This window comes from Haliotis cracherodii, unplaced genomic scaffold (genome assembly GCF_022045235.1).
Source record: "Haliotis cracherodii isolate W230 unplaced genomic scaffold, xgHalCrac1.p SCAF_9, whole genome shotgun sequence".
Classification (NCBI taxonomy): Eukaryota; Metazoa; Mollusca; class Gastropoda; order Lepetellida; family Haliotidae; genus Haliotis; species Haliotis cracherodii.
The window spans coordinates 8394464-8538642 of record NW_027266343.1 but is presented as its reverse complement, the minus strand read 5'-3'; the positions used below and the strand labels follow the sequence as shown (position 1 = coordinate 8538642).

At 40.9% G+C, this 144179-nt stretch overlaps 3 protein-coding genes across 7 annotated transcripts; 2 read left to right on the top strand and 1 right to left on the bottom strand.

The window, feature by feature from the left end:
- Positions 1-22739: 22739 nt before the first annotated feature.
- LOC139452301 (TWiK family of potassium channels protein 18-like) lies at positions 22740-109541 on the top strand. 5 transcript variants are annotated; one of them, XM_071233723.1, is made up of 4 exons: positions 22740-22820; positions 26221-26831; positions 92221-92721; positions 105478-109541. In XM_071233723.1, exons 2-4 carry the CDS (start codon positions 26741-26743, stop codon positions 106332-106334), a joined length of 1449 nt encoding a protein of 482 aa, XP_071089824.1. In that variant the 5' UTR covers positions 22740-22820; positions 26221-26740; the 3' UTR covers positions 106335-109541. The 5 variants fall into 5 exon arrangements, with proteins under 5 accessions (XP_071089824.1, XP_071089826.1, XP_071089828.1 ...); XM_071233725.1 differs by lacking the exons at positions 22740-22820; positions 26221-26831 and adding an exon at positions 41906-41942; XM_071233727.1 differs by lacking the exons at positions 22740-22820; positions 26221-26831 and adding an exon at positions 69062-69194.
- A 5407-nt stretch (positions 109542-114948) lies between these two features.
- LOC139452752 (DDRGK domain-containing protein 1-like) lies at positions 114949-127797 on the top strand. Its single transcript, XM_071234345.1, has 8 exons — positions 114949-115062; positions 118098-118229; positions 119094-119221; positions 119909-120010; positions 120702-120824; positions 122300-122338; positions 125289-125345; positions 127498-127797. Exons 1-8 carry the CDS (start codon positions 114966-114968, stop codon positions 127732-127734), a joined length of 915 nt encoding a protein of 304 aa, XP_071090446.1. The 5' UTR covers positions 114949-114965; the 3' UTR covers positions 127735-127797.
- A 7784-nt stretch (positions 127798-135581) lies between these two features.
- Positions 135582-140295, bottom strand: LOC139452604 (uncharacterized). The gene is made up of 2 exons (XM_071234133.1): positions 140139-140295; positions 135582-137633 (listed from the first exon to the last, which is right to left on the bottom strand). The coding sequence occupies exon 2, from the start codon at positions 137392-137394 to the stop codon at positions 136576-136578; it is 819 nt and encodes a 272-aa protein (XP_071090234.1). The 5' UTR covers positions 137395-137633; positions 140139-140295; the 3' UTR covers positions 135582-136575.
- Between the last annotated feature and the right edge of the window lie 3884 nt (positions 140296-144179).

Sequence of the window (144179 nt, the reverse complement as noted above, 5' to 3'; positions counted from 1 at the left end):
GGGTATGGTGCTGACAAACCTAGAAACATAATCGAGGCGAACCGGAATTCGAACCCACAATTATAGGTTTCTGGCGTGCCCAAAGGGCAAATTCGCAGAGTTGCGTCCCTTAGGCCAGGCAGACACCTGGGATCTTGATTTCGAATCCCGTACCAGTGGTAAATGTCATTTAGATCTTTTCTCACACATTAAGCTGACACGTCGTCATATAACTGACAAAGCAGCATTAAACACAACTCATTCACTCAGTCTTGTCAGTTTTCCAGTTACTTCAGATTTATAACGAAGTTTCGGTTGGTTCAGTAGTATCTTGGGCCGCCATTTGCTCTGCAGAGTTAGGTTCCTATGTCCGCTTAGCGTGACTTCGTATTCCAGATTCGCTCTAATTATAATCCATACTTTGTCGGCACAATGTTTGTCCTCATGATGTCAACAAAGTGGTCATTGTTTATAACATGCATCCCTTCAGTGTTTCCTGACACTTTAAGCCGATACGCCGAGATTTACATGGCATTATAATAAGTATGGGATACTGTAAGGGACATTCTCGCGATCTCGCATTCTCGCGATCTTAACCTTTGGAAACGACCTAAATATTCCCAAAACACGAGAATGCGAGATCGCGAGTATGTCCCTTACAGTATTCCATACATAAAGCATGTTGCTGGGACGATATACCGTACTTATTCCCTTCTGATCAATTTCAACAGAAGTAGACACAACAAAATATAATAAAATAAAACATGGTCATTTTGCAGGAGACCGCCTCATGGTCTAGAGGTAGAGCGTCCGCCCGGAGAGCGAAAGGTCCGGGGTTCTATACCCGGCCACGTCATACCAAAAGACGTTAAAAGATGGTACTTGTTGTTACCCTGTCTGGCGCTGTGCATTAAGGAGATAAAACAAGGACTGGTCGGCTCGGAGTCAGTATACTGTGTCTGAGTGGGGTATTCATGTTAAACTGAGGCATGGTATCTCAGTGAGCTAGCACTACACATCGGCATCAGTCCGGACTAGTACAAGCAGCCACACACACACACGTGCATGCACGTCGCTATATAAGTGCAATAATCTTGGACGCGACGTTAAACCCCATTTCACCTCACCTCATCTTATTTCGATAATTATTTATTACATCGATTCATAAATGTGCTTTTGTTCTTGTAAAAAGACATAACCTTTAATATAATCTGTCACTGTCTGGTAGTCTGGTATATTTATGTCTTATATACAGACAGACAGGAGACATTTTAGAAGCTTTGTACAATAAATATTTTTTATTGGCACTTAAAATATTGACTCTATGAAGTAGTTAAATGTGAATCTGAAAGACATCATGACATTAGGTACTAGCTTCGTAATTAATGTTAATACAATTTAGATTAGCCACTTGCGATGTTCGGAATGTGTGTGTGTGTGTGTGTGTGTGTGTGTGTGTGTGTGTGTGTGTGTGTGTGTGTGTGAGTGGGAGAGAGTGTGCGTGCGTGCGTGCGTGCCTAGTCCGGACTAATGTCATTTTATAGTACTAGCCCACTGAGATACCATGAATACCCAGCTCAGAAATAATATAGACCCCGAGTCGACCAGTCCTTGTTTTATCCCCCAAATGCCAAGCACCAGGCAGGGTAACAACAAGTACATTCTTTAAACGTTTTTCGTATGACGCTTTCGGAGCTGGAACTACCGGCCTTCCACTGTCCATGGAGGCGGTCTTATTTAAGTTACATTAATAAGTTATAGCTTAATGAGACGGAATGGACCAAGGCGATGTGACGCTGGTCGGCAATGTTTACCATTCTGTGAATCCCAAACGGATGGGTAGGTATGTGGCTGATTTGGGATTCGATTACATGATCAGCAGATCCTGGTGCTGTTGAGGGATGCAACTCCGCATAGTGTAGTGCCACGATTTAGACGACTAAGCTACCCATGCGCCATTTTTAGCTTGATATTGTTCGTAAGAATTAATGTCGAATCTGAACAATATGATGTGACGAAGATTTAGCAAAAAGAGTATTTTAAGTCCTCTCAGACAAATTTCACAAAATAGAGCACAGGGCTGTTCTTTTATGCTTTCATATGTTGACAATTCGATGAGGTCATCATAAATGTTCCATATTTGAATATTTGAAATTGTCACCTGAAAATTCAAACTGTTCAAAATGAAAACATTTAATAGTATACTTATCAGATTCATTTCTTCGAAATTCAAAAGCATAATGGCAATTCTTAATGGTTCACATGAAAAGTAAGCTTTAATATTCAAAAACCTTATCTAAAAAGTGGATTTATAGCGTGTCACGTGGCTACCGACAGAAAACAATTATGTATCGACAATTCATAAAGCTGAGTTCGGTTTTCATATACTGAACAACAAAAGTTCCTGTGACATTGAATAGGATTTAATGCAAAGTTATGTTTTCTACCAAATCTGAAACAATTTCGGTTTGCAACAGATAAAAGACTCCTGTAAGTGTTCAAATGATTAAATTTGCCATACAGACTTCTCAGAAAATAGGTGATTTCATAAAAAAACATGAACATGCCAAAATGTCAATTTACAAATCAATAGCGTGTGTGTCCATTTCAGGTGGCGATGCAAACAACACATCTTCGTCTCATGGAATGGACCAGGCGTCGCACAAAGTCCAGTGGGATATCTGTCCATATCTGCTGGAGCATGTTTCGAAGTTCCTGGAGTGTATGTGGAAAACGTGGTTGACGTCGAAGGTGCCGATCCATCTCATCCCACATGTCCTCGATTGGTGAGAGATCAGGGGAGCGAGCCGGCCAGGGGATGACATTCACGTTGTTTTGTTGAAGAGAATCCTGAACAAGTCGAGCAATATGAGGCCGGGCGTTGTCATGTTGAAAGGTAACGCCTGGACCATGACGACGCAAAAATGGTAGAACAACAGGGCCGATGATCTCGTCGCGGTTGCGCTGTCCATTGAGATTTCCCTCTACCCTAATCAAACGGGTCCTCTGTCTTGCTGTAATCCCACCCCATACCATAACGCTGCCGCCCCCGAACCGATCTTATTCCGTGACACAATGATTGACGTAACGTTCACCTCGACGTCGGTACACTCGAATCCGTCCATCGCTGTGGCTGAGGTGAAAACGAGACTCGTCAGTGAATAGAACTTGTTCCCACTGCATGGCCGTCCAGCGTAGACGCTGTCTGCACCACTGTAGGCGTGCTTGACGGTGGTTTCCTGTTAAAATGGGACGTCTGACGGATCTTCTGGCGACAATCCCTGCACATCTGAGGCGGCGACGTACGGTTTGTGAAGATTTTCGTCGAAGACCAGGGATGCTTCTTGCAGTCACTGTTGCTGGCTGGAATCGATTTCGTAGGTGTGTTGTTCGAATTCAATTGTCTTGTCGATTATTGGTTACGCGTGGCCTGCCACTCCGAGGATGGTCTCTGACTGCATTCGTCTGTTGCCAACGTTGCCATAAACACCAAATGGTGTTTTTTGTGGACGTTAAAATATCTTGCAACATCAAGTTGACTCGATCCTGCTTCAAGCATACAAATGGCTCGCAGACACCCATTTTCGGACACGCGTGGCATTTCGTAATGTTGAATAATTGCGTAATTTTGTTGTTTTTCTGAGTGGCTGTTGTCAGCACGATGCTAATCAATGCATATGGAATCCCGTTAACGCACATGTTTTTATACCAATTCTGGGGTAGTGAAATGCATGGGTCTTTGCATGGAATGCATGCTTTTCTGTAGCAGTTTTTGTGACTTGATTCCATACATGAAAAACAATATTGAAAACCAAACTTTACTTTTTTGAAAAATACACTAAAATATTGGTGTCACAGGAACTTTTGTTGTTGACTATATTATGATGTTTAGAATACAAATTTGGAGAATGTCATCTTCCGGAGACAAGAGTGTCCACTGGCCTACACCATAATAGGCTAGTGGACACGCTTGCCTCGGGAAAATGGGAGAGGGCATTTTAATAAATATTTTATGTAGTGGTATGCACGTTTGACAGACAGTTTCAGATGGCTGACAACAAACCATTTTAATTTCTTACACTTTCATATTTTGAACTTCTAACATGTAAGAAAAAAACAAAAAATAAATGACATATTTATTTATGGCTAAAATAAGTGATACGGATGAGTATTTTGCCCGATGTGTGTGTTCTTGTATTTATTGACGTATCCTGTGAAAATCAGCTTAGGTTAAAAACTTGCACACGTTCAAAAATTACAAAAACAATTTTTCCAAAACCTCTAAAATCAGCCCTTTTGACACATCTTAACCTTACCTATGGATTTAGTGTTGTAATAAGACCCTACCCGTAAAGACCCGGGTTAAAATTGGTCTTTAGCAACCCATGCTTGTAGTAAGAGGCGACTAACTGGATCGGGTGGAAAGGCTCTCTGAGTTGGTTGATGACATCGTACCCCAATTGCTTAGATGCTCATGATGTCAATCACTGGATTGTCTGGTCCAGACTCGATTATCTACAGACCGCCGTCATATAGCTGGAATATTGCTGAGGGCGGCGTTAAATAACAAACAAACATGCAATTGTTGATTTTTTTAATAAGAAATGAACAAAATGTAGTTCACAATTCTCATCTGATCACATCTGATAACTTTCATAACAAATGTTTAAAAATTGCAGTTCCTGTTGACCAATGAACTTCCGATGTATGAACAAATACCTCATAATGATTCGCTTTAAAATTTATAAACGTCCATGAAATAAAATGATATTTTTGGTTTGTCTTCTTACTCCTTTATTCATCACTTTCACAGTACACACACAGAGGTACCCCTTGTCGCGATGTGTTCATGTATGTTGTCGTTGAAGTTAAGGTATTTTCACTTCGGTCTAGTTTCTGAGGTAATGTGTTATATATCTGTCACTGTCATCTGCAAAGTGTTCCGTAACCACGATACAGCTGACAAATTGTCCTAACCTCCAAACACGATACATGGCGCCTCCCAGTAGATCAGTAACATTTGTAGACATTTGTGTCAGTTGCGTCTGTCGTTGTCTCTGGCTGTTCACTTCGAACTGTGTTACGTCGAGATTTACCCCCAGTGTTACGTTTTGAATGTTCTTAAGCTCCTCGATCAGACATATTCTAGCTAATTCCAAATTATCGAGTTTGGACCAGACGATCTAGTGATTGATATTATGAGCAATGATCCCCGTTGTCAGGGTACGTCGACACGTTTCCAAGCCTGGCCACCCGATCCGTTTAGTCGCCTCATATGACAAGCGTAGGTTGTTAAATACCTATTTTAACTCCTAATCCGAAAGGCTGTTATTCTCTTAAGGCATCACTGGCAAACAGCAGCATACAATGAATATGATCCTGAAACTACGACTACTTGCGTGTGCAAGAAAGACAAGGTTGCTCGGGACCAACTGTAAACCGGAATCCCCCGGGGGCTAACGTTCAGTTGACACGTCGTTATGTACCTGATACAGTGTTAATCTCAATCACTCACTTACTTGTTTGGAAACAAGCAGATCTAATGTTCCAGAAATATACTGCACTGCAAAAGAAACGTCACCATGGATAGATATATGAGAAACCGTATTTGTCCAAACACTGTAAACATACTTTGAGACATATTATAAAGATGAAACTTGGCAAAACTGATCATCAAGGTTGAAATTAAAGTGTCAAATGTTCTTAAAGTGAAACACAACTCTAGACTCTGAGAAAATGGCATCACAAGTCAGTATCTCTTGTGTCCGCCATTTGTATTGATGAATGCCGTGCAACGTCGATACATGGAATGGATGAGGCGGTTGATGAAGGCCATAGGCACTTGAGCCCACACTCTGAGGAGCGCCAGACGCAGTTCAGCTTCAGTTGTCGGCCTTGGTCGGACGTCATTCAGACGTCTTTGAATCTCGTCCCACAGGTGTTCATTGGGATTTAAATGGGTTACAATGAACTAATGTAATATGGTATAACGTATTCTTATGATCGACCGGTCTTTGGTCCAAGGGTAGAGCGTCTGCCGGGAGAGAGGAAGGTCAAGGGTTCGATCCCCTTCCGCGTCATACCAAAAAGACGTTAAAAGATGGTACTTGTTGTTACGCTGTCTGGCGCTCGGCATTAAGGGGCTAAAACAAGCACTGGTCGGCTCGGAGTCAGTATACTGTGTCTGAGTGGAGTATTCATGTTAAACTGAGGCATGGTATCTCAGTGGGCTAGCACTACAAATCGGCATCAGTCCGGACTAGTACAAGCAGCCACACACACGTACATGCCCGTCGCTATATAAGTGCAATAATCTTGGACGCGATTTAAAACCCAATTTCAACTCACCTATTTTTAAAATCCTTTACTCCCCGATTGACAAATCTGAAAATGACAACACAATGAAGTCATTTCAGTGCACAAAAAGTCGAAACCTTCGTTAAGTCGTTCAGTCATAAAACTCGGAAAAAATTGACAACTTGAAGAAAAGAAGTCTCATGTTAAGTACGTGTTGATATATTGGCTTACGTGTCCCCATTAAATCATACGGAATCAATTCATCATCTTGTCTTTCATATTGACTGCATATTACTTCGGCTTATTTTTTGCAATGCCATTTTTAAATTCAACTTCAAAATAGTTCTAGTGAAAGATGCAGCCTTGTAGATTAAAGCCGCCTCCGTGGTCTAGTGGTAGAGCATCCGCCCAGAGAGCGACAGGTCCGGGGTTCGATACCCGGCCGCGTCATACCAAAAGACGTTAAAAGATGGTACTTGTTGTTACCCTGTCTGGCGCTGTGCATTAAGGGGCTAAAACAAGGACTGGTCGGCTCGGAGTCAGTATACTGTGTCTGAGTGGAGTATTCATGTTAAACTGCGGCATGGTATCACAGTGAGCTAGCACTATAAATCGGCATCAGTCCGGACTAGTACAAACAGCAACACACACACACACACACACACACACACACACACACGTGCATGCACGTCGCTATATAAGTGCTATAATCTTGGACGCGACGTTAAACCCCATTTCACCTGACCTCACCTTGTACGTTCAATGTATTGTTGGCAAACTTTTTTTCTTACCTTCCCCTTACCGTTGAACAAATACATGTTCAGATTGTTGACAAATGTGCGCAGCTGAGTAAACTTGGTCGGTTTAGTCCGTGTGTAACCCATAAACTAACCCATTGCGTATTCATATTGGGCGAAGAATAAGAGTGAGTGAGTGAGTGAGTTGGATTTAACGCCGCTTATAACAGTATTCCAGTTATATCACGGCGTGTCAGCTTAATGTGGAAGGAAAGTCCGAAGTGATGCAGGTCTCAGACGTTTACCACTTCAGTGAAACGCACGAGCACGGGTATTGTGCTGACAAACATAAAAACATAATCGGGGGAACCGGGATTCGAACTCACAATCATAGGTATCTGGCGTGCCCAAGGGACGAAACTTTGCACAGCGAATCACGGCTCCTTAGACGACTGGGCCACCCGTGCGAGTTTTGAATTCGAACCAACGATCATAGTTTTCTGAAAGTTTTTTTTCTGCAGGGGCCGACACTAAAAAAGCTTTAATTGATCCTGGTATCAAAGGAAATACAAATTGCAGCCTTCGCCACCAGCAGAGCAATTGCTGTAATGGTTTGTCACTCCAACCAAACATTCGACGTGTAGTGAAGTCTCCATGTGTAGTTACATTGGTAATTGAGGATGTTAATTTAGCATATATAATGGTACAGATTTATACCACGTTGTTGGGTAAATTGCTAAGTTTGCTGTGTGAACCAACAGTAGAACCTGTTCAGACTTCTAGTGGGGCTCGGGTGGCCCAGTCGTCTAAGTAATTTCGCTATGCAGAGTTGCGTCCCTTGGGCACGCCAGAAACCTATGATCGTTGGTTCGAATCCCGGTTCGCCACGATTATGTTTCTAGGTTTGGTAGCACCATACCCGTGCTCGTGGGTTTCACCGAAGTGGTCAACGTCTGAGACCTGCATCACATTAGGCTGACACTCCGTGATATAACTGTAATACTGTTAAAAGCGGCGTTAAACCAAACTCACTCACTCACATAGACTTCTAGAAGTGACATAAACCGAACAACTCATGTCATCAACTGCTTCTTGCTAAGGTGGGGCACTGATGGCCCGGTTGTTTAAGGCGCCGTGATTTGCACTGCAGAGTTGCCTCCCTTGGGCACGCCAGAAACCTATGTAGGTTAGAATTCCGGTTCGCACCGATTATGTTTCTAGGTATGCCCGTGCTCGTCGGTTTCACCAAAAGTGGTAAACGTCTGAGACCTGCATCACACCCCATATTAAGCACACACTCGTAGGTCCTAATAATAACACTGTTGTCGTCTGCATCAAGGGGATTCCAGTCTAACGTATTTAGGGCTTTCAACTGACAGAAATTACTATTCTACATGTATGCAGTATTTAAAGTGAACTCCACCCACTTAATCCCACTTCACTTATCCCAACAAAGATAAATTAAATGTTATAAAGTCAATGAAATACTTGATTCGAATAGCTACTCCAGTCCGAGTTCCAGATAAGTAGTGTATTTGAATAAAATACACAAATTAATTCACCATTGCCAAGTCATGTTTAAAACCTAAACATATATTTCTTCACAAGTCTTTGTTTACTAAACTAATACAGCAATGACACATGCGTGAACTTTGCTTCATGCATAAAATGCATAGGACAATGAACAATGCAGAGAAATGGCGTTGTGTCTCGCATATTGTTGAAAGGTATGTTTATGACATTAGTTACACAATTATATTAGGACAACTGTAGCGTCTGACAACTGGGGTTCTGACAATTTGGGTATCTGTCAACTAGAGTGTCTGACAACTGGAGCGTCTGACAACTGGAGCGTCTGACAACTAGGATGTCTGACAACAGGAGTGTGTGACAACTGAAGTGTCTGACAACTGGATCGTCTGACAACTGGGGCGTCTGACAACTGGATTGTCTGACAACTGGAGCGTCTGACAACTGGAGCGTCTGACAACTGGATTGTCTGACAACTGGAGCGTCTGACAACTGGAGCGTCTGACAACTGGATTGTCTGACAACTGGGGTGTCTGACAACTGGAGCGTCTGACAACTGGAGCGTATGACGACTGGATTGTCTGACAACTGGAGCGTCTGACAACTGGAGGGTCTGACAACTGGAGTGTCTGACAATTGGAGCGTCTGACAACTGGAGTGTCTGACAACTGGAGTGTCTGACAACTGGAGTGTCTGAAAACTGGAGAGTCTGACAACTGGAGTGTCTGACAAATGGGGTAGAACCCCGTCTGTGTAACAGATGCAAATTAGAAGTCACCGGAAACAGCATTTCAAGCATAATTTGTTTTTTAATGTCTACGCACTGATGTAAATTACTCAAAAGACTCGAGAACACCGAAAGAAAACTATCAATACCAAGTGTGTAAGATAACTTATGAGTATGCTCATTAACCAAATTACCCGCAACACTGTTCGATGAAGTCACAAGATCAATTTAAATTATTTGGACGACTCGCTGACAGCAGCACGTATGTATTATAAGGACGCTTCAATTATTATCGTTATGGGAAAAGATTAATATCAGGACAGCCAGTGCTCTGTGTTGGCTTCATTATGAACAAGTGAAAGTGGGCTGCGGTATTCCCAGTGGTCTAGGGAGTTGCGTCCCCTAGGAGTGCCAGAAACCTTTGATCGTGAGTTCGAATCCCGGTTCATGCTAGGTATGTCCACGCCATTACCGTGCTCGTGGGTTTCAATAACAGAAGCTGCTATTTCGGGCTTTCCCAAAATCAAGCTGACATGCCGTGTCAGTATCAGTTCTCTGAGCTTTGGGGTTTTAAATAATATATTTTAAAAAACTCAAACACTGTATTTGTCAAAAAATATTGTTAACTAAATGTCAATTATGAATACGATGGAATATGGAAAAGCCTAAATCATATACATAAATATATTCAAAACCGTTCTGGTAATTCATTGAAAGTTTGCTAAGATATGCTTGATATGTTTGTTTTGAGTGAGTGAGTTTGATTTTCCGTCGCTTTTAGCAATATTCCAGCAATATCACGGCGGGGGACACCAGAAATGGGCTTCACACATTGTACCCATGTCTGGAATCGAACCCGGGTCTTCGGCGTAACGAGCTAAAGCTTTAACCACTAGACTACCCGTCCACCCCTTTTAAGCTATGCATTATCCTATGAGTGAGTGAGTTAGATTTAAATCCGTTTTAAACAGTATGTTCCAGTGTATATCACGGCGTGTCAGCTTCATGTGGGAGGACATGTCTAAGTGATGCAAGTCTCCACTTGAACTGAAGTTGAAAGTTATTCACGCATCTTTGAACAAATAGTGTGTGCTAAAGAGTAACTCAGGAACTGGCTATTGTGGAGTTTTCAACGTTATATCGTATTAATAATAGTCCATTTGCAATGCGCAAATGTCATGTTAATGGGCCCCATAAACATGTCAGCAGCACCTCATGAATTTCGTAAGACCAAACTTAAATTGTGGCATGGTCGGGTGATCACAGTCTGCGATCGGTATGTCAGTGTACGGTGTTGGTCGTTCCTCATGCTATTAACCACTGGTTTGCCAAGATTTGATTATTTACCCACCGCTGGATACAGCTGGAATATTTCTGATTAAAAAAACTATCTTTCGTCATGTAAATGTGGGTATTACGGGTGATTTTCAACGATCGTCTTTGTCTTGATTCCGCGGCATTGACGTCAGACGAACGCGTAAAGAAAACGGACAACATTCCTTTACACCCCGGCGGACCGCCTCCGTGGTCTAGTGGCAGAGCGTCTGCCCAGAGAGCGGAAGATCCGCGGTTCCATCCCCGGCCGCGTCATACCAAAAAACGTTAAAAGATGGTACATGTTGTTACCCTGCCTTGTGCTCGGCATTATTGGGCTGAAACAAGGACCGCATAAATAAGGCAATACACAACAAACCCCATTCATAGACGCACGCCTCTAATAGTGAAGGTGTGTGCGCAGATTCTTCCAAAGCCCTGGAAAAAAGTCTATTTTGTACAGGCTGTTTCTGCAAACTGACGTCATCACGTCAAGTCACGTTATTTTAATAAAAGCGACAAAACCCTAGGCCTTTCCATATTATAAGGAAATCTCTGCCAAAAGCAGAGTCGATTGTACGATTCATAGTTTATTATAAGCATGTGTTTCTAAATCACTATCAAAAAGTGATGATATTAGGTGTTCGCAAAAAGATCCTGCCCTACCTGTGGCATCCGTCACAAACACCACATGTAAATGCAGGTCAAATAAAAACGAACACGGAAACATATGGTAGAAGTCTGAGCAAGAGTCGTATGACGCTCTTTGAAATCTACGTGGAAACAGCATGTTTAATTGTACCTCAAAAGTTGGGGAATGTATAGTGTAGGTGTAGTTTAGCCAAAATAAAAGCCTATTGAATGGACGGGCGGTTCTCAAATGGGTACAATGGGTGAAGCCCGTTTTTGTGTTCCCAGCGTGAAATTGCTGAGAGGGACGTAACACCATACTCACGATTCGCTGTGTAGAGTTGCGTCCCTTGGCACGCCAGAAACCTATGATTGTGGGTTCGAATCCCAGTTCGCCCCGATTATGTTTCTAGGTTTGTCAGCACCATACCCATGCTCGTAGGTTTCACCGAAGTGGTAAACGTCTGAGACCTGCATCACTTCGGGCTTTCCCTCCCACATTAAGCTGACACGCAGCGATATAACTGCAATACTATTAAAAGCGGCGTTAAACCCAATTCACTCACTCACTCATACTCATGCACACTATGGAATACAGATGGAATCTGTACATTGCGATATGTCTGAATCGCCAGTAAAATGTACACTTCAACTGCCTGAACATGGACGGCCCTGATTCTAATTTTGTCGATGCATGTATTCTGATATTACCGTTTCCTAGTACCAGGTGGCCAGCTGTCGACGGTCGCACTACAATGGCAGTCAATACCCTGCTGTGACTGTGACCTCAGCACGACGCCCCAGATCTCAGGCATTTAGCGCGACACAGCTGCACATACATATAGAACGTTGCCATTCTGTGTTCATACAAGCAAGGCTTGATCATTGAAGGATTTTTTATTCGTGTCAGTGATTTCACTTCTCGATTAAAATGCTCGATGGGTTCAAAGTATTATTAAGTCTTTCAGGGGAACGTGGGGAAATTTTAAAAAATGTATAATCTTTTTTAGCGTCTCGATGAAACCAACGAACGCGGTCATATTATACATTTCTATATTACTCGTATGTTGTACAGATTAACCCAGGGATCATGACAGGCCGAATCTACGATTGGAACGCAGCGGATCCTGGTACCTAAGGGGCGCAACTTTGCTCACAGTGTTTGTACATCTCAGACTAATTGATAATCGATGTGATTTTGGTTTGTTATTTGTTGTCTAACGCCGATCTGTGGAGGTATATTCCATGTATATAGCTGCCATGTAAATAATCAAGTCTGGGGCAGTGATTGGTATTGTGAACAACGATCAAATGAGTCACCGAGCAAATGGACACTGGATCAATAACGTCGCCCCATACGACCATGGTAGCGTAGATTGCTGAGGGAGTGACTTAGCGAGCGAGTATGGTTTTACGCCGCCTTCAGCAATATTCCAGCAACATCACGGCGGGGGTCACAAGAAATGAGCTTCATATCTTGTACCCATTTGGAGAATCGAACCCGGGTCTTCGGTGTGACAAGCGAACGCTATCACCACAAGACTACCCCACCGCAATGGTTCCTAAGGAACTAACCCGAAGTCACCGTGACAGTTGGTGAGGCGAGGTGAAATGTCGCGTCCAAGATTATTGAACTGTGTGCGTGATTGCTTGTACCAGTCCGTTTTTCTAGTGCTCACCCACTGAGATATCATGCCACATTTTAACATGAATGCCCCACTCAGACACAGTATACCGACTCCGAGCCGAACAGTCCTTTTTTTAGCCCCGAGCGCCAGGCAGGGTAACAACAAATACAATCATTCATGCTGACAAACCTAGAAACATAATCGGGGCGAACCGGGATCCGAAGCCACAATCATAGGTTTCTGGCGTGCCCAAGGGACGCAACTCTGCATAGCGAATCGCGGCGTTTTAGACGACTGGGCCATCCTTGCCCCAAGAAACCTTTAAGAGCCTCCTTGGACCTACACATATACTGCGCACAGAGACGCGTATACATTTAGAATTTTAAATGAGGAAACAAAACACCGGATGCTGAAGACAAGCACTGAATTATAAAGTTATACAAATGTCTTATACGTCACGGTGGTATGCATGAAAACACTTGATGTATATAAAAATAATCGAAAAATACTTCATTTCCTCAAAACGTGTTAGAATTTCAGCTGAAAACAAATCTCAACCTTGACGATCTCGTGTTACAGTGCAAGTGACGCATGAATCTCACACTCGAGGAAAGCAATCTGCGTCACATCTGAACTGACATCCAGGACCGTGAGAACGCTTTAGGTCTTTCGCTTTTATTAGTTCATTGACTAACTTTTTCTCTCAAAACGTCAATCATACAAAAATTTATATTTCAATTTCTGTGTTTCTTTTTTTCTTTAGATTTTTTTGTGAAATGTTACAAGAATGTTATTTAATTTTGACGTCATAAATGTACGAATTTCGGATCATTGAGCAATACTACTTGTTTCAGTCAGGTAGGGAAACATTCTGTTATTGTTTTACTCTTATATCCATTTACCAGACTCGGCGTTTATAAATGAACAGTTTTACACTTAAATATTAATTTAAGTACAATGATTATTTGATTAACACGAAGTATAATTTAAATTTGTTCCACATTTCTATTTTTTTATCGGAGGATCCGTGACGTCTTAAAGAAAGCCATCAAGCAATACCCTTAGGCTGGAAGACTTAAAGTACCACGTGACCTGAAACGCCATTTTAGCTGAACATGACGTTAAACATTGCAGGATAATATAAGCCTTGTCCTAGCAGTATTTGAAATGACGGTAAGTAGTGGTACAGCATTACCTGGGTAATAGACAGCAATGTTCGAAGGTCAAGGTGAGTGTGGACCATTTTACCCACTGGAGTGAGTGAGTGAGTGAGTGAGTGAGTGAGTGAGTGAGTTGGGTTTAACGCCGCTTTTAACAGTATTCAAGTTATATCGCGGCCTGTCAGCTTAATGTGGGAGGAAAGCCCGAAGTGATGCAGGTCTCAGACGTTTACAACTTAGGTGAAACCCACGAGCACGGGTATGGCGCTGACAACCTGGAAACATAATCGGGGTGAACCGGGATTCGAACCCACAATCATAGGTTTCTGGCGTGCCCAAGGGACTCAACTCTGCACAGCGAATCGCGGCGCCTTAGCCGACTGGACCACCAGTACCCCCTTACCCACTGGATAACCTAACACACTGTCACATGAGGTAGAGACGTGTCATCACGGGTCTAAATCCATTATACAACATTCGCCTACAGATAGTATGGCTGTAGAGAAATGCTACAATAGCAATTATATCTTACGTGTTACTGAGAGAACACCTGGTGTCATCACTGATTTACCATTACGATAATCATCATCACTAATTTGCCCTTAACGCCCAATGGAATATGTATGGGAAGATAATCGCGACTGATTATTCTATGGCGTTGATGAATATATTTTTATGCATTATGCATGAACTCACAGCCCTATACTTTTATCAGCTGGGTAGAAATTGCAGCAATAATCAATAATAATGTATCAAATAAAAACCGAACAAAAGCACTCGAGCTCTTCAAAGTCCATATTCATACAATCATCCGTGTGACATGACCTAGAGTACGTTGTTCTCTTCAAATGTCGATGTGACATCTTTATGTCATATAATGAGCTTACTCCTCCCCGTTGCATTCACGACCGTAGCTGTCACTACGCATTGTCATACTAAGCTGATCGGTAAATGTTGTCACCGTTTGTTGATCGATAGGTTAAGCCTCAGCATCTAATGTCGTTGTTGTTTTCCGTCTAAAGTGTTTATTTAATGTTCATGTGGTTCAGAGCAGGTGTTTCTAGCTGTATGGGATTATTCAGTTGGTGTTTCAAATGTTTTTGATGAATAGAGCATGGAAATACAGAAATATTAATATTGAAGTCCTTTAAGTGGTTAATGTTATCACACAAACCAGAACAGCGATAATATTGACTCATCTTTTGATGAGATGGTGCCAGGCGGATTATCAAATCGTCATTTGTTGATCTCAGGTGAAAGATGTATAATTGAATCATCTCTTGACGAATGATTTGACGTAGTATATGCAAAAATAATTTGAGAAGAAGTTTATTCACGAATGAAGGCCACGTGGCCCAGAGTTCATTTACAGGAATAATATATGCTATGCACATGCACATGCACATATTTTCTTACAACAAACGTTCATATTTTTTTCAATTGTATTTACATAGGTAAATGTCTTTTTAATTATATGGACAGGTTTTTAATAACAGAGTCATTTCTGATAGATAGGAGACTGATACATTTTGGAGCAGATGGTGGCACATAGTAACATTTTGGAAATAAATTTTCTCTACTATTTTTATAATAAGGACAAATTAACATAAAATTTTCTGTTTCATAGCGGTTACATTTTATACATAACTAAACGGTGACTCTGTGGTTGTATTAAATCGAGCTTTCTGTACATTTCGATTATGGCTTAAACAACGGAATTTACATAAAGCTCTAAGATGGTCTCTTCCGTATGCTAAAGTAGACAGATATTTTTCAGGTTCGAGTAGAGATTTATAAGATGAATAAACATCAAGGGAAGAAGAATTTGTGATTTTGTAATGCCAGTTTTGGAATTCTATATCTTTACATCGTTGTTTGATTATAACCATGAAGCATTTCATATCGCCAGCATTTCATGAGACAACCACACATATGAAAACGCAGTTTGAAACAATAAATGTTTCATATAAGTAACACAATTAGTTTGACCATTTTCGTCAAATGCTTTTTACATATGGTAACAGGCATACGGATATCTTGTTTCATGTAATCTAAGTAGTCGACACCAGTACTTAATACAACGACTGTAATAGTGTACACACAGTGATGTTGTTCCCAGTTCTCCTAGAATTGTATTTGTTGGTGTTCTTTTACCAAGAGAAAGGACACTTTCAACGAAATTACTCTAAACCTTTTCAATGTTTTTTTCAATAGGCACATCCCCTTATTTCTGAGCCATATAAAAGAACAGCAGCAATCTTTGAATCAATATTTAAGCAGCAGTAGAAAATGGGAGAGATGGGAATTTCTTTATCGTATTTAACACCAAAAAAAGTCGCTTTCCTTGCTTGAATAGTTAGTGTATCACATCCTTTGGTCCAAACAAGCCTTGAAGAGAATAGTAGAAATATGATACAACTTCAATTTGTGAACCTTTGTAAAACCATTTCTCAGTTTTCTTCAGATAACCACCCTTTCTAAAAACTATGACTTTTGTCTTATCTAAGTTAACTTTTTACTGCAGTCCAATAACACAATCATCAACAAGAGTGACATCATCAGCAAATAATAAGAACGTGATTTCATCAAAATTATCTTTCACAAATATGCCTCTTAGCCCAAGATTCTCCATTTCACGTACAAACAGGTTTATAAAAAGCATAAAATGAACATGCATCCTTGTCTAACACCACTTGTTGTGTTAAAAAGATTTGTTTTCACATCTTCAACCCTTACACATGCTTTTATATTTTCGTACATATTTCGAAGGATTATACACATTGTACCACGAACACCTCGTTTTAATAACAACTTTTTTTCTATCTACATAGTCGCAGGCTTTTCTAAAGTCTATGAAAGAGGCATAAACTCTGTGGTTTGATTTTCTAAGATATTTCTGACATAGGGATTGTAGAACAAAAATGTGATCAGTGGTGGAATAATCATTTCTAAATCCCGCTTGTGCTTCGTGTAGCATAGCATAAACTTCGACCCAGTTTTGTATTCTCAGTTTTCAGCACTGAAGCGACAATTTTACCAACAATATTTAAAAGCGAAATTCCCCTGTAATTTTCCGGATTTCGAGCGTCACCTTTTTTATACAGTGGGACAATCATTCCTATACTCCACTCATCTGGAAATTCGCCGTGATCAAATACAGAAGTATATTCAAATATGACACAAAGGAAAGAGCATATCAAAATGAGAAGGAACACTGTCAATACCAGGTGCTTTACCAGACTTTAAACATCAAATAGCTGCCCTTATTTCATCGTCAGTGATGGCTTTGGACAGTATATCTGTAGTATTACAATAGTCACAATTATCATAATCATGTTTGATAATCAACTCTTTCACATTTATATCAAAATCACTATGTGATTCTGTATCTTTGATAATTAGCAATTTAGGTAGTTGTAAATATACCAATCAGAACTTGATACACTGTTGTGAACACTTGGAGTGCAGCAAGGAGTTGATCTTTCTCCAGAACATTTTACAGTCGTTTGACTGTACAGCAGATTCAATCTCGTGTACAACATTTTAAAAGGTTTTTTTTATTTTCCTAACACAATTTATTGTATATGTTCTTTGCTGTCGTGTAATTTTCTAAATTTTCTCCAGATCTGTAGTTCCTTAGAAAATCTAAACATATATATTTCTTTCTCTTGGCACATAAACATTCAGCGTCAAACCATGGAGGTTGTCTCACTCTATCATATGATTTATTACTATTTATAACTTTAACGTGATCGCCAGCATATTGGAATAATTCGACAATTTTAGCAGACGCTGCATTTACAATCGAATGTACAACATCCAAAACATCTTTAACTACATGGCTGCCCATTTCAGAGTTTAATCGACTTTTAAACTCTTCTTTACCGTAATCATGCCATTTGAACTTGAGTATTGTTTCAGAATAAAGATCAGTCTGCCTGTGATATGGCTCACTATGGGAACTACATGGAAGTTTTAGCTGACATGAAACTGGTAGATGGTCAGAATCCGGTCTAGAGTGAACAGCAAGATCTATGATATATTGGAACATGTTTGATGATGCGATAAAGTAGTCTACCAAGCTAGTACTGTGGCAAAAACACAGTATCTTAAGCGACATGATGGAATGGCTCGATCATTATATTACCGTCTTCGCCATGCTTGTTGTTTGGACACAGAGGTCCATCCATGGTACGACCCGGAATATGTGGAGAGCATCATGGAAAATGATACATACAAAATGCTTTATAATAGGCCCGTATACAGCCTCAGACGCATCCAGACCAACAAACTTGATCTTGACCTTTTGGAAAAATCTAATGAAATCATTTATATTGTTGAATTGTTCTGTCCCTTTTGACACTAACGTGATTGACAAGATTCAGGAGAAACATGGGAGATGTGCAGACCTTGCTTTCGAAATGTCACGCTTGCATCCCAAGTACCAAGTTGTCCGACTCCCCATTTTTCTCGATGCCTTAGGTTTGGTACCTCCCAGTCTGTTGACTGACATTGGAAGAGTACCAGGGTTTGCTACCAGGATTACAGCCCTTCTGACAAAACTGGGTAATGCAGAAGGCTGCAGTGTTGGGGAGTCTTCACATTCTCCGAAAAGTTCTGGGTGGGTTTGTCTGGACCAGACAGCGGTTAATGGGAGAAGTCCTATTCGCTGTCTGGGCTGCGTGTAGAGGGGGCAAGGGCCCTGAGCTGATGAGCCTAACCAGACTGTGCCAGGATCACACAAAACTTTAGTGTGGACTTAAATGTTGTAACCACTGTCGAACAACTTTTGAGCAAGAGTTGTACTACAGTATATAAAATCTTCGAAGAAATATCAAGCTCGGTTTTACCCCAAACATTGTGAAATGTGGACATCACACGCTGGAATATTTCTAGACATAAAGGAAAAGTTGACTGTTGGAAAGTTGAAGTCATCTCTCTCGTCATAAAGCATTATTAAGAGTAAAGTAAGAAATAACAGTGAAAGTTGGAATTTGAGATCAAAGTGTTGAAATCTACCATGACCATTGATAGTATTGTTTTCTTATAGGGGTTTCAAACAGGGGGTTTCAAATTACAAAATAATTGTTCAAACGACTTATTTAACAATAAAGGTAAGCAAGTACTTTCAGGTTATTTCTGGTTGCATTTGGCACCAAGGTCCAACAGCGTCGGTTCGCTTTCATTTGACAAATATTGCTGTTGCATTTGAATTTAAAGGAAATGAGTAATATTCCAATAATCTTGTAGCGCTCTGAACTGGTTTCGCTTGAGAGCTGGCTCTTCGGTCCTCATCACTCATTCCACACACAAATGTCAGCGAATTATTCCGTGGGAAGAAAGATTGAATGGGGGAGGGAGGGAGGGAGGGGGAGGTGCTGACAAACTCACGAATTCACGATCACGGGAACAAGACACGTCTAAGTACGGGATGAAAACCTGAATTGCTGCTCCGCACGTGCCCTCGCCATCTCTCCCCAACTTTACATCAGACAACGATGCGCTGTTTAAGTTCTTTCGCCACCAAACAACGTTGTTAATCAAAATACAAGTTGGGTATAATTCAACATTTAGTCACACTGGTTAATATGCAAATGGTCGGCATTATGCTGTAGGGCATATTTATTGAGCACTTGAGAAATGCGCAATGGCCAAACTGTGATTAATAGCATTGATAAGGTTAAATGTCCACGTACAACAGTTTGACGGTAATCAAACACATACAAGACCGACGTAATACGCACATATAACAGTAATTATGTCGGGAACGCTTCTTGTTAACTTAATGGGGGCAGTGCACAGTGTGTTTAACTCCAAGTGCATTGTGTGATTTTTTCTAAGAGACACCAGACAATACCCTGTTCTGCAACACGTGTTTAATGGGATTAAAGGTTTCAAGCTTGAAAATATGCATGGGTTATTTCCCCCTCTTGACATAAAAGGGCGGTCGGGTAGCCTAGTGGTTACCGCGTTCCCTCGTCACGCCGAAGACCCGGGTTCGATTCCCGACATGGGTACAATGTGTGAAGCCCATTTCTGGTGTCCCCCGCCGTGATATTGCTGGAATATTGCTAAAAGCGGCGTAAAACCATACTCACTCACTGTTCTGATACAATCGGCCCCGGCCGTGTCATACCAATTGACGTGTAAAAATGGTACTTGTTGTTACCCTGTCTGGCGCTCGGCATAAAGGGTTTAAAACCATACTCACTCACTCTTGACATAATGTAATGGAAATGTTTTGTCAATGTTAGCAGTTCAAAGTCATTCAGATACCATTTACTTTAAATACAGTGAGCAAAAGTAACACTATGTTTACAATTGGATCACATTTCGTTTGATCTCCTACACAAGAGATACCGCGTAGCCAGTTCGGAATACTAACGGTCGTTGCATCCTGTTTGTGTCTGATAACATGACCTTATACTAGTGTAATAGCTGACACATTAGGTATCGTGCGGGGTCAAGGTAGCTTTGTGGTTAAAGTGTTTGCTCGTCACACCGAAGAACCGGGTTCCATTCCCACATTGGTACAATATGTGAAGCCGATTCTCTGTCTAACCCGCAGGGAATTCGGTAAAATGCTACATAAGACCCAACTCTAGGAGTCACTATTAGAGGCATTTTGCTCTTGCAATAGTTTTACAATACTTAAAGAGTAGGAATACACATTTTGCTATTTTATTTAGATACTATAATGAAAACCTTGGGATTCTCATAGTGTAGGTCCTGATGTCCTTTTATATGTTGGCGGGGGCACGGGTGGCCCAGTCGTCCAAGGCGCCGCGATTCGCTGTGCAGAGTTGCGTCCCTTTGGCACGCCAGAAACCTACGAGTGTGGGTTCGAATCCCGGTTCGCCTCCATTATCGTTCTAGGTTTGTCAGCACCATACCCGTGCTCGTAGGATTCACCGAAGTGGTAAACCTCTGAGACCTGCATCACTTCGGGCTTTCCTCCTATATTAAGCTGACACGGCGCGAAAAACTGTAATACTGTTAAAAGCGGCGAAAAAACCCAACTCACTCACTCATATTTTGTCAATATATCCACTGTGTTCAAGGATCAGCGGGTCACTGGTGGCCAAGTCGTTTGAGGCAGCTCAATTCGCTGTTACGAGTTGCTTTTTTTGGACTCGCCAGAAACCTATGGTTCTGGGTTCGAATCCTGGTTCGCCCCTCTATGTTTCTAGGTTTGTCAGCACCATACCCGCACTCGTGGGTTTCAAGAAAGGTGTCAACATCTGAGACATGCATCAACGTCTTGCTTTCTTCTCACATCAATCTGTCACGTCATGATATAACTGGAATAATGCTAAAAGCTGCGTTAAACCCAACTCACTCACTCACTCATTCATTCACAGTTGTAGTGGGGAGTGTGGTGGCTCTGGTTATACTTCTGACATACATTAATAAACATAGGCTGAATGAATAAACACCTGTCTCCTCAAACAAGGACCCGTGAAGATTCCGGGGTAGAATAGTTCTTCAGCAACCCATGCTTGCCGTAACAGGCGACTATGCTTGTCGTAAAAGGCGTCTAACGGGATCGAGTGGTCAGGCTCGCTGACTTGGTTGATGCATTTCATCGATCCCAATTGCGTGGATCGATGCTCATGATATCAATCACTGGATTGTCTGGCCCAGACTCGATTATTTACAGATCGCCGTCATATAGCTGGAATATTGCTGAGTGCGGCGTTAAACAACAAACCAACCAACCAACCTTAAACAAGATGCTGTGTAAATAATCAATAAAATGGAAATGACCATTTGCACCTTATTCTTGTTGCTCCTTCTATCAATATTATCGATAATGGAGAGTAATATCGATGTGAACTAATGACATTTTATCAGGTGATCGATTAATTTTCATCGCCCCTTGAAGACTTACGATACATCGACGACCCGTTATTGCCCCATCAATCTCTTTCCATTGTTGGACATTGTAACCAGCTTATGGTTGAGTATCTGTAGCTCGGGGGATATTCAGACAACGTTCATCTTAATCATCCCTCAATATAAACTTCACCGCTATTTTGCCCTTGACGCCCAATGGAATCTATTACGGCAGATAATCGGGAGTGATTATTCTCTGGCGTTGACTTTTTATTTAGGACTACAGACAATATTGATGCCAATTCTATTTAATAAACGTGAATCAATATTTTGAACCTGCGCAGTATAAATTATCAAAAGCGGGCGTTCTCTGTTATATACAATCTGGGGTTGTATGTACTGCATGTAAGTAATTAAGGTAAAAATACATTCCTAATTACATGCTCATTATAACTGCAGCGAAAACGTTTTGTTTTTTTTATTATGGGCCTATTGCCTGCATTTCATTAACAATCTAACAAGTACCATCCTCCAATATCTAAGAGGAAGTTTGAAAATATTTTTCGCCTCGTTGAGACTATCTTGAACTAAATAAAGGAACAATATTGCATACACTGGAATCTAGAGCATAACGTCTTCAACATACAGGCGCATATCGGGATTACCACAGCAACAATCCACAACACCGGTGTGTCGATACCAACTAACTTTGTCGTCACAACATTTGGCATGGAAATATGTTGCCCTTGCCACAACTGGGACCGTAACATTTTAAACACCAAAGTACGTTTAGCTGAGGTTTGCAAGCTGTGTTACAGCCCAGTGTTGCTGTGCGTCCACGTGTTGGTGTTCGTGTACAGTACATACACATCGCTGTCTGTGGAGGCACAACGCGAAGGATTACTCGAATAACAACCTGCGTCTAGTGCTTACTTGAGAAAGCAGTGTGCATCTACGTGCTAGATCTCTAGATGCTGTTAAGGTAAGGTTGTTCAAACATATTGCGTATGAAGAAATCCATGACTACTTGCAGCCATCAATCAGTGACCTCTTCATTTTATTTAAGATGTTGAAATTCAATTTGCTATAAACTATAGTGTTTTACTATAGAGTTTATTGGATGGACAACTGACAACGCCTTTAATCTGAACTGTATATCTGATAAAGATCACCCTTGTCATCTCATTGAAACGACAGTTAACATTACATTACATCGAGTATTACTGATCAGAGTATACATGTATAAGCAAGATGTTTTATATCTAGTGTCATGTAAATACACTGGCGGATTCGCCCTTGTCAGAGGTGAGGTGAAATTGGGTTTAACGTTGCGTCCAAGATTATTAAACTTATATAGCGACGTGCATGTACATGTGTGTGTTTGTTTGGCTGCTTGTACTAGTCCGGACTGATGCCGATTTATAGTGCTAGCTCACTGAGATACCATGCCGCAGTTTAACATGAATACCCCACTCAGACACAGTATACTGACTCTGAGCCGATCAGTCCTTGCTTAAGCCCTTAATGCCGAGCGTCAGACAGGGTAACAAAAAGTACCATCTCGTAAGGTCTTTTGGTATGACGCGGCCGGGGATCGAACTCCGGAACTTCCGCTCTCCGGGCGGACGCTCTACCTCTAGACCAAGGAGGCGATGCCTTTGTCAGACATTTAACATATCAATATATATCTGTTTACTTCGTGACACATGTATAGCGAGCATCTAACACAAACATCACCGTCTACCACCCACAACCTACCACATTTGTTATTTCAAATCCCAAATCCACCTTACACCCCGCTCACATGCACATTTACTAACGTAAGTAATTTTACACATGTGTGACTATACATTATTGCGTATATGTAAATTTACTATGTGTTCGCATCTTAGGTGTGTAAATAAAGTATGTAAATTGTGTAAGGCACACATATTCGTCAGTCTGCTCACGACTTTCAACACAAAACAGGTTGTTTTCCAATCAAAGTTGAATAAGGAGAGAGTTACTTCGCGAAGAATTTCGCGTGAAGCAACATGTGTTTGATGTAATTTGTACACAAAGTTTTGACTCCTTGAAACCAAAAGAAAACACCGTCCGCTTAACTCTGTATATACGCATCAAAGTTGGCAACAGTTGACAATTTGTACGGTGTTGGCAACAGAACAGATATTATTTAGATCCTCCTCCTACGTTGTTACACATTGCAACATTGCAACATATACACACAGTGTAAATTTACATTTACATTTGCACCTGCTCCAGACACGATGCAAATTCGCTCCTGGTTTAAATATACACACATGAGTAAACGCGTAAACGTATATATTCCTACCCACGTTTGCATATATACGCACATATATATAGAGGCGCATGTGAACGGGTATTACACAACTAAAATCTACTCGCAAGCAAGACGGGTCTACATCGTGGTCCGTTCATGTGAAAGGGTCAAACCATTCCAACCAACTTTATCCGGTAAATAATGTGCAAGAGAAAGGGACAAGAAGTTGACTGGAACATTAGACTTAAACCATGTCGTATCTTGTATTGATATATTTTAACTCGTCCGTGTAAAACAACGAAAACAGTGGAACAATTCAAAGAGTTACCCTACCTACTTAGAAATAACATTCCCGATTTGTGTGGACAATTAAACTGTCTCAAAATTGTTTATTCTGTTCAACAATTGAGGTTCGGCGGATCCTTTACTCTATAAACAAAAAATCAAAAGCCTTCAGGAATTCTCGTCCTACCTGCCAGATCTTCCACGTCATTTGCATTGTTAATTTAAGCAAAACACGTGGCAGCTCTTGGTGTACTCTATTATAAATAAGGATGGCGAATTTAGCACCAGGTTTCACAAAATGCATGCTATGTAATATAAACAGGAAGTCGGAGCTCTCCTTCATTAACTCTACGTGCCCCGCCGATCCCACGAGAAGAAACCCGTGAAAATCCGCGTTGGATGGAATTGGTCTTCAGCAACCCATGCTTGCCGTAAAAGGCGACTAACGGTCAGGTCCGCTGACTTGATTGATGCATGTCATCGTATCCCAATTGAGTGGATCGATGCTCATAATATCACTCACTGGAATGTCTGGTCCAGACTCGATTATTTACAGCCAGCCGTCATATAGCTGGAATATTGCTGAGTGCGGCGTTAAACAACAAACAAACAAACACTAGAACAACTCATTTATTCCTTGTCCCACGAACGGTCATTAATACTGCATCTCTCAGATCAACGTTTCAGCTTCTTGGGAGAAGTTTGTCACTTCGACTACCGAGAACTGAAATTACAGCTTCAGAACACTTTTATTATCCGCAGATCAATTCTAGAAAAGAAACAAGTAGTTTTAGCAGTATGCTTAACTTCATATAGGGAGATCAAACTGATTCTGCTTACAAACATTACTTCGTGTATTTGTGCAATATTGGCTATCGCCTATGACTAAATCGCAACCATGATCAATAACGTTGTGTAAAAGATGGATTTGAAATACTAAATGCTCTGTAACATAGCGCATGTAAAGTAGGCATACATCACACATCATCTGTGTATGTTGTTTCATGATGCCAATTAGACGTGCGTCAGAAAAATCTGCTCAAAGTCCATGGTACGAATCCAAATATATCATAAGCATGTGGCCCTTGAATATCCGGGGTAGAATAGGTCTTCAGCAACCCATGATTGCCTTAAGAGGCTGCCGTGCTTGTTTTTAGAGGCGATTAACGGGATCGGGTAGTCATGCTCGCTGACTTGGTTGATGCATGTCAACGTATCCCAATATTGTAGATCGATGCTGGATCACTGACCAGTGGAATGTCTGATCCAGACTGGATTATTTACAGACCGCCTCATATCGCGGCGTTAAACAATATCATTAGCATATGTTTATGAATCATTATCAAATATTGATGATACCATATGATCCCAAAAAGACGAGCGTATTCCGCCCCATCGGTAGCATCTGTCACAAACACATACAAAGGCAAGTCAAATAAAAAAAGCACGAGAACGTATGAAACAAGACAAAATAGGGAATTACACTGGACATCATTGTGGTCACCAATTCGTCAAATTTGGTAATGCCCTTCAGGTGTCCACCATAAAACGTTGGAAGCCCTTGAATATTTTACCCTGATGAAAGATTTTTTTATCAAAATTCGTTTGAAGAGCTGGCTCGATTGTACACACGTTTGGAGCGGGTGAATAGTGCTCGATATAAAGAAAATTTGACTATTGGAAAGTTGAAGTCATCCTGCTTGTCAAACAGGATGTTACAGTCTGCAAGACCACGTTATTTGCATAACGATTTCAGTGTTTGTCTCATGTGATGTGCCATGTGAATACATTAATATACTATTCTATCCTTTTGCAGCCGGTGACAGTTGGTATTGCAACATAACATTGGACTAACAGCTGTAAAGACCATCCCCTACAGAACCCGCAGTCGTCGATACAGTGTTAACAGTCTAACTACAATATGTTTCAGACAGTATTCTCAACAATTAATTCCGGGCAATAAATACGAGGCCAGAAATTCAGGAATCCAGAAAAGTCAATGTTGAAAGTGCTATTGTAGTTCTCATATATGCGACGATAATGCCGTGTGAGAACGCTGTGCGCGGTATATAGATTACTGTGTGAAAGTAGAATTTAGCCGACCCTTCTGCAGCGGCTATTTGTATGTACATAGAACTCGTGATTGATTATTTAGACTGTGATACAGAGGAGGTGACTCGCACAGTGCAGAGGCGCGGCGTTTCTTGGGCAAGTTATCTGGACGAACTGAACACGGACTGTTCCTGTATATTTGGAGGATTTACTTCATAATCGATCGACATTTTGCAGGACTAAGGAGGATCAGTTGTACAGCTTTCACACAGCTTCACATCGCCATGGCGTTCTTCCTACGTGCTATGTTCCTCAGGAAGAAGCGGGGTTCTTCCAAGAACCCTGTGCCTTCTGTTGAAGTCGAATTACCTCAAGGTAAGTTTAACATGTAGGTCTTACAAGATTAGTGAATCATTAAAGGTTAACGTAACATAGGCATTATCTCAGTCATAGTGACGGTTGTCATCAAGTGCCATACTTTGTATGACTTGTCGAGATGAATGTGGTTATGAGGTAGCAGTTACCATCTGTTCACACAAATGTATTGATTTCATGAAGATATGTCACATATGAGGTTGACAAATACTGGTGGGTTAACACAAAACCACATTACTGGTGGGGCCATATTGATACCATGCTAACGTGCAACCATATACATTTACAGCTACAGAGCATAACCCACCTGTTGTAACCATATGGAAATATAATACGTCAATGCAGGGAACGCTGTTATGATTTCCTGCCGAAACAGATTCCATAGAGTGTTAAGGGCAAAATAGTAATAGATTGTAATTATATGAATGGGTCACTGAAAATCAGTGATGACACCAGTTGTTCTCGAAAATGGTAATCACAATTTGCATAAAAAAGGAAGTGTTTGTTTATTGCATGACATTAACATTGCGACAATACTGAATGGCATTACATGTGTAATCATATGGTAACATAATTACAGGTGCAATTGGGAAGACACCACAGCACATGTGCAACCTTTCCAAACATATGGAGAAGGTTTTACAGGTGCAACCTTTCCAAACATATGGAGAAGGTTTTACAGGTGGAACCATATTGAAACAGTATCACAAGTGCAACCAAATTTAAACATCATTGCCAGCGCACCAATATGGAAACAGTGTTAGACGTGCAATCATATTGAAACAGCATTACATGTGCAATCCTAATGAAATAGCATTACAAGTGCAACAATATTTAAACAGTATTGCCAGTGCACGAATATGGAAACAGTGTTAGACGTGCAATCATATTAAAACAGCATTACAAGTGCAACCACATTTAAACAGTATTGCCAGCGCACCAATATGGAAACAGTGTTAGACGTGCAATCATATTGAAACAGCATTACAAGTGCAACCCTAATGAAACAGTATCACAAGTGCAACCATATTTAAACAGTATAGCCAGTGCACCAATATGGAAACAGTGTTAGAAGTGCAATCATATTAAAACAGCATTACAAGTGCAACCACATTTAAACAGTATTGCCAGTGCACCAATATGGAAACAGTGTTAGACGTGCAATCATATTGAAACAGCATTACAAGTGCAACCCTAATGAAACAACATTACAAGTGCAACCACACTTAAACAGTATTGCCAGTGCACCAATATGGAAACAGTGTTAGACGTGTAATCTTTTTGAAACAGCATTACATGTGCAACCATAATGAAACAGTATCACAAGTGCAACCATATTTAAACAGTATAGCCAGTGCACCAATATGGAAACAGTGTAAGAAGTACAACCATATGGAAACCACTATCACAGCACCATCACTTTTTATTGTGAGCATGGGTTACATAGGGAAGGCTTTCGAGCTCTGAAATTCAGATTGATTTAAATGGAGTTCTTAAACTGTTTTCCTTCGTGGGCAGATCTGAATGTAATTCCTTTACATACATTCGATGAGCAATGATTATTTCAGAATCGTCCATGGAATGCATTATTGGTGAAGGCGAATTAAGTGAGACCGTATTTACATACATATTTTTATATTTATGCAGCCAACATTGACCTACATGTAAATATTGACATAATTACACGGTATAAGTGTCAGCATATACATGCATATACTCGTAATTTGATATGGTCTTACTCTATCACAGCACGTTTCGTTCAACGAGCTTAAGTTGGATCCACATATAGTCCGAAACATCACTAGAGTAAGCGAGTGAGTGAGTATAGTTTTACGCCGCTTTTACCAATATTCAAGCAATACCACGGCGGGGGACACCAGAAATGGGCTTCACACAATTTACACATGTCGGAAATCGAACCCGGGTCTTCAGCTTGACGAGGGAACGCTTTAACCACTAGGCTACCCGACCGCCCCTACAACACTAGAACTCACACATTGAAGGCATTACTGTTATGCTAACTCATCAACGGATATCAAAACATATGTAGCTGGTATTATATTTAAGTGACAGTTTAGAAGTTGCAGCCTCAATATAGACACAGTAGACTTCATTGATAAAGGTACCAGATCCCGTGCTGAAACGTCGGATCAAATCTCTGGAACACATCTTCAGGTTTTATGAAGTATTGCAGTAGGTTCAAACATTACCTATACTTACATGTATGAACAAGTTCTTATGAATTAAACCTCCTGCGTTAACACATAAATCTGTCACAACATAGTAACGTATATTTTTGTGTTCATACACTGACACAAATAGAATACTTATGACTATATGTGCATTTCTGAGAACTGACAAAAACAGCAAACATGTGCATAACCGATTGAACGTGGATCGTTTTCTCTCTGGTAATAAAGACCTCCCAATATACATGACATCGGTATGCAGTTTATGTACACGATGAGATTGGAGAAGTTTTTGACACTGGAAGAGGCTGGTTCCACTGTTAGGGTAGCTCTGAAACACAGACAAGTACAGAGATGTAAGCAACCTTAGAAATTGGTCTTCCCTTTAAATCCTACTGTTATAACGTTTTGACTTAGTCAAGCTGATGTCTGTGGATGTTTCAGTAATCAGTCAGGCTCATTGGGAGATAAATCCTATTTCTGGATTCTGTAAGGGATCCAACGATTACATAAAACTAACAATGTGTGTAGTAGAGAGCAGATAGGGTACATATACCACTGTGTGTCGTGTGTTAACACATGCTGAATACTAAGACGACTTCTACCTTCATGTCAAATTACAATCTGGTAGGTGAGGTGAAATAGGGTTCAAGGTGGCGTTCAAGAGTATTTCACTTATACAAGTGTGTCTTCTTGTACTAGTCCAAGAGTTTAACATTAATACCCCATTCGCACATAGTATACTGACTCCGAGCGGACCAGTCCTTGTTTTTTCTCCCTTAATGCCGAGGGCAAGGAAGGGTAACAACAAGTACCATCTTTTTACGTCTTTTGGTAGGGCATCGAACCACCGACTGTTCGCTCTTCCAGTCTTGTATACGCTCTCTCCTTACTCAAGTTAATCGCTAGAATGGCTCCTTGTCTGATTAAATATTTAGTTAAGATTTCTTTATCAAACTGTATATGCACGGGTACGCTCTTCCCTCGTGTTAACAGTGAGTGAGGGAGAGTTATTTTAACTGGTCGAGACATATATACTGGCAACTTTTCAAATGCAACTAGTTTGGAATATGTGTACACAGTATGAGCTGAGTGTTATCAGATCTAGCAAACCAGTTCCAAATCGACGCTTTACATGAAAATAATGTTATCAACGTTAGACATGCCATCATTAAAAGCTCATTCGTTTTGTCTGCTTTTGGATTTACATATTTGTAACTGTTCAGAATGAGTTTACTGATGTACGGAGTGAAAATGTCTTTACTCACATGGATTCCCCAACAAACACACTTTTTAATCTTTGGACTACCGTCCCATCAACACTCGTGAGTTTCCCTGTGTTCTTGAATGATTCGTTACAAATAGAAAATAGACAAACAACTTCTAAAAGCACCCATCATGTTATTCTTAGTGGAGAAACGCGCCAAGTCTGCCTCTAGACTATGAAGTCTGGGAAATAATCACACAAAGAATTGTCTAGCTTCTGTTGTAGCTTTTGAATGTTGTCTTGGCAAACATATTTTTTTATGAAAGCGTAATAATGTATTACTTAACCTTTTAAAGCTGAAGTCATACACGTATACTCTTATATCAGTCTGCTCCCCAGTACAAATGTATGATGGTACATAGATTATGATTCTCCTAACAATTTTCAACTCCCGTGTAATTTTGTTCCATGATGCTTTCATATACTTACACGTGTACATGTACTTATTAATGTCTCCTTAATGCGATTCTCTTTACATTAAGGGGTACTTATATCTTTTTAAAGATAGGTTTTCTTATATTACCTAATTACTCACACTATTCAAGCTTGTCAAAGTTATTTTTTAACGATAAGGATTTACCTGTAGTTTGAAATGATCATGTTAAAACTGCACTATATTAATACGAACAGAAAGCACCTTTGTCCCTACGGTTAATGCTTACAAACTTTGACAATACAATTGCTATATATTGTGATGTTATAACGATTCCTAATCTTAAATGTAAATAATTATTATCTAATAAAAATAGAGAAACGATAAACGTCATGTTAAGGATGGTTTTATCTAAGTAAGTGTTATCAATGTTCCTGAACGTCCTATTAGCTCTACTAATACCCACATTATGTATGCTAACATTAACACGAATATAACTTGCATGGTCAATGTGCATATAGTGCATGAGAATTTGAACATTAAACAGTCGAACATCAACGTCAACGTTAACCTAACGAAGGCAAAAGAGAGAGATACGACGTTATAAAAGAAATGGAAATCAATTCAGCGCGTTGCTAGGACATTTAGTAAGCCACAAGGAAGCATTTTTTCTGGTAATGGGTCTGTAAATGTTAATGGTCAAATAAAGCAGCATGCATAATGCATTGGCACATAAAGCGGCTTATTCCGAGGGTGATACTTCAACATTAGCCACGCATTATCCTCAAAAGATGGCGACCGCCTCCGTGGTCTAGGGGTAGAGCGTCCGCCCGGAGAGGAAGGTCCAAGGTTCGATCCCCGGCCGCATCATACCAAAAGACGTGAAAAGATGGTACTTGTTGTTACCCTGTTCGGCGCTCGGCATTAAGGGTGTAAACAAGGACTGATCGGCTCGGAGTCAGTACACTGTGTCTGAGTGGGGTATTGATGTTAAACTGCGGCATGATATCTCAGTGTGCTGGCACTTTAAATCGGCATCAGTCCAAACAAGAACAAGCAGCCACGCACAAACTCGTCGCTATGTAAGTGCAATAATCTTGGACGCGACGTTAAACCCCATTTCACCTCACAAGATGGCACACATGAAAAAATACTCATTCTTATTCAAGATCGAGAAGACCAGGTGTACAAACATGAACGTGAAGTAACGGGGAAGTTCGATTCCCGACATGGGTACAACATGCGAAACCAATTCCTGGTGTCCCCCGCCGTGATATTGCTGGAATATTGCTAAAAGCGGCGTAAAACCATACTCAGTCAGTGTTAAACTATATGTCAGGGTTCAGAAAATGCGGAGGTTTATGAAAAAAACTGTTCTTTTTCAAAGTGGTGAGGCAGTCCAAAAGATTTGTTGCATTAGAAATTGTATAACTTCAAATGTGTTGAACTTATCATACGTGCATCAACAATTGCTAAACATACATACACTAAAAGACAATTACATCATCGTGTGATGTTAGTGCATGCATCTATGTCTGTCAGGTTATACATAGGCGGTATTTATTATTGTCGTGCCTATAGCTACGACCCGTTTTAATCAGACATGATTTGTTTTAATTTGAACTTCACAGAAAGACAAGAAAATTAGCTGTAATGAACGCTGATTATGGAATTACGAAAATGTTCAACGCTATTAAAAGCTGTGACTTTTATGAACAATTTACTCCAGATATATACTGGTGCGATAAGTAGTTATTTAATAATATTGGTCATAATTACGGCCCAGCAATTAATGAGGCACAGTATTCATATGCTTATATATTAGGCATTTGTGGCGGTGTCATGTAAGTTAAATTAATTAATTTATATATACAGTACACTACGTTTATAACAACCACGCTTATAACGAACTGACGGATATAACGAACTTATTTTTTTGCCCCTGCCATTTGTTGTATTTATGCTGTATATATATGCTTATAACAATCTGCGATTATTACGAACTAAAATAAGCGGTCCCGTTGTGTTCGTTTAACCGTAGTTTACTGCATATATATAATATATATATTTATCATAGGGAGGCAGGTCCGTATATCGGGTGCATGATCGCAGATAAAGTGAGTTAAATCCAATTATAGATAGAATAATTGTGCAACATTAATCTGGACAGCTGCTGACTGTCAGGGTACCAAAGCTTTCAAGATTCTTGTCAAATAATAGTAGTTTTGTGACGTGAATGACATTAATCTTTTCAGATGATTATAGGTACAATCATCCGATTGTATAGGTGAGGTGAGGTGAGGTGAAATGCGGTTTAACGTCGCGTCCAAGATTATTGCACTTATATAGCTACGTGCAACATGTGTTTTATGTGTGTGTGCGTGCGTGCGTGCATGCGTGCGTGCGTGTGCGTGCGTGCGTGTCTGTGTGTGGCTGCTTGTACGAGTCCGGACTGATGCCGATATATAATGCTAGCACACTGAGATACCATTCAGTTTTACATGCATACCCTACTCAGACTGACTCCGAGCCGACCAGTCCTTGTTTTAAACCCTTTATGCCGAGCGCCAGACAGGGTAACAACAAGTACCATCTTTACACGTCAATTGGTATGACGCGGCCGGGGCCGATTGTATCAGAACAGAGGCAGTAACGTGCGTGTCTAGCAAACCACGACCATATGTTTGTTGTTTCTGACTGACTTAGAAATGACATGACTATTTAATGGAAGAATCTGACAAGAGTATTAATTGGAATCTGTGCCTTGTTAGAATCTGTGCATGGTTAATGAGCTTTTCAGGATATTAGCATCTCAAAGCCTGTCTAGAGAAAAGAGGGTCGGATGGTATTTCTTTCTTATTCGGGATAAACAGTGTTTGGTTGTATAATCATAGAGCGCGTGTTTGCAAGCATAAACGAAACATAAATTCTAAATTGTTAACCGATCTCGAGAGGTCATATGGTGTGATGCATCTTGTGTGTGAGCCTTAGTACTCCGAGACGCCAAGCTGTTCAATAAATGAGTGAGTGAGTATTCCAGCAATATCACGGCGGGGGACACCAAAAATGGGCTTCACACATTGTACCCACGTCGAGAATCGAAGCCGGTTCTTCGACGTCACGATCGAACGCTTTAACCACTAGCCTACCCGACCGCACCCTGTTCAATGAAATATTAAAGGCCATTTTAGTGGTAGTCCATGGATAGGGTCCTTTGATTCAGCAATTTTGACAGCTAGCTGACGACGCAAACGAATCGAGTTACTTCCCTTTACCCAAATCATTTGGATAAACATCGGTTCATTTGAGCTCAACGATAATCATGGGAGATAAGCAAGTTACCTAAAGGGTACAACGATTGATTTTTCAGCGAGGTAGCTGAGCGAGCTACGTGGTAAGTAATTGCCCGCTCCTTAGCCAACAAGAAGTATTTTAATGTAATGTGAGATAAATCTCCTTGTACTGATAAATGACACAACAAAGCATTGAATGTTTTGAGATATTTACAATCTGGATATAAACACGTTTCGGTCTTTTCGTTAGATAGAATATTATGCACATGTACATACATCACGTTTTTCACAAAAAATCCCCACGTCTTTAATGTGTTGAAGCAATTGTACTGTGGAACATCCCTATTGATGTACTGCAATAGTAATGCAACTGAAGTTCCCAGCAAATAGTTCGAATTATGAAATAGCAGGTAATTTGTCAACATTTCCATGTAAATGTAAAGCTGTTCAATAAAATCTGAATTATCATTTTCCGGGTAGTCCATGGCGGATAGGGTTCTTCAATGTTTAATTGAGTTTGTATTTGTATTGTGTTAGTGCGTCTGCCTTCACGCTGTGCACGTAGCACGCTCTCTCTGTTATACCATGTTATTAATAATTCATTAATTTTATACAGTACAAAATCCAAATGAAATGGAAATTTTTTGTCGCGTTTGGTACACGCTTTACGTCCAGATGGACACCTGAATGTGACAGTGTCACGCACGCACGCACGCACGCACGCACACACGCACACACGCTCGCGCGATCACAAAAGCATACTTTCCCAATTCGGGAATAATATTTGTTGCCTTTAGGAGTTGCAAGTCTGACCAGACAACCAGTCCCTGAAAGAATGAGCAACGATCAATATTGGTGCGAGATTGAAAAACTAGTTTAAAAAATCTTAGTTGCATGTCCACATCGCGGCCAACTTTACAGTTCATACGAACATGGCTCTGATCGCATCAACTGACTAAATATGAATAATGAATTTAGCATCTTCTTCATCACTTGTCTGGCTTGTATTACGGGGGCACGGGTGGCCCAGTCGTCTAAGGCGCTGCGATTCGCTGTGCAGAGTTGCGTCCCTTGGGCACACCAGAAAACTATGATTGTTGGTTCGAATACCGGCTCGTCCCGATTATGTTTCAAGGTTTGTCAGCACCATACCCGTGCTCGTGGGTTTCACCGAAGTGGTAAACGTCTGAGACCTGCATCACTTCGGGCTTTCCTCCCACATTAAGCTGACACGCCGTGGTATAACTGGAATACTGTTAAAAGCGGCGTAAAACCCAACTCACTCACTCACTCACTCTGGCTTGTACACAGGCCGCCGTCGCATGGCAGGAGTACATCTGTGTGGAGTCAAGCAAAAAACATACTTTTTTATGCAAATTAGGCGGGTGCTACTAGCAGGGTACATGCTTGCCCTTTAATGAACACCTGGTGTCATCACTGATTTTCAATTATCTGTTCATATATTTTTCACCGCTCATTTGCCATTTAAGGGCACTGGGGTCTGTTTGGGGATCGGACTGGATATTCTCTGGCCTCTTAAATTTATGTGAGTGAGTGAGTGAGTGCGTATTATTTTACGCCGCTTTTAGCAATATTCCAGCAATATCACGGCGAGGACACCAGAAATGGGCTTCACACATTGTACCAATGTTGGGAATCGAACCCGGGTCTACGGCGTTACGAGCGAACGCTTTAACCACTAGGCTACCCGACCGCCCCTTATATTTATGTAATGTTCTACATGTACAATCAATGCAATGCTGGATCTCGCCATGAGCTCGTCTAACTGACTGATCGTTGACGTTGCAGCGTTTATCTGACTGCAGTTCCCACAGAACATAAACATTCTCCAAATACGTGACATTTCACTTCCCCCTGGGTGCCAGGTATCACACCCGTATATTTGCTGTGGGCTGAGTCCGATCTGTTCAGCAAACCTCTAACATTCATCGTATCCCTGGAGACAGGTAAATATCTGAACAACAATATGGAATTCAATCGTAGATCCGGAGAATACCGCCGCTTGGTCCTTGAGGGTGCTGATGAGGCGGGTTTCCCTGCTTGATGTACAACGCTAGATTCCTTCATCTTTACTCATTTTTACATGACGATGTTCTAAATGTGGTGGGGCAGTAGGGTAGCCCAGTGGTTAAAGCGTTAGCTCGTCACGCCGAAGACCAAGGTTCGATTCCCGACATGGGTACAATGTATGAAGCAATGTCCCCCGCCGTGATATTGTTGGAATATTGCTAAAACCGGCGTTAAACCATACTCACTCACTATAAAACATGAATTTCGCAAATATATGCTACGGTCTGGGGAAAGGGTCTATTGCATTCCCGGGGCCTAAAAGCCCGATAGATGAATACCGTGCAAGCATACATATATCATTAGTGGATTGTAATCATCACATGCGATCTTCTTCATCCGTTATCGTTTCAGCAAGTTTGTGTTAATTAACAGGTCTACACATGACCAGACTAAACCATCATGCTGCATTTGCTCTGTTCATTTCCCTTATACTTTGATCAAACATGCTAACATAATCCCGTTATTTCTTAGACCGTGAGTGTTTTTTAGCCAGATAGGTTTGAGGTGGTAGGTATGGAAAGGTCATTGCGGAAATACCTACGGTTCTGCATCTGTGTTTATTTGCAAGGATGCAGTTGTCTTAATGCGTTTTAGATACGCCAGTAGAGGGCTTAGAGGTGGTCTTAAATCTACACTGCGGGTACGATGTCACACTCATACAGACGGGTAACGGTTAAAGGGGAAATACTGATTACTTTAATTTATTAACAATCTTTTGCAACAACAAACACACGGTGTTATTATTCCATGCATTTATTTGTGATTGCAGGTCTTTTGGATTTTTGGGAGGCACGGGTGGCCCATTCGTCTAAGGCGCTGCGATTCGCTGTGCAGAGTTGCGTCCCATGGGGACGCCAGAAACCTATGATTGTGGGTTCGAATTCCGGTTCGCCCCGATTATGTTTCAAGGTTTGTCAGCACCATACCTGTGCTAGTGGGTTTCACTGAAGTGGTAAACGTCTGAGACCTGCATCACTTCGGGCATTCCTGCTACATTAAGCTGACACGCCGCGATATAACTGAAATACTGTTAAAAGCGGCTTTAAACCCAACTCACTCACTCACTCTTGGATTTTGGCTATCCAGTTTTCGTTGCTATGTGTTTCGCTTCTTGTGACAGTAGTAACAGTATTAGCTAAAACTTTGACATTTGTAACGTGAATAGGATTTATAACTATTTTCCCTTACAGTAAATTGGTGTATACATTCGCTCGTCACGCCGAAGGCCCAGGGCCCTGTTCCACAAAGCGATCTTAGTGCTACGTTGATCGTAAGCCTATGATAGAGTATGGGAGTTACGACCAACTTAGCACAGCTTTGTGGAACTGGTTCCAGGTTCAAATACCCATTGGTACAATGTGTGTAACCAAGTCTGGCGTCCCTGATCCGTCTCTTATAAAACCCAAATCACTCAAGTTGATAAACTCTCTGTGAGTGAGTGAGTGAGTATGGTTTTAGCAATATTCCAGCAATACCACGGCGGGGGACACCACAAATGGGCTTCACACATTGTACCCATGTCGGGAATCGAACCCGGGTCTTCGGCGTGACGAGCGAATGCTTAACCACTGGGCTACCCGACCGCCCCTAAACTCTCTGTGTCTCGTCCTGGTTGTAGCACAGCATACCTGTAATTGAACGCCTTATTCCTGACGTTGTTTTATTTATATTCGTCCCATGAGATATATATGTAATTAAAAGTGTATCCAGGCAACAGATGGTTAATGTGTATTTAAAAGAACACGTGTGTTTAGAATATAAATACACACGTGACCAAACATAATACACACATTGATCACCGGAACATTAAAAGAGACACAAAAGTAACAATGCTTTCAAAATAATGTAAACCCGAGATGTATTAATCATGTTATTTGAGTGTGTTTGGAGTTGCATCGTTTCCGTTAACTATTTTGATGTTCACATGTGTTCAGTGGATTGACTGAAACAGAATACACATTTTAAAGACTATTTATTGTTAGATTGGCAGCATCATACTGGTATCATGAATAGCAGCACGTGCATCTTTAAGTGGTTCCGGGGCTTCCCACAGAATGGTAACCATGAGTTTTAACGATTACTGGGTTTTTATAGATCCAATCCATGCATTCGCGAACACCTGTGACGCCACAACTTGATAGCGATTCAAAACACATGCGTATAATGTAATCAGAATCGTACAATGGACTGTGCTTTTAGCAGAGATTTGTTATGACGATATAAAGGATTTTGAGCATTATCACTCGGCTATATGGAGGCTAGATTACTCTGTAATGTCGTGTGTTTTAATTTGGTTGAAGAGCATGACGTGTCATGGATAGGTAGTGTGTGTTGCATGACACGTTGTCCATGTGTTCGAGACCGAAAGTGATTTGTGTGGACATCTCGGTTCATTATCACCACGGGAATGTTACGAGTTTTATTGTATGACATGAATGTTTGAAGCCTATAAAGTGCACGCGAGTCATATTCAGAATGTGGGTTCGTCTTGTATTAATGAGGGTTTGTTATGCAAAAGACAATAACAAACGATGTTTGTTCACAATGAAGAAGATCATTTTTACCATGAACGTTTATCATGCAATAGGTGTGCTCGTCTCATAGAATGTATTTTATCATGAAGGATGTGTGTTCTCGTTACAGACTGTGTGTTTATCGGGAAGGTGTGTTCATCCTATAGAATGTGTGTTCTCGTTACAGACTGTGTGTTTATCGTGAGGTTGTGTTCATTCTATAGGATGTGTGTTCTCGTTACAGACTGTGTGTTTATCGTGAAGGTGTGTTCATCCTATAGGATGTGTGTTCTCGTTACAGACTGTGTGTTTATCGTGAAGGTGTGTTCATCCTATAGGATGTGTGTTCTCGTTACAGATTGTGTGTTTATCGTTAAGGTGTGTTCATTCTATAGGATGTGTGTTCTCGTTTTAGATTGTGTGTTTATCGTGAAGTTGTGTTCATTCTATAGAATGTGTGTTCTCATTATAGATTGTGTGTTTATCGTTAAGGTGTGTTCATTCTATAGGGTGTGTGTTCATAATAAAGATTGTGGGTTTTTATCGTTAAGGTGTGTTCATCCTATAGAATGTGTGTTCTCGTTACAGATTGTGTGTTTATCGTGAAGGTGTGTTCATTCTATAGAATGTGTGTTCTCGTTACAGATTGTGTGTTTATCGTGAAGGTGTGTTCATTCTATAGGATGTGTGTTCTCGTTACAGATTGTGTGTTTATCGTGAGGTTGTGTTCATTCTATAGGATGTGTGTTCTCGTTACAGATTGTGTGTTTATCGTGAAGTTGTGTTCATTCTATAGGATGTGTGTTCTCGTTACAGATTGTGTGTTTATCGTTAAGGTGTGTTCATTCTATAGGATGTGTGTTCTCGTTACAGATTGTGTGTTTATCGTGAAGGTGTGTTCATTCTATAGGATGTGTGTTCTCGTTACAGATTGTGTGTTTATCGTGAGGTTGTGTTCATTCTATAGGATGTGTGTTCTCGTTACAGATTGTGTGTTTATCGTGAAGGTGTGTTCATTTTATAGGATGTGTGTTCTCGTTACAGATTGTGTGTTTATCGTGAAGTTGTGTTCATCCTATAGGATGTGTGTTCTCGTTACAGATTGTGTGTTTATCGTTAAGGTGTGTTCATTCTATAGGATGTGTGTTCTCGTTACAGATTGTGTGTTTATCGTGAAGGTGTGTTCTTCCTATAGGATGTGTGTTCTCGTTATAAATTGTGTGTTTATCGTGAAGGTGTGTTCATTCTATAGGATGTCTGTTCTCGTTACAGATTGTGTGTTTATCGTGAGGTTGTGTTCATTCTATAGGATGTGTGTTCTCGTTACAGATTGTGTGTTTATCGTGAAGGTGTGTTCATCCTATAGGATGTGTGTTCTCGTTACAAATTGTGTGTTTATCGTGAAGGTGTGTTCATTCTATAGGATGTGTGTTCTCGTTACAGATTGTGTGTTTATCGTGAAGTTGTGTTCATTCTATAGGATGTGTGTTCTCGTTACAGATTGTGTGTTTATCGTGAAGGTGTGTTCATCTTATAGAATGTGTGTTCACCTATGTGTGTTTACTATTTCATAGAGTCTTGATAAATGAGTATTTGATCAAATTATAGGACATGTAGAGCCCTGAACATATTTCTCCTGTTTCAGTTAGTTTTTCTCATCAATTAAACAATTATTATGAAGTCACGCTATTGTTGTTGCAGTTGATTCTGACCCAGGAATCACTGACCATTCTGAACATGCATTTAAAGAAGTACAACTGACGAACTACAGGTCATAATGCAAAATAATAGAAGGATATTATACCAACTAAAACATCGTTGAATTCGGATAAATCACTCGAATCTGATTCAACTTCCAACATCAATAGATTCTCATGATTATTCCATTACAGAGTCATCTAATTATTTTAGAACATTGTTATTGTCCTCTTAATGTGTAACACAGCATTAGATAATGTAGGCATGAATAATGGACAACCATCTGTCCATGTGTGAAACTAAATAATTGATCGCTTCACAAATGTTGACATCACAAATGTTTTGATCTTGTATAATGTGAGCTCATCATATAGAACGTAGTATTTTGTTCTTGTGGATTGTGCTCATCAGTTAGATTGGTGTGCTTCATGCAGAACAGGGGATCGTCTTGAATAAGGTGTGTTCGTCATGTAGAAGGTTCATAACGAAGGCTGTGTGTTCGTCTTGTGGATTGTGTATTCGTCATGTAGACGGTGGGACGGTGGGGTAGCCTAGTGGTTAAAGCCGACGTTCGATTCCCCGCATGGATACAATGTGTGAAGCCATTTCAGCTGTGCACCGCAGTGATACTACTGGAATATTGCTACAAGCGGCGTAAAAACATATTTACTTACTTATGTACATTCTGTGACGTCATCGGCATCCCCGCAGTGATACAGCTGCAACCAGCGACACAACGCAATACCCATGCACTGGCATGACTTTCTTTGCAAGACGGCGTATTGATGAAGCGTACAAAGGCTGGCTGTTATACATCATTATCTCCATTTAAAAAGTACGAACCACTTGCGGCGAACATTAAGTACCGTGTAAGCTAGAGCCGTTTTCAATCGTGCACGTGCGTATTATTACTATCTTTTATTTTTTGGTGGTCAATACCCGTATGTATATGAAATAGGAAACCATTGATTACAATTTCGCCCGAAGATTGTGTATTTCAGATGAATGTAGTTTCCTCCCTGGGGCTAAACGACCGATAAGTACAACGCCGGCGCTGACGTTAACGATTTTCAAACCGCGGAAATCCTTGGGCATGTTCAGGTGTAACAAGTCTCTCAGTACATGTAGTTCTGTTCAAATAGTTTTACAAACTAATTGCTCATTGTTTTAACAGACAAACTAATGACAAGACTTTTTTAAGTTGTTTGATTTCGACGAGTGAATCAGATCTACGTTCCAGACACCTATTTTAAAGTCATGCTCAGCAGTTTAAGCACGTTCTTCAAAATACATGGACAACTGCAATATATATTCTATAATATACAAATTAAAAACCTGAAACGTCGCTTTTGTCAGTAATGCTGATATAATGGTATCACCGTGGCAGATTAATGGAAAGGGGCGTGACACTGGTTGTAGACGTGTACCTTGGAATCCAATCCACGGCAGTGATCATGGCAGCGAAGAGACTCTGAATCGTCACTTGTGCCGCCTTTAAACACTTGGGGGAACGTTCACTGTTCTTTCTGAAACGAAACCTCTGTCGGTTAAAAGAAAAAAATGACATTGCATCTTGTTATATGCATTATCAAGAAGATCGCTGACATATCAAGGAAAAGATAAGGAGAGAATAACAACCGTTTCCCCTTTGATAGGAAGAAAATGAATCTAACAAACTCAACATTAGGTAAGATCGTTGTATTTTTCAATATATATTTTTACAATTGAAATTGAAAAAAAGACATTGGTAATTGGACTGGATGTTTAGGAAATTGTTTTCTTGTTTTTCATGGAGAATTCAATTATAAATAAGTCTTTCTCAGCCGGCCGGGGTATTGATTCTAGAGGCACGTGTTACACGGGACGAGTGGTAAGACAGGAAAGTTTCATGTGATTCAACTGTGTCTGATATATAGTAGAAACATATTTGCACTGGAAGTCCCACCCGTGCGTCTGTTTCCAATCCTTCAATAAACTCTTGAACTGTTTCATTACGTTAAAAGGCATATGTGCTGTTTTGTCTTTAACTTTAATTTAAAGTTATATTACACAGAAAAGTGCCACTAGGGATGCGTGATAGGAGCTAAGCATAAAAACTACTTATTTCCTTTAAATTGAAATTATGCTGAAAGAGAACAAATACGCATCTTGTAAATAGGTTTTGGTCTTGGCTTACAGACGGTAATTTTAGACCCACCTTTCTGATAACCTGAAGCCAAAACTATAGACTTACGATGATCGTGGAAGTGGGATCTTATTGTAGAACATGTCCCTGAACGACTCAAATTTTCTTTCTTTGGAGTAACAAATTATCTCGTATAGGCATTATTCCTTCGTGTACATGTCTATGTAAACGTGCCGTGATATGCTGGGCTATTTTTTTTCAAGAAAATTACATTTATGAAATATGTATGAAGAAGTGATATTGAAATCGACCCTATTCCTCTCGGAGAGATTTCCCGTGACTTTTACTGCGGCTAATCACGTGACAGGGGTCACCATATCCTTACGAAATGGCCTCCTGTTTTGAAGCAGTTGCGGAAAGGCCCATCTTGGACATTGCACAACGCACAACGATTGACTGCCATCTCTGCCAATAACCTGCTGGTGATCAGAGGATGCAAACTTCGAATACGTATCGATACATAAGCGTGATAGGTATAATTGACGATGGGTTTGGCAGCAGCCATTTTGTCCTTTAGCCTGTTCCCTGTCACGTGATCAACAAACGGAGCGGAAACTCCAGTACTGTATATAGAGGTTGTCACGCGAGTGTGTTTGGGGATGGTAAATATCCTGCATTAGGAATAAACAGTGTATTTAGCGAGACTTGGCGAGCTAAATACATAGTGTTTATTCCTAATACAGTATATTTACCATCCCCAAACACACAAGCGTGATAACCTCTTTATCATATAACTTGATTCTTTAATTCTGTGCTTCCCCTCTCTCACAAACATTACCGAAACATTGCGAGTTTTCCTGGAATGCGCGCATTAATATTTATTACGTCACAGGGTAAGTGATGTGTCAGTCGGACTGTGACGGTAGCCAATACAGTTCCAACTGAAATTTGTTTCTTATACAGTGGCGAAGCAACATATACGCAAAACAATAATTGTTTTTAATTCCCTTTCGTGGCAATCCATCGGTCTGTCCGCTAGAGTAACTGCCCTTTGTCAAAGGGAAGCTACTCTAACCCAAGTCTATGAGACGTCACGATCACGGTCAGGCGTTGTTAACAGTCGGCCTATCCTGTCATTACGTTAAGAAGTATATCAGATGTACACACAGCGACAAAACGAAACAAGGTAACAATTAAAACATATTTCGGCCAAATCCAACTATTTAATTTGTGGAGAAGGTTTCAAGCCGCAGAGGTCTACAAGCACAGATATGGCTACTGATCCGCTTGGCTAGGCCTCGTGCCCTCGCAAAATTGTTTCGAAATTTATATCTCCAAAGTTGCCAAAACTTATAAAATGCCTTAGCTACGTCACAGTTAGACACTGATTTTCAGTATATTAGACTGTTCTTTTGATGATGATAGCAATTATCCCTCTAGTTTATCCAGATTCCCGATGGTTAATTCTGACTCGATCGCCGAATGACGAGGGCGACGCCTTGTTTGTTTATAAACAGTGAAAGTAGTCCCTACTTGACCTTTGATATTTGCATCTCTATCCGCATATGAACCCAACGGATATCATTTTCATCCGTTGGCTTTATCCTGCCGAGAAACCTACCCATTATATGATAAAAATTATCTATCTGCTTTTCCAAGAAAAAGAAAGCTAAAATAACGCAGACAAAGCATATTGATTCTCTTACTTGGGTTCGCCAGTAAGACAGATGGAGCGTGTTGACGTATAAATAATACATAGATATAAGTACAGTCAGGTCCCAGACAACGCCTCGGTGCTACACGATGCGGGACTCTTGAGGATGAGGTCATGAGTGATAAATAACATACATGTACAGATGATTTCTTGTTATCCTTGCTCTGATCACTTATCGGATCCTGGGTACAGATCCATTTCTGCAGTAAGAGTACGACCTCAGCGATAAATTACTGTTGAAGAGAGTTAAGAGTGCGTATTCGACCTCTTTATAAAGACGACAACGTAACTGCAATGGATCCTATTTAATTACTGACTCCGATAACATGACTTAGTTGTTGCAGAAATGTGCATGGACGGGTGCTTTGGGATAGCTAAGATTTAGAAAATAATAGCCACTGAAAATCCAAGATGGCCGCCAAATTTCCTCTCCGAGCGCTTGGCTGCAATGTCACTGAAATCAGATCTACTGCTCCAATACGATCTACTCTGTGTGATGGGAGATTGTGTCAGGTGAATGTTATAGTCAGTCAATCAGCGTCGAGGTGTCTTAATTCTCGGTACGAGTAAGTGAATCATTCAGACAAACCTGATTTCTGTAACTCGAATAAGAAATTCAATCAAATGCGAATACAAAAAAGAATTGCGCTATTTTTTGGTTGTGCATATTTTATACATTCTGTCGTTTGTGAGTGAGTGAGTGAGTTGGGTTTAACGCCGCCTTTAACAGTATTCCAGTTATATCGCGGCGTGTCAGCTTAATGTGGGAGGAAAGCCCGAAGTGGTGCAAGTCTTAGAAGTTTACCACTTCGGTGAAACCCACGAGCACGGGTATGGTGCTGACAAACCTAGAAACATAATTGGGGCGAACCGGAATTCGAACCCACAATCATAGGTTTTTGGCGTGCCCAAGGACGCAACTCTGCACAGCGAATCGCGGCGCCTTAGACGACTGGGCCACCCGTGCCCATCCTGTCGTTTGTGAGTCATGGCTTATGCATGCCTGGTCTGAACTCGATTGTTCACATGCCATGGAGCAATTGTATAGGTATTTCTGACTAGGGCGTTACACTGGCCTCTCAAGCGTTCTCTTAGTCTATTTTGGGCATTTGGGTAGCCCAGTGGTTAAAGCGTTCGCTCGTCAAGCCAAAGGCCCTGGTTTGAATCCCCACATGGGTACAATGTGTGTAGCCCATTTCTGGTGTCCCCCGCCGTGATATTGCTGAAATATTGCTAAAAGTGGCGTAAAACCAAACTCAATCAATCTTCGTCTATTATGCAAACCCACAAAGCTACCCAATCCATGGTGTCTGCATGGTGCCTAAATTACTTAACTCTTGACGTACAGTTTATGTGCTCTTTTCACGAAGATTTCGACTCCAGCTCAAAAGATGTTTGATCGGGATTACAAGGACTTTATAAGGTTTTTAAAAAGTTTGAAGGAAAACATCTACCTTCGTCGCTTCAAAAAGAGTAAAAAATATATCAAACGAATAATATACAATTCCGTGTCTGCTACAGCTAGTTATAGAACCAGACCACGGAATTGTGTTTGAATAGATAAGGCCATTAAAACAGCGAGCTACAATCAATGTACTGGAATTTTCATCTCGGCGTGGAAATAAGAATTGATTTCCCATCTCAAGTGAACTTGGTGATCTCTCACGACCACATATGTCATGACAGATGTTTATTAGAATAAACACAGTAAACATAAACAAAGGGCGTGAACATTAGCTTGAGGTACATTTCGCTACACTGTGGACTGTTGAAAATCATTAATACTTATTGCCGCAATGTAAATACCTTTTGATGTCTCATTTACGGGCGGTCACAGTCAAATTGGTTATAGTAATGTCCCAAGATGAACGATCATAAACGACGAGTTTACAGCTTCTGTGGCAGCGGTGATATCGAAATTTCAGATCAGGGGTCGAACTCTTTGTCCTCATGATGTCCTCGTCAACAACATCAGGAAGGGATGTCCTTTGTAGAGTTACCCGCCCCTGTTTTATGTCCTGCAAACAGAGGGCGCCATCTGCGACACTTTGACAACAGGGCCACAGACGTAGCTTGAAATTGCCTTCAATGTGCCGTCTCAATCTGACGTGGCAACCAGATACCACGTGTTGTCAAAGAAGCTATTCTATGTCCTAGAAAATGTCATTTAGTTAATACTTTTACCTCTTGACGTCGTATCAAACACATTATACTTATCACTATCACAACATTATACTTATCATTATCATAATATCATACTTTTCATTATCATAACCTGTATAGCGATATGTTATCATTTTATATAATTACTTTGTAAACGGATTAGTATGCATCCAAATTTCATTTGCAGTTTCATTCGAAACACACAAACTCAATTGCATTTTAGACTGGAATCTTAATATTCCATCTCATCTACCGGGTACCCAGTTGCAGTCACATTGCGAACAAAGTCACCTACCAAAGTCTGAACCCTGGAATTCCCAACTCCGTTCATATCAATTCCTAACTTCAATTTTTACTTTGGCGCTTTCTCCTCATCGAGAGCTCTGGATACACGAATTGACGTATGCGTTCGTATGTAATAATTTAAATATATGGTAAACCTGATCAGGACATAGTTTACCTGCCCACGTGACCTTCCATACTGGCAGTTTACCACTGCAACAGTTTTACAAATAAAATGAACCATAATAAACGGCATACGATTTAACATTAGTCAAAATAAACAGCATACCAAAAATATTAAACAGAACAGATAGCATACTAATAACATTAATCAGATTAAACAGCATTAATCAGAATAAACAGCATATGAATACCATTAATCAGAATAAACAGCATATGAATACCATTAATCAGAATAAACAGAATATGAATAACATTAATCAGAATATGCAGAATGTGAATAACATTTATCAAAATATCGTATGAATAACATTAATCAGAATAAACAGCATATGAATACCATTAATCAGAATAAACAGAATATGAATAACATTAATCAGAATAAACAGAATGTGAATAACATTAATCAGAATAAACAGCATATGAATAACATTAATCAGAATAAACAGAATGTGAATAACATTAATCACAAGAAACAGCATATGAATAACATTAATCAGAATAAACAGAATATGAATAACATTAATCAGAATAAACAGCATATGAATAACATTAATCATAATAAACAGCATACGAATAACATTAATCAGAATTAAAGCTGCAAGCAGCAATGGCGGGCTCCAAGTAACACTGTGCCCAAACGTCCCTGTTCGAATCCTCAAACGGTTTCCTTGAACCAAATCCGTCAAATGTAGGCACCACTTGCAGGGTATTGTCGCAAGGAAAATGGCGTGTGCCAGGGTGTCCAGGTCTGTTCTAAAACCATTTCCGACCTCGAACATGTTCGAATCCATAAAAGGTTGGCTTGTTCCAAGTCTGTCAAAAGATAGTCACCGGAAATCGCCGCTACGAAATTGGCGTGTTCCAGGGGTGTCCCAAATATAAATCAAATATTACCACCAAGCGGTGTTACTTTTAGCATACAACCAACAACAATAAATGAGATGCATATTGCACACTAACTTCATGTAAACTTGCAATAGTTTCTGTGGAGAACCTTACAAAATTTCGATGAAAAACATGATCAAAATCAAAATTCAATACGTCCGTAACTAAAAAAGAATTCCAAAATCGGCTTTTAAAGTTTGATGTGTTATGTATGGAGACAATTATCAAAAAGTTTGAAAGCATTTCATGCAGTGGACTCGGAGTTATTTGTCGTTTAAAGACAGGTACCCAATAAACACTGCGGAAACCTTGAATCCAAAATGGCTGCCAAACCACGTGACCAATGACCAAAGTCAAAGAACAAAAAATGAGGTACATATAGCACACGTACTTCCTGTAAAACAATCAATAGTTTCTGTGGAGAACCTTACAAGATATGATATTTATAGTAAAATTTCGATGAAAAAAAATGATCAAAATCAAAATTCAATGCGGCCGTAACTAAAAAAGAATTCCAAAATCGGCTACTAAAGTTTGATGTGTTAAGTATGGAGACAATTATCAAAAAGTTTGAAAGCATTTCATGCAGTGGACTCGGAGTTCTTTGCGTTTAAAGACAGGTACCCAAAAAACACTGTGGAAACCTTGAATCCATAATGGCTGCCAAACCACGAGACCAATGACCAAAGTCAAAGAACAAAAAATGTCAAGCAGCACAAGCAGCAGATACATGCAAGGTTTCAAAGTAATCGGATAAGCGGTTGCTGAGCAATAGGGCGAAATACATCTTCAAAATATTCTGTTCTTTTAGTTATCTGCCCTTGGCTTTTGGGCCTACGGCCTTGGGTTTTTGGCGGGCACTAGTACCCAAAGGTCCACATACACATACAAAATGTGAACAAAATCGAGCCAGTGGTTATTTTTCTAGCTCTGGTACAAACATCAGCGGAATAATAATAATATTAAATCAAACGCTAACACTGGGACTCTTCAGCCTTTCGGCTTGGTGACTCTTTAACAGGCCGTAACTTCTTTGTCAGTTGGGCTCCAGTCAAACGGATTAGCGTTCTGCGTTCGTCCGGGCCCCGGGTTCCTGTCGCATTGCTGAGATAAAGTGATAAATCTGTTTCCCACCTCGTTCATATATTCGAATCCTCAAAGGGTTTACCTGTACCAACGCCGTCAAATGTAAAGAACCTCTTGTGAGACATCACCACTACTAAATTGACCTGGGTGTCCCAGGATGTTTTAACCAATTTCCAACTTCGACCATGTTCGAATCCTGAAATGGTTTGTTAGTACAAACGCCATCAAATGTAATGAACCGCTTGTGAGATATCGCCACATGTGTCCCAGTGTGTTCTTAACCCATGTTTGACTTCGACCATGTTCGAATTAGCATATGGTTTGTTTGTACCAACGCCATCAAATGTAATGAACCGCTTGTGAGACATCACCACACGTGTCCCAGTGTGTTCTTAACCCATGTTTGACTTCGACCATGTTCGAATCCCCAAATGGTTTGCTTGTACCAACGCCATCAAATGTAAAGAACCTCTTGTGAGACATCACCACTACTAAATTGACCTTGGTGTCCCAGGATGTTTTAACCAATTTCCAACTTCTACCATGTTCGAATCCTCAAATGGTTTGTTTGTACCAACGCCATCAAATGTAAGGAACCACTTGCAAGACATCGCCACATGTGTCCCAGTGTGTTCTTAACCCATGTTTGATTTCGACCATGTTCGAATCCGCATATGGTTTGCTTGTACCAACGCCATCAAATGAAGTAGACCGCTTGTGAGACATCACCACACGTGTCCAGGGTGTTCTTAACCCATGTTTGACTTCGACCATGTTCGAATCCGCATATGGTTTGCTTGTACCAACGCCATCAAATGTAATGAACCGCTTGTGAGACATCACCACACGTGTCCCAGTGTGTTCTTAACTCATGTTTGACTTCGACTAATGTTCGAATCCGCATATGGTTTGCTTGTACCAACGCCATCAAATGTAATGAACCGCTTGTGAGACATCACCACACGTGTCCCAGTGTGTTCTTAACTCATGTTTGATTTCGACCATGTTCGAATCCGCATATAGTTTGCTTGTACCAACTCCGTCAAAAGATAGTCACCGTTTGCAGGACATTACCAAATTGGCGTGTGCCACAGTTTCCCAGAGTGTACTAAACCAATTTCCGACCTCGACCATATTCTAATCCGCAAATGGTTTGCTATAAACAACGCCGTCAAAAATAAGGTACCCTAGCAATTGGCAATTGAGAAATGAAGAATCAAGCCAGCGAGTCTGACCACCCAATCGGATTTGTCGCCTCCTGTGACAAGCATAGTTGCCTCTTGAGGCAAGCATCGGTTGAAAAAGGCCAATTTTGATCCTGGTCGTCAAGGGTAGAACACACAATATTGAACAAGGCTGTGGAGAACGCTTGGATATCTGCAAAGCCAGTGAATGGGGGTGTATGGTAGATTTATGAGGCGCTTCCTTCAGTATTTGTACTCAAGTCTGATTTTTTTACTTAAATCAAATAATACCACACCAAGCAGTGGTGCTTTCAGTATGTAACCCAGCACAAAATGAGCTACATATAGTCTCAAAACTTCATGCAACCGTTCAATAGTTTCTGTTAAGAACCTTACAAGCTATGATCTTAAAAGTAAAATTTCGGTGAAAAAAATGATAAAAATCAAAATCCAATATGGCCGCAACTACAAAAGATATCGAAAAACGGCTATGCTGATTTGTTGTGTTCTGTATGGAGACAATTCTCAGAAAGTTTGAAAGCTTTTCATGCAGTGGATTCAGAGGAGATAGTATTTGAAGACAGGTACCCAAAACACCCTTTGGAAACCTTGAATCCAATATGGTTGCCTAACCACGTGTCCAATGACCAAAGTCAAAGAACAAAAAATGTCAAGCAGCTCAAGCATCAGATACATGCAAGATTTGAAAGTAAACGGACAAACGGTTGTGGAGCAACAGGGCAAAATATATCGTCAAAAAATACTTGTTTTTCAGTTATCTGCCCTTGGCCTTTGGGCCTATGGGCTTGGCTTTTTGGCGGGCACTAGTACCCAACGGTCTACAAACAAACACAAAATTTGAACAAAATCGAGCTAGTGGTTATTTTGCTAGGGCAGGTACAAAAATCGGCGGAATAATAAATAATAATAATAATAATAAATAATAATAATAATAATAATAATAATAATAAATCGAACGATTACAATAGGGCTCTACAGCCTTTCGGCTTGGAGCCCTAATAAACAGCATATGAATAACATTAATCAGAATAAACAGTATACGAAAAACATTAATCAGAATAAACAGTATACGAAAAACATTAATCACTAGTTACATGTACACTCCTTTGTCTAAGAACTTGTAAACATGCATTATTGTCACTCCTTCAAAACCAAGGCCCGATTTCAATTCTTACATGGATACTTCCTGTGAACTCATTTTTGCTGCATGCAATACGGCTAAAAGCGACATAAAACCACACTCACACCCTCACGATCACAAATTGGTAAACATCTATATGAAGCATACATTTAATTGAGCCTGTTTGTTTATTATCCAGCCTTTTATTATTCACAATTTGTACACCAAAATCTGAAAATCATACTCATTGACGTCATGATCGCGACATGTGTTGCCAATGTCCATGTAGGTCTGTATATTGTACGTTCGCTTCTGTCAGTTCTGAGGTTTTATGGCTCTGCTTTCTTCCCATATTGTTAATTATTTAATGTGTATTTTGTGGTGGTCACTGACTACAGTGGAGTACTATTTTATTTGGTCTTTTAGTATTTGTGCATTGGACGTTAAGATGACAGAATACTGGTTGTCTGTTTTTTTGGTTAAGTTTATCGCATCTTTGAACAGCATTTAAGTTGAATCAGGGCGTGGCAGCTTGGTGTGGGAGGAAAGTCCGAGGTAAAGATCTCAGACGTTTACTGCTTCGGTGAAACCACCAGCAGGGTATGCTGCTGGCAAACCCAGCTACCCTTGCTTACCGAATGTCAGACTTCAACACGATTTGTGTATATCTGGTCAGTGAGTGAGTGAGTTGGGTTTAACGCCGCTTTTAACAGTATTCCAGTTATATCACGGCGTGTCAGCTTAATGTGGGAGGAACGCCCGAAGTGATGCAGGTCTCAGACGTTTACCACTTTGGTGAAACCCCCGAGCACGGGTATGGTGCTGACAAACCTAGAAACATAATCGGGCGAACCGGGATTCGAACCCACAATCATAGTTTTCTGGCGTGCCTAAGGGACGCAACTCTGCACATCGAATTGCGGCGCCTTAGACGACTAGGCCCCCATCTGGTCAGTAAGAATTCGGAAATTTAAACATTACCACGACAGCATTTTCAAGAGAGTTCCGAATGCGATCCACCTATGCTTATCAACCAATGAGACGATACCAGATAATCAATTATTAAAATTTGAGAACTTGCACACATATTGATTCACCTGTGCAAATTTCATGTCGAAACCAGTTAGATAATAAAGTATTTTACGTATTAGTATTACCATTATATAAATTTATGCCAAATTAAGCTTATGTTTTCTGATAAAGCATGCAAGTCAAGATGGGAAATGAACAAAAACATTGGCAATCTGGATACGGAGACGCTTCCATGCGCAATGACCCAACGAGACAGCGAGAATGATTCAACCAGAACTTCACCAAGCGGAATCAGTCGCTCCAATATTGACCTGGGACTCATGCGTGTTGCAGTTGTTTACAGGTCATCTGCTACAGGATGTTTAATGCGAGACATGTGTTGCGTGTTCTCAGTTGAAGCTCCTGTGCTTTAGCATGTGTGGATCCGCTCATAGTCACAAAAGATAATAATCGATCGTATAAAATCAATACTTATAAGGTCACCTATAACAGGTTGCTGAGACAGGGAATACCGTCTGGGTACATGAAGTGCACGCGTTGCCGCAGTCAGGGGGAGGTAACTCTGTGACGACGAAGGAATGAGTTGTTATGAATTGGTGATTTGGTTTTTACGGCGCTCTGAGTGAGTGAGTTGTTTTTAACGCCGCCTTTAACAGTATTCCAGTTATATCGCGGCGTGTCAGCTTAATGTGGGAGGAAAGCACGAAATGATGCGGGTCTCAGACGTTTACCACTTCGGTGAAACCCACGAGCACGGGTATGGCGCTGACAAACCTAGTAACATAATCGGGGCGAACTTGGATTCGAACCCACAATCATAAGTTTCTGGCGTGACCAAGGGACGCAACTCGTCACAGCGAATCGCAACGCCCTGGGGTACTTGGCCACCCCGTTACGGCGTTCTGACAAAACTGCCTGGAAAAGAAAGTATACTCTCGAAAACTGGATTTCCTCAAAACATTACAAACGTTATCAAAACACTACCCGTGATACCCGTAGCAGTATACTTTCTTTTCCCCGGTAGTGTATCTGGGGGTTGTGTATTCATATGCATTATCTCCTATAGGACTCTCCAGAGACCGTGGAAATTATCTCACGTAAACCAACAACCCTATATAGTCAGGAGTAAAACAACGCAATCATATATGAAAGTCATATTGTAAAGAACAGGCCATCTTGAAGAAATCAGTCGTTGTGAAACACAATTCTACTATTAATTCCATGCTAATACCCTAACTAGTGGGACAGAAGACAGTGCCGTACGTACCCAGCCGGGGGGGGGGGGGGGGGCAGTATCCTTCTATTGATTTTTTTTAGAACTAAGTTTTATTTGAATCATGAAAATACAAGTTGGGGACAAGTGATACTTGTACAAATATTTGCACCCCCTGCCAAAACAGTTAACTACGGCCTTGGAAGAAGACCACGACTCATGTTGCCCGGGAGGATCTATACTGGCGTAAATCGAATCATGTGTTCTGCATACAATTACGTTGTGTCTCGCGAGTTTGTTGTCTTCCCGTGTAATCACTGAATTGTGTTGATATTTAGACGCAATTAAGAACCGATCAAAGGAGTCTTCATATGTTCCAAATCACCATAGAAATGCTTCAGCCAATCAGTAAATCAATATTTGATTAGCTTTTGTTCATGCGTATGACTTCGGGATATGATGATTTCGGAAATCGTTCCGAAACTACGGAATAATGAGTCTTGTTCGTCACACCCTCATCAATTGTATATGAAGTGAAAGATTATTTTCCCCGAGCAAATAATAGGTGGAGTTTTCGATCTAACGTGTGTCATCCAATTAACATCTGTTGAATAAAATGCACGTTCGGCAAATGTCTTGCATAATCTTCCCGGTCCAGTGTTATTGGAAAAAATCATGAAAGATGAAGTAAGATGTTTGAAGACGTGGACAAATATTTGTTGAGAAGAAAACACTTTTTATTTAAATGTACATCTATATGTTTTCTGAACACTAAAAGTAGGAACTACTGGCACCACTGGTTTACCTGACCCCGATTCAATTATTTACAGGCCGACAGCATTAACTCAGAACAGGTCTTCAACAACCCATGCTTGCCGTAAAAGGCGACTATGTTGTCGTAAGGGGCGACTCACGGGATCGGGTGGTCAGGCTCACTGACTTGGTTGATGCATGTCATCGTATCTCAGTTGCATAGATCGATGATCATGCTGTCATTCACTGCATTGTCTGGTCCAGATTCGATTATTTACTGTCCGCCACCATATACCTGGAATTTTGCTGAGTGCAGCATTAAACAACAAACAAACAGACTGACTGATTCTTGGCAGCATCCACGTTATGTCAATAAAAGCGGCAAAACCCTTTCAGTATTCAAAAGAAATATCTGCCAAAAGCAGACTGAGTTGATTTATGAGTTCTTCTATATCATGAGCATGTGTTTAAGATCTAGCAACACTATCAAATAGTGATGATACTATAGGTGTTTGGGAAAAGGTGACCGTATCCTGGCACACTGATGGCACCCGTCACAAACACACGCAAAGGCAAGTCAGTTGTTTACCTGAAAAAACATATGGTACAAGTCAAAGTAGGGAATTGCATCACTGATGCGTCAAATGTCCAGACGTTTTGAGGCGTTTTGTTATTGTTTTTTTGTTGTTGTTTTTGTTTGGTTTTTTTTGGGGGGGGAGGGTTGTTTACGGAATTTTGTACACAAGTAAAATAATAGAGAAAATTCTGCTCAGTGCTATATTAAGTAAATCAATATTCAGAGATGGTCAATGTAGGAAGCGAATACAAACCTTTTGTCCTAACTAGATTTTCGTTTAGACCCCCGACGTAACGGTTTTACACGGCTCAACGAGAAGCTCCAGAAATTAGATTTACACTCAAAAGCGTCCATACCAAATGTAACTCCGCGGTTGGTGACAATCATATGTACCATGCGCTTATTTCGATGTATGGACAATTTTAGGTAAATACTAAATGTCAATCTAGCAAAAAGTATGCTAATTAGGTTACCATCCGATAATGTGTCTCTTCCTATAAAATGAGACCTTATTACGGTCAGAGGCTAAGTGACAACGACTTGTGACAAATGATACAAATTGGAAAACTCTTTCAATATCATGAGTGGATATTCAGATGGTTCCTTTTTAACGAAGAGAGAACAATGCTTTTCAGGAATCTTAGATATCATTCTAATGGTATGTATCTGCATGATGTTTCAATAAAGTTACATGGTTTTAGTGGTAATCCGTTTACTCAAAATCCCGCTGCACAAAGTTATTGTAAAAAGAAAACAATTTATTGTTTGTTTACATATTTGGAGCAAAAATGGGTAACCTATGCTTGTCATGACAGCACATGACAGTAGCCATTAGTGAGTGAGTGAGTGAGTGAGTGGGATTGACTTTTAACATTATTATACCACGGTGTGTCAGTGTATTGGGAGAGGGAATCCCGAAGTGATGCAGGATCTAGACGTTTACCACTTTGGTGAAACCCACGAGCACGGGTATGGTGCTGACAAACCTAGAAACGTATTCGGGGCGAACCAGGATACGAACTCATAATCATAGGTTTCTGGTTTTGGAAGTAACGCGGTACAGCAAAAGTAACCATTAGTACATGGATTGACCTAGAGTACTTGGATTGACCGAGACTACTTGGATTGACTAACATTGTCAAGCCCGTCTGTTGTATTGGTACCAATTGTAGGTGCTACGTTCATGCTACACGGGGACGGTCGGGTAGCCTAGTGGTTAAAGCGTTCGCTCGTCACGCCGAAGACCCGGGTTCGATTCCCGACATGGGTACAACATGTGAAGTGTCCATTTCTGTGTCCCCCGCCGTGATGTTGCTGGAATATTGCTAAAAGCGGCAGAAAACCATACTCAATCACTCTTGCTGTACGTCCATATGTCATCACTGAAATTAAATTATTTTGTGTGAAGTGCCTACGCGTATGATCATGTCCTCATTGTTAATATCGGAGATCCACTTGTACAAACAGGGAATGATTTGAATTTGAATTTAACGCCGCTTTTACCAGCATTTGGCCATCGAGGGGAGTCAGTGGTTGTTGTTAGCGGCGTTGTTGAAAAGAGTGAGTGAGTGAGGGAGGGAGGGAGGTTTTTTACGCCGCTTTTAGTAGTATTCCAGCAATATCACGGCGGGGGACACCAGAAATGGGCTTCACACATTGTACCCATGTCGGGAATCGAACCCGGGTCTTCGGCGTGACGAGCGAACGCTTTAACCACTAGGCTACGCGACCGCCCCCGTTGTTGAAAAGAAGTGGAGAAAGTCTTGTTGGACTTAAGATGCTATGGTAGGCCCCGTAAAGATTCCGGGTTAGAATAGGCCCCAGACAACCTATCCTTGTATAGGGAGATTAAATGGACAAGATGGTCAGGTTCGATATGTCTTATCTAACGTGCATCATTATACCCCGAGGACCTGTGACGTAGCTCATGATATCAATCTCTTGTTTTTCTGGTCTATACTCACTTATTTTCCAACCGGTGTCGTATAGCTGGAATATTAGTTTGTGTGGTATTAAACAACAAGTAACAAGTAAAAGCAGAACAAAACAGCATTTCAATCATATGAGCGTGTCAGCTTAATGTGGGATCCAAAGTCTTAGATATTTAAAACTTTGGTGAAACCCACATGCAGACAATGCGTGGGTTATTTAGGGCGTATCTAGGTCGAGTCACGGCGATCAGGGATTCGAACCCACGATCATCCGATTCCTGGAAGTTGATAGTGGTACGATTCTGCCAGCGAATCGTAGTGCCTCAGACGATCGGGCACCATATTCACGAACAGATTAAAAAAAAGATTAATGTCATGTACACCATATTGTTAAATATCGATGAATAGAAACTTATGCACACTTTAAAACTGACTGATCTGACCTTCACCGAACCAAACATGAGTAGCATTTGAATGGTGAGATTACTTCTGAAAATGTCCAAAATAGCGTCTCGTTGGCTTGACATTATAACTGGCCTTTACATAACGCAAATATTGATTTTATATCAGATAGCGATAGATAATATATTTACCCAGAAGCTTGGTGCCACTCTCTCTGTGACATGGTTCGCAAAATCATGCGAGGCCATCGTGATCTAACTGCCGGTTAAATGCCATGTCGTTATGTGGTCAATTAGTCATAATCATATTTCTCATTAACTGACTTAATGTTACAAAATATGCTTTCCTCTGGCAAAACGTGACAAATTAACCGTGGATTTCCCTTTATGGCCAATACCAGTGTTAACTCCGATATATGTTGTTTCTAATTATTCGTCTAACAATATTGAGAAATTCATTGAGATGATAAAACTATTAAATTTAATGTACACTAAACTACGGTTATAACGACTGACTGACTGACTGACTGAGCATGGTTTTACGCCGATTTTAACTATATTCCAGCAATATCACGGCGGGGGACACCAGAAATGGGCTTCACACATTGTACCCATGTGGGGAATCGAACCCGGGTCTTCGGCGTGACAAGCGAACGCTTTAACCACTAGTCTACTCGACCGCCCCTTGGTTATAACGAACTCAAAGGGACCACAAATTGTAGTTCGTTATAACCGTAGTTCGTTATATGCATATATACAGCATACATACAGCAAATGGCCGGAACAAAAAAAACTGTTCGTTATATCCGCCAGTTCGTTATAAGCATGTTCGTTATAAACGTAGTTTACTGTAATAAATTCTGTAACATGTTTCCATAGTATTTTCCACCAGATTAACGAAAAGAAAAAGAAAACTGTCTCGGGAGAGGGCTGCAGACATGCATGGTTCTGGTCGTTACTGACAGTTCTATATCTGGTTAATTGCCTCCTGGAGATGTCTGCCCATCTATGGTCATGACATTTGCATATCTGGTTATGTCATTGAGGCCACGTGTGCCATTGGCGAATCTGGATGCGTTTAAGCGATGCGTTTCGGAATCCTGTGCACACTATTATTATATGTGGGTTTGTACGTTCAGTGCTAAGGTGGGAATGATGGGTATGTATTCGGATCGATGTACTTTATGAATGTCTTTGTTCCTTATCCAACACAATAATTGGATACGGTTCGCCGAAACGCAACCAAGGTCTCATCCATTTGTCAACGTCAGGTCCTATTCTAAGCAACGGAGACTCCTGTTAGGATAAGGCCGCCAGCACCCAATGCTTGTCGTTAAAGGCCACTAACGGGGTCGGGTGGATAGGCTTGGTGATTGCGAAGATCGATGCTCATGATTTCACCGGATTTCTGGTCTATACTCGATTATTTACTGATCAGTGATATAGCGCTGGTATATTGCTGAATCCGGCGTTAAACAACACGTAAATAGATATGGTAGTAGTTGTTGTAGTTTTTGTTGTTTGTTGTTTGTTGTACAACGCCACACTCAGCAATATTCCAGCTATATAACGACGGTCTGAAAATAATCGAGTCTGGACCAGACAATCCAGTGATTGGTATCATGAGCATCGATCTACGCAACTGGGATACGATGACGTGCATCAACCAAGTCAGCGAGTCTGACCACGCGATCCCGTTAGTCGCCCCTTACGACTATCATAAGCGCATGGGTTGATGAAGACCTATATCAACCCGGATTTAAACGGGTAATTTGTTGTAGTACTGCTAGTTAATGTTAATTGTAGATATAAATTATATTTTGGGTTTCCATGATTAAAATGGGACGTGTTAATATATCTGACATATCTTATAAACTCTATCAAAAGTTGAATATATAAAGTAAATATAATACCAAGTGTATTTAGGCTCAGTTTAGATATCCGTTACCAGTGACTATTAAAGCTCGGCAGATGCCACATTGAATATATCAATACATTTCACGGGTAATAAACTTCGAAGAAGAAAGTCATGACGTCTCCTCGCTCGTCAGTGGTCCATGTCATTCCTGTTATATCTATATAACTACTTTTATACGACATGCGTGTGTGTGCAGATTGAGTCCTGCCTTGGCATAAACAGTCAGGTTCAAAGTGGCTTAGATGCCGAAGTCGTGCCAAAAATTGATTCTTGAACAATATATAGCGCCTACAATCAGACGTTTTGTATATTCAATGGGCATTGTTGTACGAGTAAGACTGTGAAAGGACGTTCAGCTGGATCGATGAAATTCATTTATCTGACACTGAGGGCCGAGGGCGAGGATGAGGCACAGGATGTCAAGAGTCACGTGATAGAGGATGAGGAAGGACACTTGAAACGTTATCCGCATCTTACACAAACTGGTCATTAGAGGATGATGGTGCTCGCCTCAGACGTTGTTGGAGGAGCACTGATTTGCGACAAACAAACATTGACTTTATTGTGCAAATTGTGTGAGTTGCGGGTGCTGCCGATAGAGCAGGACATGAGTTGCGGGTGCTGCCGATAGAGCAGGACATGAGTTGCGGGTGCTGCCGATAGAGCAGGACATGAGTGGCGGGTGCTGCCGATAGAGTAGGACATGAGTTGCGGGTGCTGCCGATAGAGCAGGACATGAGTGGCGGGTGATGCCGATAGAGCAGGACATGAGTGGCGGGTGATGCCGATAGAGCAGGACATGCTTACCCCTTTCGCAAACAACTGTGTCATCACTGATTTCAGGGACCCGTTGATACAAGTTCCCTCACTCTTCGTCCAATGGAATCTGTGACTGATAGTTGAGACTGGTTAATTTCTGGTGCTGACGTTGTACATTTTCTCGTTTCGTTACGGAATTTTCGGACCATAATATAGATCACATCTTGTCATGCATGTTCAGGTAAGATAATAGGATTATCCAGCTTCACTGCACTAATTAATATTCGCCTTATCCCGGTTTACACTGCTGCGCTGCGTGCATTGTCTGATTAGGATACGTATTTACAGTTGATATAATGATCAATGATTCTGGTTGATGAAAATTATTAAAGACAAAGAACGTTTATGTTATTCTGATCATTTTGTGAATGATACTGATATGTTTTGTTTGGTAATCAGCCTAAATACATATTTCCAAATGATAAATTAACACAATGCAGTGATACATTATAAATGAATGCACCGTGTGGCTATCAATGTTTGCGTGATTAATCAGCGGTTGCAGACAGTTTGGGTACATCGTTGCACTTTAATGACTCACAAGCGTTCATGCCATTCCCTCACGAAGCATGTGCTCTGATTGATGTCTTTTTATACAAGAACATTCACTTTAATCCGCTGATCATGAGGAAATCGCTACATTTAACCACAGTTGTATTTGACCAATTATAAACCTTAAAAATCGAATTGCGAGAGTTTGGAACGAGTCGCGGTCGGTACCTTTAAATTAGTATCGATTTTCAACATAACACCTGTTTTAGACGCGCTTCCAGTAATTATACAGGAGTTCTCCATTGCGTTGATTGATAAAGCCGGCAAAAGTAACATATACTCACAGAAAGAAATAAGGGAACAGATATGACCGCAAGCATTTGTTTCGATAAGTAACATACCAGATTCCTTGTGAGTCGTATATTGCTTTGGGTCAAGGGTGGTCAGTGACGCTGCAATTCGATGTGCAGAGTTGCGTCCCTTACTCGTGCCAGGATCGTTATATCGAATTCTAGATTCTCCCTGATAATGACCCTTGGTATGTCAAGCAACGAGTGTTATCGCGTTTAACTATGCCGAGAAACGTCTTCGACCTGTGTGACTTTGGGCCTGTATCCCATATAAAGTTGACATACTGTTCAAATGGACTAAAAACACAGGCAAAAAAACATATGATCATACTTTCGAGCTGATTATGTTTCAAAATGCTACAGCCCCATACCCATCTCGTAGGTTTTACCAAAGTGATAAACATTTAAGACTTTTATCACTTTTGGCTTGCCTTCAACAGTAAGCTGACTCGCTGTGATATAACTGGAATACTGGAATACTCACTCACCGAAACAAAGCATTCCACGATCGGAACTTTCTGAGGTGAGGTGAAATGGGGTTAAACGTCGGGTCAAAGATTATTGCAGTTATATAGCGACGTGCATGCACGTGTTTGTGTGGCCGCTTGTACTAGTCCGGACTGATGCCGATTAAAAGTGCCAGCCCACTGAGATACCATGCCGCAGTTTAACATGAATACCCCACTCAGAAACAGTATACTGACTCCGAGCTCCAGTCCCAGTTATAGCCTCTTAATACCGAGCGCCAGGCAGGGTAACAACAAGTGCCATCGTTTAACGTCTTTTTATATGACGCGGTTGGGAATCGAACCACGTAGGCGGTCGGTTAATTGTGAAGAAACAACACCATGAACCCAGTCAATGGTCAGCAATGTCGGTCAGCGATGGGAGGACGTAACCTTAGTGAAGATCTCCTGGGATTACCGTGGCGTTAGGCGAACTTCCGCCAGTGTGGTTATATAGGCTGTGGTGGTATTTGTAGATCAGCCCTGCACCATCCGCGCAACGTATGATGACCCGTGTCAATGAAAGCAAACCTGACGCATAACACCACATCTGCAACAGGCATTCTGGACCGCTACGTTCGTGTATCAGCCTCCGTCATTCTACGACTGTGGTAGGTATTCCTGGTAATTGGAGCGGTGTCTGGGGCTGTAGACTTTGCCACCTGATAACCATGTGGATGTGGAGTGTATGGTGTGAGGAGGGATTGATGAGGAGATGCATCACTGTAGTAGTATGTGGGTAGGATTTTACTCAACAATATATCTCTCACCTTAGACGCGTTCTCTCTTGAATCAGACAGGGGAGTGTCCCCTGCCCTACCCATATGACATGTTCACATAATCATGGGGTAGGGGGCCTATCCGTCTTACATATTCTCATCATGATGAGGTGTGTGTGTGTGTGTGTGTGGGGGGGGGGGGGGGGGGGGGAGGGTGGAGCGGTCATCATCTATGGTTACCTTATCATGGGTCATAGAGCGAGGATAACCCCTTTTGTATGTTTGTAATCTTGATTGAGTGAGTATGGTTTTACGCCATTTCAGTTAAGTAGTGCAGGTCTTGATCCAGAGACACCAGCATGTGAACAAGAGTGAGTGATGGAGTGAATATGGTTTTACGCCGCTTTTAGCAATATTCCAGCAATATCATGGCGGGGGACACCAGAAAGGAGCTTCACACATTGTACTCATGTGGGGAATCGAACCCGGGTCATCGGTGTGAGGAGCGAACGCTTAAACCACTAGGCTACCCGACCGCCGCTCGTAAGCATGATGATGGTTGAGTAGCCTTGTGGTTAAGGCGTTCGCTTGTCATGTTGAATATCCGGTTCGATTCCATACGTATACGGTCAATAGCTGTTAATTACGTAGGTAATTAATAAACTTTTACCACTATTGGTAGGGATAGACCAAGCTTGTAGGAATATAGAAATCGAACTATCGATTAGCGGATCCCAAGGGACGAAACTCCACAAAGCGAATTACAACGCCCTTGACCATTTAGCTGGCCTGGCTAGCTGTTCTTTTAGACAAACGGGTTGAAATACAATATATATGGTATGTAATGAATCATTGTATATTTCGACTGACGCTGATTACAAAGAGGTGAAGTAAACAGCTGACGCACACGCAAGCCTTTGATTGAAAGATAATAATTCGAAAATATACAAATGAACATGTCAACAATCGTTATTGTAACAATATTTTCAGGATTTTTTTATCTATTGGACTTTTCATTTTCTTTAAAGTAAAAGTTGTCCTGTTTGTTTTTTCATTGATTCAATATGATGACACATGTACGTGTACCGGATGTCTTGCTGTATAAGGGGGCACGGCTGGCCCATTACTCTAAATGGCCGCAATTCGCTTCGCAGAGTTGCGTCCCTTGAGCGCACAAGAAACCTGTGGTTGTGGGTTCGAATCCCGGTTCGCCCAAAATGTTTCTTAGTTTGTCAGCACCATACTCGTGGTCGTGGTTTCACCGAAGCGGTAAACGTCTCAGACCTGCATCACTTCGGGCTTTCCTCCCACATCAAGCTGGCACGCCGTGATATAACTGGAATTGAGTTCAAAGCGGCGTTAAACCCAACTCACTCACTTACCCACCCTTACTGTATAAAAAGATTGCGCCGTGTAATGCTATTAGTATTAGTTATTCATGAATTAACAGAGACAATACAATAGCGTCTGACATTTGATTTGGTACAAGATGCCATCCCTTGTTTCGAAACAATATAGTTATCCAATATTAATATCTATGTTGTCTCGTTGTAAGTAATTTATTACGCTAAATGTACTCGGGGTCCTAGAACAACATCACTTAGAGTAACGTCCATCCTGGGAGCGACAGGGAAAGTGGAGATATGAATAATTTACTGCTGTCTCTTACTGCTAGACAAATAGTCGTGGCATGCCATTTTCGGCGTGTCATATGACATTTTGAGACAGACAATTCCTTGTTATAATAACGCATCGCAGTGCAGATTGAGATGGAGGGTAGTGGCTGTATACAATGTTTATCATAGTTTTGTCCTGGAATAGCTGAAACGGAGGTTTAGTTTTCAAAATGTTCGCTCATCGTGTGATCAAGCTGGAAACGAAGGTGGAAGGTATTTGTAAATGTTGTTATAATGTTGTTGTAATGTTGTTCTAGCCATGTTCAAATGTTGTATCCTTCCGTCTTGTCGGTATGATTCTTCTATTGACATGAAGCATAGTGCTATATCTTCATGCTGTATCAATGGCGCTGAACAATGTGTAACATAATACAGTAGAAATGTCACTACTCCGTCAAATTATGAGCGTTTAGAGCCTAATTAGTATACTACACATGGTTTGCATAAAGTTATAACTGTAAATATGTTTAGCATAGTCTAAAAATTGTAAACATGTTTAGCATAGTGTTACAACTGTCAACATGTTTAGCATAATGTTAAACCCGTAAACATGTTTAGCATAGTGTTACAACTGTCGCGCGTTTAGAATAATGTTAAACCCGTAAACATGTTTAGCATAGTGTTACAACTGTCAACATGTTTAGCATAATGTTAAACCCGTTAACATGTTTAACATAGTGTTACAACTGTCAACATGTTTAGCATAATGTTAAAACCGTAAACATGTTTAGGATAGTGTTACAACTGTCAACATGTTTAGCATAATGTTAAACCCGTAAACATGTTTAGCATAGTGTTACAACTGTCAACATGTTTAGCATAATGTTAAAACATTAAACATGTTTAGCATAATGTTAAAACAGTAAAAATGTTTAGCATAATGTTAATCAGTAAACATGTTTAGCATAGTGTTAAAACAGCAAACATGTTAAGCATAATATTAAAACAGTCAACATGTTTAGCATATTGTTAAAACAGTAAACATGTTTAGCATAATGTTAAAACAGTAAACATGTTAAGGATAGTGTTACAACTGTCAACATGTTTAGCATAATGTTAAACCCGTAAACATGTTTAGCATAATGTTAAAACCGTCAACATGGTAAGCATAATGTTAAAACAGTAAACATGTTATTAGCATAATATTAGAACAGTAAACATGTTTAGCATAATGTTAAAACCGTCAACATGTTAAGCATAATGTTAAAACAGTAAACATGTTTAGCATATTGTTAAAACAGTAAACATGTTTAGCATAATGTTAAAACAGTAAACATGTTTAGCATAATGTTAAAACAGTAAACATGTTATTAGCATAATATTAAAACAGTAAACATGTTTAGCATAATGTTGAAACCGTCAACATGTTAAGCATGTTAAAACAGTAAATATGCTTAGCATAGTTTTAAAACTGTACACATGTTATTAGCATAGTGTTAAACAGTAAACATGTTTAGCATAATGTTAAAACTGTACGCATGTTTAGCATAGTATCAAAACTGTACGCATGTTTAGCATAATGTGAAACTGTAAACCTGTTTAGGGTCAATACATGTTTAGAACCTAAACATGTCCACAAAAAAGCGAATAATACACTTTGTTTGCTTTCCTAAGCTACCCCCTTTCTCGAATCAACAGGATTTACGTAACTCTATTTAGCAGATCTACAGATGCAACAATGAATATCTTACGTGGCCATATAATCATATATTTTGATAACGACTTTTAGTCAAAATATCTTTACACCTTAAGTATTTGACTTTGTGAATATTTTTGGGTTTTACTTCGTTATGAAGTATACCACATTCATTAAGAATTATGGATAGTAGAGAAGTACATATTTCAACCGGCATTTTGTCATTTGGAAGCCCTTTGTGTTGAGGCGTGTCCTATTGTGATACTTCTATTGGTTGTTTGTGCTCTTTACTGTCGCAGAGCAACTATGCCAGGTAAACACTTTGACAAAATATTGTAATCTCTTCATTCGGAACGTGTTGAAATTATGAACATGTTTATATTTTAGACACAGATATAGAGATGTTTGGGATATATTAACGTTTTCTTTAAAAAACGCTTTAAAATTAGTGGAATTAGACAAGTAAAGTGTTTAAGTTTGTGTTTAAAATCTGAACACATTTTGACAGTGTGTATCATGTTGTCATGGATGTATATACGACACAATGCACTTATATAATGCACAATAATAAGTTCGTGGCTTCACAGCAGTTACATGGCCAGTCCTTCCTGTTGAACGCATTGTAGTTGCCGGTTTTAATATACATGTAGTTACAGACCTTCTGAAATGCGACTCGCCCTTCCGCCTCCTCCAAGTGTTTCATGTAATAACCTTGATCTGTGGGCTGGTACTTCAGCGCTTCCACTTCAGCGCTTCCACTATATAGAGGTTTAAAGGGTCTACCCTTTTCCTGCATATGTGATGTTCATCAAGGATTAAATATTCTTATGAGCAATGTTGATAAGTATTTCAATCATGGCTGCGTCTGTGAACACACATAGCCATATATGCATCAAGGCAAAGTTCTGTACATGGATGAACTGACTGAACATTTTGAATAGTTATGGTGAATTATATGGCTCAACAGATTGATCAATCTTTTAACTGCATTCAACAAGCCACTTATCAATACAGACCAATGCTACCTTTGATGCCGTTTTGATTCATATTGTTGTGATAGATAGGCATATCTCAAATATATTTCCCTAGGGTTTTCAACCTGTGGTGCATCTTCATGGGGAATGAAAAAAGACGGACATTTTAGGAAAAACATTGAAAGAACACTGAAACTTTTAGGCAGAATGAATATTTGAATAATGAATTTGTTTCAGATTCTAAAAATAGGTTTACAAAGTAGTTGTAGTCGACATATAGCCCAGTGTAACAACAGTACAGGCGACGATGCCTCTCACTCTTATGCTTGTCGTAAGAGGCGACTATGCTTGTCGTAAGAGGCGACTATGCTTGTCGTGAGAGGCGACTATGCTTGTCGTAAGAGGCGACTATGTTGTCGTAAGAGGCGACCATGCTTGTCGTGAGAGGCGACTATGCTTGCCGTAAGAGGTGACTATGCTTGTCGTAAGAGGCAACTATGCTTGTCGTAAGAGGCGACTATGCTTGTCGTTAGAGGCGACTATGCTTGCCGTAAGAGGCGATTTATGCTTTTCTTGAGAGGCGACTGTGCTTGCCGTAAGAGGCGACTAACGGGATCGGGTGGTCAGGCTCTCTGACTTGTTTGATGCATGTCATCTTATCCCAATTGCGTATATAGATGCTCATGATCTTAATCACTGGATTGTCTGGTCCAGATTCAACTATTTAGAGACCGCCATCATATTGCTGGAATATTGCTGCGTGCGGCGTTAAAGAAAAAACAAACAGACAAACAAATAAGATTGATCACAGAAAATTTCAACTGAATGATTATAATAACCAGCTTTATGTTTGTAGAAGGGATATGTTACAACGGGTTTTACGTAATGCGGTTTCCATGTTTCCGCCATGATCACCAATGAGTCACGTATCAATAATGGATGCATTTCATCATGAAAAAAACCCATAACAAATGGAATGTGACATGGACATAAATCAGACTTAGCCTAATCATCATTGTGCCATCTTTCCTACTGTCGTCAGGTTTTACGTCACGCCATTCGGTTACATTTACATACATATTGGCCTCCTGTTCTGTCACACAAGGTGAATTGAACAACTTAATTACACATAAAACATAATATGCTTTGTGAGGAGAACTTGATGTTGCATATGTTAAATATGCAATTTCGAATTTCGTCTGTTGTGTACGTTGTTGTGTATGATTTGTTTTCAGTCCTTGGTTGCAATCAATGCCACGTTATTACTTTTCTGAACAGACTCAGTCTTGTCAACCATCAATGACTCCTGTACTTATAACGTGCAAGGCTTTGAATATTTCAAATATTTACTTTTGTTGTGTGTGATGATGTTTGTGGTTCCTGGAATTTAAATCATGTCTCATTTTGCTAAATCTGTTTTATACATTGATTTGGGGTGTTCGATGTTGGGTATATTATGATGAAACAGGTTACCTTTTGGTTCTGCGAATGATTTGCGAGTGCCCAGATAGGCCGAATTGTTTCAGTTACCGAAAACAGCTATTACCGTTCAGACGTAGGAGATGCTTCATTTAACACGGTGTCCAGAGTCAAGGAGGTATAGAGTAAAACCCTGTTAATCCGGTACTGTTCCAAGTGAATCGTCCGGTTTAACGAATATCAGGATAACTTTGACAAATGATGATTGGTATATATATGTTTATTTATAGATGTTTATGTCACAGTCAACATTATTCTAGCTAAGTCATGTGACGGTGTTGATAATTGAGTCCGGACCACTCAAGATACCCAGTGGTTGATAGCATGATCAACGTTTTACGTCATACGATAACACACTTAGTCGAGTGAATGAATATGGTTTTAGGCCGCTTTTAGCAATATTCCAGCAACATCACGGCGGGGGACACCAGAAATGGGCTTCACACATTGTACCCATGTCGGGAATCGAACCCGGGTCTTCGGCGTGAGGAGCGAACGTTTTAACCACTAGGCTACCCGACCGCCGCTCGTCAGCATGATGATGGTTGAGTAGCCTTGTGGTTAAGGCGTTTGCTTGATATGTTGAAGATCCGGTTCGATTCCATACGTATTGGTCAATAGCCGTTAATGACGTAGGTTATAAACTTTTACCACTATTGGTGCGGACAGACCAAGCTAGTCCAGTACCTGAGTCCCCTTTTAAGTCGGGTCTCCGACAAACTCGGGTACAGTTACATAATCTGATCCATTTGTTTCTTCTGATAAAGGGGTGGTGGGATCGCCTAGTGGTTATAGTGGTCTCTCGTCACGTCGAATGCCCCTGGGTTCGATTCCCAACATAGGTACAATGTGTGTAATATTTATTTCTGGTGTCCCCGTCGCGATATTGTTGGAATATTGCTGAAGGGGGCGTGAAACCAGACTCACTCACTCACTTTGATCTTGTTCTCTCATTACTGTAGACATTGATTAAAAGTATAAACACTATAAATACGATTACACTTACAGTTTATTAAAGTAGTAAAAGAGTGATATTAAATATATAAAGCAGTAAATCAAAATGCTTAAAAGAATGAGAATTGAATGGTCACCACGTTACTCCACTGCGATCGTAAATACAAATTAATACACAGAATACAAATTAGTTAAACACAATAACCAAAACCATATTACGGACAGTAACATCATCCATCGCTTATATCATCCACGTTCCATTGTAATTTATTATACTAATCTAAGGCATTAAATGCCCTTACCCAAAAGACGTGTCTGCAACGATCGTGTGGCCAGGGCTGTACGACAATGTATTTAATTAACCAAGTAAATACATTGACCTCCTCAAGTGTCAGAGTAACCTTGCTCCAAGGTTGTACTTTATTATAAGTCGATGGGTGTGTTGTCATTATATCATTATTATAGTCTAGATAAGCGGAGAGTAAAGGACGTCAGTCTTACATAGGGACAACTTGTTCTTATTACTTATATAAACTAGAAAATATGATTTAAACTAATCATCTTTGCCTTAGAGACTTGTGCAAGTCTAGTGTCACAGTCGTGAATAGATCACAGCGTTCCTTGTATGAAGTCGTATGTCGCTGTGCTGTCTGTGCTAAACATTCATGCTCCGCCTGTCTGAGCCGAAGAGGAAATTACTCGCCTGCAATATGCCGCATTCACGATGTAATTGACACCGAGTCAAGGTATTTACAATATTGTTATTCTTTGGTAAGAACATCTGCTTTGAATATGTGTGAATACAAGAGGTTATGAAGGGGAACAGGAGTAGATATTCTATTACTTGTGTTATTACATCTGATTGTAATGTATACGTTGTGTACAACACGGTGCCATATTGGCAACACGTGTTGGAATATTCGTGTGAAGGTACGGATCTCTAAGTAAACGAAGGATGTAAGTTTGTTGACCACATACGACGATGTTTGTTGCAATATGATTGTATTCACTTGAATGACGAATCCCAGCGATGATTTAATTACTGTTCATTACAAAATTACCACGGCCACGAACGTAAGGATGCTTGTCTTGAACATAATATATATGAGGTGAATGAAATGGGGTTTAATGTCGCCTCCAAGATTATTGCACTTATATAGCGACGTGCATGTACGTGTGTATGTGTGTGGATGCTTGTACTAGTCCGGACTGATGCCGATATATAATGCTAGCACACTGAGATACCATGCCGCAGTTTAACATGAATACCCCACTCAGACACAACATACTGACTCCGAGCCGACCAGTCCTTGTTTTAGCCCCTTAATGCCGAGCGCAAGACAGGATAACAACAATGACCATCTTTTAACGTCTTTTGGTATGACGCGGCAGGGGATCGAACCCCCGACCTTCCGCTCTACCACTAGACCACGGAGGCGGTCATACTATATATGACATCCATCAATCAAGTTTATTCTAAAAACCAAAACACTGGTACATAAGTATATCCATATACAATTTATACACAATGTATCTCAAGATGGTAGATTTATGCAAATTGTTCTGTTTGATTTGTTCAATTTTACTTTTACATTAGTACAAGAATTCTGGCCAAATCTCTTAAGTCCATAACGTGACAAATTGATTAATTTGCACATTTGAAACACATTTGACGAGACAGTAAATATGTGAGGAATCAGGTTGACTGTCTGGCTGCCCATGGCTGGTTCGAATTTCATGGTCGTGTCGATTAATTTTGTAGCGATGCCCGTAGGTTTCCAAAAATCGCAAAATGTCAAGGATTCCCTGACTCTTGGCTATAAGATAGATAAGATATTGCAGAAAGCATTCCATTTATTGCAGAAAGCATTCCATTACGGAACAGATGCAATCTTTTAAACAAAACATTATGATACACACACACACACACACACACACACACACACACACACACACACACACACACATATATATATATATATACTATACACTCATACGATACACACACACACACATACATAAATACACACACATACATACATAACACACACACACACACACACACACACACACACACACACACACACACACACACACATACATACATACATACATACATACATACATACATACATAGTACCAAGTGGCACTAGGAGAATCATGTACAACGTCACTTCCTCTGTCCCAAACCGTCGACAGAACGTAATACAGGAGAGTCAGGAATTACAGTATATAAAGAGACCGCGCACATGTCAATCACAGTAACGGCACATTACCTACCTCGGTAATTACAGTCACGCATATTGCCACAGCGCTGTACGGTAAGTTGTGTACTGCTAAACTATTGTTCCTGTTTACTGTTGAAAACGTTATGCAGACATACAGTGTAAAAAGTCCCATGTCACTGCATATTTATGTGTGTACAGAGTAGAACTATGCCAGTGTTGTGTACATTGTATTGATCTATATTGTTATTAATGTATGTATGTATGTTTATAATATATGATTTAAACATAACATCGTTGTCAACTCTTCTAACGGGACATGCAAATTCATCCCTTGGATTTACAATGAAACCTCGATGGTTCTGTACCGCTGGTTTGGACGGACTTTGGACAGACATTACTTCTTAAGCGTCTTCATATATAGAAGAACACAACTCTATGATTCGTTAATCCGGATAATTGTTAAACTGGGCAAAATCACGGGAACGACCACTGTCCGTATTAACAGGTTGTTGCTGTATATTTATATTTATATTTAACTTTAAATTGCAAAAAAATGTAAATCACCTTAAAATTCATCGTGACTTGAGTTAAATGTTTTATTGATACTTGAAAACTCTTAATTATTTATTTGCAAAATGCATGCATACCTTTAGCCGTATTCATGATGAGTGCGTATGGTTCTACGCCGCTTTTAGCACTATTCCAGCAATATCACGGCGGGGTATACCAGAAATTGGCTTTACACATTTTACCCATGTGGGGAATCGAACCCGGGTCTTCAGCGTGACGAGCAAACGCTTTAACCACTACTTATTTAACCCCACCGCCCCTTTTGACGATGGGCACACTCGGTTTGTGACTGTTTATAGAATACATACTCCGTATGTATTATTGTTCTATTTTGAAAGAGTAGACTGCCACAGTGCTAACTGAATGGATAGCATGTGTTCCCTTCTAGAACACATAACAAGTGCAGCTATTTGCGGAAATACCTACATCAAAGGAACAGTTAGATGAATAAACCATGCGTTTTTTCAATAGCTAACCTTGTAACATACAGCCCATTCCGATTCCGTTCTCACGTTACCATTACAACGATTGCTTGTTAAATAAGTCACTAGTGACGAGTCACGTTCACGGCTGGGAATATTCCCCATCAGGAGTTATCACAAAGTGAGCTTTAAAGGATTGAAATATCGATTCAACTCAATTTCCCCACTCTGTCACACTGACGAAACGCTGCTCAGGGGTATAGGGAAATATGGTACGGAAACCCGCGTATGGAAAACACATAGTAGACGAGCCCCTGATTTACTGTCAGTGACGAAGGGTTATTCACAGTTCCTAGAATAGCAACACACGCCGGCGATAGGAAGGATGAGGAGGTCTGTATAGGATGCACACGTTTGGCCACGGGCGTTTCTTTTTCTCAAAAAGTAAAATAGGTTCTGATTTCAATCTCCAAATCTGAATATTTAACCTGACCGAGAAACGTCAAACCAGCTGTTCCGTGCACAGCTGCGTTCGAAACATTTCAATGATAGGAATTGCTCAGATTCTTAAACACCGATCGTACTAATCATCATGGTTCTGTACAAGGTTCAAACTGCAGTGATTGACGACCTTGTTGTCAGGTATCAATCGACAGATACGAAGTAGTCAGCTGTCGATACTATATGAAATATATATTATTCATTGTGGTTGGAGCTTCAACAAAAACAGTGTGCCTTCATCCGAGACGCTCTCTCAGTGTGTCAGTTTAAGCTGCAGAGGCTGCAGTGTCAGATGAGGATGGTTTGCTGTGTACCGTGTTGGCAGAGCCTATCGATTGGGTTCTTGGGACCAAGTCTGCTGTATCACTCCTTGGACAGGGGTAATCACAGTGGACCTGTACTCGCTGTTTGGGTTTTACCACAGGAGCTGACACCATGAGGGACTACATAATTATTGATAACGGTAGGTTGATATTAACATTCTTCGTCCTCAGTACATTATTCATAGTGAGGATGATGATAAAAATGATTCAGATACATGGCACAGGTTGATGTGAGTATGCAGTATATATTTTAGATACCAATTATTGGAACACAAATGAGGACGCCGAGTTTGGAAATCTTGGCCTTAACTTGGGTTCATCAAACCTCATTGTATTGATTTTAGTACAAACTATGGTTCCTGAATACAAGGAACAGTTTCAGTAACAGCCATTGTACTAGTAACTGTACATGTCTACTATGACGATACTATACCTCAGACACATATATATCCAAACAACCAGTCCTGGTATAATCATCTACCACTGACTGTCGGTACCGTACAGGTGGAATTCCTGGAAACGATTGTCTGGTATGCCTTCACAGAATAAATACCGTATCAGCATTACAGCTCTTAATATCGTATATAGAACACCATTTCAAACACCGAGGTCAGCTGGTCAGATGTTTCAAGCTATCGCCTTTGACATAGCCTCCCGATATGTTAAAGATACAACGAAAACACGTGTCCCCTTGTGGCAAAATCCCGTGTTGTCATGCTATATGTTTGCCAAACATACCAATATCAAACCTGTTGTGAACATGTATGGTAGAAATTCAAGCGATATAGAGCATAGCGTGTTAATAAATCTTGTATAACATGCCCTTAACACCGAGGAACAAATATTGATTTTTAAAGCAAACTGTAATAGAATTTAAAAGATAACTTAAATGTGTTGTCACAGTGTTATATCAGTTGCTGCATGAAGCCAGACTCTTTCTAGTTAATGTGACGAGCCACCACAGATACTTGTTGAGAGGGGAAGCAATTATTCATGAAAGGGAGATATGAAGGTGTATGCATGGGCACTCTGATGGTGTATTGGGAGGAGCACAAGAGATAAACTCATTGAACGTTAAGAAAAGTCGTAACGAGAATACGTCTCATGATATCAATGAAGCATAAAGTAAACGGTAAATATAACGCCGCGTTATGCGTCACGGTACGTAGCTCTACACTGTAGCATCTATCAGGAAGCGTATACTGATGTGGCAGAAAATAGACACACCTAGACGATAAGTGCAGGAACTATATGAACCAGAATATGCCATTAGCAATAACCGCTTGTGGTATCGAGAAGACAGACACGAGTCTATCGCAACAAGCACGTGTTCCCAATTTCTTCACAAGGCGGTAGTGTTCCAGAAGTACCCTGGCTCATACACTCCGTCTGTTAGCCCCGCGGCTCCCGGCTCCCGTCGTTTAGTGTGTTGACATGTACAGGCAAATGAGGCATGGCTCATAACGTTGAGGAAATTGATTATACCATTCACAAGCGGTGATCTTTTTATGGAGGTGTTCTGTATTTGACAGGTCTGTCAGACTGTATGCTGAAACCACGAGCATCCTATAGTACAATCAGTATTAAAGAATTTCTTCTCGTTGATTTTTGAAATATACAATTTATAAACATAGACTTTATGAGGAAAATATAACTTAATCAATTATTAACGACTTAACTGGAATGGCATGGTATTGTCCGTCAATACAGCTTTGATCTTTCAAGACTTGCTATTTACTGAGGTACACACACCAACCGGTATTACATTTTTTTCCTTCATAATATCTTTGAAACAAAACTACTTTCATGACTTTATACAAATTTTGTTAGATTATTAGATTTACTCAGTATGCCTTTAATGGAAGTGTATTTATATAGTAATCTGTAAAACGCCATAGCGATGTCATTTATAATCTGAAGTGAACGTTCCCAGCTTAGCAAGGTTTGGGCTGACAAGTTGAGATATGAGAGAGTATCAGTCATACTCTGTGTTTTCATATGTTTTCACTTAACTTAGATTTAAACGGGACATACTCAATGTATTATTCTCTTTCCATATGCTGAGACCGCCTCCGTGGTCTAGCGGTAGAACGTCCGCCCGGAGAGCGGAAGGTCCGGGGTTCTGTTCCCGGCCACGTCATTCCAAAAAACGTTAAAAGATTATACTTGTTGTTACCTGTTGTTGTCTGGCGCTCGGCATTAAGGGGCTAAAACAAGGACTGGTCGGCTTGGTGTCAGTATACTGTGTCTGAGTGGGGTATTCATGTTAAACTGCGGCATGGTATCTCAGTGAACTAACACTATAAATCGGCATCAGTCGGGACTAGTACAAGCAGCCACACACACACACGTGCATGAATGTCGCTATATAAGTGCAATAATCTTGGACGCGACGTTAAACCCCATTTCACCTCACCTCACCTTCCATATGCTGACGTAAAATGCAACGAAATTGATAGCTGCTTTACAATGCGGATCCCCCGTATCGATGCTGCATTCTGCAAAAGAACAAACGAATTATTATAAACGTGACAATGATAAATCATTTTAGTTTATATGTATATTAAAACACATACGACTTATTATGCTTAAATAATTTTACCTACTTGACAGTAAATACTGCTGATGTTAATGATATAAATTTGCTACTTACTTCGTACAAATAAACATTATTTTACTTTTTAAAATGTATTGAAAATGTTCACAGATACACAACACAAAAAATGGTGACATACTGATTTTTAGTTAACCATTCACATCATTTTTATCACTATTTTTGCCACTTTCGCTCCATAAAAATCTGTTTCGGTGAATATTAAAACTGATTTTACTGTAGCATTGTCGTTTTAAATCCAGCGCTGAATTATATATTTTCTAAAGAACAAAACGTTTTTGTCTAGTTCTCTGTCGTTTCATGTGACTATTGTACGGATATATCAGCTAAACAATGACTTTGATTGGTCTTCATCTCGTAGGAGGTGCCTGTATCAGACACTAGGAATAAGTTACATGATAAATATATCCCCTGTCAATCTTCTATCACCACAACCTCCACAATCACCACACAGAGAGTGAGTGAGTGAGCTTGATTTTACGCCGCTTTTAGCAACATTCAACCAGAAATGGGTTTCACACATTGTACCCTTATCGGGAATCGAACCCGGGTCTTCTGCGTGACGAGCGAACGCTTTAACCATTAGGCTACCCGACCGCCCCAGAGAGAGAGAAAGAGAGGAGAGTGAGGGAGAGTGGGAGAGGAAAAGAGAGAGGGGGAGAGAGAGACAGAGAGAGGGGAGAGAGAGACAGAGAGTGAGAGAAAGAGACAGAGGGAGAGAGAGAGGGAGAGAGAGACAGAGAGGGAGAGAAAGAGACAGAGGGAGAGAGACAGAGAGAGGGAGAGAGACAGAGTGAGGGGAGAGAGAGACAGAGAGGTGGGAGAAAGAGAGAGAGAGAGAGAGTACCTCCTTACAATACCAGTCTGTTGGCCCGCAAACACAGCACTTCCCTCCGTACAGTTATAACCAACACCTACTACACTTCAACTCAATCTCCATCACCGTCAGTGTGGTGTTATCACGCAAGCAATGTCTGACGCCAGTCTCAAGACGTTTGCCATCCCCCGGGGGTATTGATCTACATCGGACAGACACATCCCACCAATAAGAAGTTATACAAGATGTGCTCGTGTTTGTAATTCCATTGCATGATTAAAGTAACTTGAGATGTCTTGTATGTCGCTCGTTATATGACAAGTGCTGCACATTTCTATTGCCCCATTCTAGTTAGTCATAGTTCGGGTAATTGAAAATATTTGAATAATTAAATAAAAGCGACCAAACCCTTTAAATAATCTTTAGGAATCTCTAGTAAAAGCAGAGTCCATTTTACGATTCCAACTATATCACAAACGTGTGTTTATGAAAATCACTATCAAATAGAATCATACTAACAATAGGATCCATATTTTATTAATATAGGGACATTCAATCTTTTCCCATCACCAGTCAAAGGTCGAAATGCGTCTGGTCGATGGTTGCCGCCAAACGTAATTTCAATTTTCGTTAGAAAAAGTTCTCAGCAACCTATGCTGGTCGTAAGAGGCGACGAAATGGATGAGGTTGTTAGGTTCGGTGACCTTGTTGATTACGTGTCATCGGTGCTCACAATATCAATCACTGGGTTGCCTGGTCCAGACTCGATTATTTACAGACCACCGTCATATAGCTTGAATATTGCAGAGCGGCGTTAAACAACAAACAAATTTAAACAACTGTCGTTTTCGAAAATTGAAATCTTAACTCCTGATGAGGAACTCATGCTGCGACCGATATAGCCTTGCTCCAAGGCTGTACTGAAAGAAAAATCCATGGATGTGTAGTAATTCTATACTCCTGATAGACAAGTCTAGATATGTGGACAGTCAAGTCTCTTATAGGGACAACGTGTTATTATTTACATAATCTAGAAATTATGACAACAAATATTTATTGCCTTAGAGACTTGTGCAAGTCTAAGACCGACAAACAACGGTTACGGTATAGCTACATCAAAGTCTATGTACAGCCGTAGATGTAGGTCGTTAAGTCTAGGACTGTGATAACACATGCACTTGTGACTTCCGTTTGGTTTCATAATGTGAAAATTCTGCATGGTGATATGACGCCAGTTCATAAAATCGTGCCCGATCTTGATCTACTTTGGAAACTTTGATAACGCGTGATCTGTTTGGTGTCTGACCTTGTTTTGCCTGGATCAGATTTTATAACCCTCGTTTCCGAAACTGGTATCTAATGTAAGGTCGTGTAGTACTCTCTATGTATTAATCACCCGTTTAAAATAACGCATTTTAACTAACTGTATAATAATATTATAATTATTAAATTTAATTATAAATTGTGTAATATCTCGCTGGTTATATTATGTGCGTTTATCGTTGTAACGAACATTATACCTTAAGGACAGTTATGTATATTAGTAATCTGTATGAATGTACATAGGATTAATAAAACAACTTTCTAAATGTTTCTATGTTGTAAATATTGGCTTATTGTGGTAGAAACTGACGTTATTACTGTCGCTGCTCATACGCCGCTGTATAAGCGCAATAATCTTGAACGCGACCAATTCCACCTGATCTCATGAACCAAGCAACGTAAAGACTGGACCTATGAATACTAAGTACTTGAAGCAATTAGAGGCAAGAAAACACCCGAGAATGATCCCCCGTGGTTTATACAGCAGACAAAACATTATCACTTGAGACGTGACGTTCACAACTCGTGGCGTTGCACACTCTCTGCAAATATAAGCTGCCTTGAAAAGAGAATTATAAATCTTTCTGACATGTTCCCGTACTGAACACAAGGTCGTCCATAAATATCTTTTTTCCATCGATGACCTGACAGTGCTGATTACGAAGAACGGTGTTTTCAAAACCGATGCACTGATAACGTTCAGCTGTATTGACTAAAGAAATGTTAATTTATGACTCTTAATATAACACCAGTTTTCTCCCCTTATACCGGGGTCAAGGATGCCTCGCTGTGTACACGCCAATTCGTCACCACTCGCCCCTTTCCGTAACCTGAAGAAGACTCGTTCCCCCTATCGATGAATGTTATTTGCGAAAATACGACAAACCAATCAGAATGCGCGTATGATTTCAAGTTCTTCGTCAAAGAATCCCTCAGATATTATTTTTGATTTTACACATGTCTTGCATTTTAAAATATACCAAAGACACAGTTAAATGTGTTCAATCATACGGTGCAATTCCGCATGTCCAGATGTGCTTTAAATTGCATCTGAAATATATATAATATATGGGGAAATACATATGAACAATTCGCAACGAGTTGACAATTGTTTTAGGTATGCCCGTTTGCGCTAAGACGGAAACGGTCGCAAAATGGCCATGAGAGGGGCATGAGTCGCTATTCGGCTTGTCCCGGAATAACACGAGTTGGTCACGAATGTGTACACGCCGAAATTCCTTGTACCCCCTGTGCCATGAGCTGTTAGGATCCGGCGTTGATGGGTTCGAATCCCAGATTCGTCGGCACAATAGGTGTGCTTATCGTTTCACTGAAATGCTAAAATTCTACCACATGCTTTACCTTGGATTCCGTCTAGCTGACTCGACGTTTGATACTGAATTACTTCTCAAAGCGGCTGTAGAAAAACTCACTTTGCACTGAATACTTGATTGTTCAGATTGTGTGAAATATAATTAGAGTCATTTTTTTTTTTAAAATAATGTGTCTTTGTACACACAATCAGAATCAGAACTACAGCTGATTAAACACAATAATATCTAGCATTTATACATTAGTAACATCGCGCTAAAACGCTCGGCTCCAAATTAAAATATGACGTGTCTAGTTTACAGTAAGACACCTCGACACAGCAGTTGGTTCTAATTGTTTCACTCTTCATCACTCGTTCAATGATGAATCAGAACATCACGCGGAGCGTTGCGTGCATGGTAGGTCTATCTTGTTCCTCTTATCTCTGAGTTCCCAGAGCACTGTAATCTTGTGTGCAGTCCTGTGACAAGGTAATTGTTTTAATTACATTAAAGCAGTTGGTAGGGAGGTTGTTTATTCATGCCCCGCTGCTCGGAGCAACAACCCCAATAACTAAATTCCAGTCAAATTCGCTGGCACTATTTGTCTGGCACTTTTGTTTCGCATGTTTCAACTTTCATCCATGTTTTCTTATCCACAGCAAAAGTATCCTAAAAGTTTCCATCTTTAAACTGCACACACATACATTCTTCTGTCTTGACGTTCTTGACCGCCTCCGTGGTCTAATGGTAGAGCGTCCGCCCGGAGAGCGGAAGGTCGGGGTTCGATCCCCGGCCGCGTCATACCAAAACATCTAAAAGTTGGTACTTGTTGTTACCCTGCCTGGCGCTCGGCATTAAGGGGCTAAAACAAGGACTGATCAACTCGGATCAGTATTCTCTGTCTGAGTTGTGTATTTTTATGTTAAACTACGGCATGGTATCTCAGTGGGCTATCATTATAAATCGGTCCGGACTCGTACAAGCAGCCACACACACGTGCAGGCACGTTGCTATATAAGTGCAACAATCTTGGACGCGAATTTGAACACCATTTAACCGCACCCCACCTTGACGTTCTTGGGCCAACACGTAGTTGTTGTTTTCCCGACCTGTGATATTCCCGAATGGATTGCTTGTCAAAGTCGAGCCATCATGTTGGCTGATGTTGGCGAGCACGGCGCGGTTGTCCATTACAAAGACATCGCTTGGTAAATTAAAGATGCGTTTCGTTCTTCTGTTTCGCACTTAAACACAAATGTCTTTTTCAATTAACACGAAGACATGATACTTTTATGGACAACAACTTCTTTATTATCTGTAAAAGATTTATGTCTCCATGTTCCCCCAATTTCTATATTCCAATCAATGAAATGTTAGTTAGCAATGGTTCTGGCCAGTCTTTGCTTCGTGGTGTGTGGAACTTGGGAGGTGACTGAGGTTTTTGTTTAACTCCTCTCTTGGCGGTTGTATCACATCCTGCCAGCTTGATGTGGAAGGTGTGATGCAAATCTTAGATGTTTACCACCTTTATGATGCCCACGAGCACGGTGCTGACAAACCAAGAGACGACAACACGACGAATCTGATATTCGAATCCATGATCATAGGATTCTGGCAACCCTGTACGTCGAATTTTGTCGCCCTCAGCAGACAACACACTGTAAAAATGTGTTTACATCCTAAACACAAACACGTACATTGCCCCATAATTTTGAAATGTTTTGTGATTAACATGTGTAGGATAATGTATTTCACAGTTAAACGTGCCCCATTGGAAATTCATTGAAGTTAATTTAAAAAGGGCTCCTTTGTGCTCTTTTAGCGTTTATTGGGGAAACAGAAATCTGTATGTGTGTGTGTGAGTGTGGGGGGGTGGGGGGGGGGGTGGGGGGGGGGGATAAAAGCTATTTTAGCAGTATAAATGGATTAATTAGGGGTGTGTAATGCGAAGCAGTTAAGGGTCTATCGTAGTATTTGAGATAAATGTACTTTTATTGTCAGTTTCCTGTGTGGAAGAAATACTATTAGTCATACAACAACACATTTCTGTACACATCGATTTTCAAACCTCGGCGGGATATGACCTTGTGACCTTATATGTGTCCTTCACCTTATCACCTTCGCGAAGGAAACTGTCGTCGTAACACGTGTCAATAATCCTAGTTACCATTAGCCGAGCTTAAGTTATTTGTTTACTGTTATGTTAGTATTGTACCGAGTTCGTTATAAGTCCGTCGCTCGTCACGCCGAAAACCCGGGTTCAATTCCAGACATGGGCACAATGTGTGAAGCCCATTTGTGGTGTCCCCCGCCGTGATATTGCTGGGATATTGCCAAAAGCGGCGTAAAACCATACTCACTCACTCACTATAAGTCCTAGTGCTATGTGTGGCATGTAAGAGCCTCTGACGTGCACTTCTAATATGAATATATATTATACATCTTATCCATATTTGATGTATTGCCTAATGATATGCACTTTATTTCAACATGTTTAAACGTGTTTAAATTCTAAATATGTTTAAACATTAAACATGTTTAAATTCTAAACATGTCTATTTTTTAATCACTTTTAAACGTGTTTAATTTTACTGAAGAACATTCACATTTTGCAGTAGAATGTTGTTCACTGTAACTGTCGAGTCGATGGTTGGGTAGTGCATTTCTTTGTTTCGTTCACGAGGATGCATCGCAGCGAGGATGTCAGTGAAACTCTCTGACTTTTTCAATGCATCACAAACATTCCGGTTTCAAGATTAAAGTGTCTAAATGCTCGTATGTGTTCGTGCAAGGCAATTCCCAAGGGTTTCCACAGGAATCTGGAAGTAGGCCATCCGTTTTTACTTCATTAGAAGAATACAATCTCGTGAAAAACGTATGGACGTCAAATGTGTCGTTGATAAGGATATGAACGCCGTCGGTAATTTAGCGGTCATGTGGCCGACCTATCGTCCAATGGAAAGGCCGTATATCGTGTAAACGTCACAAAGTAATGCGCAAAATATTTCGCTTTTAAACAAATATAATGCTGATTTCATGTGGATTATGGTCAGTTAGGGTTGTTTATTTTTAGCATCTAGACTGGTTTGATTAATGCAAATGCAGACATTCCAAAGTCAGGGAATATATTTCGCTTTTTAAAAAAATAAAATGCTGATTTTATGTAGAATACGGTCAGTTAGGTTTGTCTATTTTCAGCATCTAGACTTGTTTGGATAATGTAAATGCTGATATTCCAAAGTCATGTAATATATTTCCTTTTGATACAAAATATAATGCTGATTTCATGTGGAATATGGCTAGTTAGGTTTGTCTAGATTCAGCATCTAGACTTGATAAATTTGAATGCAGATATTCCGCTGTTACGTTGGGCTCAGTGAAACGACGTGGTGAAGATGAAATACCGTTCTATGAGGCGTTAAACAAACCATTATCTTATAGTGCTCGAAGTAGGTACGTGATACCTTTGATGGTGTACCTCAGCTTAGGGGGTAGATCGCTGTCAGCCTCGACCACCCGGTATCATTATTCTGACGTATGATTCATCTTCATTCTAACTGCTATTATTGGCGTTTAGTCACATGTCTTCAAATGTCTAATTCCATGTGTAATATCATACTTATCTATCACAAATATCATCCCAGCGGACCATTTATGGTCCATCGTTTACTGTTACTGTTTTCATTTCGACATCTGCCAGAAAGACATTCTCAACGTAGAAGAGCTCTGAAATGCTCTTAAGAACGACCGGCATCTGCCATTTCAACAGGTCAATCGTAGGTCAGGACTCCCTTGTTTGGAACGGCGATTGCTTGGCAGATGGTGACGCATTGGTAGTTAAACATATCGCTGTAACATATTCTAGAAACACGTGTATCATAATACTTGTGGTCAAGTCTAGTAATAAAACCAAGAGCACTGTTACACTGACGGTCAATAAGGAAGAACACCGCACACAACAGTATTGCCGAGGGAGAATACTAACAGCGTATTATTTATACATCCTTATCAAGTCACTAAATCCATGTAAGATGGGTTTAGTATTATTTGTTTTATGAACAGCTGAAGGATGTTTTATTCCAAATGGCATGCTTGTGATTTTGAAACTGGTATACTGCTTGGGGATTTCTATCCTGACGATGGATAAACTGTAGTTTATGTTATTAAAACACTAACTAGGATTCCTTGGGGTAAGACCGCCTCCGTGGTCTAGTGGTAGAGCGTCCGCCCTGAGAGCGGAAGGTCCGGGGTTCGATCCCCGGCCGCGTCATACCAAAAGACGTTAAAAGATAGTACTTGTTGTTACCCTGTCTGGCGCTCGGCATTAAGGGGCTAAAACAAGGACTGGTCGGCTCGGAGTCTGTACTGTGTGTACTGTGTACTGTGTCTGAGCGGGGTATTCATGTTAAACTGCGGCATGGTATCTCAGTGAGCTAGCACTATAAATCGGTCATCAGCCCGGACTAGTACAAGCAGCCACACAAACACATACACGTACATGCACGTCGCTATATAAGTGCAATAATCTTGGACGCGACGTTAAACCCAATTTCACCTCACCTCACCTTGGGGTTAAGTGATTTTGTACCCTGTCTGTTTATATATAACGATGACAGCTTCGAGTTATCATTGAAACATATTAACAAGCTGAGTACAGTGAAACCCTGTTATCCCGGAAACCTCATCTACCGGACAATTCAATTCAGAACGTGTGCATATGCCCAGAGAACACTGTAAACGAGTGTGAATACTGCAATCTGATTGGTTTAAACCGTAGTTACTGGAAGTCGAATCCCAGAAATCGTCACTGCGGATGCATATATTTTTGACAAGTATCATATCCCAAATTTAAGAAAGCCGGAGTTCCACATGGCAACAAGAGCCCCATAATTTCTTTTGGTAAATACTTTAATCCGAAAGACATCTTTTAGTTGAGTTTTCTGGGCCTTCTGCGTGTTCCGCTGTCTATGAATCCAAAGACGTCATTTATTGTATCATGACGTCATAGTAGCCTAGTGTGACCTTATGTACGTGTTACAACTGTTTAAGTGCACGTAGAAAAAGTACGCCGGTTCTTGTTTACAAACAGTAATGGTTTATCTATTAATACTTTAACATACTTGTGCATGTCAAATTATAGAACACAAGCGGTGCGTGTCAGTTTGAAGCTCCAAACGTTGGGCTTTCTTGTTTGATAAAGATCAACTGTGTCTATTTCAAGTCGTGTGTGCCTCTGCGCGTCCATCTTACAAATGATTAAGAAGATTCTACTCAACTTCAAAGAATCATTCGCATTTGTGTCGAGAAGGGAACATGAATTATGCATCACCATTGTCATGCTACGTCAAACTTCGTATGTGTCAGCACTTTCATGAAGCCACTCCACATAAATACATAATGTTGTTACACCGCGTCTCAAGCAGAAAAAATGGGAGATGCTGAATGCGTTGCAGCAAGCACGGGCGTCTTCACTATTAATTAAATCTTTAACATGCAATTTACTAAAGGCAGAAAAATTTGTCTGTCTGAACACGGAATGAACGTCATGAACCAATCACGTCCTTTAAATAAACACGTGGCCCCAGCAGCCAATGGCTGCCTTTTGATGGGGACGTAATATATCCAAGCTCGATGACTTGTGGATTTTATGTCATGTTGCCCAGCAGGTTGGGACGATGTTTTGAGGTGACTGGATGGATCAAGCACAAAGCGATCTTAGTGCTACGATGACGATATGAACGTCACGAACCCATTACGTCCTTTAAATAAACACGTGGCCCCAGCAGCCAATGGCTGCCTTTTTATGGCGACGTAATATTTCAGGTGTCCAAGCTCGATGACTTGTGGATTTCATGTCATGTAGCAGGTTGGGACAATGTTTTAAGCACAAAGCGATCTTAGTGCTAAGATGACGGTAACTCCCATCCTTTAACATAGACACGATAGTCTTAGGGCTAAGTGGCCTCTGGTGTCCAAGCTCGTCGACTTTGTGGATTGCGTGTCGTGTAGCTCAGGAGGTTGGGACGATGCTCATACAGTATCAATAACTGGATTGTCTGGCCCAGATGCGATTATTTAAAGGCCGCCGTCATAAAACTGGAGTATTGTCCTGGAGTGTAACAACCAACAAACAAAATCTTAATACTTCCAAATGTAGATCTTTAGACATAAAGTTGCATTACGTGTAACTTGTTTTGTCTTATGTAGGATCCGGTTTGTGTGAGTGGTGGGGGATAGGGTGCGTATGGTTGTGAGTGTTTTGAAAAGTATATGTGAAGTGTTTCTTAACATGACCATTACTTGGAAAGATAATATTTCTATTTGGAAGAAAAAGAATTCCAGTTTTGGATAGCTTGAACACTTTTAGCAAGGAAACCTTTTACATCCATTGTGCCGATCACTGACTGGTTTGGCAAAAATATAGAGCATAATTTATGCAGATTATTCTCTTGTTGCAGCGTTACATAAAATATTTACTATCGTGTAAATCTTTGATGCTTCTCATTTGCGAAATACATTATCCACGAATGAGACAAGACAAATATTATTATCCTATTTGTTAAGATAACACGGTGGCCGAGTCGTGTAAAGCGGCGCGATTCGTTATGCAGAGTTGCGACCCTTAGACGTGACAGGACCTCATCACGATCATGCTATTGAAAATCAGATTCGCACTAATAAAAGCACCACACCATAGCCCATTTTCCTAACCAGCAAATCGGCTTGTCCAAGAATGATTTGAGTGGTCACGGATGGGCCAGATATGGTGAAGTTATGTTTAACTATTGAAATCTCTTACTCTAGGTTTCACACGAAATTCATTGAAATCAAAGTCCATAAATCACAAGAAAATTGACAACAATAATTCTGTCATTACATTAGACTAACACGTAGTCAACAAAACATGGCTTTGAAAAAATAAAAATATTTTTTTCGAAAGAACGTTAATTTCTTCTTCTGCTGTTTCATATCTGAAATCAAGCAAACTAGACTTGGGCAGTTTGATCTAGACTTGCCTTGGCTTTTAGTAAAAATAAATACCTAAAAAATATAAATTCCACAGTCATGGTGCAGTACTTTCATTACAATAAATATCATATATAAATGGGGGAGGGTTAAATTAATATAATGCCTTGGTAGGTTGAGGTCAGATATGGTTTAACGTCCGTCCAAGATTATTGCACTTACATAACGACGTACATGTACGTGTGTGTGGCTGCTTGTACTAGTTCGGACTAATGCCGACTTTATAGAGCTAGCCCACTGAAATACCATGCCGCAGTTAAACATGAATACCTCACACAGACACAGTATACGGACTCCGAACCGACCAGTCCTTGTTTTAGCTCCTTATGCCGAGCGCCAGGCAGGGTAACAACAATTACCACTTTTTAACGTCTTTTGGCATGGCGCTGTCCGGGGATCGCTCGGGCGAACGATCTACCACCAGACCACGGAGACGGTTACTAAAGTCGTGACTTATACATATCCACTCATAAGATTTGATATTCATGCAATATCGTTTGCGAAGGCGTGCTGGCGTTGTATCATCAATGCTCCTTTACGTTTTCCCATATCTTCTATCCAAGGATTTGCCACTCGTTCCAGACTGGTAGTACAAGATCTGGTTATCTGGCTGTTTCAGGAACAGACACGGTTGCAGGTACTAGAAGTAACCGATGTGTCTGCCTCGAATTGAGCCCTGATAGCCTCGTGTGTGCCTGTCAAGCCATATCCTTACAACATAACCTTGTTATTAGTCATTTTCACCCTGTGGGATTCGGGGTCAGAATCCCACCCCAGGGGGCACGGGTGGCCCAGTCGTCTAAGGCGTCGCAATTCGCTGTGCAGAGTTGCGTCCCTTGGGCACGCCAGAAACCTATTTTTGTGGGCTCGAATCCCGGTTCGCCCCGATTATGTTTCTAGGTTTGTCAGCACCATACCCGTGCTCGTGGGTTTCACTTAAGTGGCAAACGACTGAGACCTGCATCACTTCGGGCTTTCCTCCCACATTAAGCTGACACGCCGCGATATAACTGGATTACTGTTTAAAGCGGCACACACACACACATGCTTGGCGACTCGAATAAGGCGACTCCGGTTGACAGGCTCGGAGACCTGGTTGATTGCGTGTTATCGTATCCCGTTGGTACAAATGTACGCTGCTCACAATATCAATCACTACTTTGTTTGTTTGTTTGGTCGTACAGCTGGAATTGGGTGTGGATTCAGACAACAACAATCAAGCTAAAACACGTGTATTTGGGCAAGATGCCGATTACCTGTTTCAAATTATCAATTCCCATTAAAATAAGAACAGAGCAGATGCTTATATAATCTGATATTCACATCAAGCAACGAGTATACTATATCGTTTCTGCCGAGTGCCGTTTTCAACACAATAAATAACAATATTCTAAAAAGTGAACCATCCTGAACATATTTGGTTAATTTAGCCTTCACGCAATGCCCATTGAGTGGCAGATATAGTGTTACTGCCAACATATACTCTGTAAGCAGTAATTATAAAGTTTCATGCTTGGGTGCTTGTTGATCGTTTTGTTCCTACGTGTAGAGTGTATGTGTATAATGGCAGTGTTGTGGATCGATGTAATCACTCTAAAAGCTGGCTGTTACGGTAACACTGCCCTTGGCTGATTCATAACGAATGACAAATGGTACGGTGGTCAAGAGGGGTGACAAATGGTTTTCATTTCCCCGGACAGTAAAATGGCTGACGAATACGAGATTCTACTTTGCGGTAGGTTTTTTACGAATATTGCATACTACTAATGTATTTTGTCATGAACACAGATCGATGGGTTGACCTACTTCTGTTTATTGCACTGTGGCAGTTGTATTGTTAATCGTCGGTTACATGTGATGTGTCATTGTCGACATATGCACGCGCTTGTCTGGTTCAGACTCGACTATTTACAGGTCGCTGTGATATTGCTTGTATATTGCTGAATACGTAGTAAAAGAACATTCACTCACGTGTCGCTTACTCTTTAAATATACACTTGATACTTACCATGACATATAACGCGCTAATAGATCTTGTAGATTACTCGATATGTTGGTAGACAAGCCGTCGCACACTTGCGTGCTTAACACATGCTACACTTGAATTTCAGTGTAAAATCCGTTTTCGGATTATTTTGAAGGAAGAGAAAATAGGTGAGTGAGTGAGTTGGGTTTAAAGCCGCTTTTAACAGTATTCCAGTTATATCACGGCGTGTCAACTTAATGTGGGAGGAGAGTCCCAAGTGATGCAGGTCTCAGACATTTACCACTTCGGTGAAACCCACGACCACGGGTATTGTGCTGACAAACCTAGAAACATAATTGGGGCGAACCGGGATTCGAACCCACAATCATAGGTTTCTGGCGTGCCCAAGGGACGCAACTCTGCACAGCGGCGGCGCCTTAGACGACTTGGCCACCGGAGCCCCCTTGAAAATAGGTGATGATACTAATACGTGAGAAAGATGTCTAAATCGGGTGGTCACAAAGGCGGCACAATTTGATGGTCATTGGTCAGGGGATCACGACAGTATATGCACTCTAAGCGTTGATCAAGCTCATGGTGTATCATCTGTCCACGAAGCATGGAATGGTGTTCACATTATCGACCACCGGGTTGCCCAGCAAAGACTTGGTTAATGAAAAGCAGTTGTGTTCCAACTGTAATATGTATATTTTACATTCTCACCCACTTACAAGTAGACTTAGATCTATATCCCATAGAGTCTAAATAAATTCTAATGTTTTCTTCATGTGGAGCAAGAGGCGGTCGGGTAGCCCAGTGGTTAAAGCGTTCGCTCGTCAGGCCGAAGGCCGGGTTCGATTCTCGACATGGGTACAATGTGTGAAGCCCAACTCTGGTGGCCCCCGCCGTGATATTGCTGGAATATTGTTAAAAGCGGCGTAAAATCATACTCGCTCACTCCTGTGGAGCAAAGCTCTCTTGCCTTGTTTGGTTTTGAATAAAGTAAATGCATGTATTAATGCAGTACAACACACACACACACACACACACACACACACACACACACACATACACACACATACCACACACACACACACACACACACACACACATATACCATACATACACACACACACACATACCATACATACATACATACATACACACACACACACATATACATTCATTTGCTTCAGGTCGCTATCGATCAGCACAACACATCTGCTGCAATTATTGGTAAATCTATAAACGACCCCAAACTGTGTGAATTGTCCACTGGCTTTAGATGACATTGAAACCAATACTAGATGGTGTCGGTATTGTTTAACGCGTATTTGTCGACGTGAGCTTTATGTGACACAATGATGAACCAATTATTCGAGGGTGGGGTGTGTGAGAGTTCTATTACACACACACACACACACACACACACACACACACACACACACACACACACACACACACACACACACACACACACACACACACACACATGTGCATGCACGTCGCTATATAAGTGCAATGATCTTGGACGCGACGATAAACCCCATTTCACCTCGCCTCACCTCACCTCACAAGTTCATTCAGTAATATGGCAATCTGGTCGATTTAATTTGGAACGATGATGGGGTTTCACTGTACACGATAATTTCCTTTTAACAACATAGCGGCCACAAGTGACAATGACGTCCCGGTATAGTTAGAATGTTGGTTGTTTGGGGTAGAATAGGTCTTCAGCAACCCATGCTTGCCGTAAAACGCGACTGTGCTAGTAAGAGGCGACTAAAGGGATCGGGTGGTAAGGCTCGCTGACTTGATTGATGCATGTCATCGTATCCCAATTGCGCGGATCGATGCTCATGATGTCAATAACTGGTTTGTCTGGTCCAGACTCGATTATTTACAAACCGCCGTCAAATAGCAGGAATATTGCTGAGTGCGGCGTTAATCAACAAACAAACAAACAAACCACAGCCAAACCTGTAAAATATTCCCATCGATCAAGTGCTGGGGCCTGTTCCACAATGCAATCTTAGCGCTACGATTGTCATATACATGTATCCATGTTAAATGTCCGGCGTTATGATCACCTTAGAGCTAAGATCGCTTTGTGAAACCGGGGCCTGGACCGTATGGAGTGCTGACTGAATCTGTCTAATGTACTTTAAAAATTAACCCGATGATGAATACGTAACAGCTGTTACACCGAGTCGTGCTGGGGAAGATTGGATAGAAAGCCGAACATATTTAACTGTTTCAATTAGGTTTCCATGTCCGCCTCTGACGAATACGCCTTACATAGACATGTTCCAATATCACTAGACTGACACATACACTGCTTGGCAAAAGAAGTATTCACTAGAAAATTGAATTTGACCAACGAATAATTTTACAAACTCTAGCTGCAAACAGTCGACGAAACACTGCAAAGTCAAGGTCTACAACACACATATGATACTCGTTTTAAAATCAATACATCACCATTAAAAAAACATTTCTTGTTTGCTTCATTTTGGCCACCATCAAACATGGGTGTATCCTTTCTTTTGTCCGGTAGTTTAGTTTACGAACACGCTAAATGTCTCTGTTTTAATTTTCTTGTTGTCCTGAAGTGGATTGTAACTAGGACACTTGCCCATCGGTATCATCTGGATAGGTTTGGATGGGAACATACACGGATATTCCCCCGTCACTAGGAGAGCAATACCACGTCCCTGTATCAGCGTCGGGCTGGCTACTTATCAACATCTTCAGTTAAAGCGCCCTGTTTCACAATGTCACTGTGACCCGCGTTCGGCACGTGTGTAGTGTGATATTCCAACCAAAGACGTACATACAATGTGCGTCTTTGGTCAAGCAGTTCTGACATGGACAATGAAATCTGTGTGTAATACGTGTGATGAGTGTCACCCAGGTTTGGACCCTGTTAGTACGGAACCCCGTTAGTACGGAACCCTGTTATTACGGAACCCCCGTTTTCCGGACGCTTATGACACTTCGGTTCACCCTTTTATCCGGAAAGTTGTTAATCTCGTAGATTTCACTGGAACAGTACCGTCCGGATAAACGGAGTTTCTCTTTAATTTTGAATGTCGAGTTTCATTTAAGGATGTCAGAAAAACAGTTCTTGCTCAAAAGGTTTACAAACAGTGTACGAACATTTTCTTAAACATGTGAAATTGGTGATCCCATTAACTGCAATCTGGTTATTGTAAATATCCGCAGGGCTTTTTCTTTTGTACCATGTTTGCTTCAGCTTAATTAAATTATTTAAAGTTCTGTTCTGACGTCTACGGAGTAATTACCCTACTTCTATGTGTGCTGTATGTAAAGTGTATATGTATTTTGGTCTCGTACTTCATGTTTAGTCTCAATTTAGTAAACAATACCCCTGAACCACTGAAAGTACCGTATTTCCTCTATAAGACGCCCGGGCTTCTATTTATTTCGGACAAGCCTTTGACCCGGCGTCAATTAGAGGCCCGGTGTCTATTGGAGGCCCAGCGTCTATTGGAGGCCCGGCTTCTATCAAAACCCCGGAAGGGAAAGGGAGTCCTCATTGTGTAATTTAGGTCCCCAAAAAGGATCATTAATTGTATCAATTGATCGACCCGGCGTCTATTAGAAGCCCGGCTTCTATTTTTTGCTCTAAACAATTCACCCGGCTTCTATGAGAGGCCGGCGTCTATTAGAGGTCCGGCGTCTATTAGAGGTCCGGCGTCTGATAGAGGAAATACGGTTAGCAGTGATGATCTTATTTTAAGTCTGATACGATGAGCATCAGTTACGATATAATTCTTAGCCCATATACGTAATATGATCATTTGCTTTGTGATAAATTGTTTTTGAATATAACTTTGTATTCATGACTAAATTGTGTATATGCCAACTTGTTTTCGTCGCTTTATTGCTCATATAATGACGATGCAACGTTAAATTTAAACACTCACTCGCTAACCCATTTAACCACCCACCCACTCACTCACTCACTCACCCACCCACCCCTCCACCCACCCTCCCACTCACTCACTCACTCACTCACTCACTCACTCACTCACTCACTCACTCACCAACCCATCCACCAACGACATAAACTTAATAACGACCTGTGCCAATTTGGGTTTTCCTCTCACACGGAGTTGACACGTCTTGGTGAAATATTGTTAATCTTAATCCCTGCATCTTCATTTAGAAAAGGGTGAAACTAACAATGTATATTAAACGTAGGTTAACGCAACAATGATATCCTGCCGCGAAGTCATGCCTTCATCAACAACACGCTTGCGTCATACGTATATCCTTCGTCTCAATTTGCTACCATGCACAAAGCAAATTATACACTGTGTTCTTTCTCGTGTTGCAATAGTAGCATTTTTACAGCGACAAATGCCAGTGTTGTTATTAAGCATTCATTAAGTATCCCGCTGTGCGAATCCTACACCTGTTGTTGTATGACTGCAATTAGCCAGAAACTATTAGCCGTGGTTCTTATATTATTGTGTCAGCTTTTACGCTATGCCTTGAGCCAATATGGGACTTACACTACGACTCAGGATGACAAGGAAACATCTGTAAATGTGCCATGTCGGAAAGAACACACAAATCGGTTTACCATCACTTGGAAGTATATATTCCGTGTCTTACAATTTTCTTTCAATCCCTGTTGCAGACGACTCCGCACGTGCGCGGCTAGCAGACGACCTAGATGACGGCTCTTTCACTATGGAGGAAGAAGACGCTTCCGGTTTAGAAGAAGGCAAAGATGGCAAAACAACAAACAAGACTTGTTTTCTGAAGATTAAAAAGATCCTGAGGACTATTTACAAGGCGGTGTCGTCCGTCGTGGGTTTGTTAATCCTCCTGGCGGTGTACTCTGTCATAGGGGCTGCGATATTCCGAGCTATAGAAGGTCCACATGAAAAAGCTCACCGGGACAACATCACGTCCAACAGAGAAGAGACTGTGAGAGTGTTGCAGGAACTGTCGTCCAATTTAAGTCGAGGACTGGTGAATGAAACGCAATGGAATCTAGTGGCAAGAGGGTTGCTGCTGCGTTACGAGGAGACTGTGGTCATTGCTCAAAAGAATGGCGTGGTCAACTCGACCACCACCCCTACATGGACGTTCTGGCAATCCATGTTCTTCTGTGGGACCATCTACACCACGATTGGTAAGTGGACCTTTTGTTTTTTCTATGATGGATAAAATATGTCGTGAGCTTTTGTTAGAAACCCGCATCTGAGCGATAAAATTGAGGAGCCTTATTCCTCGGATGAAGTTTTCAAATCTCATAAAAACATAGGAAAGTTCTTAATCAAACCTAGAACCGAATTTTGCAAAGCTAGTACCTAGAAACGTTACGATGATGATAATCAATGTACATATTTTCGTAAACAAAAAACAGTCCCCCGAATATAAAACACGAGAATGCCATGCACAGGTCGACAGTTGAGTTGTTTCTCCCCTATTAAGAATTGGATTCGACCGGCGCCCTCTATTTCGCACGTGCAACACAACTTTATCGTGACAACATCACGCCCTATTGCTTTCAAAGACAGGTAACAACAACTACCTCATTTAACGTCTTTTGGCATGACGTGGCTTAAGGATCGAACCACCCATCTTAATTCCTCTCCCTAGGCAGACGCTATCCATAACACAACGGAGGCGGTCGTGACCATAATTGAGAATGGCTGGTTTGTGGTTGACAAAATTTAGCTGTCATTGTATCAATTCCTTATCAATTCCTCATCAGTTCCTCATCAGTGGTGGATTATTAATCCTTACTAACCCATAACGTGGCGATGGGGTAGCCTAGTGATTTAAGCGTTCGCTCGTCACGCTGAAGACCCGAGTTCGATTCCCCAAATGGCTACAATGTGTGAGGCCCATTTCTGTTGTCATCCCGTCGTGATATTGCTGGAATATTGCTAAAAGCGGAGTTAAACCATACCCACTCACTCACTATTAATCCATAAGTCGAATGTTTAAACTCTTTTGGTTCAGCTGACTATAGGAATCAATATAGAACAGGTGCACGGGTGGCCCAGTCGCTTGGACACGCCAGAAACCTAGGATCGTCGGTTCGAATCCCGATTTGCTTCGAATATGTTTCTAGGCTTGTCTGCACCATACCTGTGCTCGTGGGTGTCGTGGGTGGAGAACATCTGAGACCTGCAATACTTCGGGCTTTCCTCCCACATTAAGCTGAACACCTGTTCAACGCCATGACACCTCATCGATTCACAATCCACGGGATCATAAATAACTGTTACTATCAACAAGGGATTACCGGTTTTATGAGTGTTCGTTTGTTGTTTAACGCCGCACTAAGCAGTATTCTAGCTATACGATGGCGGTCTGTAAATAATCAAGTCTGTATGAGTGAGTGAGTATGGTTTTGTGCCGCTTTTAACAATATTCCAGCTACATCACGGCGGTTTGGCACCAGAAATGAGCTTCACACATTGTACCCATTTGGGGAATCGAACCGAGCGCTTTAACCGTTAAGCTATCCCACCACCCGATTTGATGAAGTAACTGTATCTATTATAATAGTTTGTAAGTAATGTAACCACCCAAAGTAAACACATCAGTAAATACATTAAATACAATTAAGTCTTATGTAATATAAGTATGTGTTCTTATGCTTTATTAGTTATTGCCTTGTCCGTTTCAAATCAAACCTCTCTCTCTCTCTCTCTCTCTCTCTCTCTCTCTCTCTCTCTCTCTCTCTCTCTCTCTCTCTCTCTCTCTCTCTCTCTCTCTCTCTCTCTCTCTCTTTAACCTAACTAACGTTTGTACTTAGGGAATAATGTCAACAAACCAATCTTCTAGTTCAAGCAACGTAATGCCACGAAAATTGATGTCAGGAATGATTGGATCAGCACGAAATAAAATGACGCTGTACCAACGCCCTAATCTGTCAAATCTGCCCTTTGACGTTGGGGGTATAAATATATCATGAAACTGTCTACCACCTCCGAGCATGATGAATTTATACAGTTAGCACAAATGTGAATGTTCCGTGAATGTTATAAAATGTGTATAACATATTGATGCACCTTGGGACGTGTTGCGTATGATGTTCTGATGGTAAATTGTTGATGATAATTGTAGTCATTTCAGGATTGTTTGTTAAACGCCGCACACAGCAGTATTCCAGGTATATTACGGCGGTAGTGAATAATCCAGTGATTGACATCGATGCGATGCATCAATCAACTCAGCTAGCCTGATCCCCCGATTCCGTCAGTCGCCTCTTACGACAAGCATGGGTTGCTGAAGACCCGTTCTAAACCTGATCTTCACGGGGTTTTATAATTATACTTTTGTCTTGACCTTGTAAAGTAGAGTGAGTGCAGTTTTACGCCGCGTTTTATAACGTAGCTCAGTTACGTCACTAAGTGTCAGGGTGGTGATGGAGGACAGGGGTAGGGTCTATATCAACATGGTAACACACACGAGCACTGATTTGGTGTCGACAAAACTTAAAACATAACTGAATCTAGGATTCGAACCCATGACAATTGGTTTTGGGGGCACTTAAGGGCTGTAACTTTGCACAATTCCCAAGGCCTTACACCACAGGGCCACCCAATATCCAGATGTCTATGGATACATGCCGGCTTATCTACCGGTCGTGCTGGACCGTGAAGATCCGGGGTAGAATAGGTCTTCAGCAACCCATGCTTGCCGTAAATGGCGACTATGCTTGTCGTAAGAGGCGACTAACGGAATCGGGTAGTCAGACTCGCTGACTTGGTTGATGCATGTCATTGTATCCCAATTGCGTGGATCGATGCTCATGATGTCAGTCCCTGGATTGTCTGGTCCAGACTCGATTATTTACAGACCGCCGTCATACAGCTGGAATATTGCTGAGTGCGGCGTTAAACAACAAACAAACCGGCCGTGTTTGGTGTCACTGCGGGTCACTTAGTTGTAACTAGCGTCTTGACGGGAGAGGGGGTGTTCATATATGTGGTACAGAGATGAGAACATGGTATATATACACAACCTAAATGCATGAATATATTTTATCTATTTTGGGCCATTATGGTGGTCTCAACTTAAACATGCGAAATACAGTCCCGGCAACAAGACTTGACCATTCTTTTGGAGGGTTCATAAATAGAGGATTCATCACGAGTGTTTTTTGATATGGGAAATATCAACCGAGTCTTAGTTAATCGGTATTTGCCGAGCCTTTGGCGAGGCAAATACCGATTAACGGGACGAGGTTGATATTTCCCATATTAAAAAACACGAGTGATGAATTCTATTTATCATTTTTGCTTCCCTATTAAGGAATAATTGCATTAACAATAACATCAGCAACTTGTCGAAATCTTACGTATAGATCGTGCGTAGTGATACATGTTTTCCATAGCCGTGTAAACCAAAATAAACAACCTCTTAACTCCTTTATGGCATATTCCTTCGCTGAGAAAAAAAAGTACCATCAACCTGTATCCTGTAATATCCATTTGTCAACACGGATATCACTGTAGCACTTCCCCTTTGATCTATTCAAACATTGTCTCCAACATCAAAGGTATCCATGTTGTTTGTAAACACCTACTCACGTGCACCGGCGAAAAAAGTCCCACTTCCGGTTATCTAATTTGCATATCTAATTTGCATACTTATGTCATTGGGGTATGACATACATGTTTTTATGTCATAAGCTTATGTCATGGATAAATGCTTTAGTTAAATGATAAATTGTTTTAGGGGGTTGGTTTTATCTGCAGTGTTACATACAGCAGCTAGGTTCACTGCGGGGACAAATAACAGGAATCTCAGAACGGCTGTTGCTAAAAAATGGGCAAACGCCACGTGTGATGGTTGATGTCATGGGAAATTTGGAAACGATTCGTTCACACAAGTCTTATTTTCTAATGCTCATTTTATGGCGTTCCCACACAGACCCCGGAAACTTGCCCCACACAATAGTGTCATTCCCTCCTGTCGTTAAGGAGCTTGTCCCTGTGTTTTAGATGTAAATGTAGTCAGGTTTGTTGTCAATGTACAAAGAATTATACTATTCGAAATGCATTATCTAATTGGAAACGAAGAGCAATGACAGGGGTCCTCTGTGCAAACTGTAATGAACAAATTGTATAACGGGTAAAAAATTCAAATTCAAATTTAAATTTAACTTTCAAGTGGCCGACAATGAGTGTTTTGACTTTAGTTCCTAAACATGCCACTCTTTTCTCTCGAGAAATACTATGAGCAAACTTAATTTCGCCAAATGGTTGCACTGCAATTACCTCGGTTTCCCGAGAAAATCAGTTCGATCGAAATACCAGCGTTTGTTGAGACATTTCAAAAAACGCTGCTTAAAATTGTGAACCTCGGCCCTTTTCAATTATTTCATGAAAAATCGTTTTCTGTAATTGGTATTGTGATGTAAAACTGACGGTACATGTCAATCTATAATAACTTGCTCTGGAATTCACTGAAAACACCATGCATGGTTTAAAACAAGGTCAACAAACAATACGCAAATTTTGATCAATTTTACAAATAAATTGGGTAATTTTTCTACCATTTTTTATGTTCAGCATCATGTACAAGTGATGTGAATTAACTATCCGCGAAAGCCTGAAACCCGCGGACCTCCCACAGAGTGCTTTGCCAGACCAGATTCGTACAGATGGTTATTCCGTCATACGCCATACAAAGAGGCAACAGTAGCACTGACCGAATTCCGATACGTTACAGGGGCCGACTACTTTAAAACAAGGACGTGAGTTGGGATAAAGTGACGAGCTGTTGAAAGGCATTAAGGCGCATGTACTGCTGCAGTAAACATGTAAACATTGTCTCGTACGCAAAACAACAACAAGGAACACAGCCATTCAGTAAATAAACACACATGTTTTTTTCATTACTGCTTCTTGAATTGATTCTTTAGATTCTGTAGAGGGTTTGTGTATATGTATTTACAAAAACGAGATTTTTAACAAAAATAATATCGTTTTAATATGTAACATTTTTTCGGCCCCTGAAAACTACATAGCACTCGTGTACAGTTGACCCGTTAATCCAGACGGTAATTATACCATTGAAAACCTCCAGCTTTTCAAATGACCGGATTAGAATCATGGACACAGATTAAACTACAGTGACCACCCAGAACGTATTTGAACAAACGGAGTCTGGATTAACGTGTTTTTTTTCTGGTTTCTGAAGTAATATTGCCTTGAACGAAAGCTTAACCTAAGCCTCCCGCCATCACTCCCTAGGATGATTTTAGCTGCGTTTGCTTTTCGACATTTGATACATTGATCCTTCCACGCTATGTATTGTGCCGTACATCGTATTGTTTCGTTGTGCAATTTGTTTGTTTGTTTGTTGTTTAACGTCGCACTCAGGAATATGCCATCTATATGACGGTGGTCTGTAAATAATCGAGTCTGGACCAGACAATCCAGTGATTGACATCATGAGCATCGATCTAAGCAATCGGGATACGATGACATGCATCAACCAAGTCAGCCAGCCTGACCACCCGATCCCGTTAGTCGCCTCTTACGACAAGCATGGGTCGCCTTTTACGGCAGGCATGGGTTGCTGAGGATTAATTCCACCTCGGAATCTTCACAGGTCTTGTACAAACGCATAAGCAGGGCACCCTCTCTGGCATCAACAAGCTAGATCCAGAAAGACAAATTCTATACGTGTAGGCTACAGTCAATGCCTAAATTCAGACAATGGGCTCTTCATAAGAGGTGTCTAAATTGATCGGGTGGTCAGGCTCAGTGACTCAGTTAAATGCATGTCATCGTATTTCAATTGAGGGGATCGATCCTCATGATATCAATCACTGGTTTGTCTGGTTAAAACTTTATTATCTGCAGACCGCCATATAGCGAGAACATTGTGGCGTTAAACAACTAACAAACAAATAAATCAATGACATTATCAGGCAATTTGTATTGTCACTAAGTGGATCCAGCATTTTCTGAAATTGTTATATTTTGACTTAACTGACAGCAAGATATTGACTGTGACATTTATACATTAGCTATCGTGTACACAATCGTGGATCACACGCTGTATTTATGATTAACCTAAGTAAGACAGCATCACAAGGATGACCAGATGTCACAGCAGCTGTTTTGTCTACCATGACAGTAACGACAGGAAATATCCATGCTTCAGTGCAGGGGGATACTTTGTGTAGGTTACGTCAACCCAGACAAAATTACAGACAAAATAGATTGTTTATAATGCTAAGGTGAATACAGTAAACTACGTTTATAACGAAGACGCTTATAACGAACTGGCGGATATAACGAACTGTTTTTGGTCACGGCCATTTGCTGTATATATGCGTATGACAAACTACGGTTATAACAAACTAAAATTTGTGGTCCCTTTGAGTTCGTTATAACCGTAGTTTACTGTATATCAATCTGTTAAGTCGCATCTTGCGACCGGCTTATGCTGCCAGGGATCTATTCCAACCCGGATCCCCACGGGTGATTCTGCAATGAGTTTCCATACTGCATTAGCTTTACGTTTCAAATCTGCAATAGCTTTCAGTGTCTGGTTCTAATATCAAGCTGACATGTCTGTTCGGAAAGAACATACTGATCAAAACGCATGGGCGTGGTGAGGACAGATGGCATAATTCTGCTACATGGTGATCCATTGGGCCGTGAGTAGCCTTGCTCCAAGGCTGTACTGAAAGAAAAGTCTATGGAATGTAGTAATTCTATCTTAATAGGCAAGTCTAGATATGTGGCAGTATAAGGACTCCAGTCTCTTATAGGGGCAACGTGTTCCTAATATTAACGTAATCTAGAACTTATGACTTAAACTAATAATTATTGCCTTAGAGACTTATGCAAGTCTAGGCCATGATTGCAATAACGCAGATTGTTTACCATGCAGGTCTTATATTAATACTTCCACTTACATTTACGGCTGTTACCGTACATCAAATTCGAGACACATAGATTGCTTGTAATTCGGTTTCGTGAACAAATGTAAATGATTATTTAAACAGAAAGTATTGGCATTCCAATACATGTACAATGCATGTATTCAAAGCTAGACAGATGCGATGGATGGGTGGTGTGCTGCATGGTAAAGATTCGCCGTTTACACATCATCTGAACGGTCTGTTCATACGTCATTGCGGGGGCACGGGTGGTGCAGTTGTCTAAGGCGCCGCGATTCGCTGTGCAGAGTTACGTCCCTTTGGCACGTCAGAAACCTCAGATTGTGGGTTCGAATCCCGGTTCGCTCCGATTACGTTTGTCAGCACCATACCCGTGCTCGTGGGTTTCACCGAAGTGGTAAACGTCTGAGACCTGCATCACTTCGGGCTTTCCTCACACATTAAGCTGACACGCCGTGATATAAATGGAATACTGTTAAAAGCGGCGTTAAACCCAACACACTCACTCACACGCCATTGCATGCTTCCTATCCAGATTTCAGATCATATATGATGTCATTGGTCGCACATATCACAATACATTACATTAAGTCTTTGAAAGGCATTTAGAAGTGATACACATAAGGAAAGAGAGTTAATGGATGTCAACTTCTTTATATTTAGGAACACAACGTTTCGGAGTTTATGCTTACTCCTTCAGCTGGTGAATGAATGCTATGAGGCAAAGAGCATATATATGTACAATTGTACATGTAAGAACAACAAAAGTAATAGTGAGTGAGTATGATTTTACGCCCCTTTTAGCAATATTCCAGCAATATCACGGCGGCGGACACCAGAAATGGGCTTCACTCATTGTACCCATGTCGGGAATAGAACCCGGGTCTTCGGCGTGACGAGCGAACGCTTCAACCGACCACCCCAACAAAAGTAATAAGATAACAAAAGTGGAAACTTAACAAGGGAAGCCAACAGATATATGGGGTTGATAGGTGATTACAAACAGACAAGGGAAGCCAGCACTTAACAGTAAAGTGCGCTGATAGTTGTGATGGACATCTGGAAGCCAGGACTTAGATTATGCTGATTGGTAATGGGCAATGGGCAAACGGGAGCCCGTGGGAAATTAGCACTGATAGATAATAGGAAATAGCAATAGGCAAATTGAAGCCAGCTAGATAATTAGCACCTGCAAAGATGTACATATGTGTGCTCTCTGCCTCATAACATTCATTCACCTGATGAAGGAGGAAGTACATACTCCGAAACGTGTTCCTCATAATAAAGAAGTTGACATCCATAAATTTTCTTTCTCAATTACAATAATTCCATTTGGTCGTTTCACTTACATGAGGTCGAAACTTACTGAAAACGGTCAGCTGGGTGGGGGCTGAAGTAGCCCGTTTCCAATATGAATTGAATTTATTTTTTTAATTGTTTGAGGCTTTTTAACAATGTCTCAAATAATTATTTTATTGTTGCATTTTGTTTGTATGTTGTTTGAGGTTATGTGAGACAATATTTACATATTAATATCATGCAATGGAGACTGTTGCTGTCTACACTATAGATTCCCACCAACTGGTGAAAGAGACAACTATGCTATACTAATATATATATTATTATTATTCATCTTCCTCCGTGTCCATTGCTTCTTTCTCCTCACTGCGTTTTTCTTCCTCCTCCTCTTGCCATGGGGGTCCCACACCTAATACGTGTCATCTTATTAGAATGTTGTGGTTGGTGACATTTGGTGGCCGTGCTGATTGTGTCAACGTGCCCCGGTGGCGTATCTGATGACACATCCCATCAACCACTGGTATATCTGGCCCCGACAGCATTTACAGGCCGACAGCATTAACCCATGACCTTAATACTCCCTTTCTGGCCCTTTAAGATCCGGGGTAGAATAGGTCTTCAGCAACCCATGTTTGCCGTAAATGGCGACTATGCTTGTCGTAAGAGGCGACTAACGGAATCGGGTGGTCAGGCTCGCTGACTTGCTTGATACATGTCATCGTATCCCAATTGCCTGGATCGATGCTCTCTATCTCACCCATCTACTCGTCTTTCTCTTTCTTTATCTTCCATGTATACCCGTCTTTATCTCCAGTTTTTAATTCCTGGTCTACTCGTTTCTAACTTTCTTTATCGCCCTCATCAACTCGTCTTTCCCTTTCTTTATCTCAAACGTCAACTCGTCTTTCCCTTTCTTTATCTCCAAAGTCAACTGGTCTTTCTCTTGCTTTATATCCAACGTCAACTCGTCTTTCTCTTGCTTTATATCCAACGTCAACTCGTCTTTCCCTTTCTTTATCTCCAACCTCAATTCGTCTTTCTTTCCCCCTTTTCTCGAATCACTCTGAGAAGCTAATCACCTGATCCAAGTTGAACAACCTTATTATGCAATTCGTTCTCCGTGGAAATGAACCATATAAAACATCAAGATGTACAGTAATGTGTTGCTCAAATATCACATGCAAAAACAATCCCTACAGACTTCAATCAATGAAATCCGATTCTTCGGCGGAAATTCCTTCACACCAATGCATATCAAACGTCTCCCCGGAGATACATTAACGCTGTTTTAACGCCTGGCACGTTTCCGCGCATTAATATCTTTGTACAAATAGCTATGTGAACGTGTCAGTGGTAGCCATGGTCGCTCTGGTTATCAGTTTAGTGAATAACCTTCGAGGTCTGAAAAATTAAGGATCACCTGCCTTGGTGATGGAGTTTCGACGTTGTTTCACGAAACACAGATAATTTCGTATTTTGTGTTGATTATTTTTATATAACGCATCGACTGTTTTCTTCTGACGAAATAAAGCAATACAGTAAACTACGGTTATTACGAACTCGAAGGGACCACTATCTTAAGTTTGTTATAACCGTAGTTCGTTATAAGCATATATACAGCATAACAATAGCAAATAGTCGGGACCAAAAAATCAGTTCGTTATATCCGTCAGTTCGTTATAAGCGTGTTCGTTATAAACGTACTTTACTGTATGTGTTTCCCGGGCACAAGAAAGACATCAGGGCCCTCTTGCACAAAGCGATCTTAGCGTTACAGCTATCGCAAGTCTATGTTAAAGTATGGGAGTTACGATCGTCGTTAAGATGGATTTGTGCAAGAGGGCCCTGGTCAGTCGCATTCGTGACCATCCCGTGTTATTCCGGGACAAGCCGAACAGCGACTCGTGCCCCTCTTGTGCATTCGTGACCAACTCGTGTTATTCCGGGACAAGCCGAATAGCGACTCGTGTCCCTCTTGTGCATTCGTGACTAACCCATGTTATTCCGGGACAAGCCGAATAGTGACTCGTGTCCCTCTTGTGACCATGTTTGCGACTGGCTTCCGTCTATGCGCAAACGGGCATAGTTGAAAGAATTGTCATACCGTTGCGTAATGATTGACACATATTTCCCCCCTATATCTTATATATTCCAGATGTTATTGAAAACGGGACTTACAGTATTATACAGTATGACTGAACACATGTAACTGATTTTGGGGTATATTTTTTAATGCAAGATATGAGTAAAATAAAAACGTATTCCTGAGGGATTCTTTGACCGAAGTACGTGAAGTCATACGCGCATTCTGATTATTCAACAATAATAACTTCACAGACTGCATGACTGCATATTTAATCTGCAACAAAATAAAAATAACAGTATCAACGATACGAATTCGGTGACATCGTTCAGCGCAATAATACAACACAGACCCCTCCCACTTATAATATCAGCCAATCAGGAAAGAGCAGTCTACAAGTTGGGATGGCCTATTCTTTTTCGGTTTATGGAAGGATAAACATAGAATAATTGCTTCGTTAGCCAATCGAATGGACTTATTTTGATAGTCTGAGGACTATTCTACTCTGTTCGTTACCGATACAGTTTGGCATAATATATTACTCACTTGAGATTTGGGGCGGTCGGGTAGCCTTGTGGTTAAAGCGTTCGCTCGTCACGTTCGGTTTCCGACATGGCTACAATTTGTGAAGCCCATTTCTGGTATCCCCCGCCCTAATATTGTTGGAATATTGCTAAAATACGGCGTAAAACCAAACTCATTCACTCAATGAGATTTTGGTATGCATTATTTTAAAATAAACATACTCGATATAGACATGATTTAATTTTACCACAAACTCACCCTGAAAAAAATATACAAACCTTGTAGACCCGAGTCATATATATTTTGCCATTTTTATTCGACCTTAATATTAAAAGTGTAGGATTATGACCAAATAACCAATCCTTCCATCAAGTAACACACGAGAATGTTCCGAATGTACACACGGCAAAAAACAAAGAGACATGCAGTTGAGAACAGTTGAACAGACTCGAGTGTATGGTAACCGCCATTGCACTATTGTAGTGCCAAGGGGCGGCACAGTGTTTCCGTTCTTCCAAGGAATGTCAGCTGAATGTCGGGAGGAAAACCCGAAGTGATGTAATTCGTGATCAACAACACCCAAGACTAGTGTTAACATATAAAAGGTCATAATTATATATGGCAGCTAAATGGCAAACCTCAGCAACAAGTGGCGTCTTAAATACATCACCAGTGCGCAGTGATGAAGCACCTAGAGAGTAGGGCGTGGTGTTGACATACCAAAGCTTATAGATTGGAGGAAGCTTGATTTCCACCAACGAAATGTGTTCAGAAAAAAATACCTTGGGGTCAGAAGTGTTTAATGTGTACAGATATCGATAGGTTTTGTCACTTAACCTACATGCAGGGTCCCTGATAACAATAGTGAGTGAGTGAGTGAGTTGGGTTTAACGCCGCTTTTACTTACTTACTTACTTTGGAGATTTAACGTGCGCTTTCCGACTTATGCGTATTTCGCACACGCCGCTTTTAACATTATTCCAGTTATATCACGGCGTGTCCCTTTAATGTTGGAGGAAAGCCCGAAGTGATGCAGGTCTCAGACGTTTACCACTTCGGTGAAACCCACGAGCACGGGTATGGTGCTGATAAACATAGAAACATTATTAGGGCGAACAAGGATGCGACCCCACAATCATAGGTTTCTGGCGTGCCCAAGGGACGCAACTCTGCACAGCGAATCGTGGCGCCTTAGACGACTGCGCCACCCGTACAGCCGAAATATAAATCAAACACATTATGGAAGTACTGATTACTAAATCTACACCCGTTTGGGCGTTTATCGTGTTCAATTTAACAAATAATTGAGCTTAATGAATACGCAATTGTTACTTTAAGCCGCATCAACAAACTTCATACGGCTTATTCATAAGAAAAACAACTACATAAAATACACGGTAAAGCTATTTTCGTTCAAAGTTATTTTTATTCACAAGAAAGATCATTTCTTTATAGTGAGTATGGTTTTACATATTCGGAGCAAACCAGGATTCGAACCCACGATCATAGGTTTCTGGCGTGTCTAAGCGACTGGGCCACCCGTCCACCTGTTCAATATTGATTCCACTAGTCAGCTGAACTAACTGAGTTTAAACATTCGACTTATGGATTAGTGAGTGAGTATGGTTTTACGCCGCCTTTAGCAATATTCCAGCAATATCACGGCGGGGGACACCAGAAATGGGCTGCACACATTGTGCACGCGGAGAACGAACCCGGGTCTTCGACGTGATGAGCGAAACCTCCTCGCTACCCCTATTTCTTTATAAGGTGAGGTGAAATGGGGTTTAACGTCGCGTCCAAGATTATTGCACTTATATAGCGACGTGCATGTATGTGTGTACTAGTCCGGATTTATAGTGCTAGCTCACAGTATCTCACAGTACTGACTCTGAGCCGACCAGTCCTTGTTTTAGCCCCTTAATGCCGAGCGCCACACAGGGTAACAACAAGTACCAACTTTTAACGTCTTTTGGTATGACGCGGCCGGGGATCGAACCCAGGACCTTCCGCTCTCCGGGCGGACGCTCTACCACTGGACCACGGAGGCGGTCTATTTCTTTATAAGCATTGTGTTAATATCATTTTATGTGTTGCAGGTTACGGCCATATTGCTCCGTCCACGGACCTGGGTCGCATGATGACGATGGTGTACGCCGCCATCGGCATCCCCCTTGCGCTTGTGTGTCTGGCCGACCTCGGGAAACACTTCACGCTGGGCCTCAAGCTTATGTGGGCCTTCAGTAGGCGTTACTGTAACTGTCGTAAGAAGATGAGGAACGCAAGGAGAGGCAAATACACCCCGGATGATGTTGAAGATGGCAACAGCTCAACGAAAGCTGCCATCAAGCCTGGGGATAAGGTGTACTATGGCTACAAAATTGATGACGAATTCAATATTCCTATTTCCATCGCCATAGGGATTCTTGTATTGTACATCTTTCTCGGGGCCATAATGTATGCTTTGTGGGAAAAATGGTCCTTCTTGGAATCGTTCTACTTTGTGTTTATATCCATCAGCACCATAGGATTTGGGGATGTTCTTCCCGCCCATCCCAAGTTTTTTCTTCTGTCTTCAGTATATGTCTTCATTGGCCTGTCGCTTGTGTCCATGTGCGTTAACGTGGCCATTGAGTTTTTCTCCAAGACCATTGATAAAGCCAAGGTGAATATTGACCGGGCTAAAACTAAAGCTAAGGAGAAGGCTAAAGAGGCTAAGGAGAAGATGCACGAGGTATCCAAGACTATAGACCGAGCTAAAGATCGAGCTAAGGAGAGGGTTACAGAAGCTAGAGACAGGGTGACAGATTTTGCACACGTCAAAAGGAGGTCAACGCGAGGCTCCCCTTCATCAAACAGAGCCTCCCCGTCTTCGGAAGACGTGAAGTCAGAGACGGCAACACCTAAAAGTAGCCCCATTTCAGAAACTCCCGAGGAAACACCCACAAACACGTAGTAAGGGTGGAACGGATTTTTATACTATGACTGCTTGGCCGTAAGATTGCTCGACTCATACTAGGTTGATGAGGAACACGTATGTCTACATTATTTACTCACAAGAAGGATGGTTATGTGTCACAGATGAAATGTACAGACTAGATTTTATCTATTCCTGGTTGATGAGGATCACGCCTATTGGTTATGTCTCCATGTCATACTCCCATGAAGGATGGTTATGTGTCACAGCTGAAATATACAGACTAGATTTTATCTACATGTATTGCTGGTTGATGAGAATGCCATGACGGATAATGTGTGCATCCTGACCAGTCAATGGAGCATTGTTTTAAGGACATCCTGTTCATCTCAGTGACATGATTACCATCAATGTGTGTACTACTTTTGTGGCTTTTGGAGGTCTCATTGTCGTCATTCAGAATTTAACATTTAATGACACATCACATCAGAAATATACCTATTTGCACATGACTTTATGCAGCCGAGAAAGTTGTGCACACATTCCGTGTGAGTAGGTATGTGACTATAAAATGATGAGATTGTTTGCGGCAACCAATTCGGGACAATTTGGAATGACTCAAAATTACGCTGAACCACAACAATATGGTCACTGAAGACAGAGTTGACCAATGGATTTCAACTTCGTTATTTCTTCAGTGATACGTTTCGGTACAGGTGCTAGTAGATTATTTCAACTAAATTCCAAAAAACGATATAGCAGTTTATTTTCCAGTGTATCATAGCGTGTATCGGACGATGCCAGGGTCATCTGACGATAACCTTTCCACATTTTACATATACCCTATTGAGGCATTTTCAAACGTCGCTATCCGTGACAGTACAGGAAATTTGTATCCTTTGTGGCCAGTAGTGCCTGGGGAACCGGCTGGGGTCTCCCTGGTAGAATATTGAAATGGTTCAACTGGCCAGTTTCCATCGTTACAAAAAAACAAATGCTGCTCTTATTAGAACGTATCCTATTTTTTATGTCCATAAAAGTACACAAACTACCATATTCACTCCTGTTATGGGCATGTGGTCGTTGGTCCATAAGGTAGTATTTCCAAATGGGATTCCAGCTGTTCACAATATTATTAGTGCTAAAATTCGATTGATCATATTTGCCATATACTTCAGGAATTCTAGATCATCTTAGTTACCATGAATACTTGACTTGGCGGAAGACGATCGAAGAGGAAGTCTAAGGGTACTAGGTGGTGTTATGTTGGTTTGTGTGAGTGTGCGAGTGAGTTTAAGGTCGGTTTGAACAGTATTCCAGCTATATCACGGCGTGTCAGCTTAATGTGGGAGGAAAGCCCGAAGTGATGCAGGTCCCAGACGTTTACCACTTCGGTGAAACCCACGAGCACGGGTATTGTGCTGACAAACCTAGAAACATAATCGGGCGAACCAGGATTCGAACCCACAATCATAGGATTCTGATGTTCCCAAGGGACGCAACTCTTCACAGCGAATTTGATCTCATTGCTGGCATATAAACTTATTTGCGTTATATGATATGGGTTTACCATGTCAACCATTGGTATCGTCCTTCACATTAAAATGGTTTGCAGGCAGCAGATTCATTTCAACATCAGAGTAATAATCGATTTCAATTTGTTTCTTGTGTGTTTTACGGAATTGTTACGCAGGTAATACTGCGGGATTATTTGCTTTACTTATGTCGATAATTAAAACTACACTCTACTTACCACTGATACGAAGTTTGAAAATTCTTTCTTTAAGGAACGGAAACTTGTTATATATTTACACGCTATTATTGTTGTCATTCGTATTTCCCACCGATAGAATGAATAATTACGCCATGTTTTGATACTCACATACGTCTTTCAAAGAAAATGTATCATCCTCATCTATATTGTGTGGTTATAGCTTTCCATGGCATATATTCTTTAAAATAAATGCGAAAAGTGAAAGTGCCTTTCATTCGAGTGTTTACAATGCAGTGCGTTCAAATAACAATGACGTAAATTCATCGTTACATTCCTAACGAACTATCATTTCAAAACGTCACGCTAATACATCTAGCTAGGGTAAAGTTATTTTCTTGACATAACGTCCATATTTTTGTAATTATATTCGAAAATATAAAATTATTATGGTTAATAGTGTCGCTTCATTGTTCACTTGTAATATGCAAAGAACACATTTGGCATCATGAACACATGCACTGCCCAAATATTCATAATTGCATTTTTTTTAGGCCTTATACAATCGCAGTTATTCATTGTTTTATTAATATTCCAATCTGCACAGTTGTGTAAGCCTGATCTTCACCGGTCGAACATTGTGCACGGATAATCACACTTATGAATATATGCAAATGTTTTGAAATGTATTTCCAATTTCAAATACTTCAGTCGTGCGCAATTATTATACCATGAGTCTGTGACATATTGACCATCGGTTGATTTCATATACAGTAAACTACGGTTATGACGAACACGTTTATAACGAACTAAAAATAGTAGTCACTTTGAGTTCGTTATAACCGTAGTTTACTGTATCAGGATTTATTTGAAGGGTTTGTATGCTAACTACTACACATAAATTCCACTTTGCAGTGTGATGAAAGCAAAGGATCTTTGTCCGTGGGACCATAACATATCGAGTTATCGGTAGTTCGATACAAGCGGAGTGTCTGAGTTCTGTCGGAACCACAAAGTTACTTCTCTTTGAAAGGTATATAGATCTATCCATAGTCGAGGCAAGCGGGGTGTCGATATTGGAACATAGTGCCGATAAGGAGTCTGTCGATACCATAACGTCACTTCGTTTTAAACGATGTCGAGTTGGCGGAGTTTGTTGTTATCGAGGTGTAACTATTCTGAGATGGTCATTAATGAACTTGTGAAAAAAGACAGTTTTATGGTATATGAGTGTGTGTTTCTGTCAAATACGATCTATGATAGTGCTATGTGGGTTTCAATGGTATAAACCCCTGGGCCTGTGGGTAAGAATAAGTCCCTACCAACCTGTGTTGGTCGTAAGAGGCCACTGGCTTGGTGGTCAGGCTCAGTGACTTGGTTCATTGCGTGCCATCGAACTCCGAAGGCGTGGATCGTTGTTCACAATATCAATCACTGGATTGTCTTGTTTACACTTAATTATATACAGGCCGTCGTCCTATAGCTGGAATATTGCTGAGTGTGGCGGTGAACAACAAACAAACAAACAAATATATATGGGGAATGTATACTTTGGGAGTTAACCAAGTGAGCAATATTAAATGAAGCGTCCCTAAAATTCTTCTTTAAGTTGACATAACTGTTCAACCCAACAGAGCTATGCTGTGCTATATTCCAGAACCGATAAGGGAAACACCATTTGTTTACCCGACTCGATGGCCAGAATGGTGTTCGGTGTTTCGTGTAAATTTTACCACAAATATCACCATGTTTCATAATTCAGAACATTTTATCGGTTCTAATGTTTGCATACTTAATGTTTATATGACGTTTTGTTGAGGAGAATCGCCAGATATCAATAAACGACAGAATGATGTACATGTGTAATACCGATTGTGTGACACGGGGTGACCTCTCTCTGATGATTAAACTGTGTATACTCTCGCTTTCTGTAGGCGTTTATATTCGTATGTACATATAACCATGTTGCTGGAATTACGTGTATTAAGGTATCTATACCCATGTAATATTCCATTTAACTGCGGTCCGATTTTGGTGGGTCGAACGTCCCATTTGCGATGAGAAATGTCTATTATGTAACTGTCCTGTGAAGATTCCGGGTTAGATGGGTCTTCACCAACCCATGCTTGTCGTAAGAACGAACAGGTCAGGTGGTCAGGCTCGCTGACTTGGTTGATGCATGTCACCGTATCCCAATTGCGTGGATCGATGCTCATGATGTCAATCACTGGATTGTCTGGTCCAGACTCGATTATTTACAGATCGCCGTCATATAGCTGGAATATTGCTGAGCGCGGTGTTATACAACAAACAAATAAACAAACACTATATTCTGACTGTATGTGACGTAGACCTGAATCAGAAGAAATGAAAGCTCGATTCAGGACTCGGCAAACAATTCAGAAATATTGAGAGTTGTTTATAAAGTTATTAAACTAATGTCAAAATGCATACCTTCATCCACCTCACTGATATCCTATCAAACCTGATACGTCCAGCTTACAAAATGAATAATCTGTTAAAAATACTGATAATGAAATTGATGAATCTGCACTATAATGTGGGGGGAAATTCCGAAGTGATGTTGGTTGTAGACATTTACCATTTTGCTGAAACCCTGGAACAAGGTGTGGTGATGACAAAGGAGCGCCATCATCACGGCTAATCCGGGATTCGAACTAGAGATCTGCGGATCCTGATCCGACAAGGGATGCAATACCCGGCAAGAGTCTACCCCCAATGATGACAGTATTCAAAAGCATTTTAAAGGGATTTTTAGTTAGTTAGGTTTTTTTTACAGTTTTTGCGAAATTATTTTCGTAGGTAGTAGTAGTTGCATAAGCTGAAAGGTAGCTGTGTTGCAATGTAATCTTTGTAGATAGATGCAAATATATAGTAACACATATGCTGCATAAATATTCATGCTTCACTCCTTGTACTGGCGAGGAAATGTTAAAGCTGATCTCTTGAATTGTGAAACTCGCTTAACTGCATATTTGACACGATTTTACAAACATACTGGTGTAATTTGGAATATTGTATGGTACCTGTTGTCGTCTCTTGTCATCTTTTCAGAAGTTATTTGTCTGCCATGTTCGGCACACAGGCAGCCATCCTATTTTATGAATTACAAGGCTTGATTCTTACCAGTGTTTTGAAATGCATTTGTATTTCACGAAATAAATGATTGATAAATGATCAGATGTTGTTTTATTTAATGCACGCACGCACGCACGCACGCACGCACGCACACAAACACACATATACACACATACACACACACACACACACACACACACAAATACACTGCCGTTCAAGAGTCATGACAGATTTTCTATATATAGATATAATATTATTGGTACTGTGATGAATCATGTTTTCTATTATACATGTGCAAACATTGCGACCAAGAGTCGTGCTTATAGGTCTATACAAAGATACATCGAAACTGTCGACCAAGAGAGATATCAATCTTTTCGGCGTAACATGCACACATCGTTACTGTCGACAAAGAGACATGCTTATCCGTATACACATGCATACATTGTAATTGTCGACCAAGAATAATGTTTATCCGTGTAAACCATGCATACATTGTTACTGCAGACCCAGAGACATGCTTATCCGTGAAACATGCATGCATCGTAATTGTCGACCAAGAGCCATTTAACATGTATACATTGTAATTGTCGACCAAGAGCCTTGTAACATGTATACATTGTAATTGTCGACCAAGAGTCAATCTTCTCCGTTTACATATGCATACATTGTAATTGTCGACCAAGGATCAGTCTAACGTGCATACATTGTCATTGTCGACCAAGGATCAGTCTAACGTGCATACATTGTAATTGTCGACCAAGGATCAGTTTTATCCGTGTACACATGCATGCATCGTAATTGTCGACCAAGAGTCATGTAACATGCATAGATTGTAATTGTCGACCAAGGATCAGTCTAACGTGCATACATTGTAATTGTCGACCAAGGATCAGTTTTATCCGTGTACACATGCATACATTGTAATTTTCGATCAAGAGTTATGCGTATCCGTGTAACATGCATGCATCGTAATTGTCGACCAAGAGTCATGTAACATGCATAGATTGTAATTGTCGACCAAGAGTCAATCTTCTCCGTTTACATATGCATACATTGTAATTGTCGACCAAGAATAATGTTTATCCGTGTAAAACATGCATACATTGTAATTGTCGACCAAGGATCAGTCTAACGTGCATACATTGTCATTGTCGACCAAGGATCAGTCTAACGTGCATACATTGTAATTGTCGACCAAGGATCAGTTTTATCCGTGTACACATGCATGCATCGTAATACATTGTAATTGTCGACCAAGAGACGTGCTTATCCGTGAAACATGCATACATTTGAATGGTCGACCAATGGTCATGCTTTCCATGTACAAGTACATACAGTTAAAACGTCGACCAAGAGGAATGCTTATGCGTGTAACATGCATTCACTATTTCTGTCGACCAAGGGTCCTTCTTTCAATGTACACATGCGTATACTGATACTGTAGACCAAGAGATGTGCTTATCCGTGATGACAAAGGAGCGCCATCATCACGGCTAATCCGGGATTCGAACTAGAGATCTGCGGATCCTGATCCGACAAGGGATGCAATACCCGGCAAGAGTCTACCCCCAATGATGACAGTATTCAAAAGCATTTTAAAGGGATTTTTAGTTAGTTAGGTTTTTTTTACAGTTTTTGCGAAATTATTTTCGTAGGTAGTAGTAGTTGCATAAGCTGAAAGGTAGCTGTGTTGCAATGTAATCTTTGTAGATAGATGCAAATATATAGTAACACATATGCTGCATAAATATTCATGCTTCACTCCTTGTACTGGCGAGGAAATGTTAAAGCTGAGTGGAATGTACACGGATATGCGTTGCTTTATTGAGTGTGTGAGTGAGTGAGTGAGTGAGTGAGTGAGTGAGTGAGTGAGTGAGTGAGTGAGTGAGTGCATGTGGAGCAGTATATCAGTTACTTCAGTTCGTTTTTCATTGCCCGAAGTAATGATGACTACTTTGCCTTTTACGACAAGCATAGTCGCCTTTTACGGCAAGCATGGGTTGCTGAAGACCTATTCTATCCCGGATCTTCACGGGTCGCATTTAGAAGTTGGAGTACTAAGTAAGCATAGGATTTATCGATGAACAACTTCTTTATTACAATTAAGAGCGACGTTTCGGTGTAGGTTCTAACACCATTATCAAGCAAGTGATGTGCAGAGTATGGTTGACAAGTATATATACAGGTAGGAGGCTATGTTTATACAGTTGAATAGATATCAGATGTAGTTATGCTGGAGTCGAGAAGCCTGTTATGTCCACAAAAGTGGTTGTGGGACATAACTCATTGTTGCCACTGGTGGCTCTATGATCGAGCAGGGCGGTCAGGTAGCCTTGTGGTTAAAGCTAAAAACAGCGTAAAACTCGCTCACTCACTTACTATGATTGAGCCAAAAAAGGGTAATAACGACAACTATCGGCAAGGCAGTAAGATAAACACTATGGCTGATTGGGGTCTTCGATGAGTTGATGGTACGCCGGAGGTATGTAATTGGATTGGTCACGGTTGATCGACGGTCGGAGTCTTTTGATGTTGATTGTGACCAAGGCCATTACATACCCCCGGCGTTGTTCATCCATAAGTCCTTTCCTGACTTATGACTACTTTGGTTAAACCCACGACCACGGGTTTGATGCTGGGAAACAAATGACCACAATCTAGGATCTGAGATTCGAACCATCGGACCATGTCACGCCTAATGGTTAAAGCGTTCGCTCGTCACGCTGAAGACCCGGTTTTGATTCGATGGGTACAATATGTGAAGCCCATTTCTGGTGTCCCCCGCCGCGACATTGCTTGAATATTGCAAAAAGCGGCGTAAAACCAAACTAACTCACTGTGTCACAGCGCTTTATACATTATCGAAAAACCAGTGGCCGATCAAAGCGAGCGGGGGCAGAATCACACTCAATCAGAAGATTAAACCACCAAGTCTGACAAAACGATCCGACCCGTGAAGATCCGGGGTAGAATAGGTCTTCAGCAACCCATGCGTGCCGTAAAAGGTGACTATGCTTGTCGTAAGAGGCGACTAACGGGATCGGGTGGTCAGGCTCGCTGACTTGGTTGATGCATGTCATCGATCCCAATTGCGTGTATCGATGCTCATGATATCAATCACTTGATAGTCTGGTCCAGACTCGATTATTTACAGACCGCCGTCATATAGCTGGAATATTGCCCAGCGCGGCGTTAAACAACAAACCAACCAACCAACCAAACGATCCTGTTTTGTCGACCCTCACAAGCATAAATTACAGGTTTATAGACCGGATGGACTTTCAGATGGGTGACACTGTTTTTAGTCCTAAATAAGAGAATATTTCTGATAAGAATTTATAGCCATAAGGGTTATTCAAGGTGATGGGTCCTGACAACGCAAGACATTTCGGTAAGAATGTTCAACTTACAAGTATGTTTATCATCGCCGAGACAAGACAACGAAGCACCCGTAAAATGACCAACACTGATTATAAACAAAATATGACTCGCTTATTAATTGTAGTTGATGTATTCTGAAATTTAAGAGAACAAAATTTGAAACTGCTTTTGGCGTTAGAAGACCTTTGTGATGTTTTTAATGTTAACAGAAACAATCTTAATTTTACATTAACCTCAAAATTGCAAAGAATATAGTATGCTTCTCGTTTTCGCAACTAAAAGGAACAGAAAACAGGCGAAAACCCCTGAAACAAGCTTCCAGTACAATGTACACAAACATATTACAAAATAATTATGGAGACATTAAAACTGATTTCGTTTCAGAAAACCGTGTGTGTTTTGTAATGATATACGCGCCACGAGTTCTACTACCTGTCTGCAATCACTTCCGGTTTAATGTTGTGCAAGTTGAAAACATGGCAGTAGTTGATCAGTTTACTATTTACATTGTAACTGCGAGTGTCGTGGCACTGGTTCTGTTAGTGGTTACCCTCATCAACAAATTCAGCACAAGTAAGTATTTTAAACGTGTAAGATTTGTCTCACCTTTCACCATGTTCACGGAAACCGCACGGTACGTGTAAGCAGCTGGTGACATGGGCTCTTTATTATTTGAAATGGCCATATGGGAATTCGTTGATCATGTTGATGTGTCAAAAACCCAGTCGCTTCTAAATCAGACAATTTAATTGATTAAGCACATGTTACAAAATTATGTCATTGACATCTCCTTTGCACATTACGTGAGAAAAAGTGACGTTACAATGAAAAAAACACTTGATCTTTTTAAAATATTTTTTTCAGGCTTGTTAAACTTATCATAGAATAACACTTCTTGTCTTCTCTCATGTTTATGTAAACCCTACTGACCTAGAGTTTGTAAATGTTAAATATGTTATGGATTACAGCAGCAGTGTGTAATTTGTAATTAACCGCTTTTTGTCGGTCATCAGTAAACTGTAAATGTTTAAAGGGGCACTGATCTAACGCAATTCCCCGGGACTGGTTGTTGCCTTTGTTATTGTTTTTTCCCAGTGAGTACCCGGATGTATAGCAGAAATCTAGACTAGTTCCCGACCTCTGCTGCGCCATTCGTAAGCGCATTAGTCACTTGTATGGGTAGTAAATAGGGCGTATGGTCACATTGATCAACAAAATGAAATACAGTTTTCAAGATAATAAGGAAATGTAGGTATCTTTATGGGTAGCATCGGTAATGGTGCCGAAGTTTTGATAAGTCACTTGCTTGGTAATTTTGCGATTTTCGTTTACACTATTTTGACTTGCAACACAAAGTAAATATTTCACCTGAGCATTGCTATTTGAAAGTGTGTTTAACTTTTACTGTCAAAATGTGTAACATTTTCAAATTTATTAAACGCCTAAATATTCAGTTATTTAACAATGTGACTGAAAAACATTTCCATCTGTATTATAATGATAAGAATTCCAAACATTTTGATGTTTAATGTCATCACCAAGAAACTGAAAATGTTACGTTGAAAAGTACATTTCTATGTTGCTTGGCTTCTAATCCTACATAATAATCTGTAGTGGTGTTTGTAGGCCCTTTTGATCGTCTCAATCGATCTGGACAGATTGTTTAGTCAAAATGACTGAAATATTTACACATTTTATAAATTGCCTGAAAGAATTACATTTTACAAATTGACGGTAATATATACACGCTTACAAGGGAAAAGGCATGTGAAAACAACGTCTATCGCGCATTGAAGAATTTCCCAACCAAGACGTAGAGAAACAAGGAGGGAATCGGTTCAAGGCTACAGCAAATGAAGGAAAACAAAATGCAAATACCATAATTACAACCTACCAAATGTATGTGTATAAAATTTAGGCAGCTTCCTTGTTCGAGGAATGTATCCGTGAATATCCACACAAAGGAACAATATCCCACTCGTCTGCATCTGTACAAAGAAACTTATTCGATGTCACGTGTCTCTGTAACAATCACATATTTTAAAAGATATATATCGTTTCGGGATATTATAACCCGTGTTCCTTTCTCAACTGATCACTTGGATTGTTTCAGGTGTTTCACATAGGTGTCAAGTCTCAAGGGTCGGCTGAGAAAGCCCACATGACTACTATTTTCATAACGTCCACGGTTCCTAAAAAATCCATTGAGTGATAGATAACAATGAGCAAACAATCAACGTATTATTAGTTAACCCTTTGAACAAAGTATGTTGTTTTTACATCGGCACTTCACGCCATGATATGAGTGTATTCCCTTTGTTTTAGTAAACCTGGACATGTAAACACTCCCTTTTGACATATCCATTGTGCAAGATAACAGTGATTAATCAATCAACGTATTTTCTGTTAATCCTTTGATGACTAGGAACGATCCGTTGATTTACAAAAAAAGTAAATCAACTGATCATTCACCTCTTGCTGGGCTGCCACGTGCATATTACATAACACACATTTCACCTCACTTCAAACCTGGATTTAGATTGAATAATTACCCCAGACACAATAAATGCCAAATGGGAACCTTTGTCAGGTAATCTAAGTGGTGCTACCACTAATTGTACCTGTAATAAATTCATTAACTGAGCATCAAGTGAATGACGACAAATACACAAGTGTAGGGTTATACCAGAAAACGTGGATGACAACAAGTGAGTAGTAATCGTATTATCGACGCAATCCGAAATCCGAAAAAGCTTTCACTGCATGGATACTTTTTTCATTATTAAACTAAAACCATCTGGGGTATTTCCAAATGACGACATCTGATGAGCTCCGCCGTTCTTTTTGTCTGTTTGTTTAGGCTGAAGAAATTAATTAACATGCGCCTTTTGTCGAAATCTTTATAGATCACGGTTAAACTAATCAGTGTTCAAAAATGAGTAAAACAAATATTGCCTCCAGCAATGTTTATTTAGCTGTCCTTGCAGACGGTAGCCCAGTCTCTGGTCACGCTCAGTTGCGTTGCGTATCATCCGGGTACTCACGGGGAAAAAAACAATAACAAAGGCAACAACCAGTCCGGGGAATTGCGTTAGATCAGTGCCCCTTTAACACAAGAGTAATACTCAATCTCATTAAAATCAAATCTTAGTTCTTGCTACCGCTAAACAAATTTCTGAGGAGATCCCATTATGGGTCTCATCAGCATCATCATCAGAACATTTCATCCAACTAATCAGAGCGTCGCTTACCAGATCAGGAAAGTGACAGTCGGAATGTGTTTTCTAATCATGCAACCTTGAACATGTTGAAAAGGATAACACAGGGTATTCCAAACGAAAGGTATGGCCTGCTTGACTGATTCCTTCAAATTCATCGGCTATCTCTCGCTTCAATGGGAAAAATAATTGAACGGAAGAGACATTGCACAGTGCGTGGACAGTACTGCCATACAATCACGACAATCTACATAATATATGGGCCCTTACATTACATATTATGTCCTCTCAATGGGTGCATACTTTGTGATTAACGTTAATGTGCAATAGAATCACTGCTATTGCCATGGTTATTTGAATCTGTTTGATAACTAACATGCTTCTGTCCAGCAGCAAAGAAACCAAATGAAAGAGAAGAAGCTCGGCAGGTCAACCGTCCTCCGCCTCGTGCTGCTGAAGCTCCCCCTGGTGCCAGGAGACGAGGACCACGCCGCAGGATGAGACTTAACCGAGATGATTCGGGTAAACAAAAAACGAAAATGTCAGGGTTTTACACGATACGTAATTCCTATGTATTCGACACATTAATTTCTTGAAATATATGATCACTGTCACAATTCGTACCTGGCTTGACCACACAGCAGCCAATCAACTGCAAGTATTTCTGTCTGGCGCTTACCGCAGTCACAGTGTATTTGACAGCAAACAAGCATGGCTGGACCTGTAAAGAACTACCGGGTCTCAATTTGTTTTTTAATGGAAATAAAGTCATGTTTCCCAAATTTAGAAAATGACCATCCAAAATATATGTGGTGAGTCATCATGACTCCCATTTGACTCATGAGTCAACATGACTCCCTCTATGTAAAACCCTGAATTTATGATGAAACTAAATGTCATATCCTTACTGAGTGAGTGAGTTTGGTTTTACGCTGCTTTTAGCAATATTCCAGCAATATCACGGCGGGGGACACCAGAAATGGGCTTCATACATAGTACCCATGTCAGGAATCGAACCCGGGTCCTCGGCGTGACAAGCTAACGCTTTAACCACTGCTTGGACCAGTGGGAAGTCAAAGCACGTTTGATTCAAGTTATTCGAAACAAACTCAGGCCTTAGCTGCTTAGATCTATTTTGCTTATTTTATGGATCCGCCACACTTAAAATTTGAAAATTCAGAAAACAATCAAATTAGAATGAAAAGGTTGTTTTTTTTAATAAGGTGTCAAATTTTTACAACCTAACCAATGCAAATAAAATCTTTTAAATGATTGTAAGATATCCTATTCAGGCTACCTGACCGCCCCTCATATCCTTTCTGAGTTTGTTAGATGTATGTGCCTAAGCTGTCTGACAATGATGACTACTGCCTGTGTTATATTTAGACGAGGAGATGTTTGACGGTGGTGATGATGATGACATCGCAGACACCTTGAATCAAGGTGACGGGAAGGTTGGTGCCAAGAAACTCAAGAAACTACAGGAGAAGGCTGAAAAAAGGGCAGCACGAGAGGTGAGTGTTTCTCGTGTTAAGCAGTGTGAACATGGTTAAGCACCCTTGCTGGAATTCCGGGTTAGAGCCTCTGCTGGTTCAAGTAGTTGTGGGACATAACTCATTATTGGTGGCTCTATGATCGAGCAGGCAGTCAGGTAGCCTAGTGATAAAGGGTTCGTTCGTCACGCCTAAGACCTGGGTTCGATTCCCAACATGGGTACAATGTGTGAAGCCCATTTCTGGTGTCCCCCGCCTAAGTATTGCTGGAATATTGCTAAAAACAGTGTAAAACTCAGTCACTCACTATGATCGAGCCCAAAAATTCCAGCTTAGTTCAGCAAGGATGGAAACTGGACTTTTACAATCAGTTAAATCCCTTGCCTCAGGAAGATGGGACTCCCCTTGATTTCAGACACTGGTTTTATTTAGAGGCTGGAACTTCCCCTTCTGCATCTACTGCATCTGCATCTCATAAGCAATTCATGTCTGACTTGGGTGAAGGAGCACTTAAGAAATTAAGAACAAGACCAAAACAAAATTATCTTAGCACCATTGCCATCATATAGGATTACTATCGATAACTGCCATGGCTCATTTGTATGGCTTTGAAAGGCTGATATGCTCAGTGTTCTCACATTTCAAAATGTTTGCACACTCCAACATGTAATCAAAGCATTAACTGATGATGATAATTTGTGTTTTCAGCAAGAAATGGAGGAGAGAGCTGACAGGAAGAAGCGAGAAGCACTGCTGGATGAACAGAGGAAGAAGGATGAGGAGAGGGAGAAGCTGGAGGAGGCTGCAAGGGTGAGATGTTGTGGGGGAAGTAGCTGGAGTTGGCTTAGGGGGGTTGGAGGCTATGTTCTCAGACTTTAGAGGTCATCATCAAGCATAATGTTAGGGCTTCCAGACCTTGCATTGTATTTCCTTGGAGTTCAGATACTTGATACATTTCGTGAGTTGGAGGCTATGTTCTCAGACTTTAGAGGTCATCATCAAGCATAATGTTAGGGCTTCCAGACCTTGCATTGTATTTCCTTAGAGTTCAGATACTTGATACATTTTGTGAGTTGGAGGCTATGTTCAGACTTTAGAGGTCATCATCAAGCATAATGTTAGGGCTTCCAGACCTTGCATTGTATTTCCTTGGAGTTCAGATACTTGATACATTTTGAGATTTGCTGCATCATTGCAGCATCGTAAGATTCATTTCACTTCCTATTTTGTTCATTGATTATTAGTGTCGTCGGATCATACTTTTTCAGATGTTTATCATGATTACTTGTGCTAATAACATGGGGTGTAGCATCACGCAGACATTGTAAATACTCAGATGATGGCTTGCTTTTAAGAGAAAGTGAATGAGATGTTTTACCATGAATGTTTCTTTAGCATCCCAAAACCCATAACATTTATATATATGTGTGTGTGTTTTATTATGAAGAATGGTGAATGTGTGGGTAATAGCTTCTCATGATAAACTTGACAAACCCTTCAGGAGGAAGAGGAGAAGAAGATCCGTGAGGAGAAGGAGAGACAGGAGCACGAGGAGTACCTGAAGCTGAAGGAGATGTTCTCTGTGGAGGAAGAAGGCCAGGATGATGCTGTACCAGATCTCAGTGTAAGAGCAAGTGTAGTCTGTGCCACACATCAGTAATACATTCTAGTGGTAGAGCGTCCGCCCGGAGAGCGGAAGGTCCGGGGTTCGATCCCCGACCGCGTCATACTAAAAGATGGTACTTGTTGTTACCCTGTCTGGCGCTCGGCATTAAGGGGCTAAAAAGAGGACTGGTTGGCTTGGAGTCAGTATACTGTGTCTGAGTGGGGTATTCATGTTAAACTGCGGCATGGTATCTCAGTGAGCTAGCACTATAAATCGGCATCAGTCTGGACTAGTACAAGCAGCCACACAAACACACACATGTACATGCAGGTCGCTATATAAATGCAATAATCTTGGACGCGACGTTAAACCCCATTTCACCTCACCTCACATTCAGAGAGTACCGGTATTCCTATCGGTCACTACCCAGAGCTACAGATAAGCAGCGTATTTGCGTAAAATACCCCCCAAAAAATATTCAAAACCCAATTACTTTCAATTAACTTGCATACAGAAACACATGCATTAAATGAAAAACTCAAATGTATAAAGACAGCTCGTGTAAATACCCAATGAAGCTTTTTCCGCCTGTGTACAAATGAGCTGATTTCCGAAGCACAATTACGAGGTAATTTACTTTCCGAGTCAAGCCTATATATTTAGAACAGTTTTGTATGGCAGTGCTTCCCATGTACTGTACAATGCCTCCTCCATTCAAATGTTTTAAAGAGATAGATGATATTGATAATTTTGACGGAATCAGTCGTACGGGCTATAACTGCCGTTCGGAAAACACCATGTTAACGTTTTGGAGGTTGCATGATTAGAAAACACATTCCGACTGTCACTTTCATGATCTGGTAAGTGACGCTTTGATTGGTCGGATGAAAGGTCATTCTGACGTGACCCGTAATGGGATGTCCTCAGATCTTTGTTTAGAACTAAGATCTGATTTTAATGAGATTGACTTAGGGTGGTTCTCGAGGTCCCTGAGGGTTTTCCTCTCTAACTATGAACATTAGAGTGATGACAACGACCCCTTGACTGTCATTCTTAATTTCAAACACTGCCCTCACATGACCAAATAGAACTGCATTTCTGAAACAAATTAAACACATTTTTGCCATTTGGCAATTGTAGGCAGTCTGCGGCTTTATAAGCCAGTAGGGGCGGCCGGGTAGCCTAGTGGTTAAAGCGTTCGCTCGTCACGCCAAAGACCCGGGTTCGATTCCCGACATGGGTACAATGTGTGAAGCACGTTTCTGGTGTCCCCGGACGTGATATTGGTGGAATATTGCTAAAAGCGGCGTAAAACCATACTCACTCACTCACTATAAGCCAGTAGTCCAAATGACATGTCCACTCAAAATTTCTTCATCTCAGGTAAGCTCAGGTAGTGTCTATTTGTTAGCACTAAATTCTACGGAAATGGTGCCAGAAGACAACTGTGTATTCTGGGATTAATTCTTCATTTCTTTTTGTTATACTTTCAGTCCGAGTCTCTACTGCAGGAATTCATCAACTACATCAAGGTATGATCAGCATGAACAGGTGTCTGACAGAGCAGCTTAAAACAAGTACCTGGTTACAGGGGCAAGAAGTTATTCAACGGCGCTAGTTAGTCGAGCAGTTTCAGATTTCAGTTTCAGTCATTTTTTTACCCTGCCAATATTGGGGAAAATCTGGTAGCACAGGATGAAATGTATTGCACATTTCAACGAGGTTCAAACTTCAGTATCAATTAATTCAGCAGAGGGATAGCCAATGGAAACATGACTTACTTGTGACAAGACCCGTGAAGATCCGGGTTAGGTCTTCAGCAACCCATGCCATACAAAGCGACTATGCTTGCCGTAAGAGGCGACTAATGGCATCGGGTGGTCAGGCTCGATGACTTGGTTTGATGCATGTCATCGTATCCCAATTGCGTATATCGATGCTCATGATGTGAGTCACAGGATTGTCTGATCCAGACTCGATTATTTACAGACCGCCGTCATATAGCTAGAATATTGCTGAGTGCGGCATTAAACAACAAACAAACAAAAAACTTGTGACAATATAATGATTGGATGCTGCTCGAGAAATGTCGTTAGTTGTGATGGATGAATAACAAGCAATGTTATTATTTTTTAAGAGAGCATTTTCTTTTTGAGAAGGGTGAGGAAGGTTTATGTATTAGATAGAATCAGGCCAGTCACAGGCTACCTAGATTTTATTATACCTAGGTTCCGTCCGTCTGTCCGTCCCTCCGTCCGAAAACTTTGTCCACGCGATTTCTCTTAAACTATTCAAAGGATTCATCTCAAACTTAGTACATATAATCTGTGTCATATGGAGGGGTGCAGTCAAAAGAAAAAAAATGTTTTTATTAATTTTCCATTTTTTTATGAATTTTTCAAACCCTAACCCTATCCATTATTTGATTTTAAACTACTGACACACTAGGCGGGTCGGGGGTATTACTGTGAGCTAGCACTATAAATGGGCATCAGTCCGGACGAGTACAAGCAGCCACACTCACAAACACTTAATAGAATCTTGGACGTGACGTTAAACCCCATTTCACCTCACCTCACCTTGTTAGCATTGGTTAATACCATACTCACATGAGACGAGGAACAGGTAAGGGGAGGTAACTCTTCTATGATTCCTTACCAGAACACTCATTGCAGGAGACCTCGTAGTGCTGTTATGACTATCATAATCTTAAGTTATGTTGTTAGAATTGCAGTGACTTGTTGAATCTGACAATCAATATGTTATGACAGTCAATACTTCATTGAGCAGAACTTTTCAAATATTATTCTTGAAACTTTGCATACACTTGGACCAGTGGGTGAACCTTTGTTTCATATGGTTATTTGTATTAGTTGTTACTATCAAATGTGCAAAATATGAAATTGTGATTTTCAAAAGGTTCTGTCTTTATACAAGCCATCCCCCGGCTTCTGATAGCAATAGGAAATGTGCTATGACAAACGAAGTAACCCTGTCATGGAATTTCAGCACACATAAGGGACATAACTCTGTCAGGTTTATGATGGTTTTGTACTCTTGTTCACTCCCTTTGATGTGTTGGGCACAAATAGACCTTCCCTGGTCCAAGTCACCCTAAGACTCACACACCATAGGAGTGGCCCAGTTGTCTAAGGCGCCGCGATTCGCTGTGCAGAGTTGCATCCCTTGGGCAACGCCAGAAACTTATAATTGTGGGTTCGAATCCCCGGTCGCCTGGATTATGTTTCTAGGTTTGTCAGCACCTTACCCGTGCTAGTGGGTTACACTGAAGTGGTAAACTTCTGAGCCCTGCATCACTTCAGGCTTTCCTCCAAAATTAAGCTGACACTCCGGCGTTAAACCTCACTCACTCACTCACTCACTCACTCACTCACTCCCCTTTTTATTTCGAAAAAAAATCTTTATTTCTGTATAAATTACCACCAAAGACAATAAATAGATCTTAATTGTGCAACCCCCCTTGCAAAAGCTGTATCTGCCCATGCATACCATACCATACCATACCATACCATACCATACCATACCATACCCGTGAAGATTCCGGGATAGAATAGGTCTTCAGCAACCCATGCTTGCCGTAAAAGGTGACTATGCTTGTCGTAAAAGGGGACTAATGGGATTGGGTGGTCAGGCTCGCTGACTTGGATGATGAATGTCATCGATCCAAATTGCGTGGATCGATGCTCATGATATCAATCACTGGATTGTCTGGTCCAGACTCGATTATTTATACAGACCGCCGTCATATAGCTGGAATATTGCTGAGTGTGGCGTAAAAGTGTGTAAATGCTTAAACTCACTTCAGATGAAATGTGAAACTTTGGGTCTTTGTAAATACCTACCTAGATACATACATTTGTCTCACACAGTGATGATTTGACAAGGCTAATGATGCAGATCTTTATATAAGGCTAACATGAAAAGCCAAATAAATTTGTTTGTTTTATTATTATTTATGTAACCTTTGACGATCCCTGTAGTATTGGTCTTTGCAACCCATGCTTGCCATAAGAAGCGACTACCGTATGTTTTAAGAGGCAACTAATCGGGTGGTCAGGCTCGCTGATTTGTTTGATGTTTGATGCATGTCATCATTTCCCAATTGTGTCAATCACTTGATTTCTGGTACATGGTTCAGATTTGATTATTTATAGACTGCCGTCATATTGCAGTAATATTGCTGAATGCGACGTTAAACAACAAACAAACAAACAAATATTATTTATGTTGAGGTACAATAGAGTAGTTTTAACATATTATATATCTGTATTGACTACGTGTCCCCAACCTTCCCATTGTGGTCACGATTGTGTCATCATTGTGTCGTCGTTATGTCAGTGTGTCATTATTGTGATCATTAGTGTGTCATTGTGTCGTGGTATAAATGTCATCGCTGTGTCATGATTTTGTCTTCACGGTGTTGTCATTGTCATCACTGTCATCAGTGTTTTTTTTCTGCAGGATATGAAGGTGGTGATACTGGAAGACCTGGCTGCCCACTTCAAACTGAAAACACAGGTGGGTTACTAGGCAACATACCTGTGAAGATCTGGGGTAGAACAGGTCTTCAACCCATGCTTGTCGTAAGAGGCAACTATGCTTGTTGTAAGAGGCGACTAACGAGATCTGGTGGTCAGGCTCACTGACTTGGTTGATGCATGTATTTGTATCCCAATTGTGTAGACTGATGCTCATGATGTCAATGACTGCATTGTCTGCTCCAGACTCCATTATTTACGGACCGCTGTCATACAGCTAGAATATTGCCGAGGACAGCATTAAACAACAAACAAACCGGCCGTGTTTGGTGTCACTGCGGGTCACTTGTAGGACAAATAAGGGGGAAAATAGCATGATCCTTATCCTGATTTAGAGCAGTGCTTGATGACTACCTGTTTGAAAGACAGTGAGTGAGTGTGTAGAGTTTTACGTCGCTTTTAGCAATATTCCTGCAATGTCACGGTTGGGAACTCAAGAAATGAGCTTCACACATTGTACCCATGTCACGCATCGATCCCGGGCCTTTGGCGTGACAAGCGAAGGCTTTAACCACTGCTTGGACCAGTGGGAAGTCAAAGCACATTTGATTCAAGTTATTCAAAACAAACTCAGGCCTTAGATCTATTTTGCTTATTTTATGGATCCGCCACACTTAAAACTTGAAAATTCAGAAAACAATCAAATTAGAATAAAAAGGTTGGCGTGTTTTAATACGGCGTCAAATTTTTACAACCTAACCAATGCAAATAAAATCTTTGAAATGATTGTAAGATATCCTATTCATTGCATTTTATATTTTTAATTTTTTTCAACCCTCCAATCAAAATCCATGAACAAAATAAAAATGAAAATCCCTGGCCTTAGTTGGTCTGCTAGTGTGAAGTCGAGGGCGTCCATATTACCCAGGGACCATGTCACATTTTCTCACAAGACATTGATTACATCTTCTAGGCCTTGCCTTGAAATGGCACCACACCAGAGTCGTTCTTGGTCTGGGGTCCGGGGTTCGATCCCTGGCCGTGTCATACCAAAAGACGTTAAAGATGGTACTTGTTGTTACTCTGTCTGACGCACGGCATTAAGGGGCTAAAACAAGGACTGGTCGGCTTGGAGTCAGTATACTGTGTCTGAGTGGAGTATTCATGTTAAACTGCGGCATGGTATCTCAGTGAGCTAGCACTATGAATCGGCATCAGTCCGGACTAGTACAAGCAGCCACACACACAGATACACGTTCATCGCCATCGTTATAAGTGCAATAATCTTGGACGCAACGTTAAACCCAATTTCACCTCACCTCACCTTTCTTGGTCTCTTCTGTTTTCTATCATGTCTATAGGTACACAAACCTAGATACTGTGTAATAAACAACAGTAGATCTAATTCCCAGCCAATGAGAAGGGTGTGTTACTTTGATAACTTAATCAAACAACAGATAGCAGAAGCACACACTATTGCTGTTGAACAACCAGATTGTATGTCTGCCCTGATATAATGAAGGGTGGGGACCTCCTTATCATAGTGCTACCTGCTTCTGTATGACACTGAGCCAGGGAGGTACACACAAGGGTGATTGATTGTTGGAGGAACTGGTTTGGTATTGTGATTGATGGTGTGACTCTTGACTTCAGACGAATGCAATATGCAGGAACTTAGACTGAGTAATGGACTTTGTCTTGTTCCAGTGAATACTGAACATACATGACTGCCCAATGGTGATTCCAGGTTAGACTTGGTTCCCTAACAACCTCTGCTGGTCCATCTTCCCGAGACAATGGCATTAATTAACTATAAAATTCCAGTTTCCACCCTTACCGAACTAGTCTGGAATTTGCTGGTCCATTTTCCCCAGGCAAGGGCTTTAACTGACTATAAAATTCAAGTTTCCACACTTGCCGAAATAGACTGGAATTTCCAGGCTCGATCGTAGTGCCACCAGTGGCTATTATGTCCTTTCTATGTGCCTCCTATCGACCAATCAGATTCTACCTCCTAGATCACTTGCAATTGCTTCCAACAAAATGGTGGCGCCCGGCCAAAACTATCTGATCGATAATCAAGATCTATATCGTAATAAAACAGGCCTTACCAAGTGCATAAAAAATCATTTAAGCAGCTTGATAAAAACATGAAAAGATTGCAAATTCGGTATTTCCCTGTATTTCTCCAGGACGTGATACAGCGAGTCCAAGATCTTCAGGCTGAGGGTCAGCTGACCGGCGTAGTGGACGACCGCGGCAAGTTCATCTACATCACCATGGACGAGCTGGAGGATGTGGCCAAATACATCCGACAACATGGCCGTGTCTCCATCACTGACCTGGCCGAGTCCAGTAACCGTCTCATCAACCTCAACCCCGAGAATACAGAAACGCATAAAAAACTGGTGTCGGAGGTGTCAGGATGACGTGTGACAACCGGTGTGTGAGGGAGGAATGAGGGGGTGACAGGGAGGATGTTGTGGAGGATGACAGGGCGGCAGGGTGTGTGACTTGTTACTTGTGTGACCTGACCTTGTGTGTGTATGAGGTTGCGTGACCTGACCTTGTGTGTATGAGGTTGCGTGACCTGACCTTGTGTGTGTATGAGGTTGTGTGACCTGACCTTGTGTGTGTATGAGATTGCGTGACCTGACCTTGTGTGTGTATGAGGTTGCGTGACCTGACCTTGTGTGTGTATGAGGTTGTGTGACCTGACCTTGTGTGTGTATGAGGTTGCGTGACCTGACCTTGTGTGTGTATGAGGTTGTGTGACCTGACCTTGTGTGTGTATGAGGTTGCGTGACCTGACCTTGTGTGTGTATGAGGTTGTGTGACCTGACCTTGTGTGTATGAGGTTGCGTGACCTGACCTTGTGTGTATGAGGTTGCGTGACCTGACCTTGTGTGTGTATGAGGTTGCGTGACCTTACCTTGTGTGTGTATGAGGTTGCGTGACCTGACCTTGTGTGTATGAGGTTGCGTGACCTGACCTTGTGTGTATGAGGTTGCGTGACCTGACCTTGTGTGTGTATGAGGTTGTGTGACCTGACCTTGTGTGTGTATGAGGTTGTGTGACCTAACCTTGTGTGTGTATGAGGTTGCGTGACCTGACCTTGTGTGTGTATGAGGTTGCGTGACCTGACCTTGTGTGTGTATGAGGTTGTGTGACCTGACCTTGTATGTGTATGAGGTTGTGCGACCTGACCTTGTGTATATGGGGTTGTGTGACACGACCTTGTGTATGACCTTGTATGTATATGAGGTTGTGTGACATGACCTTTTGTATTGGAGGTTGTGTGACACAACCTTTTGTATATGAGGTTGCGTGACACAACCTTTTGTATATGAGGTTGTATGACACAACCTTTTGTATATGAGGTTGTGTGACATGACCTGGTGTATATGAGGTTGTGTGACATGACCTGGTGTATATGAGGTTGTGTGACATGACCTTGTGTGTGTATGACCATGTGAGGGAGAGCTCAACACTGCCAGCACTGCAGCGTACTTTGATAAATTCAAACTGCACTTTTCATTCCATTGTTTCTAACTTTAACACAGATACAGTTGTATACTACGTTTAACTGACAGTCATGATCTAGAGACAACTGTGACAGGTTAAAAACAAACACTGATACATTGTCTTGCAGTTGTCGACACACTAGTCAAGAAATTGAAATAATAAATAGAGGATATTATATGAGTATTCATGTCATACTCTGTTTATCACGCGAGTGTCTCAATTCCGGGGGGGGGGGGGGGGGGGGCATGGGGGGGGGGGGGGGGTTGGGGGGCATGGGGGGGGGGGGACCGGGGGGCACGGGGGGCCCAGTTGTCTAAGGCGCCGCAATTCGCTGTGCAGAGTTGCTTCCCTCGGGCATGCCAGAAACCTATAATTGTGGGTTCAATCCCGGTTTGCCCCGTGTATGTTTCTAGGTTTGTCAGCGCCATACCCATGCTCATGCAACAGCAGCGGAACCACAATTTGTCGAATGATGTCAACATTCTTCAGCTATGACATCGTTTCTAGTGTGACGTCATTCCAACCTCACATCACAATAAGATTCGAATGACGTCAACAATGACGGAAACAATACACTGTTGTCTCATGAGGTGATATGACCCTAGGCACATAGGAATTTTATGAACCCGGATATGTTAGCCCTTGTAGGTAATAAAGCACGTTTAGCCTTCAGCTGTTGCTGGTGACTTGCAGTGTGTGTGACTGCCTGTGTTAGAACGTGCATACGAGAGGAGTTTCCTGTGTCCTTGGATGTGATGTTTGATAGTATGACATATGTTTGACCATCTGAGGAAGTGAGAGTAGTTGAGAAGGTTTGTTTGTTTGTTTGTTGGTTTCTTGTTAAACGCCACACTCAGCAATATCCCAGCTATATGACGGCGGTCTGTAAATAATCGAGTCTGGACCAGCAATCCAGTGACTGACATCATGAGCATCGATCCACGCAATTTGGGATACGATGACAAGTTGAGAAGGTGAAGGCTATGATTCTATACATTTAACTTATTTTCTTACAACCTCTTTATTTTCACAGGTTCAGATTGGGTATTTTCAAGTAAATAGTCTAACAAACACATCAGTTTACTTTCAGTGTGATATTTCCATGTAACCATGGTTACAAATTAATAAAATGAAAAAGAAAGCCAATTCCACTGGTATTTGTGTGACTAGTGCCATTTCAGATAATGAATACCTTGAAGTTTGTTATTTATATAGTGTATTGAGTACACATGGGTTACTGTATTCCTTTTTAATAAGCGCCCACAGCGATATTTGCTAATATATTGGCTAGTGAACAATCCCAATTAGCACTCCTTCCGAATGATCAATGTACAAAAGACTTATCTATTCGCGTATAAAACACACTCGTGTGTTATATGCATTCTCACTTATGGGCAATTAAATTATGGACAAATGTATCTGTCGCATATAAACATTTCAGTGTGTCAGCATAAACCACGAAATTTATTTTTCAACTCTTTTCAACCAAAATAATATTCTAATAACAGTCCCCTATTTCTAATTTTGAGAGCACCCTTGGCGCTTATTACGTCGAATACGGTACTTATAACTTGAATAATTTCCTGAAAGTTAAGTCCACACTTTTTTATTTTTTGTTTCACGGGCCAACTGCCCCTACTGAAAAGCAGCTGGAAAAGAAATAAATTAAGCATAAAAATATTTATTTTTACTATGTCTCCTGCTAGTAAGATATACCCTCTTATATATATCCGTGAACATAAAATTAAATAAGTGTGGTCTGAGTGTTCTTTGTTTAGGATTTTACTCCCTGTACTCCCTGATAAGGATTAAGGTTATATCGTTTGATATGTAAGTCCTCACAGGGAACTGTTGAGGTAAGACGCAGATTACGTTCTGTTTGCTCATGTGTCCAAGTCCCTTGAAACATGAACTAATGCAGAGTTACAAGTTTACTGTATCAGGAAACTCAATTGTTGAATAAATAAAATCATAAATTTAAGCAAATAGTTGTGTTTTTCTGGTACAGAATATCACGGCAAAACAGAAGTTGTTCAACACCATCGTCCAAAGGAAAGTCTTTGAACTGACACAAACTTTTTTCTTTCTTTTTTTATCTTCTTTAACCCATAAATGATCATGGGTATTCATTTTCAAGACAAAATGAATTGAGTGAAAATGGTTTTGCACTGCTTTTAGCAATATTCCAGAAATATCACGGCAGGGGACACCGGAAATGGGCTTCACACATTGTACCCATGTGGGGAATCGAACCCGGGTCTTCAGAGTGACAATTGAACACTTCAAACACTAGACTACCCCACTGCCCCCAAAATGTATTGAACTGAGCTGGAAAATCCTGGAAAAGCTGACTTTGTTGGATCATCAACATACTTGAGGAATTTAATCAGCAGACTACTGTAAGGTGATAACACCTCCCCTGGTGATTTTCCGAATATACTACTACTCAAAGATTATTGACATTAGGTATTAATCTTCAGTAGACTTCTGACAAATAGCTCTGGGGGATTCGTTTGGCACGTCATCAAACAAGATTTAAGGTCATGGTCGCAAGTTAGAAAAAGCTCAGAAACATTTGTTCATATGCTTTCTAAAAAAAACCATTCATGCATTCCCGTAGCCTAGTTCGCTCGTCACGCCGAAGACCCAGGTTCGATTCCCGACATGGGTACAATGTGTTAAGCCCATTTCTGGTGTCCCCCGCCGTGATATTGCTAAAAACGGCGTAAAACCAAACTCACTCACTCACTCACTTTGATCGGAAATCGCCCACAACGTATACATTTCGGATCTTTTAGAAACATGAGACAGAAAAAATAATTAGGCTTCCATCACGACAGGCCAATAACGTTTACTGATCTTTACTCACCGAACCTGGAATGGATAAAGCACTTCTGATTTAAACCAATGGGATTCATTTCTGTCAGCCAATATCAAGGGCATTATGCTCCCGTTCTTTATTGCTGAGTGCGGCGTTAAACAACAAACACACATCTTTGATATTTGATGTTGCTAAGAAACTTCGTTGAGACGGAATTAAACCAATGAAAAAAGGAACGTTCATTTTCTCCAGTACACGTCAACACAATGATTACTGTCAAACTAGAGCGTACGAGTAATAATCTTGACTTTCCAAGTGTGCAAATAAAGGGTTTTCCTTTGAAAAAAATTATTGAACGTACGTGGTCAATCATGACTGACTTCTTCTGAATTGGACTCCTTTAGTAATTCTCCCGGTTGAATTATCAATCTATAATCATGAACTGGCAAATACCACAGTCGTGTTTACAACTTCGTTATTGGCAGTAATCTAATAAACACCTCAGCGAAGTTTATGAGACATGATTATAATCATCTTGACAACAAAGACGACCATCTACAGTAAACCCGCTGATACACAAACACTTTTCATGTTTCTCATTGATAAGGTCCGGCCTATACAGTGTTCACAATGATATGTATATAGATAATTGCAAGAGGGTACTAATACAACCATTGTTTGAAGCCACATTCGCCTCACCTTAGTGGTCAACACAAGGTCGTGACACATGTTCCCTTGACATTCATATTGTATTGTATTGTATTGTATTGTATTGTATTGTATTGTATTGTACCCTTGTCATGTTCGACAACTGGACACACAGCTGCTGTGACGTTATGAGTAATTGTTGTCGAGAACCTATCATGGGAACTCTAATACCATCTGGTTTCTTCAAATAATTAAAGATTCTGGGTTGGAATAAGTTCCCAAGCAACGTAAGCTTGTTTGTTTGTTGTTTAACGCCGCACTCAGCAATATTCCAGCTTCAAATAATTAAAAAATCTTGGTTGGAATAAGTTCCCAAGCAACGTATGCTTGTTTGTTTGTTGTTTAACGCCGCACTCAGCAATATTCCAGCTATATGGCGGCGGTCTGTACATAATCAAGTCAGGACCAGACAACCCAGTGATTGACATCATGAGCATCGATCCACACAATTGGATACGATGACATGTTCAACCTTGTAAATAATTGAGTCTGGACCAACAGATCTCGACCAAGTGGCACTACAATTGAAAAGGTACATCTTTATTAATGACAACTTTAATTTGATTCTAACACTGTTCGCAAGCTGAATAACGGCGTAAAACACTACATTGACACGTCGCTAAGTGCGATATACCGGAAGTTATCCATAAGTTAACGTTTTCTTATTTACTCACCAACTTCTAGAATGTAACAAATGTTATATTTGGGCTAACACTTTCATTGTAAAGTACAGATTCCCGTACAATTTTTGGTTGAGTCCCGTCCGGGATTTGAACCCACACCGAGTGAGACACCTTATCGCCAGCATACAAAGTCCGCAATCTAACCCGCTCAGCCACCGAGGCTTCCACAAAAATGAAAGTTCGACAACTTGTTATCTAGATCACGTACTTTGTGTACCCCTCTGACAAGTGTAAATTGGCACGGCTCCCATGGCCGAAAGCTATGAACACACAATGCCATTTAGAAAGTGGTCAAATGTAACAAATGTTATATGTGGGATAACACTTTCTTGATAAAGCTTGTTTGTTTGTTGTTTTACGCCACACTCAGCAATATTCCAGTTATATGAGGGCGGTCTGTAAATAATCGAGTCTGGACCAGACAATCCAGTGATTGATACCATGAGCATCGATCCACGCAAAGGGGATCGATGACATGCTTCAACTAAGTCAGCGAGCCTGACCACCCAATCCCGTTAGTCGCCTCCTACGACATAGTCGCCTTTTACGACAGTAAAGTACGAGTATCTGTACTTAACAAAGGAAGTGTTATCCCAAATATAACAGTTGTTACATTTGACCACTTTCTAAATGGCATTGTGTGTTCACCGCGGATGAGTTATCAATTCATGTTTATTATTTTTGCATTAGTTCATCAAATAATGTTATTATTCAATTCCTGTTTGGATATTGACAAAGAGATTGTACTTAAAATGAATCATGTTGAATATTTTCTTTAAAAATAATTTTTAAAACCATCAAGTCGTAACAAAGAATAAATGGTTAGATCGTAACAATCCCATGCATTCGAGTGTACTGAAAGAACCCTCAGTGAAGGTAAACCCTATAATCTACACGCCATGATCTTGCATGAACCTACAGCATTAGAAAACAACGCACCAGTCATAGATCGAGTGTGGGGAATCCCCCGACTCAAATTCAAGTAGTGTGTATCGTTTAACCACATACACTAGACTAACATAAGTCTTGAGTGAATAAAAACACTCAAATACAGCTCTATAAAAAAACACGACGAAACAGGGGCTATATGGGTTGTAAAAAAGGAAATTTAATCTTAGAGCTGGGTTAATGCACGTGTTGAGTATCAACACGATGTGCTTAAATCTGGACCTTGGTGTTGTCATACTGAAAGCAGTGATGGATCATTCTGAAAATAACAATACATATATCTAAATACGGTGCCAAATGACAACGACAAATACCTTCGTTTTGTTAAACTTGTGTTAATAGTTGCCACAACCCACCCCAAAAAATATTCTCAGAATACAAAATGTTACAGTCGATCTGAACAGGCCTTGGCTTTAACACAAGTTCCAGTTAATCAGTAGTGAGTCAGTTGTTTTTAACGCCGCTTTAAACAGTATTCAAGTTATATCACGGTGTGTCAGCTTAATGTGGGAGGAAAGCCCGAAGTGATGCAGGTCTCAGACGTTTACCACTTCGGTGAAACCCACGAGCACGGGTATGGTGCTGACAAACCTAGAAACATAATCGGGGCCAACCGGGATTCAAACCCACAATCATAGGTTTCTGGCGTGCCCAAGGGACGCAACTCTGCACAGCGAATTGCACCGCCTTAGACGGCTGGGCCACCCGTGCCTCCAGTTGATCAGTAGATCTCGGTCTCTGACTGGAATGTCAGTCATACGAAGGTAAAGTTTCTCAATCTTGTTTATGCTGTGAAACACTGGTTTGTCTGGTCCAGATTCGGTTATTGGCGGGTCAACACGTTAAACGTGAAAATCTAACTCGCTTAAAATTAGCCTCCAAATCTGGATCTTATTCCGGCAAAACCCGGCCTTGAGGTGTGAAAAGGGACAGGTCATTTTCGGAAAGACGAGGAGACCCTATCTTGCCTCAACGTCAGCTCATAACCTATCCACAAGACCACGAATTTAAACAAATAAAACTGTTCTCGATGTTGTTGTTTTTTTGTTTGTTAATCAACGCCGCTCTCCACATAAATTACGTGGGAGGTAAATAATCAAGTCTGGACCAGGCAACCCAGAGATTGACATCATGAGCATCGACCCACGCAATTACGACACGATGACATGTTCAACCAAGTCAACGAGCCTGACCACGCGATCCATTTTGTCACCTCTAAGGACTAGTGTAGTTTCCCGGGGCTCTATTGTTACCTGGAACCCCTTCGGGTTCCGATCCAATCTAAAATCACGATTGGTTGGTTGGTTGGTTGGTTGTTTAACGCCGCACTCAGCAATATTCCAGCTATATGACGGCGGTCTGTAAATAATCGAGTCTGGACCAGACAATCCAGTGATTAATATCATAAGCATCGATCGACGCTATTGGGATCGATGACATGCATCAACCAAGTCAGCGAGCCTGACCACCCACTCCTACGACAAGCATAGTCGCCTTTTACGGGAAACATGGGTTGCTGAAGACCTATTCTTACCCGTGTCTTCACGGGCCACGAACCTGAATAACAAAGTAATTACTTATATTGGACGGATGTTTTATTACAGGAATGTAAACAGTTATACTTCTGTCGTCACAACCTCAAGCGGATACTGCTAACACTTACCATGGTAGTCCCCAGGACAGGAGAACCTATACCTCTTGTCAAAATCTGCCCAAATGAATGCTTCTGAATTGAAGTTGACCAACATTCGGTATAATTCTACAGTGGATTGTCTCAGATGACTTATCCTTTAAAAAAGAGGATTATCAATCTATAAAATAAACTTTCAAAATAGACACACACTGACATACACTTAAAATTGGATGTACAAAAGCCGGAATTATTATACATGTCCAAATCCATTAATGTTTTCAGGTTATATATAAAGCAGAACAAAGGACACTGACATCTAAACTGTGATAATAATATTGATACCAATGTTAATGAATTTATATAGCGCCTAAATTCCCTCAAACAGGTGTGGAAGCAGTAGCGATTTAGCAATATTCCAGCAATATCACGGCGAGGAACACCAGAAATGGGCTTCACACAATGCACCCATGAGGGGAATCGAACCTTATAATAATTTAAATCGTGTCTTCGATGTGACGAGCGAACGCTTTAACCACGAGGCCACCACACCACACTAGCGCTATTTATAGATATGCTCTAACGTTCTTGTACAGAAAGAAGTGCCCAATAAATGACTAATCACTGAGGGGTCAGTACTGTATCAGATTGCACTGTGACACAGGAATGTCCAAAGCGGATTGTTGTTACATCTGAGTCAACAAACCTTATTTCTGTCTCCAAAATGTTCTACATCATCATAAATAAGGATGAAGGTGCTCACCCTTCATCCACAAATCATTTTACGATACGAACAGAGAAACACTGCCATTGCCAAAACACACAACCTGGTACGGTTGCTATGACAATCGATGCTGAGGCTCCATTTGAATCACCCGATGGTGCACCATGCTATCCAGTGTGCCGTTTCTGGAGGTCCTACACGTTGATGAATAACCCTGTTCACGCATTTGCCTCATTCGAAAAATACATCATCATCCCGTCTGTTCTGTGGGTCCCAGTCGTACCATCTCTCCACGTCCCTGGGTCTGTAGCTGGGGTTCCTTGCCTCTTGCTCGTGTTTCGACGGGGTGCGGAAGGACCGGGGGTAGTCAGCATCATCCGCGTACCCCTGCGGTTTGGCGTAGATATGGTACTCCCCCTTATCCGATGTTATCCGAATGTCAGTTTTGGGATACTTCCCGTACGTTGCTTTTAACTCTCGTTTCATGAAATCCGGTAAACTTGTAAAATCTCTCGAAGACCTTTTCAGATGCACTGTCACAAGCCGACCAAACTCCAGCACTCCTTCCATGTAGAAACTCTCGTCCGTTATGTGATGAGCCATTGGCGGCGGGGGTATGGGTGGTGGAGGAGGGGGTGGGGGTACATAGTACGGGCTCTGCACCCCAGGGTAGGGGTTATAGTACGTGGGTTGAACAGACCCTCCCCTCACCTCCCCGTAAGGTCCATATGTGTAAAAACGTGGATCTGGGTGACGGCTATACGCCGGGACTGTTTGAGCTTGTCGCGGTGCTTGGCTGATTCCAAAATACACCGGTATTGGTGGAGCATGCCCGCTGGGTAGGTTCGGATACGGGTACGGGGGTATGTGGTTGTAACGGCTGTAGTCTGGCTGTGGAGCCGTGTACCCGGTTCGCCCGAACGTCGGATGAGCTCGTGGGTTGTCGTCCTGTAACGATCCAACCATTCGGTTAGGGTTGAAGACTTCTAGAGCGGGAACCTCTAAAATAGGGCGCTGTCCGAATCGGGAACTGACAACCGGATCCGCCATAGCTCAACCGGAACCGGAAGTGGAAATTGTGTGTTGTAGAACGCGTAAACAGTTTCTTGTATCACTCAATGGCGGAAGTTGCAACTTAAACTCCTCGCCACCCTAAATGAATTTACGTTTTACGTATCTCTGTCGAAAATGCTATCCAAAACGTTTCATTTTAACCCAAAACATGTTCATATGTGACACACCATCCATGAAGGCACACACCACATCCCTGTGAGTCTTGCAACGAGTACCTGAAAATATGGTTTAAATAACGGTTTAAAAGCAATAACAAACTTATATATTTCAATTTTATGATGGTAATAATGTAACACGGGTGATTATATGGGTTTTCATAAGAGTAATCCAAATATTGTATTCTTGTTATGATCAACATGAAATGCAGCGCTCAGGAATATTCCGGCCATATGACGCCGACCTGTAAATAATCGACACTGGAGAAACCAGTGATTGATATTGTTAGCAATCATACAAGTCACCGATCCAAATTCATCACCTCGAAGACAAGCAATAGAGTATACTGAATCTACATAGCGTAGTAAAAGACGGAGTCGGAATGAGCATGGAAATCGAAAATTCAGTTAAAATAGCCGTTTTTTAACAGTTCTTGAATACCAATATTAGATGGGGAGCAATTTAGGGGCGGGTGGTTTCCATTCGTCTGCACTCGCCCCTTTCCGTAACCTGCTATTCGGCTTGTCCCGGAATAACACGAGTTGGTCACGAATGAGAAACAGGAACATGCAAACAGGAAGAAGAGTAAGCTCTTAGATCGAAATGTAAAATGTGCAATAAATACACGCCGTCATCCTAACCTTACCACTTTATTTCGAATATTTTACTTAGCGTGAACCCGTGAAGATCTGGGTTAGAATAGGTCTTCAGCAACCCGTGCTTGCCATAAAAGGCGATTAGCGGTATCGCGTGGTCAGGCGTTTCATGGTTGATGCATGTCATTGTATCCCAATTGCCTAGATCGATGCTCATGATGTCAATCATTGTCTTGTCTGGTTCATACTCGATTATTTACATCATATCCGTCATATGGCTGGAATATTTCTGAGCGCGTCGTTTACCAACAAACAAACAAAACAACAAACTTAGCGAGACCTTCCTCCTTTTCACTGTGACATCATTTATTCCCTTCCGCAGAAGTTGCTACAGATCAGATTCAAGAATGTTAACGTCAGTAGTGTCTAACAGGCCACCCTTCAATACCCAGCAATCACCCCAACCTATCAATCAAGTCAGGGTACTGCCTATTCAGCGGTCCCGTGCCACGATACAGTGGAACAATGCGGGAAGAATGTCATTCTCAAACACTTGTACACTTTATGTCCTTGTCTCTGTGTACAACAATGGTATCCAGTAGTGTTCGGGCGTTTATTGACAGCCAATATCGACTTCTATATATCCTGAATTCCCTGCACTGCATAGGGACAGTGTGACGGGTTAAAGCTAACGGTAAACTAGATCACTGGCCCGGAGATAAGCCGAGACTGCTTCAGCGTGTGTGTTTAAGGGATTTTACTTAATAGCTTGAGCGTGAGGTCTGGAGTATGACGGTATCTGATGTAGCGGTGTCGGTATTCATACATCTTTGATAGGCGTTTAGATGTTGAACTTGAAGTTATGAATCTTATTTATGAATAACCCTTATTGATTGTTTGTAACGTTCCGGGGTCGCTGTATGTTAACTCACATACACTCAGAAAATAGTCACCTGATGAAACGACCTGAAGAAGCCCCGAAGGGTCGATGCAAACAACCAATAAGTTGTAATCCATATTAAGTCTTCTATTATTATTATATGCACACTGACTCGTGTCATACGCCCTGATTCATTTGAAAGGTGTTCTCCATGAAATAAGGTTTGTCAGCCAAATAAGGACCTTAAGTTGCAGTGTTTCGGCGACTGTTTTCACTCAACCAATGTTTGTAATGATCTGGTAAAATCCACTTTTGAAGTGTATGCTTTCTTTTGGCGTCAGTTTATATTCAGCCACAGTTACGGCCTAGGGAAGCCATAATTGGTTCTACAGATGCCGTATTACGTCACCCCAAGAAAAGACACAACCAGAGAGGGGGCTCGGGTGGCCCAGTCGTCTAAGGCGTCCCTTGGGCACGCCAGAAACCTATGATTGTGGGTGCGAATCGCGGTTCGCCCCAATTATGTTTCTAGGTTTGTCGTGGGTTTCATCGAAGTGGTATTTGTCTGAGACCTGCATCACTTCCGGCTTTCCTCCCACATGAAGCTGACACGCCGTAATATAACTGGAATAATGTTAAAAGCGGCGTTAAACCCAACTCACTCACTCATAATTGGTCATACATATGCCAAATTACGTCACTCCAAGACATGACACAACTAGGTGCCACATAGTTGCCAGAGAGGCCGTACCTAGTTGCATTACCCAAGTCCAGGAAATCAAATTAATCAATAGTTAAGACGATATGTCTAATACGTCATCCGTTGCTGCAATAAGCATACCTAACTTGTTGTTTAAATTAGATAAATGACGTCAAAGATTAATTACTAATTGACATAATTGGTAGTTAAGATACACCACTATTCAAGTTCCATATAACACTTATATTAGGCCATATAACTGGCGTGTTATTTCGCTCTAACCTTCAACCTGAGATAGGCCCAAACACTGTCACTGTGTATTCGCCATAACATAGCTACACGCGGACTCAAAGAAAACTAGCGGAATACCTTATTCTAGGTCTCCTACCTGTAATTAAAAGTATTTGGCTCACACCTGAGCATCCAGTAAAGTCCAGGTGTTCTGACTGACCCCCTCCCCCGATCTTGATAAGGGGGTAATGATATCCGACGTGATATACACGGGGTAATACGGGTATCCACAACAACGTCTCAGTGTCTACTCATGGCCGTCCTCAGAATACAGTCACTCCCACTCAGGAGGGCACTTTCAATAAGGGTGAGGCCCTCGTTCTGAGGACTTCTACAGTCCGGGGTTTCATTAACGCGAGGTCGTCAATCTCATACGTCCAAATAAAGGTATTTTTTAACTCATCAAAGTCACGTTGAATGAATTTTAGAGGATGATGTATTGCGGGACGGAGATAAAGCCTTACTGTTTAGAAAATGAGTGATGAAGATAAGTTATATATGTTGATATGATTAATATATTTTTAATATAGTCCAGAATGTACCATAAATGTAAGTTTTAAAAAATCTATATTAAAAAAATAATAATTTGATAGAATGTAAGTTTCTTTTGTTTTCCTTTTTGTTGTATAAACATATACAATGTGTGTGTATGTGTATGTATGTGTTTGTGTGTGTGTGTTTGTATGTGTGTGTGTGTGTCTGTTTGTTTGTGTGTGTGTTTGAGTGAGTATGTATGTCTGTATGTCTGTGTGTATGGGCGTGCGTGCGTGCGTGCGTGCGTGTGTGTGTGTGTGTGTGTGTGTATGTCTCTGTATGTGCGTGCGTGTGTGTGCGTGTGTTAGAGAGAGGAGAGACGAGCGTGGGACAGATCCGATAGTAATCCGATGACGCTTACTTCAAACCAAAACTAACTCTCTCTGCTTTCCTAGATGTGTATATACACATACCAACTTGTGATTTCCCGAATCAAGCACAATGTCTCAGTTCCACACAAGTCTCCTTAAACAACCACTCATAATAAAATGGGCGACAAACCGTGCAGCACGTATTGCACGAGCATTTTAAAGAAATTGACCTCACGTCTGACGATGTTTCTTGTTATTTGGCCTTCAAATGTTTGGCATTTTGACCCAAAAATTACGTATGGCAAGAAGTAATTTGATCTGGCTTAGATTTTATTCAATCAGTAAATATATGCATCATAAACATTTGATTAACAACTTCACAGTATAGCTGCTTATACAACATCTAAACTACAGATTCAGACATACGAGCTAGGGATCTGGTTGCTCAGTGGAATCTTACAACAATCAGCTTAAAAAAGTCTCTGTCGATACATCTCCAGAGTACCTGAACGTTGTCATCGTCCAAGTCCTTATACACTGCGGGGTAAAAAGAAAGAATACACTTGAATATAGGATTTGACAAAAAAATACAAACGTTATCAAATGTTACTTAGCTGAAAACATTCGCCGAAACACTGCATAGTTAAGATCCGTAACACAACTTGGATACCCGTATCAAATACAGTAAGCTACGGTTATAACGAACTCAAAGGGACTACTAATTTTAGTTCGTTATAACCGTAATTCGTTATAAGCATATATACAGCATAACTACAGCAAATAGTCGGGAATAAAAGGTTAGTTCGTTATATCCGTCAGTTCGTTATAAGCGTGTTCGTTATAACCGTAGTTTACTGTACACCACTATCGAATTTCTTGTTTTTGTTTCCTTTTAACCACCATCAAACATGGTATAGGTTCTTTTGTCCGGTAGTTTATTTACTTTTGTTTACATGTTTCATTAGGTGTGAATTTGGTATGCCACTGTTGTAGATACGAATGATGGTTTTAATTTAATGCCGCGCTTCGAAATACGTTTCGGTTTTATTTGAAAATAGATCAACACAAGGCAATATATTTGAGGTGTTTACATGTTACAGGGACAATAACGCGTGTTACAAAGAGGTGAGGTGAAATGGGGTTTACGTCGCGTCCTAGATTATTGCACTACTATCATGCATGCACGCGCGCGTGTGTGTGTGTGTGTGTGTGTGTGGCTGCTTGTACTAGTCCGGATTGATGCCGATTTATAGTGCTAGCCCACAGTTTAACATGAATACCCCACTCAGACACAGTATACTGACTCCGAGCCGACCAGTCCTTGTTTTAGCCCCTTAACGCCGAGCGCCAGGGTAACAACAAGTACCACGTCTTTTGGTATGACGCGGCCGGGGATCTAACCCCGGATCGTCTGTTCTCCGCACAGACGCTCTACCACTAGACCACGGAGGCGGTCTGTTACAAAGACACTAATACATGGTACAGAGACACTAACACGCGTTATAGTCTGTCCTATTTCTTTGTAGTATAACGAGACATGAATAACTACCAGACAAAAAAACGGGGCCACATGTCTAAGGCTCCACAGTTCGCTGTGCAGAATTGCCTCCCTTAGTCTTGCCAGAATCCGATGATCGCGGGTTCGAGTCCCAGTTTCGCCCTGATAAATGTTGTTTTGTCAACACCATCCCCGTGTTCATGGATTTCACCAAAGTGTTACACATCTTAGACTTCGAGTTTTCTACCCTCATCAAGGTGACACGCTGTGATATAACTAAAACACTGTTCAAAGCGGTGTAAAACTAAACTCACTCACTGTCTCTGATGCGTTTCTCACGGTCTCTGTTAATCATGCGTTCATAAATTGGAGCCAAGTCATACTTCCAAGGCTCTCCTTCTACACCAACCTGACACCGTGATGTAATTGAATTGCAGGTCAAAAGGGGTAAAACTCAACTCACTGACCAATGTATATTTGTAGTGCCCTGTATAGTATAACTCCAATATCGCCCCCTCCCGTAATAACCGATCTACAGTCGGACCGCCCTGAGAGTACCGTTATTCCTGTCACATTTCCCCGTGACGTGTTCCCCCTCTCATTGTGTATTGAGAAAGGGCAGTATTGACTCTGTTGTATGGTCGACGAGGGGATGAGTCTGATCATGTCGAACATACCCGATCTCACTTGCTGTCAGTTTCTACCAGGCCTCGACCATAGCGTTGAGCGACTAGGTGAACTAAGTGGACATCATTTAGGATTGTATAAGTAAGTAAGTAAATAAGTAAGTACGTAAGTAAGTACGTAAGTGAGTGAGTGAGTGAGTGAGTGAGTTTGATTTTAGCAGTATTTCAGCAATATCACGGCGGGGAACACCAGAAATGGGCTTCACACATTGTACCCATGTCGGGAATCGAACCCGGTCTTCGGCGTTGACGAGCGAACGCTTTAACCACTAGGCTACCCGACCGCCCAAGTAAGTAAGCAAGCAAGTAAGTTGCCGCACTCAGAAATATTCCAGCTATATGACGGCGGTCTGCAAATAAACGAGTCTGGACCAGACAATCCAGTAATTGACATCATGAGCATTGATCCACAAAATTGGTATACGATGACATGCATCAACCAAGTCAGCGAGCCTGACCACCCGATCCCGTTCGTCGCCTCTTACAACAAGCATGGGTTGCTGAAGACCTATTCCAACCCGGATCTTCACTAGTGTTGTGTATAATAGAGATGTGAGTTTTCCGAATACTAGTACATATGTTTTCCGAATACATATCTGAGTTTTCCGAACGTTCACCGAACTTGAACAGATGTAAATTTTACAAATACAGAGATATAAGTTTTACAAATACAGATATAAGTTTTACAAATACAGATATAAGTTTTACAAATACAGATATAAGTTTTACAAATACAGATGTAAGTTTTACGGATATAGATGTAAGTTTACGAATACAGATGTGGTGTTTACGAATACAGATCTGAGGTTTTCAAATATAAATGTAAGTGATACGTATACAGATGTAAGTGTTACGGATACAGATGTGTTTCACAAATACAGAAGTGAATTTTACGTATACAGATGTAAGTTTTACGAATATGGATGTGTATTACGAATACAGAAGTGAATTTTAGGAATACAGATGTGAGTTGTACGAATACAAGTGTAAGTTTTACGAATACATAAGTAAAGTTTACGAATACAGATGGAGTGTTAGTAGATGTAGTAATAGCAGTAGCAGCAATAATAATAGTAGTAGTAGTAGGAGCAGCAGTAGCAGTAGTAGTA

What these genes read in the sequence shown, in the direction of transcription:
- LOC139452301 (XM_071233723.1), top strand. Translation starts at nt 26,741, where the DNA reads ATGGCGTTCTTCCTACGTGCTATGTTCCTCAGGAAGAAGCGGGGTTCT. An exon ending in TGAAGTCGAATTACCTCAAG is followed by an intron (nt 26,832 to 92,220) that starts GTAAGTTTAACA and finishes TCCCTGTTGCAG; the next exon opens with ACGACTCCGCACGTGCGCGG. An exon ending in GACCATCTACACCACGATTG is followed by an intron (nt 92,722 to 105,477) that starts GTAAGTGGACCT and finishes TATGTGTTGCAG; the next exon opens with GTTACGGCCATATTGCTCCG.
- LOC139452752 (XM_071234345.1), top strand. Translation starts at nt 114,966, where the DNA reads ATGGCAGTAGTTGATCAGTTTACTATTTACATTGTAACTGCGAGTGTC. An exon ending in CATCAACAAATTCAGCACAA is followed by an intron (nt 115,063 to 118,097) that starts GTAAGTATTTTA and finishes GCTTCTGTCCAG; the next exon opens with CAGCAAAGAAACCAAATGAA. An exon ending in AATTCATCAACTACATCAAG is followed by an intron (nt 122,339 to 125,288) that starts GTATGATCAGCA and finishes TTTTTTCTGCAG; the next exon opens with GATATGAAGGTGGTGATACT.
- LOC139452604 (XM_071234133.1), bottom strand. Translation starts at nt 137,394, where the DNA reads ATGGCGGATCCGGTTGTCAGTTCCCGATTCGGACAGCGCCCTATTTTA.